Source organism: Falco cherrug, chromosome 3, assembly GCF_023634085.1.
Source record: "Falco cherrug isolate bFalChe1 chromosome 3, bFalChe1.pri, whole genome shotgun sequence".
In the NCBI taxonomy this organism is placed as follows: Eukaryota; Metazoa; Chordata; class Aves; order Falconiformes; family Falconidae; genus Falco; species Falco cherrug.
In genome coordinates, this window is record NC_073699.1 from 31,013,273 (window position 1) to 31,156,131 (window position 142,859).

Genomic DNA, 142,859 nt, shown 5'->3' on the forward strand with positions numbered 1-142,859 from the left:
ATGGAATAATTTCTCCCAGGAGCAGCCAGTTGGCCTGGAAGTTGGGCTATGGATCTAAACCTAAGCTTCATTTGGTGCGGAAGTCAAACCAAAAGGAAAGTGGCTAGAAGAAACTTGTCCTGATGCTATCATTACTGTCTTCTTTTCCTCCCAGGCTAAGGATGTGTATTTAAGTTAACTATATTTCTAACAGGCTTTTTGATTTAACAGGGTTGGCAGGGGAGGGAAAAGCTGTCATCCTTGTTTTTTTTTAAAAAAAATCAAACAAACTCAGGAGGAAACTTACAAACTAAAAATTATCTCCAGCGACACTTGGGAGACCCATATAGTCCCAGCCTCACACTGATTTCTGGGACAGTTACACACACATGAAAACAGGGTGTAAAATGCTGTAGATAATCTGATTCTAGAAAACTACATCTAATGTATGACATGAAAAGTATGTTTGTATTAGGAATGTTACATATATGTGTGTGTGTGTGTATTTAGATATACATATAAGATTTTCAGGCTAGTACTAACAACAAGAACTTTAAAAGGTGGTTCACTGTGTCCATTTTATGCAACAGAAAAACTGACCAGTGATTGCTACCAGCTTCTTCACGCTTAGGTCTGAAATCACCTCCTCTCTGTTTGCAAATGCCTTGGGAGGCATTACTTGAGAAGAGAAAGCATGAAGCAAAACCTGACGTGTAAGACGTTAGCACGTATTGGCTCCAGAAGAGAAACTACAATGACAATTAGATTTGGCCATTGACAACGGAGCAGCTAATCACCAAAGCTAAAATCAGATTACCCGAAATGAAAGTCTGTTGCTTGGCTGCAGCCGAGTTTCAGATATTCTTATTATAAGTGTACCGAGAGGAATTGCAATCCCATTATCCAAACAAGGACCAAAAGCCCAAATCAAATGCCAGACAGATTAAACAGTGGCTTCCCGCGTCCCCTCCGCCACGCGCACCCATCTCGCTGCTGAGCCCAGAGCCAAGCGCTGCCCCTCCTCGGACACCTCCTGCCACCAGCAGTGCCTGAGCCGATTCACAGCACCCGAACTCCGGCTGCAGCTAAAAAAGACGATGTAGATGCAAACTGAAAAGTCTGGGTGTTTTGTCTCATTGATCTCTCCAGCTTTTCCACTCTTTGCAGTCACACATTGGTCGTGGGATCGCACTTAAATTGAACAACAAATTTCATCCTCTGCTGGACACACAAACCATGGTCAGAGGCAGTGCAGTATCATGTTGGCAAACATTTGGGCTCCTTGGTATTTTTGTAAATTTACTAACATTCAGCCAAAGTTTGCAGAAGGGTTTAACTTAAAGGTCAGTGAAAGAATATCTGCATATTGTAAATCTAATAATCGGGGGAGATGCAATTTGTTTAAATTTAGGAAAAAGCCAAAGTAAACTCTTTAAAGAAATTGCTCATACATTTGAGGCTAGTAGTGGGGTAATAAAAATAGAAATTATGTACATAGGACCTATTGTGGTATAGAAAGTTAACCTCAGCGTATTGATTGAGGCAGTTCTTGTCCCTGAATTAATATACACCTACGAGTGAGTATTTGTTTTAGGAAAGTTAAATAGAAAGACCCTGAATAAATATAAAGGCTGAGATGAAATAGCCATCTGGACTACATTAGACCAAAATGCGTAATTGAAGCAAAGAGAGCAATACACCCTTTGATCCAGTCACGCACAACTGAAATGAAAGTAAATGGGCAATTCCTCTTATCTAATCATTAGAGAAGAGTTTGCAGCACATGTGAGCGAGAAGGAGCGCTGGAGGGCTGCAGCTGGGGCCACCTCTGCGGCAGGAGGACCCCAAGTGTGCCAGACACAGTTGTCCTTGTGTCAGGTGTTATGTCAGGGCCAGGACTCCAGCATAAGCCCTAGCTGGGCTTATCCTTAAACTGCTAAAACCATGCATCCAGCCTCAGCACCTCTGCCGTTCCCAAGGGATTAGCAGCAGAGCCATATGGCAGGGCAAGGTTGAGCTTGGCTCTTTGTGCAGCTGGAAGAGGTGGGGTGGCTTTGCGGCGCCCTGTTCTGCCGTGGTGGGGATGCCCACGCAGTGAGCCATGGCAGCAGCCAGCCAGGGAAACACCGGTCCCTTTTAATCCAGATCGGTCTTGAAAGCAACGGCACAGAGACACTTACTGTCATCCCGCTGCCTTGAAGTATCCTCCATTTGACCAAAGGTGAGGACATGGGGGTGGCATTTCCAGAAAACGCTAAGGGGAGTGAGGGCCCATACTTCGAGAGCCTGAAGTCTGCCTCAGCTTTTGAACCCAGGGCTGCCTTGGGGCTGGGGGGGGGGGGGTCTTTGGGGTGCACAGACATACTTCACGCTGAGGCAAAGGAGTGGGCAGAACTGAGGTCTTCTGAATAGGTTTTCTAACCTACTGTTGAAATCCCAGCCAGTCCCCTTAATGAAGTAAAAGCTGATCTGACACCGCCCGCAGTAAGCTGTGTTTTCCTGAGCACTGCCACCTCCTTGCCCAGGCAATGTGCTGCCCATCATCAAATCAAAGGCTGGAGCAGCTGGCCCTGCCTCCTGGCCCCTGGTTCTCTTGATCAGAGATGTACTGATGGTCAGGTCTGCAAAGAGCCCTGGTCCTACATCAATAGTGTTGTGCTGGCAGAAATCTAGTGGGTAAACAAAGGAACATCATAAACTTTCCACTGATGAGAATGACTTTGTTCACATGCATGTTACCAGCCTAGCAGACCATCAAGCTTTTCGAACAAAGCTGTACTAATATCAGCAGAGCTTCCCTGGCTGAATAAAGGTACTCCTGGAGAGGCACCTTCAAATTAGACTTCTCCTCCAGCTTTCCAGCTGACCCCCTCACATCTATGGGGCTTTTGAAAATGGTGCCCTAGCCATGACATGCATCCTAAAGATGCTCTGCTGCAACAGAACCTCAGGGGTTGACCTGTTGACATCTGATACAACGCTGGTACAAAACCCCCAACATCCCTTGATCGTCCCATCTCAAATAGAGTTCACCAAACTAGCGGGTATGACTCTAGGAGTGTGGTAACACCCCTGTGCTAAGGGACAACAACATTTGGAGGCACGGGTGCACTGCTGAATGAGTGCGGGGGGCCTTGCCATTAGGGCATAGCACGGGGCCAGGAGGCAGAGGCACCTGCCTGAGGCCCAAGCAAGAATAAACTGCCTGCGAGGAGATGGTGGTGCTCAGGAAAGCAGAGCTTGCTGAAGGCAGCTTCTGATTAGTTTTTCAATCCCTCAGGACCTGGCTGGGATTTCAACAGCTGGTTCAACCACAGTGGACCAAGCTGTCTCCTAGCAGAGTCTTGTCTGGAACAGTGAAAGAAGAAATTCTGTTGAATCCAAGGAAACAATTTTTCAAGATCCCGTTGTCAACTGCCAGCTTCTTGAATAGCTTTTCCATTTCTCTCATGCTTCTCCGTTCTGCGCCTGTGGTTTAGTGCTGTGTTTAATGTGACGGGTTTGGGAACAGGCAGAATGTAAAGTCAGCTCTTCTGTGCTGAGGGCAACAGGCTAGATAATAACCTCAAAACAGCTCTGTGGCCAATGGCATAATATTATCTAGTAATTTTTCTTCATTATTTTCCCAGCTCACAGAGCAAGGGAAATGATTTGCAAATGTTCATACACACACACACATTTTCTGACACTGCAACAGAAAATATTCATGTGGATAGTCTTTCCATTATCTCCAAGCTCACGCAGAAATTTCTTAGAAGAGTTTGTCTGACTGACATTATGTAGGTCATTTCATAGTTTTTACAGGATAGAGATAATAATTCCAGAAAAAGAGGGTGCCAGAGCCTACTGATTTTGAGAGAGCGGGAAGGTTTTAAAAATTAAATTTTCAAATCCTTGAAAAATTCTTCATTGGAGTGACTTCCAGACTGAGACAGACCCATTTCAACTAGCTCTGTCATGCAGTGGCAAAGCTGGCTGAGTAACTTAGAGATGTGCCCGATACGCCTCCCTTACTGCTACCAAAAATTATACAATGAGTCCTGTGACATGCTGGCCATGATGGATGCTCTTTGGCAACAACTATCAGTCAAGTGAAGGTGGGTGCTTCCTTCCAGTTAGTTAGGAAAGCCTATATGCCAGGCTGTTACATCAAGGGCAAAGATACGGTGATACAGGGAGGGCAGCTGCAGAAATACGCTGTGCCTTTGAATAACAGCTCCCTTGTTTAAATCCAGTCTCCAAGTTGGAAAACTACTTGAAACAAGTTTTCTGTCACAGGCTGTATCCACCACACTCCCGTCCATCCTCTCACTGGAGGATGTCTTCCTTTTGTGCCAACAGTTTGGAAGAACAACTTTTTTTTCCCATTTGTATTTCACCATATTAAATGAGTAAAACTTGCACAGGAGTTGAGAGAAAAAGAGGATACCCCATATCCCAGGCACCCACACAGCCTGGTCGCCCTCCTGCACTGTCCATCTGCCAAGCACAATTCAACATCTCAGAGACAAATGGCAAGGGGAAAGATTTTGCATGAGAAATGGTGAATTTTCTGAGCAAATACCATATTCATATTTGTCAGGAACAAAAAGTACAGTTACAGCCATGTGTGGCTGAATATAAAGTAGTTTGCACAGCTGAAGTAACTTTTATCTCTGCCGGGGAGGAAGATTCAGCTTAAATGGGAAACCCCAGATCAGATCTCTCCAGCCATAGCCCCCTGCGCTCCTGTACTGGCCTTTTTTGGGTCACACCACTGCGACCTGCCACCAGCCACCTCTGTAACGGAGAGGTTTGTAAAGAAAACACCATACTGCAGGATCAGGGGAAAGAAATACAGCTGAGGACTTTTTCGACCATGTTGTTCTCCAGACCTGAATCCAAGCCTGCCTGCATCTGCAAACCTACCAGGAAAGCCCCCTGTGCTCTTACTTATCCAGACTTCATTGTAGCTCTGTGAAATCGAAAAATATTGGCTGAAAATTAGGTCAGGGAGACCCATCTGAAACAGGATGGGTGAAGTCAGAGGGTGAGGCAGATCTTTACAATGATAAACAAACACAATTGCTACCTTTTGTCCCATTTCCATATCGGTCTCTCAAGGTCTGTAGTTTCTCATCTGGAGATGTGGCTTCAAGGTTCCTGCTCTGCCCTGGCTGTTCACGTAGGCGTTTCTAACAGAGCCCGTGTCCTCCTTGGCTGCTCTTAGCTGTATTCACCCAGCACTCACAGCACCACTGCCCACCCCTGGGGGTAGCTGGCTCTGCGCTTGGCAGACACGAGACCCCATTTCTTCCCTGCAGCCTCTGGCAGGCTTGGAGAATAACTCAAGCCTGGTTTGGGGCTCCCCGGTAGGACTTCCCATCGCTGATGTGGTGCTGCATGCCCCCAGCTGGGGAGAGCCCGTCTACCGTGACAGCAGCCGAGCGTCCCCCTCACTGCCTCCGTCCCCTCGTGGGGAAGCCCAGGGATCTCCCTGATGAGGTCCGAGCTCTGCAACGTCCCTTGCCTTTTGGCGAGGACCAGCTGGAGATACTCAGAGCACACTGTGAGAGCTGATTAGCTGCTGATGTGGACTCACTAGCGCTCAAATGCAGGCTGCCAGAGAAAAGATTAGGGGATAGAAAAGAGGGGGAATGCCATATGTCTAGGATTTGTCCTCTTTCCACCCCTGTGCGTGTTGCCCGAGTTGAGTTTCAAGGCTCAATATGTGTGCCTGGCTGCCAGCTGAGAGCAGGAGCGGCAGCTGGGCTGTGACATCCCACAGTGCCGGTGGCGTGCAAGCCTCACAGCGGTGCGGGAAGAGCCGGTCCCGTGCCTTCCCGGCACGCCTGGCTCCTGCACTCCAGCCGGGCCAGCTCAGGAAGGCAGCAGCTTCTCTGTGAGGAAAGGGCGTTTATGTGGCTGTAGGCTGGGGGAACTGATGCAGTCAGCCCTGTTGAGCCGGTAGGCTTGACGTTGCTGGAGATCCTGAGCTGTAGTATCAGTCAAGTGTCACAGGGGCCAGGTGCCACCTAGCATTAAGCAACTCCCCCCCACTGAGAAATTGGGGTTTAAAAGAGTTGGGTACCCAGATCATCTCCAGGACAGTCAATTTTTTAGTTCATTGTTTGAATCAGACCTAGTAAATCATGGGTTTAAATAGGCAACTTGAGTAACTTGGACTTAGATTCACTTAAATGGATGGATGGATCCACCTTTGGTAAAGCTCCCCCAGCTTTGGTGGCCTTACCCTAGATCAGCAGTTGCCGGCATCTCGTTCCAGCTTGCTGACAGCTGGAAAGGCTGAAGGAAGCCATGACGGAGGAGCTTCTCCGGATCTTTACTCTGTACAAGGCCACTTGAATATCAGCTGGTCACATGCAGTTCCTGGAGGGAATGTGGAGCCCTAGGTTCGGCAGGGGAGCTGGCAGGTGGGTGTTTGGTGCTCGATCCCTAAGCAAGACAGTAAATATGGGAAGGCAATGAAAAGTTTTCTGCAGGAAAAAAAAAAGGGGGAAAAAATGTCAGCTTGCACACGTGATTATTACATTGAGATGCACTTGTCAGGAGACATGAAACCAAGTACTTCACTAAGAAAGCAGAACCCATGAAGGGCTCATTTGCTGACAGGCTCAGCCTCCTGTGGCTGTTGAACTCCAGACCTACAGGGAAGAACAATCATTTATACTGTGCAAAAAACCACCGGGCTTTATCATAGCCTGCCACGGGAATAGATGCCTACAGATCTGGGGGTGTAGCTCTGATCAGCAGGCAAGACTAGAAAGGCAGGAAAACTTCCCCAGGAGAACTGAAAGCAAAACAACCCCCCAACCTTCAAAAGGCAGCTTAGCTAGAGGAACAGATCCCACAAGCTGATTTCTGTAGGCACTGCTTATCATTTCAAGTGCTGGAGGTTTCACACTTTAAAGGCTCATTTCCTCTACAGTGCTCACACAACATCAGTATAATAATATTTCCCCCTCCTCCCCAGTGTCAATCATTATCTTCTAACCTTCCATATGCCTTATCCAGATCGCAAATGCTAACCATTTGTGGGCTTTTCTGCAGAGTCACCCATTCACACGTACATTCAAACAATAAATAACTGCAAATCGTTCCCAAAGTTTGTTTTTCCAGTGCTTTTTTTTTTTGTAAGACACTTTATAAAACCCAAGTGAAATGAATGGTCCTGACAGCAGCAATGCCTGTAGCTCATAGCAAGGGAGATGTTAAATGCAGCCTGTATCTGCCATTCTCTTCTCTCCCCTTCTTGAGTCCGCTCAGGTCTCTGTCTGTCTGTCCTGTCACCGTTTGTCAACCAGCATCCTCTGGCTTTCAGCAGCCAGGGGGCTAGCGGAGGTGGCATGTGACACCAGGCAAAAATCCCGCCCTTCACCCCTTCACATGCATCCCCTTTGCATGCATACAAACAAAATAACAAAAAACAGTAAGTGAATCCTTACGATTTAAGACTAGTTTTTATCTGGTCGTGCAGGTAATAGCCATGATATGTTCCCTCTTTTCAAAACACTCATCTGGTCTGGGCATGCACAGCTCTGCATTTTTCTAAGTCATCCTTCCATTAAAGAAAGTTGAAAACCCACTGTTTTGTATGTTACGTGCAGAGACAGGCAGAGCAGACTTAGTCCTCTGCAGAAGAAAAACAACACAAGAAAAATAGTAATGTTTGGGGTGATTTTACCCAACCTATTAACAACCATAGTTCTGACAAAAGATAAATTACCAGCATCTCCAGTTGGCGTAACAAAGAGGACCTGCAGTGCCCTGTATTAGCATGTATGTTGGCTCAGTAAATTATCTCTTTTCTATTTTTCTATCTTTGGTCCCTGCCTATCCACTGCATTACCTTACGCAACAACAAAATGTTTTCTAACTAAAGCTCCAAGCCCGAAGACCCTACACTGGGTAAATTAACGGAAGTAAACAAGTAAGCAGCTAACTGGGGCTAATTATGTATCTGCCAGAAGCCTTGCTTTTAAGCACCTTACAGGTGAACATTTTAATTACTTAATGTGCTCTATTGTTCTTGAATTAGATATAAGAAAAAGAACATCGATCCAATCCTTTTTTATTTTTACGCACTGGAGTTGGAAGGGAAGTGGCTTTGTAAGGGGATTACGTGTGTGTTAATCCTCCTTAGCTATGATAAAGTTCTCTGCTTCCTAGTGCAATTGTTTAACCCTCTTCTAACAGCAGCAGCTAGCTCCTCAAGAAAGAAGCTGGGGAAGATGAATTACAGCTTGGAAGACTTGAGAGAAGACAGACAGACAGAAAGGTTTGTCTCTTATCTTTTCCCATGCTGAATATTGCTTATCAAACTAGTAGGAAAACAGCCTCAAATTTAGCAGGTCCTGTAAGAAAGCAAGTGAACATGTTCATTCCAGCATGGATCCCTTTGTTTCCTTTTGGATGCTGTAACAGGCTCAGCGTATCAGCAGCATCCTAAAAGCACCCCATCGGGAAGAGAGGCAATGAGTAATTCCGATCCCATCAGATGGGAATTATCCATCGCTGGAGTACAGTATTTCTGCATTTAGAAAACAGCGTCACACTGTGGGGGCCAACAGGGATGGCTCAAATCAGTGGAGCAACACGGGGCAAGGGCCTGGACTCATCCACTGTAATTTAGGCATTTCCGGGACGTGCTGCAATGAGAAGGCTGGTACAGCTACATGCCTGCTGCAAGCAGGACACCTGCAGCTCCAGAGGGTTATTAAACCATCTACAACGTCCCTTGCTCTTTGAAGGTGCCTACTGAATCTTACTGACTGGCAAGGAAGCCTACGAGGACTCTGCACCTGACTTAGGCTCTTCCATCAATTGGCCCAAGTGGAGGCAAATCCAGGCATCCTGTCCTGCTGCTGGAAGGGGAGAGGCTGGCTGCTGCATGAGGGAAAGCGATAAGGCTGCTGAGGCAGAGGAGTAAGAAGTAATTGTGAGTGGAACAGAACAGAGGCTGAACCAGACTGTCACCGGGACACCTCTGGCACCTGCTGAAAGCTGAAGCCTTGTGGGGTCCCATTAGATGGAAGGATAGAGATGAGCCAGGAACCCAGCTCAGAAACAAAAGCTGTATTTTGGTTCCTTTTTCTTTTCACTTTAATATGGTTGGCAGCCTTCTATCAAGTTTAAAAAGTAATTAGTCTTTGATGAAAGATCTCTGGCATGTTAAGGCAGAAGAGCATGGCTGATGGAAGCAAACACCAGGGCCTGGGCAGGTTCAAGAGCAGTATTTAAATAGCAGAAATTGAAACTTTCTAGCCTGGTACAAAGTCAGGTGGGCCATCTGCTTTACTCTTACTATAGCAACACAGGGAAAACAGCACGAAGCAAAGGAGATCAGCTCACCCAGCAATTCTGACAGATGCAAACCCAAAACCATGAGGGTCTTAAGGTCCTGTTATCAGCGGTAGGGCCGTGCCAGATCACCCACTTCGACTCAGTTTCCTCAGGAGTGTCCAAGGCGGCAATGCATGCCTGGGCACACAAACCCACAGCCAACAGGTTTCTCTGCAACAACATGGAGTTGTTCATCAAAACCAAAGAAAATTTAAATTTATGTGGTGGCCAGACTCCTGCCTTACCCCAGCATTGGGCTCTACAGACATCAAGGGCTTCAGAGAGGTGGCTCAAGTTCACTGCTTGGTGCTCCAAGTGATTTACATAGCAGTGCATTTCTGAGTCAGCAGTTGCTTGGAAATACCATGGTTATTTGGCATGGAGTCATGGCCCACGCCACTTTTAACAGGCAGTGGTGCATGAGGAGTATTCATAGCCATAACCAAGCTAATGAGAGCAAAATTTGACAGAGACACAGGAGGACTGTGCTACAGCTAATCACTCACGGCAGCTTTAGTCTGAAAAGTCCTCTGGTAACTTACTAGGGGTTGGATGGTCAGATAAGCAAGAAGCAAGTGATGGTCACTGTGGAGGCTCGCAATAAGAACAACCCTGCAGTAAGCTGTGAGACAAAACTGATTCAGGCTCACGAGAAATGGACACGCGCGAGAGAAGTAAAAGGTCCGAAATAATCTCAACCCCCCAAGACAGGAGTGGAACACCTCAATAGCGAGCATGGCTCTGAAGGGAGAGCAGGCACAGCACCTGCACGAGCCCCAAAATTCAGGAAGGAGCCAGTGAGATCAAAACACTCTTTGCCATGTTATATATTTTAGAGCAGCTCCAGCTGCTATTTTTTCATGCACATGGGGGAACAGTCTTCCAAAGGACTCAGTTCCGATTCAAACGCTGGATGAGACCCACGCTCCCAGCCTCTGGCTGCTGTCCCTCCTGCAGCCCTGGTTCAACCAGGATCTGCCGCCTTCACAGGTCACCAGCTCCGGCGAAGAGCCTGCCTGTTGCAACCCCTGGGAAGTCAATCGTAATGGACTACAAGTGCTAACAAGAATAGCAGAACACTGCTAGGTTGGTTCAGAACGCAGTGCCCCAGCATGCCCTGGAGATCCAAAAATCTTCTATTTTGCCCTACACACGCTGACCCACTTTTAGCAAACCTTAATTTCAAATCAACAGCTGAGGAGTTGGTCATGAAAGCTCATTGGGAAAGGTAGGTAGGCTGAAGTAAGCCAGTAAAATAACATGAAGATCAGACTATATGAACGGATGGGTGATATCACCTCACTCCTGTTCCCTTTGTGTAACATAGTAAGTTTTCATTTTTAGGGATTAAGAGATGCAGATAACATTCTTGGATTTACTACAGAAAACCTTTTTTAGCAAGTCCCATGATAATTTTCTGGTAACAGCACGGGATCCAAAGGTCTGGGATCTTACTCTTCTCTTTGTCTTCAGCTTCCTGAGGAAACATAGAGAAGTCACTTAGCCTTTGTCCCCATTTCTAATCTTTAACATGAACTTACTGGCCACCCCCCATCAAGTTTGCAAAGCCTCACGCATTGTTTCAAAAAGAAAATAATCCTTCAACGTGAAAGCCGTGCGAGAAGAAAACTCTATAGCATGAAATGTCATTACCGGCAATCATGTTACCATCCCCACGAGAAGCACAGGGAACGAATGAACGGCGGCAGGCTACTGAAACCTGAAGTCAACAAGTAGAACACCTCGCCCTGAGAGATATTTTGGGATGTTTAGAGAACATGTCACCAGGAAATCGCAGTTCAGTTCTATCAGATTTCTCCACCCCAATCTCCATCCTGCTATTCCAAATGCATTTTAAATGTGGGCAAACGGAATGCACAGATCCAGATTTGGGATCCAGATATGGCAAAGTCAGCAAATGGGCAGAAATAAGACTATTTTAAAAGTTGTAAGCAACATTGTGTCACCTACAGCTCTTACAGCACATGCATCAGGGGAAAAAAACCCACCTAAATGTCTCAGTTAATTTAATAAAACGTCTTAGTTTCCTTCCAGATTACTTACTTGATTAATGGAAACACATGTCCTTTAATGGTATTTTTTACTCTATTCTTCTTCCCCTCCATTAAGTAGTGAAGCCAGGCTACAACAAAGCCAATACAGGTTTTTCTACTAACGGCCAGAACCAAACTGAGAAGAGCAAGGACACTGTGTTCCCTCCCGCAAGGAATGAGCACTGTGTTTTCTTCTTTCAGCTGACCACAGAAAAGTTAAACAAAGGTTTTTTCCCCAAGCCAATGTCTTAGCATTAACAGGTAGAAGTCATAGCAATTGTGGGTGCCCTGTCGAGGTTTGTGACTAACAGGATTTACCAAATCTTTAGAAAAAATGCTCAGTGGCTCTTAATGGAAAAATAGGAATTCTTTGCAGATCATATGAAGCTCTGATTTCTTGCTGAAATATACTAAGCCATCCCAAACTCTGAGCAACGTAAAGACATCAATAATAATGCGCACACAGTGGCTTCCCTTCCCTTTCCTTTCCCAAACGGGACAGCAGGGATGAGGGACAGGCTCATGTAAGCAAGCAGATAAACTCACAGCTTCGTTGCTACAGCCAGAAACTCAGGTGAGCAGGCAGCACTGGGGACCGCAGCCAGGTCCGGCTGAGTTCCTAGGAGCAAAACCCAAACCACCTTTTCAAACAGCGGTCACGCCGTCCCACCCCAACGCCCTACACAAAGGGCAGTGGGAACAGAAGGAAAGCCAAAAGAACCCTGCCCAGAGCTTCATCCCAAAGATCTCTGGGGAGAGTAGTGCTCCCTTCAAATGGGGAAGGTACTTGGACAACAAACCGGTAGTCTGTGTGTTTTGTAAAAGCTAAAATAGAAGTCTCTCGCTCTTGCTCGCCAAAGACTAGAGCTATCATTTAAAATTTTAATTAAAAGCCTCCTCAAAACTAGTCATTTGATTTTATTTTGCTTTGATTGTTCTGTAGCAAGTTTGACAACATGGGCACTTTGCAGCCCTGTGTGTACAGCACATGTAATTACCAGTCACAAAGTCTTTAAAACCAAGCCAGGGTGGCTGAAGCCAGTAGCCCAAAATTAGAAGCAACATGTGAAAATCCAGGTCACATTGTGCGTGTGTTTGTGTCACAGCATCACCTAGGGGCTGCCAGTGGAGTAATGCCCAATTGTTCTGCACATTATAGAGGTACATATAGACTTGGAGGCTTCTAAATGTCCAGGCACACAGCAGTCACTATCACAAAGACTACACTCAACCAGGCCCTGAGCATTTTGGTGAGAAATTTCTTCTGGTAGATGTATACATATATATATATACATACATACACACAAGTATTTCGTGCATTTTTTTAAGCAAGAACCACCAATAACACTGAACTGGAAGGCACAGCAGTTGTAGAACATACTTTGGATCACTGCCATAGGAATGCTACTGCTGTAAATTTCCCTACTCTAAAAAACATTAAATAAGCCATCCAGTCATTTCATGATCATTTGCAAACTGAGATCCATGAAAACTATGAAAATTAAACCCATGTGTATGCTTAGTACAGTCTGGCACTTACATTGTTGCTGATTATAGGAATTCAATGTTTACAATTTACATTCTTTCCCAGACTTCCTTTTTTTCTGAATTGAAGTAAAAACTCACTTGGTCGTACCGTAACGTAATTCAGACTGTTGAGGACAGAACTGCTCCTTTGTGAGAGGAGCAAAGTCCAAGCATGAGAGACCAATTCTGGTCTTTTACTGAGAGATGATGGAAACACAAAAAGATACGGACCAAATTAAAGACACAGGAAGGAGCTGGAAATAAAAATTAATTCCAAAATTTCCAAAGTCTTTTGAGAAAAACCATGACTTGGACTCATCTCTAGAGTACGAGGAAACTTGATACATTTTGCTAACAGCTGTCCAGAGTGAACAGCAAGTTGAAAAACACACTAAAGAAGACTTGTGCAGGATCTGTTCTTCACGATGTTCTGCAGATGTATAGCAAACTGGACACTGCCAAATGCAACAGCAGGCCTGGAATCCTCCAGAAAACAGAAAACACATGTAGCAGTACTTCTTCCAGACCCAAACTGGGTTTCTAGAGCCAACCTGGTGGTTTATGCACAAACTCTCACATACAGGCAGCTTATTGGCTTGATTGGTACCATATAAAATGTGAGAAAGCTCACTATCTATCATCACACTTTCAATGGTCAAGCCCTCCCGGACCCAGATGTGCCAAGAAGTGTGAAGAGTTATCCCTGACTCCAGAAAGAGCTGGGAGCAGGCAGGGCTTAAACATCAGCTGGCTTCAGAGGGGGCTGGTGTACACAAAACCAGCACAGGAGGCAGCACCCGAGGCACACCTGCACCACAGGCACAGCGCTGACGGGCGACTGAGCAGGCACACAGGTGAGAGACCACGCACCTTGGTGGGCCCAGGCTAGCAGTCGGGTTGCCCTTGTGCTTTCAGCCCCGCCGTATGAAGGGTTTGGGGCTTTCTAGTCCCGCTTTCTTTGAGTAACAATGTATGCTTTCGATTCCTGACCGGCCTTCTAAAAAAGCAAAAGCGAAGTAATGCAGGGTGTGTGTTTGTCCAAATTACATTTCCACCCAATTGTACAACTCCTCCTTTAGCGAACTACCTTCATTTGCTGAAGTAAGACCAGGCCCTGCCAGGGGTCCAGAAAAAGTTATGCCGTAGCAATGGGTAGATAAGAAGGCAGGACAGACCTGGAGGAAGAGGGAGACAAGAGTACTGCCTAGGAGGCTTAAAATCAGCTCAGAAACACCTGGTTAAACCCCAGCCCCTGAGCACATAGTCCTTACAATGCTCCAGCACGGTCAGATGGAGAAATACCAGTGGGAAAACAGGAGGGCAGTGCTTAGGCCTACAGGCACGTTAGCAGGGTATAGCTGAACGTGAACACTGAGACATAAGAGCAGGCATGGCCACCAATACCTTTATCAATCAGTACCATGCCAGCTTTTGGCTCCAGCTCCCAGTCTGTGCCAAATCATGTTATCAAAACAGCCTGCAAGTTGTGCCACAGGACAACTGAGCGGAAATAAAGCCATCTGGCTCATCTAACCCTACCCTGACCCCGATGATTACAGCTCTACCTGCAACGGCAACGACCAAGGCACCAAGTAGAGAGTGATCCTCCAAAAGCAGTGGAGCCCCATGCTTACAAAGGAGCACATTTTTCAAGTGTTGCTTCTTAAAGGAAGTTTCTTCCAATATTTCAGGGTTTTTTCCCAGTATTTTTAATGCTTTAATTGATCAGAATGAAGACATTAAAAAGCCTTCTCCAATGTAGTAAGCAGCGTCCTGTGAGAGAGGTGGCTCTTATAAATTAGGTATTTTCCCAGCCTTCAGAAAAGATTTACCAACTCACCACGTTCCTCTTAGCTGTTCTTCCCAGGAGACGAACAAGCTGAAGTCCCGGCTATTCCAAATTTTACTACAATTTCAGAATTTATGGGTTCTCTATAAATCAGAATTCAAAGAGGTAAATCATGCTGAAGAAGAGCCCTTCCCAGCAAGGCAGAAAGTCCCAGTATTCAATGCCTGTAGAGAGAAGGAACTGAGGAAGAAAGGAAAAGCCAGGCTTCTTTACACGCTAGGCATCAGGCTACTGCCAGCAGCAGAGAAGCAATAAACAGCTCACAACAGGTTTTAGGTGTAAAAACAACTGGAAACTGCTGTTGTGGAGACTATGGTAGCAGTAGAAGCCAAAGCAAAGTGTTTCTGGTACTCAATGACATCTTTATACTGGCAGAAGTTTATTTGCTGGTAGCCTGTCCCACAGCTCTTCTGTAGAAGCCTCATTTCTCCTTTGAAGGTCTGTCATGAGACCATCCTGCAATTCAGTTCTCCCATCCAATAGTAAAACAATTCCAACAAGAATAATTAAAGTAACTTACCCTGTGTACTAGGGAAACTTCAGAAGGCATAACAACTGTTCATATTATCAGATCTGCTGCTCTGAATAATAAATTACAGCAAAACCTTAGCGTGCACTGTAGGCTGCTCGGGAACCACTGCATTTGTCAGCATGCAATTACATAGAATAAAATGTAATAGCTTCTAAAGGCAGTATGTAATCATTTCCTATGCCTTGCATGGACAGACAAACACACATACTGGTGACATGGGTTGATTTACTGAGTTATTGCAAAATACAATACTTTGCAATCAATACAATAGAGCAACTCTATTCAAAAACTATTAAATACAAGGTAACATCTGCATCCTTTGTGAAAAGAAAGTAAAAAATATTAAAGTTTTAACTGCTGGAACACCAAACGATGATCTTCACAGAAGAGTAACAAAAGCACTGGTTGAAATCACACTCCAAATATATAGCCAGATGCTGTGTATGATCTATGCAGCAACTTTAATACTGGAATCTAGTACTCAAGGCTAGTTCTGGTTCGCTGTATACCTGCATTTTTAAACTTTGTTTTTATTTAATCCACTATTTAAAGTTCTTGCCACTACCCTCCGCTTACACCATGCTGCCCTGAATTAGCCTCCCTTCAATGACTGACATCACTGATGGACAGCCTCTGGAAGGCCAATTCAGATCTCTCCGTAACAGCAGGGGAGAGGACTAGAGCACAGAGAAAGGCAAGAACATCAGAAGCGGGAAAGCAGGAATGAGAGGCTGTGACGGAACAAGTAGTTAAAAACAGGACAGTGCATCCGTGACTCTTACAAAATACTGTTCAAGCAGCAAAACTCATACATAGATGCTTGTTGCTAAACAGCTCAGTGATTTGTCATTGTAGGTGTTACACACATATAGAAATCAGCAATAACACAGTAAATAACAGTATTGAGATCACTAATTTTACAGCAGTGATCAAAAGCACCTTCCAATGCCTGCCAGCGCAAAGCTTTACGTCCAAAACAATGGGGCTGAAAATACACTTGTCAGTCAGTGGAGGACTTGAGAGAACACACATGAATTCCAGCCAGAACTGTTGACAGAGGACACAAAGTGCCATTTTCCAAGCAGCATTTGAATAGTTTACTTAAGTTTCCCCTCTCCCTAGCCATGCCTCTTTTAAAGTAGTAAAAACCAAACCAAACAAACAAAAATGCCCAACAAAACCAAACAAAAACACCCCAACCAAATACACACACAAAAAAAATCAAAGTAGTAAAAAGACTTTATGGGAAGTATTTTTAAAGGTGTTGTCAAACAACATTTCTTCAAGGCCAAACTGTTGTAACAGTATACAGAAGTCGGCTTCTAACAAGATGACACTTCTTATTTACCTTTCCAATATTTTTAGGGTGCAGTTCAGCAGTGTGAGCACCAAGTCTGCATTTACAAAATGTGTCCTTGTCCCCGTCCCCACAGGCAAGTAGATATTGGACTTCAGCATCTGCTTACACATGTAAGCTTTGTATATATAGTTGGTGTGCATATACCTTGCAAGTACAAAACAGACTCCTCTTTGAAAACCACAGTACTTAAAATATCTAAGCAATTAGACTTCCAATCTCTTGCTTTGGTATTGAATCAATAGAAAATTTACAATGCCATTCTTTAGTCTTACACAGACTGAGTTATTAACCAATAAAATAAAAAAGTAACAAGTCTCAGTATCCAAAGAAATCTACAAATACATTCATCAAAATGTGGTACATTACGAATAAAGAGGCGATACATGGAATTGTTCTAGAATGAATGAAAACTAAATAGTTGTAAGAAAGCCTTTCTAACACTTTTTCTCATGTAACATTTAATGTCACTGTAGCAATGATGACGTAAAAGCTTCTACTATGTTACTTCCCATGTTCTACACTTCAGGTTTGATTGAAAAGATGGGAAATGAAGGGCCTCTGAGGAGTTCAGCAGCAGCACTTCAGTGCATTGAAAAAATTGATAATCTGTGGCACACAGGAATTAATGGAGTACACAGGATACTTTTTTCTATTTACAGTATCATACACTCTATCAAGTCTCTGCTGCATTATTTTTTTTTAGTACTTAGCCTGTAGCAAATCACAGTAACATTATTCAAAGGAAATCCCATTTTCTTGTGAAGACTAAGAAACTAAAGGGTATTACTTATCCTTGCTTAAGCTATCTACCCCTCTGAACCCCATGAATTCCAAAATCTAATTGGCACAAAAACATTTTGATAACTTAATACAGGAACTGATTGCTCTTGATTGTTTACCTCTTGACTTAATCATTACATTCACTGCTGGAGAATTATCCACTTTGCTAGATGCCAGAATTAATACATTTAATAAAAAATAAATACACACACACCAAAAAACAAAACAAAAAAAACCCACAAAAAAACCTACCACAAAACCTGCAAGAATGACTTTGATGTTGGGTATCTGACTGCATGATAAGAATTACCAGAACAATGGGGTGTATCACAGTAATATCATGCTTCCCCTTGAACACCAAAGACTACAGCAAGCCTTCACAGATAATTATGTTTATGGAAGTGGTACACAACTCAGCTTCAGCAAAAAAACTGCCTTATCACCAGGCTTAGTAGGACATCAGAGCCTTCAAAGCAGTTTCTGACATCAGTCTGAAGACACTGGAATTTCTGGTTCCAGCTGAGGCTGAAGCAAATTAGAAGGGATGTGACAAGTGAAAAAAAATGACATGAAGATGCAAACACACTGCAGTAAAGGAAGAAAAAACCCTGAATGACATATCTGTCTGAGGGCAAGAAGCATGGCCCACCACTTTGCAACACGTTTTCATTTAAGTATTTTAAAAACTTAAAGAAATCAAATGTGTAACAATCAAGCAGAAGGACAACAGCAGAACAGAAAAACCATGTTTGAAGATCAGTTTCACATCCTTTACAGGAAACCTGGACCCGTTTCTTCACTGGTAAAACCCTGTCACCAGGTAAAGTCTAAAAAGACTTTACATAAAAGCAAGCAGATGGATACAACTATGGACATGTTAAATATTTACTAACTGTTGCATGGAAAAGTTTAGTTGTGAGACTGATAAAGAAGGGCAGAGTTGCTTTTAGTCAAAGGATTGTATACTTTTCTAGAAAACAACAAAGACACAGCAAAACAAAACAAAACCAAAGAATCCAACCAACTATGCCAACTGATTATCAGTTTACTAGCCTTTGTGTTTATGTCCTCAACTAAGATACTAAAAATGCACTTGCAACACCTGAACACAAAACAGGGTGTACCTGCTATGACAAAATTACTTTTCTTTCCAGCATACTCTTCATTAGCTTTTGGTGCCACATGCTGAAGAAACTATATTTAAATCAGTGAATGGCAAGTGTCAGCAGGCAATGATTTGCACTACACTGTCTGTTCCACCTTTGTCATCCTTATCTTCAACCTCCTTTTTTTACCTTTTAAATTTAAAAAAATCAATCTTCCATTTGGAAATTCAGAGCCGGGTCTGATTTTCTTTGTCACCTCTGATCACACCGTAGATACCTTCAGAGACCATTCATTTCTTGCCGATTCCATTTGTTACTTTTGATTTGGAGTGCCGATTCCTCCTTCTAGATGAATGGCTTTCACTATTGACTGAATGTTTTGGTGGACTATTGTCAGCACCTGCTGAGAAATAAATATTTTTTTACTACATATATATATATTTGACATTATCAAACTCTTGTCTAAAAGACAGTAAGGCTTTCTAGAGCTACAGCATTTACAGTATGAATTATTTCAGGCTAATACGAACTGGTTGATACTTGTACTCCATCTAGTGGCCTATTTTTTTAAAAAAAATGCAATTCTTAAACTTCTGCAAAATTCTCCCTCCTCCAAAAAATTCAGAAGTTTGCTATAAAAGGATATACTAATGAAACATCTCCCATTTAAAATGACATCAATAATTAAACATTTTTATGTTTATTTTTATGACTGGCAGGTACTACTATCAGCAATTAAGAACTATGGAAGTGAGGTCACAGATCCTTGTAAGAATACATTTCTTGCTTTCAGTCTTTCAGATGACAGACCATGTTTGACTGAGAAAGCAAAGGATGATAATGGGGACTGAAACAAGAACTCAAGAGCAAAACATGAAAGAGGCTGAAGTTTGCAATTACTTAAGTATCAGAAAGTCAAGAGAAAGATTTGCTTAGCCAAATTTCTCCAGTAGCTATAAATAGGAAAAACATTTTGAATGCAAGCAAATTTTCTCCAGAATATAACCACCCTCCAAAATCTACTAAACGGAGAATAAATTAATATCAGCATCCAGAAAAATCATGAATATAAAGCAGTTCTGCTGTAGGTACTTTTCAAGTATATGAAAAAACCCAAGTATCTTTAATGATACAAACACCTGGAGCAAGTCTGACAGAGATAACTTCCAGGTGTGAATCTTGATATTTGTTCAATAAGCAAGACCACATTAAAGAGTTAATGGAGGAGGCAGGTAGCTTAACTGACCTCTAGTGTAAGGAGAAATGGAGTCAGAGAAGGAGGCTGCTGTTGCTTAGGTCTGAGAAAGCTGTTTATCAGCACTACATTGACTAGGGAAGCATCAGTAAGAATACAAGGTCCAGGCACATTCCTGATTGTTTCTTAATAAGCAGGAATAAAAGCACAATTCACATTCATACGTTTCACATAAAACATGCAATGTTCAGGGAGAAAATCTGTCCACTAGAGTTATGAAATGCATAATGCCCTAAGTGTACAAGAATGGCCTGGAATAATGGCAGAAAAATTCAGCTGCTTAATTAAATAAATTTCCGAGAGGTAGAAGAAAAAAAAAAAAAAGGTGGTAAAGCAAAATAGCTTTGCAGTTGATTTATCTGTATAGCTCCCGAAGAGATGTTTAAATAAGATCAGCTGTCTGCAAGGTAAGTTTCTCAAGCCTCATTTCCTCGTGTTGAGCCTTAATGCTACCACTTCAAGAATATAGGAGCAAAAGTGCCAATACCTCTGCTGAATTTAGAATGAAGCCAGGAAGCATCTGGACTGTATGGGCTGTCTTCACTTTCTGATAAAGTCTGCAAAACCAAAAAGGACACGTCATTGGGATGCTGGTGGTTCTTGTGACCAGTGCTTCTCCTGTTCACAAGTATACTTAAAAATTTAAACTGTGGCAGAAGTCCTCATAAAACTTTCAGCTAGTACTTAGGACTTTTCCCTTCCTTGTTAGAAAGGTACAACATAGATGACACAATAAGAACTCACCACTTGCCACGTGATCTGTTGTGTAACCAAGTATTCTTAATATTCCCCTAGCATTCCACCTGTACAATGGGAACATTAGCTAACCATTCATCCCTGAATGCTTTGCTGAAATTACAGCCTCATTTTGAGTAACTAAGAAGACAGCATTCTTTAGAAACCACAGCGTAATTTGGGATCTGTCCAAGGCCTGCTGAATTCAGAGTTCTTTCTATTGACTTCAGTTAGACCCTGGACCATCCCCCCCTTCACCCCCATTTATATTAGCTCTGGTAAAGAATTCTAATATTTAGGAGCTTTGCAGTTTTAATTCTTGTATAAAACAAAAACAGGCTTCTTAATAAAGTACCTTTTCCCGGTGGCCATAGTATTCTGCATACCAAACCATACCATATAAACACAGGAAAGTTGTAAAGGCCTAAATAAGGAAGAAGAAAAAGAAAAAATGTGTAAAACTTTCCCAAATTCCTTGCTTGTTCAAGGTCCAAGAATGAGATTCCACATTCGGAGACTTTCACACTCTTGTTTCTCTCTGCATCTTTTGTCAGGATGAGCAAGACTCATGCTTCAAGGTACACATACATTCTGCCACCATGGGGTATGCAGACCAGTTCTCAATGGGAGCATGACAACACACACAGATCATTCTTGTACATGCAGGATACACTGTCAATATGATTTTTGTCCTCATCCTGTACAGTCGTCATACAAAGGCAGTTGGTAAGCCCTTGTAGGTACATTATCAGGAACACCCACTCTGGCAGAAAAACAAATTCCCCTTCTCCCTGTCCCATGCTTCAGGCTAGGTTACATGTTCGGTTTTGTGGTGCTCTGATCTGGGAAGCAAGTCAATACTTTTCTCCTCTGAAGCTTCAGGAATAAAATCATCATGCTAAATAGAAGAACAATAAATGCTGTCTTCCTATCACCTGCTCAAACTGTGTTCCCAACTAGAAGGAAGAAGTATTTATCTGTCAGCCCATTATAAATGCCTTATTTTTCACTGACCATTAAAAATGTGTTCGGCATCAGAGTTACAAGCCTGGCAAGACAAATATCCATTTACTGTTACAAAATGGGCATTTCATGCTGCACTTGCAATAATCACACTGAAGTACAAAGTTGCGGGCTGAGTGAGAATGATTTGCCTGACAAAGCAGGCTTGTTTATGTACTTGTAAGACTTTAGTGTGAATCAACATGCATTACTTATTAATGCTATTCATTAACTCCTGTTCCTTTCCAGTGGGCACTATAGCAAGCACTGCCAAAGTTAGCCTTGAGCTGACATTTTTTCTCTCATAAAGTGCCCTATAACTTGTGTTTGTTTCATGTTAAGTACTGGTACTGTGGCTATACTCTGCGATGTCAAGAAAAAAAGTTATCCTAGTCCCTTCAAAGTGTGTTCTAAATGGTCTAGCATTTGCTTTTCCTAGGACATGCACAACGCTCTTCACCAGCACTCCCCAACAATGATCCCCTGCTGCCAATGTTCCAGAGAGGAAGCTATTTAGATGTTTTCAATGCTTTTGCCATGCTTTATGTTTCACATGAGAAATCTCACTTACCACACAGAGAAGCCAAAACACAACATACAGTATTTGTGTTTTGGAAAAAAGATCCTGTCCAAACTTTATGCACACAATAGCTTCAAGGAAAGCAATAACCCTGTGGGTAAATGAAAGGGGTGGGGGGGAAGCAGTTACAAACACTAAGGATTTAACTCACATGTTCACAACCCAGACCCCAGACTGCCTGCTCTAAACAAGCACTACTGAGCACACACCTCCCCCCAACACCACCATTAACTGAAATTAATTTTTCTTGCTATACTTTTCTTCAGCATAAACAGCATACAAATAGAGATGGACTGGCAGTTCACGATTCTGTGAGCCTTTGCTTGTCCAGGGAACAAGGAAGGGTGTGTGCCAATAGCAGAGAATTTCTGTTTATACTTACCGCTGTGCTTCAGCCTTCACCAGATATAAATTTCTTTTCTGAACAACCAACTGACTCCCTGTTGGGTGAACTAGAACTGTGTTTTGGGGATTTCTCTACTGGATGTGAGTTTACTACAATTCTAAACAGGCTACTTTGCTTGCTTCAGATGGATTTTAATGAGAATATTAACATGAAACAGCATTTCCAATTCTCTAAGAATCCATGCCTTTGCCCTGGTTGGTGTGCAAACTCTGATCCACACTACAGTATCTGAGGATTTCTGAAGAAACTGAGAGGAAAAACTGCAGTATTCGCTTTCCTCTCTGGCATTACAGGAATCAAAACAAGTATCTTCAGCTCTCTCCCTATTACCACATGTCTACATCTTTTCAGGCTCAAAGCTATGGAGGCTTGTCCACCACTTGGTGTGGAACAAGGGGTTATGAATCCAAAGTTTCCATCACTTGCCATGAAAACATAGTTTGTATAGGTCCTGGACACAAAATTACATATTTTTAGCAAATACAAGTGTAGAAATGTGACTGGTGCGGCAAAAGTGTAGACAATTGACTCTTCTCAAGCTGAAGCAAATCATGACGAAAACTATTAAATTTATAAAAGTTTAGTACTTAACTTGTTCAACGGTGACTTTGAGGTTGTACATATGAGCACACGCATGAAAATTCTCCCTCAAATGTGCGCAAGGCACACTTAACATCAGGTCAAGTGGTTTGGTCTCCCAAGCTCGACCCTGCAGGACACGTTCCCTACCCACACTCTCCACAACCAGGAAGCTGCCAAACATGGCTCTACTGCCTGACAGACAGGATCCAGCTCCCTCCGTGAAAGACTGAGGAAAGATGTATGCACAACTTAACAACTGGTATTGTGGAGATGGTCCTGGTGCAAATAACAAATTACAGCTTTCTCTGTACCATGTGACTTGCAACATGGTGAGTGGGGCCAAAACTTAAGAACTGTGGAATTAACGCCTAACTGACCAATACTGCAAATGAATGAGGTGCATATTAATAAAAATTTCAGAGCAGTGTTACTCTGTTGGGTGACCAACTATTTTTCTTTCTTCATTTTATATTATTCTTACTGATCCAGCTTCAGATTTAAAAAAACCCAAATAGTTAAACTGAGCTACAGCAGTGGGAACAGAAAGACCACCATCAGGAAACAAACATAAGAGGGTGTGATATACTCAAAGGTATAAACAAAACAACAGGCTATTTTCAACAAGGACTCAGAAAAATTATACAGCTGTTTGTGCTGCATTTATACATTCTTTCCATTATTCTTGTCAAGAATACTTGGGTTAAGTGTGTTGTACAATAGGACAGCTATTACAGTTAAAGTTGTAAATCAAAAAATAGAAGAATACCAACAGTGAAAGGTGTTAGTGTCCTACTGAAGGGTGATGAGAACACTCCATAGAACTAAAGACACTACAAGTTTTTATTCAATCAAAATAGTCTTGTAACATCCTACGATATTCCTCTTTGAAAGGCTTCATCTTAATGAAAATGGTGCAATTTCCAGCAGAGCTGTTGCACTGGCCTTCTTCATGCCTTATCTCACTTACTGTCCATCTACTAAGAGTGATGGTACAGTATATTTCAAGTTAGAGAACACAATTCCATACTAATGCAAGGCACTAATTTTAACTATTCCCATGGTTAGACCATTACAAATTAAATTTGTGCCTTTAGAAGTAGGTCTTGATCACCACAGATATGAGTATTCTATATACTTGCTTTTAATTGCTTCAGAAATTATATTCTGGATTGTTAAATTACCTGAAGAGTCCTGTTTTTCCAACAAATAAAAGGAAATCCTAGCGTTGCTCTGTTTTTTCTAGCAATTACAGAAGTAAGCAGCATCAAGAAGAACTTGCTCCATGCACATTTCCCATTATTAGATTGGACTGTTGAATATTCTATTGCAGTTCTTGTTATGCAGTTGTAAAGAGATCTTTAAGCATACATATATTGACATATATGACATCAATGTGTTCAGTGAGAACTTTGAACCCAAGATGATGGTTTCTACAACCCTCAACAATTTTTCAGAGCCAGAAGGCAAACATTCAGCATCATATTTCTCTTCAGTTTGCAAAAGAATATGTTTAATATGGATGAAACAAGGTCATCTTTCTTTCTTCGTAATGCAGAACTTGAAAATTCTTCCCCCAAAATTACAGAACTCTTTAAAATGTGTCTTCTATAACTCTAAAATTACCATCTATAGTTGAGCAAATATCCTTTTTCATATAAGCATCTCAATTCCCCATTAATTTAAATACAGGTTTCAGTAACATGTCTGTATTCAAATGCCTGTCTCAAATACTAACAGAGTTTATTTTTAACTATTAAAATGTTTATGCACAAACAGAGAAAGGTTCTTTGATTCTAACTGTAAATTAAGTAGTTATATTAACTGTGTGATAAATTAGTTACCTTCGGTACTAAAGCACCTTCCATACCAAACCCAGAAAGACAGGTTACTCTGCCACGATCATTAAAATAATCCTTTTTAAGGACCTGTGTATGTTACAGACACCTTCCAAGAATCATAATGCATGTTTCGAGGAGGGGGTCCTCCCTCAGTAAGGAGGTTTAGGCTTACAGAAAATGTTACCTACTCCTACTCAGCACCAGTAAAACTAAACAAGAACAGAGTTACTACCTTTTGTGTGTCCATTGGATGTTACAGTCCTGAGTTGAAGACAGTAACAGACCCATCCAGGAAGGTGGTAAGTCAGTGAAAGAGGTGAATACTTAAGCCCAGCAACACCCAAGGAGACTTGTATCTTGTTCTCCAGGGTACATTTAAAACAACAGTAGAAATCTCTTCAATTATACTGCAGCATGCTCTGCTCTTATCTCAATAAAATGCTGAGAAAGGGGCATTCTTTACAGTGCTGTAGAGCACCTGGAAACATGCTTTCCAGCCCAGCACTGTTCCTAAAAGTCTGTAACATCCTTAAGACTAACAGTAAAGGCGAGATAAGTTTGCCAGAGCACACTCTCCAAATTAGATCTCAGTATTTTACAGCTCATTGAAATGCTATTCCAATTTAAAACAGTAAAAGATTCTTCTATTAAACATGAGAATGGTTCAGACAATTTGAAAATAAGATATACCTTAATCTTGACAAAGAGAATGAAGCAGCTGTTTTAATTTAAAATCATTGCCACCAGAAATTAGCTTCTTGAATAGTTTCTTAAAATACATATTTTTTTCTTTAAGATGGGATTTAGGATCGTCTATCGTTTTCCATTTGTAAGCTTCCAAGTCATAAATCAAAAGAGACACTACTACGCTGCTTATTTACAAGCAGCTTTTACAACACTACAATAGCAAATGCTTAAGGTTTCCAGAACAGTACGTTTCAGTCAAGCCACCTAGAGAAGGAAGTTCTCACCAGAAGCAATCATGCAAACTCTTAATTTAAAGGTCTCCTCCAAGAGATATGTTGAAAGAGATCATAGACAAGGTAATCATTGTTCACAGTGATATTCCTTTCCCTCTTTGAGGGCAGCATAGAAATATTTGATAACCATGGCTTGTTTCACTGTCTTCTGCTGTGATTCCACTAACAGCAGTAATGCCCACCTTGATGGCCAGGCAAACATTGCTCCGATGACAGGCAAGCAGCAGAGGCAAAAGCTTTGGCCTTCTCACCTGACTGAGACAATGGGCAGCAAGGTCAATACTACCTTGAAGGAGCCTAGCTTTACCCAGCAGTTTCTAGTTCTTCCTTCTGTTCTTCTCCCTACTCATTCCATCACTTCCTATGTTCTACCTCCAAATCCAGAATTTTCCTTTCCTCTAAACTTGGGCGGGGGGCAGGGGAAAGAAAGAAAATCTCTCCATACTGTTCTTTACACCTAAAACAATACGTAACAAGGACTGGCTTCATGCAAAGCTGTTCCTGTGCTGGACTCATACTTAACACTTGTCCAAGTGCTTCACGAATGCAGCAAGAACACTTACCCAAACACCCAGCACTGGGTTCCCACCCTTTTGCACTGTGTATCTGTGAGGTATGCATAGTATTGCCTGAGAAGGGAAACAAGAAAATTCATCAGTGAAGTTGAAAGTCCCCAGAACATTTACATTTAGAAAACAAGTTTATGTTACAAATGTATCTATACTGAAAATGAAGTGCTGATGCTCAAAGCCACATGCAATCGTGCTGGATGTCTAACAGATGGCTTCAATTCTAGTAGGACAGATTATCACATAGATCAAATAGCTTGAAACAACACAGAAAATCCTGAGAGCAAGGACTGGGAAAGTACTCAAACTAGTAGGCTAACAAAGCTATGTTTTGTCTCCTGCCTCTCCACTGAATCTCCAATTCTTTTAGGCAAAGTGCAACAGCTTTGAAAGAATTTGAAAAACTCCACTTTTTCCACAGTTTGTATTTAATTCTTTGACATTTGCATTTTCTTGAGAGATATGGGTTTGAATCTTGAAGAAAGCTGAATATGGCTATTCCATGTCCTGGGTGAGTGCTCTAACCACTGGCATGTTTTCCCTTTAAGAACAGAGTAGAAATTCTCACTATTTTTAAAACAGCCTGGAGACCATTCTGCTGTGTTCTTCATGCTCCTAAACATTAAGTTTACAGAGGGGAATTCCAAAGTGGAACTGAAGTTCTTTTTCTGTCTTTGTCTCAGATCTCCACCAACAGATGGGGAAGTGTTATTAATCCAACTATACACGGATTGTTTAAGAATAAAGACATCTACAAGTTGGCAAGTGCCATAAAAATACTTAAAACCTCACTGATACAGGAGCTAATAGAATGTTTAAGGTGATTTAATCAACAGTGTGAAATCACTGCACTTAACCTGAGACACTAACAGCTGTATTTTAGGAATAAACCTATGCATGGCTGCCATTTAACTGTCCCAGGTAACATCACTTCACTCATGAATGGGAAATTCCCTGCCTCTTAACTTCAGAACTGCATGCATTCTGTCTATCTCCAGCTGTCACATGAAAAAAAAAAAAAAAAGTAAGAGAACTCTGCTAACAATGTGAAATGTGAAATACTGTGCAAGGCTAGAAGCAGGTTAATGTATCTGTACAACTATTAACACTGCATATATACTGTTTTGTTACTCAGAATATGACAATGCTCTATCTTTTCTTATAACATACTAATATTTCCTGTAGACAAACAAAATAAGCAGCTCAGAAAAACCAGCAGCTCTGGTTTTCCTCATTATGCCTTTTTGAGCACCTGACTCATCAACTTGGACACTTTCAGATACAATCCTTCAGAACAACATATGCAGCTAACTCACAGAACAGGGAGATGCTATACCAATAGAAGATGGAACACACTGGTTCTGCATCCCTATGGACATGCAGGTGTTTAAACACATTTTACCTTATTAGTTTATTTGTCAGAAAATATACTTTATTGAAGTGGTGATTGTTTTGCTTGTCATGGTGGCAAAAGCATAGATTTCTTGAAATTCACTGTACTTACTCACAAACTGTAGGCAGTCCTTGGGTGCCTAGAAGTCAAGTTACTTTAAATTGAAGAAAAAAAAACATGGCAACAGAATTACCTTACGGTGGGTGCTGTAATGATTCCTATGAAAAGGATTCTCCCCCAGCTTAAAGGGTGGCTTGCTTGGAACACAAAGATATGTTTCAAAAAGAATGTATTCAACTCAGTCAGCTAAGAAAAAAAAAAAAGTTAGTTAATAGCATTCAATTTGCATAACTTAATGAGTTATGACACTTGAAAATGTGCAAAGATTAATATGGAAACTAAAACACCGAAGGAAAACTATTTATGCTCTACTATAGCTCTGCTGGTTAGATTGAAGATTAAAAGAGTCTAAGATTCCTGCTCTAGGACAAGTAAAACAAACAATACCCTCCAGACATCTCTATGAAAGTATTTGCTCTCTTTCCAGAAACCCATTAAGCAATCAGACACTAATAACACACTGCAGAGGTCTTCTGATAACTTGCATAACCTAAACATGGTATGAATGACTGGGGCAAATTTAATAGAAGATATCATACGTTTCAAAGGAAAAAAAAAAAAGCATATCAAACAGTTCTGGTTCTCTTTTTACAAACTAAATTCGGCAAATTAAAAAAAAAAAAAGGTTTTTAGTTAATCATGCAAACACTGGCAGACTTAAGTACCTAAGTGGTTGGGACATATTATGGAGTCTTGCTGGATCGAGGTCAAAATTCTGAGTATCAGTGATCCATCCAGTCAATAGAAAGAGAGGAAGAAAAAAAAAAAAAAAAACCAACCAAAACGGCAAACACCCCCACCCCACCCAAAACCTCACTGTCTACCAGTTTTTAAAACTATATCCATTGCAAAGAGCAATCTGATGTCCAGTACAGCAATCTGTAACATTTGGGTTTTTCTACAGATTCTGTAATTACACTCCTGAACTATCATGTAACTCCCACCAACAATGCCCTGACCAATTCCGTACTATCAATGCATTTAACTGTGTATTTCAATGACGGACATACATCACATTAGAATATCTCCTAGCCAAACAGCCATTAAGTAACTGAGCTGATGGCAGCTTTGATTTCACAGAATTTATTTCTTACCTGCCAAATGATCATGAAAAGGTAGATTCCAGCCACTCTTTGAAATGAAGACTTAGGGTCAAACCAGCGGACATAGGTCCAGCTGGCAGGGGTGAACTGTAATACAGCTCTTTTGATTTTTCCTGTAGTTGTGTGAATGTCCCTAGAAAAAGAGAATCGCTGAAGTAAATACAAGGAATATGCAAGGAAAACAAAAAAGCAATAGCCATGTTACTGATGTTGCAGAACAATCACTCTTTTTCGCTGGACAGCAGAGATCTTCACAGGCACAACTGTGCACCACACACAGGTGAATTTAGCAGTATAATCTACTAAGCATTTCAGTCAGGGCACGTTCTGCTATCAAGTCCACCCTCCTCTATCCTCAGTCAGTAATTAACTACAAAATAGATCTATAACTCTGCCTGAAGGAAGAAAAAAGGACTACGATTCTGCAGCCCCCTTGGAAAACCTAGATGGTATTTCTTCCTAGTCAATGCTGCCACTGCTCTTGTCCCAAAGACTCATTCTAGAGCTCTCTGACATCAATAATTCAAGAATCTATCAGGTTCATTATTCATTAATTGTATAAGGGCTGGCTCCACAGGTTTGAAAATACTGCACTTCCAAGTTCACACAACCCTTGCTGTTCTGATATTAGATACACATGAATCTTCTGGAGAGATGGGATAGCACTGTTAAAAGCTAGAAGACTTTTAAATTCCCTTTTGAAATGGGATGTGAGTAGAGGTTCATCTGACAAGAACATTACTGGTTCTTGCTTTTGATAACATTAGTTCAGATGAGCAACAGCATCCAAAGGAGAAAAATGCAAGAGTTTCCTTTTCTGAAGGAAGACTAGCAGGGCTAGAAGTCTGGTTTCATCCTGTTATTTCCCCAGCCCTTCTGGACAAAGGAGATTCAGATTTAATATTTCTGATAGTTGTGTTTATTTAGGTTTATGGGATCTTAGGTTAGGGGGAATCTTCTAATCTTTAAGCTCTGTGTTTATTCAATTAAAAAAAGAAAAAGGAAACAAAAGGGCACAAGCAAAAGCTTCTCATTTTGTGCAGCTCCTCTTCATAGTAGAGGTCCAGAAAAATCTACTTATGCATTTAAAAACATGAGGAAAAATCACTTCACAATGATAGTAAAGACTAGTCTTGCCATAAATACCCTGCTGTTTTAGCTTTCAGTCAGCTCTCTAAAAACAGAAGGGCCATCAACTCTACAATGCTTATTATTCCTCATGAACTGAAATGCAGAGCAATTGAATTGAGACTAAAGGCTGGATGGTCCTCAGAGCAATTAATAAATTTGTGAGTAAGAAATGAAAGTAGTACAGAAGTTCACGCAAGGTACAAATTTGCAGTCAAGATTTGAGCTCCTTTTCCATCTCTCAAGGCAATATTCTTTGCCAATTCATTGTACTTAATCCTGTTTCGTCTATACCACCGGTAATGTGCAGATAACCATGGCTTGCCACCAACCGGCAGGGAAGAAGGCTGGAGAGGGGCAAAAAACTACGGAAGAAACCATACCTGGATAGTTAGGAACTGACATGTGCTATGCCACAAGCTGTTGCCCTTTTACACAACAAACATTACTTTATTCTGCAATGGGTCAGCAATGGGGTAAGGCAATTCACAGTACAGGTACAATCAGCCTGACTCCTCTGCAATTACAACTAGTGCTGACAGATTGCTACACTAATGCCTCACCAAGGACAGCCCAAATCTAGTTTAAAAACATTATATAATGAGAAAACAATTACAATTTTCTTTACTGCCTTCTTCAAAGTTTTACTTGTACAAAATACACCAAAAATGCAAATAGCTTTACTACTGTATATTTTCATTTGGCATCAATGCTTGTAACTTAAGATTGCAAAGGAAAATTATATATACACCTAATCATATTTACAAATATATGCTGTACAGTAGCATTACTATAAGATGGATTTTTAACATTTAAAATAAATTTACAGCATTGTTAGCAGGTGCAGATTGCATGCTAATTCTATACTATATGCACTTTACATACGCAAAAATGCGGTTTATTTCCCAAGGAAATTAATTCAATATTACAACAAACAATGTTTATCAAGGTTTAATTTAGACCTACTTGAAGCTTGCCCAGTGATAGGTCCTCATCTCCAAGAAACGACAAACTACCATGCCCAACCAGATGCCACCCCCGTTACAAAGCAGGATGTCCAAAATGACTTGATCCCACCAGCATTCAGCAAAATTAGGCAGAAGGTGCATGAAGAAGAGCTACAGAATACAGCAAAAAGATTCTGGATGAGGAACAGCACAGAATTCATAAATTCACTTTTTAAGTACACATTCAAAAATCAGCTTTTCAGTACATGTCACACTTGAAGGACATGAGCTACAACCACTGAAATTTGATGGGCATCCTTCCATTAACTCAGGAGGCCTTGGACAGAGCCACACATTAGAGGTTTCCTTCTCACCATTCCCCGTTGGGGCTATGCTGTGTATAAGGATATCATGCAGGATTATCTTGGCCTCTTAAAAGACGATACACAGAACATTCATAGAAATGCATGAAACAAGCAGAACCGCTGCATTTCTTGGAGGAAAGGTGTTTTGCGCTTACAAAAAAAAAAGCAAAAGAAATTTACTTTTGCTAAACAGTTTTTTAACAGAAGTAAGTTTTCTAAACCAGCAACAAGGTGAAGTACCACAGATGCACTTGTAACAACTGTCAGTACTAATGAATTCTGGAGCTCAGGACTTAAGACTTGTTCTATTTCAAAACTCTTTCATTTATGACTTTTAGGAAATTTAGTGACCGTAAAGAGATTAATTAAGAGTTCACCAATATTTCAGACACTGCAAGCTTTGCTGCTGTACTTGATCCAGAATGGCTCAGGAAGTTAAGACAATATTCCACTCTCTCTTCCTGCTTGGTCTCTGCTAAGCACTAATGTTGAAGGTACTTTTATGATGAAGATAGTGGAAAATAGACCAGAAACAAACCAACATCAGACTGAAAAGCTGACACCATCTTGATATATATCAAAACATACTCAGTCCCTTCAAGATTTCCCTTGGAAAAGCGCATAAATCATTTACCTCTGAAGCAATCTGTTCCTTTCTGAATACTCAGCTGAACCGAAGACCACTATGAGGCAATTAAATGTATTTACATATACATTTGGTGACTTTACGCTTTCGATAGAGTGAAGAATAACTGGCCAGCGTTAAGGCAAGACATAAACATAATTTACAGAGAGATAAGATTCAGCACCTCTCATCCACCTATAAGAGAAAATAATTGTATCTCTGTTCTACAAGAAAAATCACAGCAAACCAAAAAATAGATTGAAAAAGTTAGCTGTGGACTGGAACAGCTATGTGTTAAGCAGTCCCTTTGGAATACTCAAGGAGATGCTTAAGAAAACACACAGCAAACAGGAATATTCTTACCTCTACAAAAACAGTACAATTTTTGTCAGTGGAACTGTGTCTGTGGAAGATTATTGGTATGATTTTGTAATAAAGTGTCCTTTGTTTACAGATGTATAAATAAAGTATTGAAAAAAAATAAGATAGGGGAAAAGGAACAAGAAGAATGTTTTCTGTATACAGCAAGAATGAATAATGGTCCATTTATAATAAATTACAGTGACCGATAATGATGACGACAGTTCCTTTGAAAACTCTTGCAAAAGTATATCAAGACAATTTGTTTTTCTTTGACAAGGCTATGGGAATTTCAACCTGTAGAAAAGAAAATCTGTTCCTCTTCAGGACCCAAGCTACACAATGTTGCTCGTTATCCTGCTAGTTTCTCTTTCATGTTTTAAATTATTTAACCTGAAAGGGGCACTAAACTACGAATCTCAATCTGCAATAATCCAGCAAAAGACACCAGAACTTGCAGATAATAAGGCAAAAAAAACAGAGCATAGGTGTTAGCCAGACCATCTCTAAGGTTCTCAGAATGAGACACCAAGGTCTGCCTGCATCTCAACTTTAATCCAATAGTATGGAGCATGAGCCAAGTGTCCCATTTCAGAACGGGGAGCCAGCTGAAATCCATTAATGCTAATAGGAGATGCACAGCTAAATCCCTGTGTAACTGCCCTGATAACTTCTGTAGGTTTCTAATGACTCTCCTGAATTAACTAGTTCATTAAAAATCCATTTGAGTGGTGATAACCTCTCTATATGTTGAACTTTACCCAACACACTGTCTGTTGCAATAACCTGCCTTTCAGCAATAGGGAATACTAGACACCCCATGTGGTGTCAAATTGAAGATGATGGTTGTGTGATGATCAACTGAACGATAAGAGGCTGTGTGAAACAAATTCAAATTTATTCTTTTCCAGCCAGAAAAAATGAGTACAATAACTAGCAAAGTTGTTTTTTGTGGATGGATACTTGCAGAATCCCAATCTTAAGCAGTTTCAAAATAGCTTAGAAAACCACATATCCTTCAATGACACAGAATAAAAAACATGTTTTAAAAAGGAACCCATGGCACTAGTATTTTCAAACCCAGAAGTTTAATTTCAGACAACTAAATCCTTATCTATGTTTTTGAATTATACATGCCTTGTCCTGAGAATGCTTGGCTCATCTGACAGCAAGTTCTACAGAAAAACATAATTTTAAAGACTAAATTCAGGTGTTTATAAATACACTTAGTATGTTAAGTGTGACAGGTTAGACTATGCTGTCCCAAAGCTGATAAAAATTGGATATTTTTTTGTCTGAATTGTCCAATCAAAGAATACAATGAAATTGAACTCATTTTTATAGAAACACATCCTTGGATTTTAGGTGACACACATTCTACTAATCAAGCTCTAGGTTACATGCAAATGAAAGCATTTACAGAGACAATTAATCAGCCTGAATCCTTAAAACAGATCTAACAATAAAGACCAGCAGCCCAAGCAACAGTCAGTTGACTGAATCAAGTCAAGCACCTGTATTTTTTTTAATCCAAAACAGGATTTGAAAGTGCCAGCAGTCAAATGACTTATGCATGTGCTTAGGAGAACTGTGGTAAAGCTAGATAGTAAGTCAGTGGTCCTTCAAACCATGGTGCAGGGGACTACACTGCATGTGAACTAGCTTAGATCTAGGTCTAGTTAAAAAAAAAAAATATCATTTTTTTTGTCAGTGAATATGAATAAACTAGGTTTGTGGGGTACAATTTAACAAAAGAACGGCTCACAACAGAAAACACCACACTGAATGGTGTCTTGCCATTCCATATAGACTTCTCCTCATGTGTCCTCACACCTTCCTCAGGGATCCCTCAATTCCTAGTTGCTGTACAGTATGCACAACTATACATAACATGTAATAATGTTGCATTTGGGGTAAGGGGATCATGACAGTAGATCACAGATGTTCCAAGGTGAAAAACAAGAACAATTGCCCTGAACCAGGGAATATTGGTCAACATCTGAAGTAGCATGAGTACTGACTCCCATAACAGCCAAAAAACTAACTATGGATGGCACCAATAGGCTGGCCTAGATCTCACTCCTATTCAAGTAGTAGTAAGTCATTTACCTAAACCCCAGCTTGCTGCTGTCCACTAACAGCATCAATTGCTCAGCATCCGGTTTATAAGGCTTCAAATGTAAATCTATACTGAGAACTAGTGAGTCAGCCTTCTAGTAATGTTCACACCTCTCCCTAAGAACAATTCCAGTCTCACACACTTAGATGGATGGCTTACCTCAGTGAGCTCCCAGGTGATGCTAATAGTCCAGCACAGCCCATAGCTACGGATCAGCAAAGCCTTCATAGCCCAGCCCCAGAAATGCCCAAAAGCAAATATATCAAAGTGGCTGAGGATTCTCTCCCAGGTGATCACATGGCAGTTCACAGCATACTCCTGTTAACGAAAATTAATAAATAAAACCAACAAAAAACTTCAATCAACAGACAACTTCAGAAACACTAGTGTGAAGAAACTTCTTTCTATCTAGTACAACAAGCCTGAAATTACAAGGATATTAAAATAAGCATTATTCCACTTTCTTGTCCTTCTAAAGTCTGCAGGAAAACTTTCAGGATTAAGACTCAGTGTCATCACAGTACAGCTCTAATTTAACAGAAGATAGGATAGACCTTGGTGCCTGAAGTAGCACGTATTTCTTATGTGACAGAGGAACAGTAGAAGCAATAAAATCAGTAATAATGAAACCAGCAAACACTTCAGAAAATAGTTATTTGCTTTTCCTTGGGGTCTTGATCTAAAATAACCAGCTTTCCCCATTTTCACGCTGTGGCTCACCATGGCTAATCCTCACCAGTCTGTGACATCATCCTAATGTTCATTTGATTATCTTTTGTGCCTTGTTTTCCCCACAAAAGCAATTTCCCAGAACACAACCCTATTGAGAAAGTTCGATCACAGGGCTGGATTAAAAATAATAATAATTTTTAAAAAGGAAAAAAATCAAAGGGAACTCGTAACTGTTTTGTCACAGATGAGTAGCAGATTCCTTAAGAACATGAATTAATATTCTAGTCATCAATAACAAAAGAAATGTGTTCTCTCATCAATTTGCATAGCAAAGTTATTTGCTAGACATCACTGCCCAATAACAACAAAAAAAAAATCTGTATGCTAACAGAAGGCTGCATCTGTGGGGCTCTGCCTTGTCACTGAGCACAAACAACTATTCCCCACTGGAAACACATTTTAAAAAATGTCTGCTGTCCATCCCTCCTAAAACATACATTGCCACCTGCAGGTGACCACACAGCACTGCTCGGTGCTGTTGAATTAAGAAAGGATTCTCTTTCAGGCCAGAACTATTGCTTTGCTAATCCCACACAAATGAACTGTGATCAAGCTGAAAAGGGGATGGCAGAGAAAGATTTAAATCCCAGTCTCCATAAAAAGAAGAATGCACAATTTCATACAAATACTTCTATCAGCAGGCAGTTAAGTCCCACTATGAAACTGCAAGTAACCCTTACTGCTGGTGCTCCCTGAAGTACTGCTTCTCACACATGCCATTGCTGCTTGTTATTCAGGGAAAGGTGCACCGCCTCTGTGAATGAGAAGCACAGAATGGAAGGTGCAGGCTGCTAGCCACACCGTGATATCTGAAACTTTATGATGAGTGAACACAATGAGGTTACTCCAAAACTAAGCTTTTTTTCCCCAGGGCTCTTGGTTTTTTCATTTTTTTCTGGGGGTTTTGACCCTCTATCTCACCTTTCCAGCTGCAACTCTGCCAGTCATACACTGAAATGTGTTGAACTTTCTCTTATACTCAAGCAACTTTGCCAGCCCTGCACAAAAGGCCAAGCTGCAGACTTCATTATAGTTACACTTTAAAAATTTACTCCAAGTGACAGTATCAGGATTACAAACTAGTACAAAGTATTCACTGACTGCTACAGTCAGGGAATCTGCGGCACTGTGGTTCTGTGCCAGTAGTAATACTAGTCCTCCCCTGACTTGAATCTACTTATTTCTAACTTAAATGACAGGAGAGCCAGGTGAATCTGACTTGCCAACAGACAACTCAGCTCAGCTCCCCTTTGTTGCTCGGCAACATCACTAACCCCCATGCTCATGCTCCATTTAGCAATGTGTCCTCCCACCACCCTAACAGCAGGCTGCCCACGCCTCACCACCACCGCACCATCTCCTGCAAAACAGAAAGTCACAGCCCTACTCTAGATGCTGCAGTTGCACAACAGATACTGCTGATCACCAGAAGCATCCAGAGTTTTCCTGGTAAGGAGCCTATATGTAGCCCTCACTAGCAATCAGCTAAGGTAAGCTTACTGTACTGTAAAGATTTCCATTCCTTCTTACGTGCTACAGGGCAGGACCTTGCAGCCACTGCTGATTAGGTGCTGTGCAGTAGTTTGCATACACAGTAAATTGCTATTTGCCAAAGACAATCTCCATATTTCCTCACTCTTGAGGCACAAGTGCAATAACAGCACCTACTATATACAACAGGTGACCATGGTGCACAGATGCACAAAACCAAGGGCAAGGAAGCATGCTGGTCTGGTGGCAGGCAGGAATTTGATACGGTAAGTGAAGAGGACAAGACCTGCAATTCTTGCCTCTCCACCCAGTACCCCTCTTCTGCTTGGTGCTCAACTGCTCACACCCTCTTCTGCCTGCCTCCCAACATAGCTCACATACTTCTCCCAGGCTTCCTTTTACTACTTCAAGTACCTATGCTAGTGTCCCCTCCTGAAGGGGAACATTTTCTGTATTCAAAACTCTGCAAGCTGCTCAAAAGGCAGAAGAACAAGCCTGGCTTTCCACGCCACTCCAGATCATGGTCTATGGAAGTAATTTCCCAATGGTAATAACACTAGTGCTTAGCTGGGTGACTGAAAAGCAGCAGAACCCTGCAGCTGTTGTATCCAGATTTCCACATATTCAGAAGCATGTGTTGTGGTTTAACCCTAGCTGGTAATTAAGTATCACACAGCCGCTTGCTCACTCCCCCCCTCACCCAGAGGGATGGGGAGGAAAGTTGGAAAGGGATGTAAAAAAGGGTTGAGATAAGAAAAATTTAATAATTGAAACAGAATAATAATAACAATGATGACAATAACAGTTATAATGAAAACAATAAAATCCAGAGGGAAAGGAAGAAAGGAACACGTGATGTACAATGCCACTGCTCACTACCTGCTGACCAATGCCTTGCCAGTCCCCAAGCAACCACCTGCTGGCCAACTCCCCAGGTATATATACCAAGCATGATATCCCATGGTATGGAATTCCTCTTCGGCTAGTTTGGGTCAGCTGACCTGGCTGTGTCCTCTCCCAGTTCCTTGTGCCCCTCCAGCCTTTTTGCTGGCGAGGCCTGAGGAACTGAAAAGTCTCACATCAAAGCCAAACCACAACACCGCACTAGCTCCTAAGAAGATAATTAGGTCCATTCCAGCTGAAACCAGGACACAAGCCAGTCATGTACTAAGCTCAGAGCAATAAGGCACGACCAAAGTTCTCCGAGTGCAGCACTGTGGCATCAAAAATACTGATCTGGGTCACACCATCAAGGCCTCATTTAGATACCACCTTGCTAAGTCTATTTTCAGTATCCAGGCTCATATCTATTATTTAAAGGAATCCAAAGACACCCCAGTGCAAACGTATCTCACACTGCCAACTGCATGCTCATCTGAATATCTGCTTTAGAAAAAAAAATACAGAGAAGACTGTTTTTCACACCAACTGATTTCAATGTAAGTAAATAGAGTTGATACAAAAGGCTCGTTGACTCTGTCAAGCATAGGCACAAACTTGCACTGCTCATGCCAGCAAATGCAGATTTATCTCTTCCTGCTCACATAAAACATGCCTAAAGTAGCCAAAATGTCCAATAAAGTGCCATGGATACATACCATAATATCTGCTTCCCTTGTGGCATATCGAAGATTAGGATCCAGCCAGTACATCACGGCTTTTACCTGCTCAAAGTTAAGGAAGAGCACGAACACCAGGAACAGAAAATAGAGCACACTGAGACCTGCAAAAAGACTCAGCTTTAAGATCACGTTCGCTCACAAAACTTGGGGCAGAGAGAGTCCAAAAAGCTGCTTTCATACTATTGGTCTACACATGCCCAGTCTGCACAAAAAGAGTTTTCTACATATAGTGGCTACATGCAAAAAAGCTTAAGAGACACAAGTCAGACAGTGATCTCTGAGCACTCAGCACTTCATATCCCCTCCTGTTTCAACTGATAGAATATATGCTCAACTGCATGAACCCAAGCGAAACAAGATCAGTTTAATCAGTTTAGACACGAGTAGTACACGGCTGTGAACAGGAAGCTCTTTAGTAAGAGATGCACTAGGATCCCAGGATTGGATTAGCTCTGTTCCTTTGCTTTAAGTATTCTTGGTCTCACTAATGCAGCTCCCTAAGCCTATATAACAGATTCCAAGACAAAAATCAATTTAATAATCCTACCTGGCAATTTTGAGCTATGCTGGCCATAAAGAACAGTTATAAACAAACTAATGCATGTCCGAGTTACTTTTGTGAGTTGGAAATTCTGCTCCTTAAAGCTTTTAAAGATAATGATAATAATTATTTCACATTGTTGTAAGTTATGAAACACTTGAATTTGGGACTACTGCCTCTTGCTTCCCAATGCCTGAATATGCATTTTTTTCAAAAAAAGGAAAAACTTGTAAGAAGTTAAGAGTCCTCGGTGTAGATTTGCGGGTAGTTGAAATTACTGTTGGGAGCATATCTTTACATTATTCATGAGTTCGCAGATAGCTAAGACTGCATTTGAAGAGGCGTATAAACACCAACACCTTTTCCATAGTCTAGCACTCAAACTTATTTGTATCCTGAAGCAATGTCTTGGAAGGCAGAAAGATTTATGACTTAGTATGTGCCATCCAAAATAAACTACCGCAATTCTAAAAAGATATTTTAAGCTATAACCAGAACTCACATGGTATTAATCCCCAGTATATGCTAGAGAACAACTTCCATTCAAGTACACACACATGATCAGAAAGCATATATATATATTGTCCTCTGCAGTACATATAAAAACATACCAGGTAAACAGATGCCACACTACTACAAGTAGTGCAGCCTGCAGGCAAGGGTGCATACTGAAATGTTGAGGACACACTGCTACTGCCTTTCATCTACTGAACAGGTCTGAGACCTCAAGTGCAGCTAAATGAGCCATGCCAGAAGCAGCAGAATTACATGGGGGAAAATGTTGCTCTTGATTGTGTGTGCAGCCTTTTCCCGCAAGTACAGGGGATCAAGTTCTGGCAGTGTCAATATCGAGACTGACTTTTTACTTTACATTTGCTGAAACCTGAAATAAGCAGTAGCACCATGCTTCCCAAACTTCATAAGGAGCAGGATTGTTTAATGAGTACTACCTAATCAGCAGTATCCTTTCAATGTCAACAGATGAGTAATCGTCTACTTTGGGAGGCTACTTATTTTTAGCTACATAAGGTGGCAGGAGAGAGAAACATTCAGTCCCCTTAAAAAGAAACTGATCAGCTTTTAAATCAAATGTACCTGATAGATTTTAAGCACATTTACAGACAAAGATATGCTCTGTGAACTCTGAATTACTTCCAAATAAAATTCCTCATGTTTTTGTCACGTAATTTAGATGTTTAAGGAGCAGAATTTCATTCAGTTAGTTCTGTAGTTAATAGTTGAATTTATAGTTTGGAAAACAATTCTAACATTGACAGGTATTTTTGCTGGAATTGTAAGTTAAGAATATGAGTATATGTCAAGAATATCAATAAACATATGTTAAGCTATACAATGATACAATTTAATAAACATTTAAAGTAATAGCATATTTTGCCAATAGTGAAAAGAAGCACCCTACTAGATTGGATTTAGTTAGAAGTCAGATAGTATATGCAGTAGCTGTAAAAACGCCAAACCTTTTTGGGGTGAGAAGAGATAGCACTAGGAAGAGGTGGGAGGGATGAGATCAGGAAGCACAAACACAAAATGGGACTAAAACAGAGTATCAAAACAAATGATTCCGGTTCTGGTAATCTAATTTACACCATCCTGATACAGAGTAACTACAATGACATCCCCAAACTTAACTAAGAACAGATTATAACTCACTGCTCAGAAGTGGGAGGGAAGCAGCATTCACGGAAGTTTGATGCACAATTGTGTTTCATGACAATTCCAACCATCTGAAAGTTAAAACTGTTGTCCTGCAGAAGCTCTAAAAAAGTCAGAGATACAACTTAAACTTACCAAAAACCATTCTCCACAGCGCAGGGTGGGGACGTGTAAAGGGTCCTGTGGACAGTAAACAAAAAGCTTATTAGAACAGAGTCAAGAAAAACCACATAATCTATTTTTCAGTATATCTCATATGAGGAATTGGCATGATCATGGATCAGTTCTCCATCAAACTATGTAATATACCCAAAAGTTGGGGCTATGTTAAAAAAAAAAAGTATCAGCAGATTTCAGAGAGGAAAAGGAGACTACCAGTTAGTAGGGTGTAGACAAAATTTTCCTTTATTAATACAGAGCTGTTTCTGGAAGACTAGTGTGCATTTTGCTCAGCAGACACCATAACTCTCAGGTGTCACCTGAGGATCTCTTGATCTGCTTTCTAGACCACAGCTCACACATGGCTTGCTCCCAATGAAGTAATTAAATACAAATTTCTCTGTGTTACCAAAGAACCATGGTGCTTAGCCATCAGATGGCCATGAAATGTTAGCAAGCAGGCCTCCTAAAACTGAGTATCATATATCTGACAAAAACTAAGATAACTATGCTTTTTACCGGTGTCAGCATTACTTACTTTAGAGCCAGTGAATAAACTGACTTTATTAGATTAAAACCCTCTCAGTTAACATAAGGACCAAAGGAGGCAAGCGTGATGAAACTGGAAAGCCTCTAAACATGAATCATACATGGAGGTAGCAAGAAGTGGCTGAACAAATATTTTCAGCACACACTGCAGACTGCTCTTTCACCATGGTATGCATAAAGGTCATTTTTCTCTGGCATTCAGTTTTTCAGGGAACACTTTGTGAACGGTATGGATTAATGACTTTTAAAATATAAGAAAAACACATCCCAACTCTGAAGTACAAAGCTATCCTGAGCACAATCCCTCTTTTTTCCTGAACACTGCCAATCCTCACACACTTTAGACTTGACCCAACAATTATGCTCTTGCTGACAGCAATAAGCAAAAATTTAAAATAATAAAAAATTAAAAAACCAACCAAACAAAACAGGAAGACAGGATTTCCTCCACAGAATTGTCACACAAACGTTTCTACCTTGATGCACCTTCTGCTCCTCACACAATTACCAGAATTTTTGTCCAACTTAACCTTCTACTGAGCAACTGTGGGTTTACATCATAATGGTATTTAGAACATTTCTAATCGTCGCTAGCTTCTGCTAAGGCGATTTATGTAGGGTCTTATTTCTCTGAGAATTTGTAGAGTGACACTTCTGTTAAAACACACTGAGGCAGACCCCTTTTAAACATTGTTTAAGGATCTGGCAGCATCATTATTTACCAATCTGAGCTGCAACTGTGCACCTGCAAATAGACACTGATTTTGAGAATCTGACTTCCTTGTTAGATACAGACAAGCTATAAATAACTTGCATTTTACAGCTATCTCCGCTCAGTATGACTGCTTTTTGTCATGAATGAAATATGCAGACAAAATGAAACCCATTTTCAGACTGTCCCTTAACATAAAGGAGCTCAAAAGAGTAAAGACAAATACATTAAAAAATGTGGTACTTTAATAAAAATCAAAATAAATATAGTGGCAATAAAAAGAAATTCATGTTACAAAAAGTGAAGTATAAACAGTATAAATCTCACTCACCATTAGGAAATGCTAGAACACTGATGATTAGAAAGAAGAAAATCACAGAGAGGATACCCCTCCAAATGTTATCCTCTGGGACAGAATCATCCCTGAAGAGACAGACATCAAAGTGTTAAAGAACATTATAGGGATAAAGTTGAAAGGCTCTGAAGATATATTATTATTATTTAAATAAAGACCACATGGAAATTAAGTATAGGAAACAAGCATGCTGGTTATATAACAAGTCAAGATAGTAACTGCACTGAATGATTTTCACTGCACTTCTGGGTATCCCTTCCTCACAAGAGAGTCAAACATACAATCAATAAATATGAGCCATAAGCATTGTTAGAAGTCAATGCAGAAGCAATGACTAAGTTTAACACAAGGCGAAAAAAAATCTTCCTGATTTAATGTTCACAGAAACATCATCAAAAGTACTTCTACACAGCAGAGACCTAGACCAAAGACTCTGGAAGCCTGGATGAAATTCCTAGGTTTCCCACTGCTGTTTTGGTGCTGTTTGTAATCCCCTTCACTCCCCTCAGCCTGTTCCCAATGCCAAATGCCTGAGGAGAGCACAGAGGGTGGAAATAATGATTACAATCAGTCTTTGGAAATAATGATTACACAGCTTAGAATCTGTGTATATGAGAGACAGAACAACTGAAGAACGAAGGAAAAATATAAACTCTCTTTTAGAACCATTAAGCCAAAGCTCTGAATAAAATACCAGGTATTATTTGTGCTACTGTCATATTAAGGCCAGAAGAGACTTTAGAATTCAGTTTGGAATGCTAAGGCAAGCACTTGACCGAGCATTTGTTTCTTTTCAGACAAATAGAATATAGTGTTCAACAGCAAGATTAACGAAAAAAAGCCCACTCAAATCTTTTAACCAGCAGCCAGCTTCTAGAAGACTTCACTGACACAAACAGAAACAAACCTCAGACTATCATAATATGCACAGCTAATATTTCGTAACGTATCACCCGCTACAACTGAAATTCAAGTTTTATTATCTGGGTAATTTTTATGTACTTCAGATCAGTTTATCTATTTAAACATATTCTTTCATTCCCAACCCATGATACCAAAAAATTCCCAGGAAACTTTAGAGAGATAAAGCTCTTCCTGGCAAAATATCTGTCACATTTCTGGATGGTTCAGCAAAGAATCTGTGACAGCATAAATGCACTCCACGCTAGATATTTGCTGCAGTTACAAAAATATTTCTCACTTTGCCAAATGATTTCCCTTTCCCTCAAAATTGAGCCTTAACAGCTCCACAGCACTTTCATCATTGTGAGGCATTTAAGCACTGTGTTAATTCAACCGTATGGCAGGAAAAAGTACATTAAACATTAATGGTTTCTCCCCAGGCCTTAGGGACTCCCCACAGCATTTTTTTTAAACCAGCGCAGTCCAGATTTACCAGTCATTTTCCAGCATCCATGCTGCACAGGCTAACACTTTATACCAGCTACAAATGCCAGATTCCAGAGCTTAACTCTGGCTCCCTTGGCAATCTCAAGAGCCTCTTGCCATCCTAGCCAGTCTCAGGCTCCAATGGCTCAGACAGCAAATCCATATTCCTGGTTTAACATATGCAAATAACACACACACATGCTGTCATGGGTGCCACCAAGTGGAGGAATTTATTTTTATTTTTGAAAAGAGAACAGATTACTAGAGTCACATCACTGCACAATTCAGCACGACCAAGAAAGTGAAAGACACTGTGATCACATCACTTTATTGTTGTAACAACTGGGCTGAAGGGTCCTCACCTTTGCATATCAGGATTCTGAGTACTACTCACCTGCAAGAAATCTATCCTAGTCATGTTGGCACCACTTCCCCCCCCAAATCAACAAAGATGTACACACTGCTAAACCACACTTCCTTCCAAATGACTGGTAGAGGCATTTCAGTTTTACTTGCCGGTACCCTTCAAAAGGAATAGACAGCCAATCTTCTTGCCAGAAGCAGGTAAAAACAGGTGGGAGCAAGAGACTTGCTACTGTGCACTAGTTAGGATAAAAATTACAGCGTTTGCCTGGAAGAACTATTTTGGGGAATGCCAAGAGAAACAGGGAAGCAAAATAACTGGAAGGAAAGACACAATCACAACAAGCTGCAATCAGGAAAATGTGCTAAATCATCTCCTCACTCAGCCCTAGGAACTTTGATGCTGATTTTGAAATATGAGCATTCATGCAGCAAAACCAAGGTTTCTAACACTTGTGTGGGAGGACAGATGAAAATTCTGTCAATTTTAACCTACTTTACCAGTGCATTTTTCAATTCTGTGGCTTTTTGGAGAAGAAATAATAAAAAGCAGAGCGCATAACTGTGTAACATTTTTCTCTCTCCTGCTCTTCTCCAGAGCACTACATTACACTGGCACATTACAAAAACGTAAACTAGTAAGTTATTACATCATGAAGGAAAAAAATGAGGCTATTCAACTGAGGAAAAAACAGCTAGGACAATAAATTCAGAGCATGTGTAGGGGAAAAAAAAAAATCTTCTGTGAACTCCCCAAACCAAACCTAAATGCACAATAACCTAGTTTAATCAACTACATTAATCAAGAGATGTGAAAGACAACAGCCTACATCCTCACAGGTCTTCTGCTTCCATAAACCCCTGCAACTTCACACCAAAAGATACCAATCTGTCACCTTCCTCAGCCATGCTGCCGTGCTCCACAAAATAATCCCTCCAGCCCCTGCCTGCCCTCCTGCTGGTTGCCTCTGGTCTCAGAGAAGGCCACATCCCTCTCTCTAGGGAAGAAGAGGTCAGGCAAAACTAGAGCCGCTCTGCACCTGCACTCTTAAGATGCAGCCTGGAAGCAGAGGAGCCTGTATCTGGCTCATTCAGCAGGAAATCACCAAGGCAGCTGCAGCCATTGTCAGAAGCACTAGAAGGATGTGCTTTAAAAAACAGAATACCCTCTACTCCCCACTTTAAAACTGAAAAAGATAAACACACTCACCTTTCTTTTTCTGGATTATTATTATTATTGCTGCCTGAAGATTATCGCTATCTGAAGTTCAGCTTCACCCTTATCTGTCAGCTCAATGACAGTATCAGCTGCTCTCAGTTATCCTAAGGGAGAGCCCCGTTACGGCTTAGTATAGTCAAGGGAAAAGCATTTTCTAAGTTTGTCTGAACCTCCACATACTTCTGACATAAACCAGTTCAGAAGAGACAAGAAAGACTTTAAGGGAAGCAGAATTTCCTCTGCCTATGCTGAAGTTCCTGAACGTATAAATTCGACTTAACAACACCAGTATGAAAGTATCACAGAAAATCCCTTGCTTAAATAAATTGACCAGGAGAGCTACAGAACAATTTGACAGCACAGGGGAAGCAAAGAATCACTTGTCACAGCTTACTGGGAAGTCTAAAGCACCTTGTGCCCAGGAGGTGGAAATATGAACACAGTTACTGGAGGCTCAAGGTGATAAACTGATGGGAATAAGACGACCACACCTGAGAGCACATACTGTAAGCATGTGGGGAACTATCTCCTCCCACCAGTTTCTCAAAGAGTACATATGGCTTCGGTAGTGTCCCAAAGGAGGCAACGGAGGCAGGACTCTGGTATCATCCAGGAGATTTAAGAAACTCCTGTAATAGCTGGAAATTGCAGAAGGATGGGGGGGGGGGGGGGGGGGGTGCAGAGGGGAGGGAAGAGAAAACAAAATCAGAATAGTTTCCACAACCTGAGAAGAAGAGAAATAAGAGTTAAAGAGAAGTCAATGGATATTTAACTTCACAACACAGGAAGTGAGGCAGAACAGAGACAGAAGGAGAAGAAAACAAAGAAGCTGAAGTTAGAAAGCTAGCAAGTCACATGGAAAGGAAAGTTTGTGGTCCTCTTGGAAAAACGCAAACATCCTGGAAGCGAAGCAGTATTCTTGGGGCCTAGAAGACTCCATAGTTCTGAAATTGCTGCTTGGCTTATCCTCTGCTTGAATGGAATGACAGCAAAATTTCCTTCCTTCCCCAAAGGCAAGTGACCAGTTCCAAGAATCCTCCAGAATGATGTCTGGATGAGAATCCCTTAGTAACTCACAAGTTTGACCTAAATTAACCCTGTAGTGAGAAAAATGATCGGGCAAGGGGAGACAAGACAAGAGGAGCACTTGCAGCAAAGGTCTCTAATTAAACACCATACCAAAGCACAGGAGCATGTCTCCGATTTAAGAATTAAGAAGGGACCCCTGGGACATTCTACCTTAGCTTAGGTAACAAGTTCTAAGTAGAACAACGGATGTGTTCACCAAAAATATATTCCTTGGGGCTGTACACAAGTTGCAACAGGAAAAGGCACACCTCAGACCATTTGCAGCTACACTATTTTGTTTTCTTATGCTCCTCTTTCAGCTCAACCCAGGCTTGACCATTATTTTTGTATCTGATAAAAACTATACATCTGGATTCTTAGAACAAGACAGATTACACACTGAACTATATAGCAGGCCTAGGGACAAATTATGTTCTTCTGTCAAATACAGTGTTTAATCAACAAGGCTACTGAAACCTGTGACTGCATACATACAGTGCCACAAAATTGCACATGAGCCCAAAATAAGAGGCACAGCTCAGCCAAAACCTCTCAAGAATCACTGTTTGCCCAGAGACTGCAAGGTCTAGCCTAAAGGAGGATTACATTAACATTTTTGCAGCCCCATTCAGTAGGAGGCAAGAAAAAGTACGTGCAACTTCAAAATATACTGCCAGGCACCCTTCAGAGTGCACCCCTATACCCTTTGTTTCCAAATAAGGCTCCTGAAAATAACCGTGTCCGTTCTTAGCTTTATTTCCATGAATGACTGCAGTGACGAAGTCAACAGCGCCGTGCCTGCGGTGGGGAAGGGACGTGGCGTGGCACACCGGCACCGGGGCCCGAGCCTGCCCGTGACCGGCCACCTAAGGACGGTGACACAGAGCAGTCACCGCCGTCCGCTGAACGCCTGGTAAATCATCTCCTTGAGTGATGTCATTGCTCGATAGCTTAACAAATGCCATTTTTGGCAGCTGCCTGGAACGCACGTTTTGGTAAAGACTTTTAACGGAGAGCCTCAAAACGATCAACAAGTTCCCGGGAAACGCCGCAGGGGCGGACAGCCGCTCTCCGAGCGCAGGCCCCCCGGCGGGGCGCCCCCCAGCCCCCGCGCCGTGCACCGCCCCCGCCGGCCCAGCCTGCGGCGAGCCACGGCCCGACACCGGGTCCCCCGCCCCCGGGTCCCCCGCCCCCGACTGGAACCCCCCCGCCGGGGCCGCGCCGCCCGCCCTCGGCCCCGGGACCGGCCCCAGCCCCGGCCCCCTCCCCAGGACCCCCCTTCGTCCCGGGGCCGGGTACGCGCGGCCGCGGCGCCACCAGCACCCAGGGGCGGGGCGGGGGATCCCCGCGGCGGCGCCGGGGGCCGCGCACCTGGTGAAGGCGAAGGCCATGAGGCTGAGGATGGTGAAGCTGAGAAGGGTGATGGTGTGCGGCCGGTAGAAAAACTCCAGCGTGATGTCCTCCACCTGCTGCTCGTTGATCATACGGAAGTGCAGGCGGTAGTTCACGTCGTCCTTACTCAGGGTCCGGCTCCCCACGCACGACGCCATCTCGCCCCCTTCCCCTTGCCTCACCGCAGCTCTGGTGCTCCCGGGGCGGCCCGGCCCGGCCCGAACCCACCCGGCCGCCCGCGCCGCCTCCCGCTGAGGAGGCGCCGCCGCTGAGAGGCGAGGAAAGGAGAGGAGCGGCGCCGCGCCCGCCTCGCCGAGGGGCGGAGCTCGCCCTGCCGCTCCCGCGGCGCCCCGCGCCCACGCGGTGAGGGAGGGAGGAAGGAACGGAGCAGGGAGAGGGGGGGGGAAGGAAGCGGAGCCACACCGCCCCCTTCGAGCAAGCGGTGGAAAGGTCCCTTTTCTGCCTGTCTCCTCCCCCTCCCTTCTCGCGAATGGTCTCGCCCGAGTTGGGGCAGGGGTAACGCGAGGCAGGTGAGGCGTTAGCAGGCCCTGCTGCCGGCGCTGCTTTGGGGGGGGGGGGGGCCGGGGCCAGGGTTGCCTGGTGGGGCGGCCGCGCTCGCCCTCCCGGGGGCCGGGCTTCCGCGTGTGGAGCGGGACACGCTCAGGCACGCAGCGTGGGGGCTGCCGGTCCGAGGCGGCCTGCGAGGGGCGGCGGGCGCGGCGCGGCCCGGTCCCCCGCCCGCCCGGTGGCGGGGTGTGAGGTGACCGCTGTGCGCGGAGCGCCCCGTCCTTCTGAGTGGGTTTAGACCCCAACTGGGCTTCCCTTGTGCGCCAGAGGGAGCGGCAGGCGTACAAGGCAGCGGGCAGTGGCGTTCAGAGCCGGCTCCTCTCCTCAGTTAGGCCTCCTCCGTTTACCTCGTATTTAAAGCCCCAGAGCAGGTACTTGGCGCTTTGTAGCGCGTAATGCCAGCTGGAATTAACGCTCCTGCTCCCAGCCCTGCGGGCGAGGTGAGGCTGCGCCTGGGTGACTCCTCAGCCTTTTTGTTTCCCAGCAGGGTGCTGTGCTGAGGTGGAAGATGGCTTTGCGGCAGGTCTCCCGTTGGTGTTGCCTGCTGAAAACGGCCCGTGCAGCTGACTTTCCTCGGAGGCTGAGGAGCTGCAGCAGCACCACACAACCGGGTCGTGAGTGTGCCCCTCAGGCTCTGCTGCCCTCTAGAAATGACGTTCTGTGGAGATTGCAGGCGTACAGGCATGTATCTGTAGGAAGCTGTTCTCCGCCAGACAGTGCCAAGGATGGATGCTTTCCTTCTGAAAGTAACTTGCCTTCACCGGCAAAACAGGAACAAGCAAAAGTAGAAACATTACCTGATCTAAATGCAAAAGCACTTTATGAAGGTAAGAGGCCTTAAGGGTACCATTTCTCCGAAATCTCCAAATCATGCCTTCGGTATCACTCTTGGGTCTCCCATTTTGACCTGCTTATCTAAAATATTTAGCTGAAGTTCTTGAGTTTCACTTGGGTTTAGCCTCATAGTTAATGCAGAATTCCTGCAGTCACTCTAGCGTATAAAGAATACTTTTAAGTCAAGATAAAGATAAAACATTTTCGGTAGAAAATGTCAGTCTGGAGCTGCTGTTTGAAAGGCTTTTCTTTCCCTAACTCTACCAGCAGCAGCTGAGCATTTGCCTTTCTCTCATAGATGTGCCAGTACAAAATAAAGGGTTTTATTTGTCGGTTTTGGTTGCATTTGGGTTTGGGTTTTTTTTGAGTAAGGGTGGGGAGGCCGCCCCTGAAGCAGCTCCCACAACACAGCCGTTTGAATGATCAGGGATGAACAACAGGAGGCAGCAGTGTGAAGCCTGCTCATCCAACTATCTCCTGAGGAAAGGAGATGGATACAAGGTTGCTTTGGTGGTGTTGTCCTAAGGAGATTGCCTCACTTTACTTTTATATCTAAGTGACGATTAAAAAAAAATACCACCCTCTGAAAATAATTCTGGTATGCTGAGGAAACTTGCTCTGGATTACTAAGCAGTCTTGTATGTTCAGATTCTACTTTGAACCCAGCCAACTTGGATCCTACAGAGCTGATTTTTGGGGTGGCTCAGAGCTGCAACTGAGATCTGTATGTTTGTGCAGCTGGTTCTGGAAACAGTGCTGCACCAGAACTGACAGGTCAGCCAGCTCGTATGTGTCTGCACCTGCGGTGCAGTTTATCTATGTGCCTGATTTTTATCTGCCAGCAGACTTACTGTTGTATATATGTGCGTGTGTAGCATTTTTCCTGGTTGGCAGTGTCTACAATGGAATAAACATAATTGCTAACTTTTTTTTGTTGTTGTTCCTGATGGGAGGTCTAAAGAACTTAGAAGTGGCAAAAAAAGGGCATCTATGCTTCCAGAATGGACCTTGGTGTATATTGGTTCAGTCCAAAACAAGTTGAAAGAACAGATTCCTAGAGAGTTATTACTGTTTAAGGTGTGAGTGTTGCTAAGAATGTTTTACTGTGCTTTTGTTTCTGAGGCTTTGAGAAAAAGAAACAAGACCTTCAACAGCTATTGTGTTAGTTGATGGAACTCTTCCTAGAACATTAGGATCATCATACTTACTTTGGAATCAGTCTTGGTAGTTCTGGTGTGGCTTTATTTTCTTGACATGGAAGAGTGTTACCCTAGTCTCTAGGGAGCCGCTGTGAGAAGGTGCAGGGCACAGAAAATCCCCATCGCGAAGAGTTTATAATTAGGGCTCTTGATCAGTAATCAGTTTGATAATTGAGGTGGATGCTAGCTGCCAGCCTGCAAACAGTAATCTTGATCTAGCTGCTGTGAGCTCCTGTCAATGGAAAAATAATCAGTTTAGAGCTGGGGTCCTCAAACCTTTTAAACAGGGGGCCAATGCGCGGATGAAGTGGCAGGCAGTCATCTGCAGCTGCTTGGTTTCCCCCCCCCAACCCCTGGTGGGGCAGGGGCGGGGGGGGGCTGTAAATACTGGGGGCCAGATTGAGGACCCTGGGGGGCTGTATCCGGCCCATGGGCTGTAGTTTGAGGACCCCTGGTTTAGAGAAATACTTTTTAAAGATGCTGAGCTTAGTGACTTGGAACACTTAAGGGAAAACAAGTATAATGATGTTCACTTGGAAGCCTTAATGAGCAGGAAATGGAGCTTGATTTCTTTAGCTGTTAGAGGTGGTGGCAGTCAGCAGCCATTCTGTAATGGATAAGACATGATAGCTTGTTTAGAGTTGGCTGTGAAATACCTTGAAAGCTAAAAACAGTTGCAGTTTAGGATGAGGTTCAGAAGAGGCACAAAGTAGTGGGCTTGTTAGGTTATGAAAAATAATGTCTGCAGTAGCCTTTGATCTGGATATGATCAGGCAAGAATGCATTGGTGAAGATATGAAAGACAATTCTTTTTCAAGATGGTGATGTGATCTGTTGTCAGCAGTGATCAAGGCAGTAGGCCGAGGGCAGGCTTGCTGGGTACTATGCTCAGATTTGGCCACATGAGCAAGAGTTGATGGGCAGTGATGAGGAAATGGAATAAAGACAAAAACTGGGAGTAGAATCTATGTTTTCAAATAATAATAGATTGACTGTTCATCTCATGCACAATGTTCTTGCATTTTGAAATGGATTTTAAGAGATCTGTATCGCATTTGGTGGGAGCAGGTTTGTCTTTCATAAAATGTGTTTGGGTCTTCTATGTTTGTTTCTTAGATTGGGATGACATCCCACCTTCATCTGCTTTGGAAGAGATTTCTGAGGAAGAAGCTGTACAGATCATTGCAGAACCACTTCTTCCCCTTCAGTCTTCCACACTCCAAGATTATGTTGATCACTCAGAAACCCTAGCGAAACTTGTCCACCTAGGTATGTGTGATTTTATGTGGTTTGCCTATGTCTGGAGCTTTGGAGAGTCTATAATTTGTGTTTCGATCTTACTGGTTGCCTTGTAAACTTGAAAATGGGAACATTGACCAATGACTAAAAGCAGCAGAATGTTATCCAGGGTAAATGGAAAAAGAGAGGGGACTGTATGACTCACTAGTAATGCCATACTGAAGACAAAGCTGGCTACCTTTAGTCCTGTAGTGCTGTGGATGTTAGAAAGAGGCATCTCCCAAGCTTCTGGAGGTGTGGAGCACTTTGTGTAACTTGATTGGTCTTTCTTCTTTTGGGCTGGTTAAGGGTCCGTTAATTTGGTGCAGAAGAGATTGCAGCTCTCCATCCTTGAAAGGAAGGAAGGAGAGTGGTTGCTGTGCAGAAACTTAGAAGTTGCACACATTAAACTGGAGAGGTAAGAAGGAAAGGATAGAATGCACCTTACTTCATATCAAAAAGCACTTGAACTGTGCAGGGATAGCAGAGTTCAAGGTTGCTGGCCACCTCCTTGTTTCCCAAAAGTGCAAGGAACACTAGAAGGAGGTTGGAGAAATAAACATTTGAGAGGGGGAGATCTGACCCCATGTAGTAACCAGTTGCTACGTGTGAGCCAGTATCCAAAGGCACTTCACTGTGGAATTGTCCTGTTCCCTTGTATAATGGAGTTGGGAATTCCTCGCACACTTCTGTGTACCAAGAGTACATCTCTACATGTGGCACATGCTAATGTTCTTGATTCCTCACATGCAAGATTCACTGCAAAAGTCTTCCTTCAAAAAATAAACTCTGCAAAAGTGTCTATAATAACTGCTTGTTTTATCTGGAATCTTTCCACAATATACAAGGTGTTGTGACCTTGCTGTGTTGAGCAATTAAAGTATGCTAAATCAGTGCAAAAAGGAGTAGTCCTATAAATTTCAACATGCCTTTGTGAAACATTTATAGGAAGTAGGATCTGTGTTTAATTAAAACAATTTCTAATTCTATTTGTTGTAGGAGTTAACCTATTCCAAGTGGAGAAACGTCAAAAGGCAGGTCAACTCCTACTGACCTTGGACTTTGAAAAAGATGTAAGAAAAATACTTCTGTTTCTTAAGGATGTGGGTGTAGAAGACAATCAGCTGGGACCATTCCTGACCAAAAATCCATACATCCTTGCTGAAGATCTGGAAGCTTTAGAAACCAGGCAAGCCTTTCAAATTGCAGCAGGGTGTAATTCTCTTGGCTTGAAGATCTAATTTCCCAGTTGGCCTAACCTTGTGTCAGCCTGTGTCGCTGTTGTGTCCTTTCTCAGTTCCTGGCTCCATGTTCCTGTGCCTTCCCTTCAGTCAGGATTAACATGTGGTGGTATCGCAAGTCAAGTCAACACCCTGAAAACTGACCATTAACAAATTTTACTGCTCATCCCTGTCTGTCTGCCGCAGAGGAATCGGCTTGCCATCCTGGGCCACTTGCTTTATGTGTGTCAGCTTAGATTCAAAATGTTAGTCCCTGAGGCTTCACCTGAATTTGTAGAACAATATTAACCTTTTCAGTCGTGCTTTGGAACTGCTGTCCTAGATGATATGTCTACTCATACATTGTGAATTCTGCAATAAAAGAAGCAGATCAGATCTCTTCTGTGTTTACATCTAACAGCAGCAGAAGGTGACATTTTTTTCCCCATTGTCCAGCTCAGACTGAGCACAAGACTACAATGAGTTAATTTCTGTGTGCGTTCACACTTGTATGGCCTTACAGTGTTCCTCAGTCCATAAAATGGACTTCTATTCTTAAAATTACTCCAGACAGGCTTGCATTAATTCTACAGAACAACTTGTGTCTGTGTGTACATACTTCGCAATGAACTCAGAACATCTTGGTATTTAAAAATTCCAGAAAAAAAAGTCTATTGTCTTGGGTTTTGCACATAGTAGCTGTCCAAGACAGAAATCTGAAAATAAAGCTTTTTGGAAACAGACACGTTAGTAGACTTATGTCTAACGTAGACCTGACATTTCTTCTTTCTCCTTTGCTTATCCATCCTTCAGCTCAGTAAGTGGCCTTTCAGAAACAATAACCAAAAAGAACCTGTGTCATTTTTCAGCAGTCACTTTGAATCTAGATGTCAGAGTTCCTTATACGCTTCTAAAGACAGTGGGTATTGCTATGGTAAACATTCAAACTCTCTGTGAAGTCCGAACAGCTTTTCAGTGATTGTCCTTTAGCACTGCCTGGTTAGTGAAGTAAGGGCTGAACAGGACAATCAAATTTCTTAATTTTCTGCAGCTTGATTTTTCAGTAAGTTTATCGCTGGCACCAGTGAATGCTTTCCTGCAAGCTTTAAAGTAAGTGTACTGCAGAGGGTTTATGGCAGGCTGTGAAGTGAATGTGTCTCGGATAGCTGTCTTTTGAAAGCGGAGTATCACCTTCGCATAAACACTTCAGTGCAGATGGACATGGTATTGGTTACATCACTCTGGAATGTTTTATTGCTGTGGATTCCATGTTGCCAGGAAACAAAACACAAATTTCAATAGATTTGGCATTTGACTTCAGATAAACACTGTAAAAGTCAAAACATTCCATAATTCATAACAATTCTGACAGTTGCAAATCAGTGTCTGTACTGCAGCTGCACCAGATGCTTTGTTTTATGGTATTGTTAATGATGACTTAAAACTGTTAACATGCTACATAGAATTGTTGACCCCTGTAGTAGGGTGAGGGCTAACCTTGGTGCCAACGCTCACAAATTTATCTCAAACTTTGGTCAGGTTGGATGATTGTGTTTCTTCACTATACCAGTTTCTAGAGCCAGGTTGTTACAATCTTGCCGTCTGTCTTTTAAGCTTCTTGCCTTTCCAGGATGTGAAGAAATGCTTTGGGTGTGTATCTTAATGACTTGTCCTGACACCCCTCCACTTGTTTTCTGTTAACAACCAAAAGGTTTTATTTTTAATCTGTTCATTTAGCTATGTTTCTGGGATGCTTGGCAGTTGTGCCCTTGAAAAAATGAATGGAAGAGGTATAGCATAGCCAAGCTGCAGCATCCAAAACACAATGGGATAATTTTTAAAGGGCCAGTTGTTTATAGTAGTGTTCTGCATTTCTCCCCCTCCTAACCTCTCCTTGTTGCTGAGGCTCCTGCAGCCACTTCCCATCAGCATTGTCTGGAGCCTGGGCTCCTACCTTCTGTGTTGGGGTGCCTGCTCAGCTAGCAATTGGTCCTTTAGAGCTTGTTCTTAGATCTTCCGTGTGGAGGTTTTTGGCTTGTGGTGACTTAATTTTTAACGGTTTGTGGAAAGGGAGGGAGGTTGTAGTGACTGGAAGGTATTTTTATTTTTGTTTCCACAAGACATGATTTAACACACAGCCTGTCTTTTGCTGAGTATCTGCTTCTGCAGAATATTCTGCATTCTATTTATATCTTAATTACTGCCAGATAAAAACAGTTCTTGTATGCTGTAAGTTCATTTGACAGCAAATACTTTTGTATATGCTCATTTATAACACAAGGAAATCTCTTCAAATTGTACTTCAAGGTTTTTTGTAAATGGTGGCACAGGGGTTAATCATGTGTCTATTTCTTGTGCTGTATTTCCTCCCCATTCCTTTTTCTGGGAGCCATGGTAATAATCTACTGCAAGTAGTACTTGAAATAGGATTTCACTTTCACTGAATTCAACATTTGGGAAAAGAAAGTAAGCTCTGTTAAACATAAAAACTTTATTCAGCTCCTTCTCCTTTCTGACAACCAGATGTTTTGTAACTAAATCCATGGACCAGTGACTAAAAGTAGGGACCTATTGTAACAAAAGTAACTTCAGTTGATTTAGAAATGTCTTTTTGGACAATGTCTCTACAGATAGCATTGTTGTATGATACTTCTACTCCAGTGCTATTGGCAAAACAGGGATGTATGAGGTATGGTACTCCGTTCTTTCAGCAGTAGAAATGGAATTCATTAAAATAGCAAAAGGCTGTATATATATTCTTGTCTATACCCTATGATGATCTATTAATGTGTTTGCAATCTAGGAGACAGGCTGGTAGTTAAACGTAGGTTAACATAGTTATCTGCTTAAGTACAGCTGGAAGGAATTAAAATCTGTCTTCAGTATTGACATTCTGCTCTGAGGTTTATTTTACTTCTAATTAATTGGAAGGGATGGTATTTTGCTTTTACGATAACTGCAGATTCCCCCTAATTATTTTTGGCAGGGCTGCATGTTAATGCTAGAACATCTGTCCATTTATAAGATATCACTGAGGAATTTAAGCAAGTACTGAATAAATGGAGGCAATAAAATTTTCATCACTGGATTTTATTTTGTTTTTGTTCTTTTTCTAGAGTGGCTTACCTAAAATCAAAAAAATTTGGTAAGGCAGAAATTGCTCAGATGGTCTCAAGAGCTCCATATTTGCTGTTGTTTTCTGTGGAAAGACTGGATAACAGACTGGGTTTCTTCAAAAATGAACTTGGTCTCAGTGTAAAAAAGGTAAAGACTATATACACTGAAGTCTTTAGGTATTTTGTTAGTGGCAACTGTAAGGCCTTGGAACATGAATACTTGAAGTGTTTAGAGGTTATCCACAAACATTAGTGACATTATTGATGGAATCACAGAGGGTTACAGGAGGATAACGTGATTTTTAACTCTCTGTAGAAGTAATATGGACATCTAACATTCAGAGTCCTGAAGTACAGATCTTGAAGATGATCTGCTACAGGTTATTGTCAAACAAGCATGTGTGTGTCCAGTTTTATTATCTCAGGTGGATCAGAGGACTGAATCCATTCCTGAAACAGCAAGCAGCTTTTCTAAATTATAGAAAATAAATTGGCTCTCTTCATCTTTTCAAGATACTGTAACATACTTAACTCATCAGTGAAAAATGGTCTAATCTGCGAATACCATATCACGCTAAATGCCAAATCATGCTCAGCTCACCAAGAGTAACCCCTGGGTTTGCTCATGGGTGCTTACCACTTTACATGCTTAGCAGATATTTAGCACCACATTTCAGGATCTTCAGAGGAGACAGTAGCTGGACTTCCTTGGATTAAGTGGGCAGCGTAAATTGTTTCCTGCAGTAGTTGGGGACTGCAATAAATGCCAAGTTCCAAGTGGAATCTGGTGTGCTTCTATTGGCTTCTATTAGCTGAACAGTTGTAGCTGTCACAGTGCCTGTTGCTGGCCTTTCCGTGCTTGAGGCAAGAAATCTCACTGGAAAAGGATTCAGTTACTGCCTTATACTCTGGGTGGATTACAAGTAATCACATGGCTTAGGGAATGTGGAGTAATTTCTTGTATTGCCATAATACTGTGGTCTAATCAGATCCTGAGGTAGACAAATTCCACTGCAGCTAAAAAAATCTTTTCATAGCCTTTTATCAGGTAGTGTTTTGTTTACTTTTTTTTTAAAGGTGGGAAGAAATAACTTGAGCACTGAGGGGGACTGGGCACTTGAGCATGCGTACGCTTTCACTCCCTTTTTCTGTCTGTTGTACAATAGCTATGTTATTTTTTATTTTCCAAACATATTTGAGTAACTTTTTGCATCTTAATATACTGCTGCTTCATGCAAACTCACTTTTGGGGTAGAGATAAAATGAAAGTGCATCCCTCTTCCAACTAGGGGAAAAAAGTTTGAGATCTCTATCTTTCTTTCACAAATGGATTTACAAACAAGCTCTCGGTAATCTTTTTTGGTTTGTGTTTTCCTTAATTGTAGACAAAGGATCTGGTAATTCGTCTTCCAAGGCTACTGACTGGCAAATTAGAGCCCGTAAAAGAAAATCTTCAGGTGAGCTTATTAATAGATATTAAAAGTGCATTGTGTATCCACGTAGTTTAAGAGTTGTCAGAAGATAAAATTCCTGGAGGAGAGTCCTGCACAGAGAGAATTTAATGCAGTAATATTAGTGGAGATATAAAATAACTGAGGATTTTGTTCATTTCTTTTCCTCTATAGCTTGCAAGCTTACAGCATACGTGGAGCAGTATCTTACACTCCTTGCTACCCTGATGGAGGTTAGAAACTTCATCTGGGTCCCTTCCTGCTACCTGATGACACAAATTGTTACCCATTTCTTTATGACGAGTGAAAAATAGGGCCTGCTCCTGCTTTCCCCCCAGCCCCGCCCCCCCTTAATTATTACTTTTTTTTGCTAACTTGGATTGTCCATGAGGATTTAGGAGCAAGAAATGTGCAGTTGATTATTTTCCTCTTGGCAGGTAGCTGGTCTGCCAAAATGTGCATTTGACACCTATTGTCTGATAGCAGATGGTCGTTATTAACAACTGTTGGGTAAATAACTTCAAAACCACAGGGACTCCTTTCCCTTTTGAAAATGTAACTGTGTATTGGTTTAATTATTGTGCTGTAAAGCCATCTAAGCCAAACAGCATGATGTAGTGTAACAATTTCAGAAATCCCATTATCCTATAACACATAACTATGAATTAAAGTATGTAATTTTCAGAAAGACTTACTGCTCTGAAACTATTAAACACTGGGAATCTTGCAATCTGAAATGTGTGTGGTAAGGGAGGAGACTGGAAAGTAGCAGACCGTTCCAATTAATAGTGCTTTCTTTTTAATGAACATTGTTTCCACGGGCTAGGGAGATTCAGTATACTGTAATGAATGTGTTTTTAAGATCCTCAGTTCTATGTGAATATCTTGTCTATCTACCAAAAACTTTGTAGTGTAGCATCCTTATTTTTAGTGTTCTAGAGAGAGAGGAAGAATTTTTTGATCCTCACTATTAGAATCTACTGATAAGTAGAAGCTGCAGCCTTTCAGGAGGTTGGGTGTCTCAGATTCAGAATCTGGGTTCAGACCTGTGTGTCCTAAGCTGGTGGTGAAACCCCTGGAAAATGAAACCATATACCAGCAGCCCAGAACTGATGTGGTGCTATCCCTCATTCTGAGTGGGCTGTTATTTAGAAACAAGTTCTGCTGTTGATACTGGTTGTCAAAAGATAACAATTATGGACTGAGTGAGCAGAAGGATGGCTTATTCCATCCTCTGAAGGTTTCATCAAACAGTTAGAGATTAGCTGATGTGGTAAAACTGGAAAGCTTGCATTGTCACTGCCTGTTGTGGGAATCATGCAGAGTATGTTGAATATTGCTGGGGCTTACATGGTAAGGATATTAGCATACGTGGTCTACAGCGTTACTGAATGTTTGCTGTCATACCGAGTGCAGTCAAAGCAACTTAAACTTGAACTCACTGTTCATGTCCAGAGGGCTGATCCATTTCACAAACTAGAAAAGAAAAGTTCAAGATTATTGCCATAATTACCTCTACAGTGGGGCCAGCTATACGAGTCCACTGATTTAACATCAGGTCTTACTCACGTTGAGTATATTAATGCAGTAACTTACCTCGACCAAGTCAAATCCATGGATGATACCACTAAATAGCAAACACATTTCTTCATACTTGAATGCTGTCTTAGTTGATTAGTATGTCCTGTGATATGTACATTATTTATAAAGCAGATAAGGAAGAACCAGGAGTCAAAAGACCTGATTATAGTCACCTCTGGAAAGAATTCCTTGCAAGGATTTGAAAGCCCTAATGTAGCTTCAACGCTTAGATTCTAAGCCTTTCCCATTGTATTTGCCAGGCAGCTTTGGAAAAGAGCTGCAGTCTTGGCATATCAAACTGGGGAAAAAAAAAAAGCACCACCTTTTTGCCAACTGAAGAAGTACCCGAGTTAGATTTGAAAGTCTGGTTATGCTGACTGGCAAGCACACCTGCTTTGTGACTGAAAACAAGCTGCTTGTAAATGTCACTGGAGGACAGAAGAAATGGCTGAGTTACCAGACACTCTTGTATGCTGAATTCCTTTCTCAAGAACTCAGTGAACTGCTTGCCATTCTGCACTTTGGGAGGAGTGCTCATGATTTTGTTGAAAAAATGTGTTTTGTTTTCCTTTGGGGAAACCTTAACTGAAGTCAAGGCAGTCTCTGGAAAAAGACATCTTATTTTAGATATTAACCAATGGTAAAAGAAATTGAATACACAGCATATTCTACACATCTCTTTCAGGTTCAACAGACTTAATTTGAAGACTACAGTACTGAAATTATACTCCCTAATATAAAAATATAACTTGGAAACATTAGCAAAAGAAATAACCTGTTAACAAAAGTAGTCAGTAGCTGTTTGATTGTCGTGTTTTAGAGAGCTCAACAGCTCAGCTCCACAGCTAGAAAGTCAGTCCCTTTTGACAGCTCGGTATTGAAACTGATAAAAAACTCTTTAGAAGAGAATTTTTATGCTTGTAACTGCCATGCATACTGAGACACAGCATTTTTGTTCATATCTCAGACAAGCTGAAAAATACATAGTAATCATGGAATTCATCTTTACTTCAGGGATACTCTAGAAACAAATTATACTTTAATCCAGAATGATAAATAAGTGGCAGATATTACTGTGGATTGTATTGTTGTTGCTGTGTCACAAAGGGGAGAATAATTTTGCATTAGTTTATTTCAGTGGCAGGTTAAAATAAGCTGATTTTGCTGTAGCTAACTTTTGAAGATAAAATTGTGCTCTTTTTCAGGTTTGTCAGATTGAACTTGGTTTTCAACGTAATGAAATTCAACAGATTGTGTTTAAAACCCCCAAGATTTTAACTGCAAGTAAAAAGAGACTCAAACAGACATTTGACTACTTACACAACATAATGGGCATTCCCCACCACATGCTTACTCGTTTTCCTCAGGTGAGCTATTAATCTGGGAATAAATAGTAGGTGCTCTTTGCACAGCTGTGTCACTAGTTTGGTGCTGAAGATGGAGCCTTGCTGTATGCAGGACATTTGAATTCTTCAACTTGTCTGTGGCTTTCACTCTACTTGGCATAACTTTTATTAGCAGTTCAGCAATCATTGAGGATTCCAGTGTGGAAATGCCCTTTTCTCCTGGCACATGTGACACCACCACTCCCAGTCTTGTGAATTTTTAAGTCTTCAACAGAAGTAGTCATGGCTTATCTCTTCTGGATTCATGCAAGAGAGATTACTGCCTGCTTAGGGATTCCTTGTCCTGAAATCTTACCTAAAGCTAAGACACACAAGGGAAGACAGATCATGCAGGACATCTGTTCATTAGACAATAGATATATATATAAACATTTCTTTCAGATTTTTCTAGTTAAAAAAACCAATTTTTGTAGATTCTAGGACCTGAAAATACTGTTTAAAGGTAAAAGAAGTTCTGCCCATTAGGCAATCAGATTCTCATCAGTCTTCCTATTGCTATGGCAATAGCTAAAAAATCAAAGGAGTGAAAATAGATGTTTCTTGATGACTATTTTGTTCTTGTCTGTCTCCTCATTGTGGTTATTTCCTTACTAATTAAAATTTGAAAGCACTAGTCACTTCATCCAATGCTGACATGCAATCACACTAGCTTCTTACAAGGAGAAAAAGAAAACACAACTTCTGAACTGCAGTAATTTTCTTCCTAAAGCAAGTCTAGTAGGGAATCTCCAATCTACCTGGCTAAAAAGTCAAAATTATATGGGGAAATAAAAATACTCTTTGGGATTTTGATTACTTATCTTGCTATTTAATATATCTTAAGGATACTTGCTATAACTCCAATCCATGTGTCACTTTTGCCCTCCCTGACCTGCAAGTGACCAGAAGTCTGGCTCACTTCCTTCTCAATTGTCTTATTGTTGGCTTTGTGGTGGTTCACCTCGTTATTTCCCTTCTCTTTGTTTGGAAGGGTAAGTGGAGAGTTTCCTCTATTCCTTGTTCTTGGTGCAGTCATCCTCTCTCTTCTCTGTTTTTCCATTCCATCCTCAAAAACTATGAGTTCCAGCATATGGCTAGTGCAATTTATATGTATTAACTTGTGCATTCACAAATGCATGCTTGTCTCCTCCTGGTTTTGCTTCTGTCTTGAATGACAGCAGTGCTGAAAATGAGGCATACAGGACTTTTGTGTCAAATTCTTTCTGACGTTACAGCTGCTGCTGTAACCATCCTTCCTGTTGGCTAGCTCCCTCTTAAAATTCAAGGAAGGCAGAGGAGGAATAGTAGTTTTGCTTTCTGTCCTAGTTCAAATTAGTTTACATCCTCATGAAATCCTTTCAGTAGTGTAGTCTCTTCTTTTTAGTAAATCTGCTCGCTTTCATTGCGCTAGCATTCATGTTTTCACCATTGTCTTCTCTAAGGCGGTGTCTCTTTCTTCCATTATACTGCTCAGAAATGCAGAGTGAGATCTCTGCTTTTGAGACTTAACTGTGCATCTCGTCTTCCCTACTTATCTCTCTTTGTAGATGTTCCACTGATTTCTTTCATGTTTCTCCTACCATTGTTTTCGCCTTTGACTGTCTAGAACTTACTGTGACAAGCATCTTCAAAGATAGGCATTGCTGTGCAGCAGAAGATAAGTGGTTGTTTTGAACCACTGCGCTGTGCCTTTTGGCTTTTGTGTTACGACAGGAGCCACAGCCACTGTGCAGTTCACTTATTTGTATTATGCCATGTGTTCACCTGTTCATTTCTTCTTTATAACAGTGCACATCTGAATCTGGCTATATAAATAAAGGCTTCTGATAGCATAGGGGAAAATGCTTATTCTTGCTCCCTGTTTCTGAATGTCTCCCCTCTACTTGGCTGTGATTACAGAGAAGTAGTGTAATTATATATAAACAAAAAAAAAAAAAGAACATGCTTGAGAGTTGTATCACTCCCTGATTTTCCCTTGGGTACGTATGTCAGCATATTGTATTAAAGCATTTATTTAGAATTTAGGTAATTTATATGTAAATGTAACCTACCTAGTGTTTAACATAAATAAGAAGAAAAGATGCAGACTATTTTCTTTCTAGATCTTCACTTTGTCTAAAAAATAGCTCTTATTTTAGGTTTATCAGTGTCTGAAATTAAGACAACCTAAAAGTTTCTTCTCTTTCTTTCTCAGGTTTTCAACTCAAAGCTATTACGAATCAAAGAGAGACATATGTTTCTTACATTCTTGGGAAGAGCCCAGTATGACCCAGCACAACCCAGCTACATCTCTTTGGACAAGCTAGTATCCTTGCCCGATGAGGTGTTCTGCACAGAGATTGCCAAAGCTTCTATACGGGACTTTGAAAAATTCTTAAAAACACTTTAATTAGTAACACATGTAAAAAGGAATAAAGTTATTAAAAAAACATATTTTATGAAACTGCTCCCCTTTATGGTCTCCTAACTTCTTAATTACTGGTTTAAGAAGTCGTTGCTTATGAAACATTTGTAGGATTTAAAGGCTCACAGTAATATTCTTTATGGTGACTTAAAAATATTCACTCAGTCCTCCTGAAATATGTATGTTGATTTGCTACTGATGCAGTCCTTGTAATTTATTGCTAACTTAATTTGGAGTGAATGATGCAGCACACTAAAGTGGATTATTTTTTTTTCTTTCAATATTTTCAGAGGTTTGGGAGATGGCAAAACAGGCTAGTGACTTATTCCCTATCTTGCCCTCTGTCTTCTCCCCTCTCCCTCCCTCCCTGGCTCCCACCCAAAAGTTAGAATAACAAGGTAATGTGGTAGCGAAGAAGTGATGCGTTTACCTGCTTTTATCTGAAGAGCTAATAATGTTACTCTTTTCCTTGTGCAGTGGAAAGCACACCATTACATATGTGAAGCCCCTCATATATAAAGGCATTTTCCAGCAAGTTACAAAGTCTGAAGTTGGCTGCTGAAGTTAATATTCTAAAAGCTGTGGAGTGAAACTTGGTTTGAAATAGCAAAGAAAATCAGCAAACTGAATCTAAGCAAATTACAGAAATAAAATAAAATTATACATGCCTCTGAAATCTAGGAGGAGCTTATTTTAAGTCACTTTTCTTTTCCCCTGGTTGAGAGTCAGGAAGCAATTTTTCCCCAGCCCAATGAGATTTGTATAGCTTCAGTAGACAAGTAAGCAATGAAAAGAGGCTGTAATATATACTTGACAGAGTTACCTTGCTCAGTTATAACAACTGATGTTAATGCTAACATTAGGAATCGTGGGAGTATTAAAAGTACCGAATTCTATGAATAAACAAATCGTGTTAATACAGAATTACCAAATGCTTCACAGCGTATTTGGGCAAAGTGAAGAAACTGACTAAATGCAAATACAAACTGTCTGATAGTTCATTGTTCAGAAGTTTCCATTCTTTCAGTTAAAACGGTTCTGGAAACTGAAATCCAGATGTTTTCATTTGGATTTAAGCTTATTTAATGAAAAAGCCTCAATGTTTTCAAAGCTCAGAGTTGGAGCATAAAATACCAATTTGTATGTAGATAGAATAAAATTCAAAAGGTTAAATTCCCCTAATAGGTGGGAAGTAAAGTAAGGTTAAAGAGGCATTTAAAGAATGAGAATACTAGTGATCTCTGGATTATGACTTGGGTCTTTTATCCAAAGTAAAAATTTGGAATTTGAATTACAACACCCATGAAAAGGAGTGTTGTCAGAACAAGCAGGGTGCAAAATAATATACTGGGGCATCTTCACCTGAAACACAGTAAAAAGCCACATTCATTGCCTGAAATATATATCTGAGATGCTCTCTTTTATCTATTGTTCTCGTGTTTCCCACTCTGTTGGCCTGGGAAGATGACTTGAAATCCTCTATTAAGGAGGCTGTTCTTGGTGGAGAAGCATAACAAATTTCATCTAAAGTGGTGGCTGGAATGTGATAAACACTTTCCCCCATTCCCTCCTTTTAAATAAAAATTATCTAAGTCTAATTCAATATGCTTATTTAGATTTTGACTGTATTAAATGCTAATAACAAACTATGATCTTCAATCTATAAAAATACTTAAAGTAAAAATTAACGTTAATAGAAAGTATGTGAGTTCATAATGCCAAAGTAAAGAGTTTGGTTTTGCAGGTTTACTCCGCTGTCCTTATCACAATCTATATTATCATGTGAAAAACCATTATAATATAAATTTTATTATAGAATGGATGTATTTTGAATGTCTCAAACTTTGAGCTTTTAATTCCTTTAGTATTTTTAAGTGTAAAAATGATCATTGCCAGAGCTGAACCAGTTTCTTTGAAATGTTAAATCTGTGATCTTATGCCAAAATAGCTTCCCAGAAATACCATGAAGAAAGGAAGCAAAAGACTTTATGGAGAGTGCTAAAAGGAAAGGGGAGAGAGGATAGAACTTTCTGAGGATCATGCCAAATACTTTTTGGCTTTAGGATGGAAAAAAAAATCTTTAATAGAAATGTTTAGCCTAGAATTAACAAACTCATTGTAGCCTTTGTTCTTGATCAGGGCTAGCAGCCTTCGATTGATAGTGTTGATTAATTGAGGCTTCCTGTGTACAATACAGCACAGACTCTTTGCAGTCTGCTGACTTGCAGTTTGAGCTGTGCTGTTTGCTTGCATATCGCATCCAGCCACATACATGCTTTTCTGACTGAAATTGCTTACTGTAGCAGGATTTCTAGAATAATTCCACATATTTATTTCATTTCTTTGAAAACGCAGTGGTTCATTTCTGAAGGAATTGCTGGGGAGGGGCAGTGAGCTGTGCATTAGAAGACAGAGGTGCTCACCCGGCAGCTGCAGATACCAGGGCAGAGAGGTTTCTGCTTCATTCTGCGATTGATGACTTGGTGTTTTGTTTACTGTGATTTACAACACATTTTTAGCTGGCATTCACCTTTACCCCTCTGTTTGCAGGTTTGGGGTCTGAAGGTTCTTCACAACACCCAGTTACACCAGTCCAGCTGCCCTGACTGACAGCTGGATTACCTTACACCGGAACCAGTGCTTGTTCACTCCAGCCGCAGCCGTGCAGCTGAGACCGGGCACCGCTACCGGTGGCCGCAGCTCGGGCTAACAGCGGCCCAGGGAGTCGCAGCCAGTTTGCGGAGCAGCTGCGGCGCACGCACACTGTGAGGAAGCCTCCTTGTGCTCCTCGTTCTGAGTAAGCGATGATTAATTTTGGCTTAATTACCGGTCCTCCAGCACCGTAAGCATTATTTCAAACCATCGTAAGTCACAGGCCTCACCGCGCCCGCCGTGGCCTCTCCGTCCTCTTCCCGCCCGCGGGCAGGTGCCTCAGCGCAGCCCGGTGGTCACGACGGCTGCCGCGCCAGAAGGCGGCCTAGCGGGGGGTCGAAGCAGGGGCAGGCTGCCGCGGCGGAGACCGGTGAGGCCGTCCCCGTCCTCAGGGACGTTCGCCACCCGCCTGGAGAAGGCACCGGGCGAGCGGAGGCGGAGAGCACGGTGGGCACCTCCCTGGGCCGCCGTTCGGTTTCGCCCCTTGCCCCCGCCCGGCGGGGCGCATGCGCCAGCGCTGAGGCGGCATTGGCGGGCCTGCCCCGCCCCGGGGAGCGGCGGGTTACCCGGAAGGCAGCGCGCCGCGCCGAGGTCGACATGGCGGCGAGGGCGTCCGGTGAGGCGGCGGTGCGCGGTCGGGGGCGGCCGTGCGGGGCCGTGCCTGGCGCGCTTGCGGCGCTGGGCTCGCCCGCTCCCGCGCCGGGAGACGAGGCGGGCCGTGACGGGGGGCGGGGGAGCCGCAGGACGGTGCGCGCCGTGTGCCCTTGACAGGGACAGCTAGTCTGCTGCCGGTATGGCCCTGGCGGCGGGCTCCCGCGGCACGGGCCTCAGCGCAGGGAGCCCAGCTCCCATACGGAGGTGTTCTGGGAGCAGCGGGGCAGGGGGTGCTGCGGCGCACGGGAGGAGCCCCTGGGCTGCTCCGGAGGGGCTCGGGGATCGCTGCCCTGCCCGGGTACAGACTCCAGGCTTAGCTGGTCTGTGGCTCCTTCTCAAGCTTTAAAGCACGAAGGAATAAGGCCTGGTGAGGTACTGGGCTAATGGCATACTGGCGTCACGTGTAACACTGGCTTTATGGGGTGACTTAGTAAGGCAACTGACTTAAAGCCATGAAAGATAGCTTGCCCTGGCTGCATTGCCCGTACCGTGCTGTTTCTGGATTTCTAGACCCCTTGTTGAGTTACTTCAGTGGTGTTTGGTACTGCGTTGTACTTGATTACATGTCAAAACACCTTTGCTATCCAAAATCACAATTAAGGAAAGATGAACCTTCTACTCGTGGTATGTTGTTGGGGTTTTTTTGAAGTCTGAATTACCTTTTTTTTTTTTTTTTTTGAGGTTTCAGTGTTGACTTTCCAATTGACTTTGGGAGCTCTTTTGAAAAGGAAGCTCTGGAATAGTATTTAAGTAACTGGAGAGGAGAGCAGAAGGTTAACAGCATAATAATATGCTGGCCTTGAAATTGCATGAACCCATAGTGAGAGCTGGAACTCAAATAAATTATTTGAAAAGCATGATGGTTTTGCTTTACTTAGAACATGTTTTTAGATCAAGTAAGGGTTGTGGAGCCTAAGTGTTGGTCCTGTCTTTAGCAATGAACTGTTAACATTGCTCAAAGTTGTAAGTTGTAAAAGTAAGTTGTAAAGCAGTCTAATATCCAAATTTAGCGAAACAGAGATCTCATTGTACATAGCAAGCACATGGTCTACCTTTTCAGTGTCTGTAAGGGATATTAAAAAGCAGAGAGGCCAAGTCACATGTACTCAGATTCAGACTTAATGTAGTGTTGCATTACTGCATGTGAAGGAGGTCAGCAAATATTTGTGTGCTGTCATAGTAGTGTGTAAATGTTGAATTTTATACTGCTTTGCAACTGATGATGGCCACCTTCAGTTGCAGGAGGTGGTCGGTTGTTAGACAGAATTCGCAAGTGGTATTATAATGCAGCTGGATTCAACAAACTTGGTAAGTATTTCATTGAGTTTTTAAAAGCCCTGCAAATGTAATAATCATCAAACTAGTTTGTAACTGGTCTACGTATGTGCAGATTAGCATAAGTCTTTTTGATCAAAATTATCTGCTACTTTTGTGGGGGAAAAGTTAACGATAGCTTCAGTCAGTAGGCTTGCTACCTAGTAGTGAATGAGTGACTTTTCTGTTACTACAGTGTTTGCTCTTGTTTTCAATGAAATAACTTAAAACAGCTAAGGTTAAGCTGGAGCAGTTGAAAAATCTTTCAGAAAGCAGTCCTGAAAGCTTGATGGTTTATCCTTTCCCACCATGTCACTTTCACTGGCCAGTATCTTCTAACCCAAAGGTTGCCCTTGAAGCTGGAGAGGTTCCCACTGATAGCAGTCAATCTGTCTGCAATACTTAAGCAAAGTATACAAAGTGCAGAAAGGGATTTAGTTAGTTTTGCCCTTGTAACTTCACTTGGTGTCTCTCTGACCTGCGCAATGGTGAAGTAGGTGTAAAAATAGCATTTCCTTAAGTAGAGGCGATGGCCTTGATGGTATTGTGTTCAATTTGTTCGGAGTTGCTACCAAGTTTGTTTCAACTATGTAGATGTTCTTGAATGACAAGAGAAACTGAATATTCAGAGGCTGTAATTTGCTGCTGACCACAATGAGAGCAAATCATTTAAAGGAAGTTAACATACGTGCCCTGGGGAAGTTAGAAAAAAATTTGCAAGACAGCTGTAAAGGAATAAGCTTAGGTCTTTTCTCCAGAGATGCAGTGCTTGCTTAGCTCTTCTTATGTGTGCTGAAATTCTTAAAGACATTAATGCTTTTTGATGCTTTTCTGAGAATGCAACTAAAAACTGAGGAGAAACACTGAATTTAATCTAGTGGTTAAACCAGCAGCTATGCTCCCTGTGCCTTTGAAATAAATTACAAAACTGAATTCAAGAATGTGTGGCTCTAAATTTCTTTTCTATTGGAAGGCTCCTGCCAACTCGGTCACATGAGATAAAAACCTTCAACCATAAGTCAGTAGGCATACTCTGGTAATCTGTATCGATCTTGGAATGCTACAAAACTAACATTTTGTCCCGTGTTGTTAATACTGAAACTTAAAGCAGTGTTGGTTGAACTTCAGGAATCCTTTGTTCCACAGACAGTGTGAGGGTGTTCTTGGCTTGGAGAAGACCAGGTACTTCTCCTGGATTTAGCTTCTGATTTGGGGAGGCATGGGAGGGAACCAGCTTGTGCACAAACACCTAGCTTCACGTTTCTGTAGCTGAATATAGTCAGTGCAGATCTAGTCATTATGCACAGTGAAGTTTAGAGATAAGTTCTTCAGTACTGAAGTAATTATATGTGTGGTTGACTGATGGATTCAGAGCTCTTAAAGCTTTTACCTAGATAGTCACCTTAAATACAGATACAAAATTAGGTGAGCTTAAGTTCACCTCTCAAATCCAGAATAGTTACTGTTTTGTATATCTATACTCTTATGAAACGCATTGAGTTAAATGCCCATTTCCCTATTCCTCCTTAAGAAAAGGAGTAAACCCAAATAAACAGAGTATGTGAAAGCTAGAGTTTAGTTTGTTCTTTGTGAGCAGTTAGTGGTTCTCTGTTTCTGGATTGGTTTGAGTTTTCTTGGTAATTTACCATTGGAATTGTTTTGCCCATGTTACATATAAAAAAACTATGTCAATCTTAAATCTTACTTAAGAACATTTATTCAGTGATATGGTAAAATCTTCTTGGCATAGGATTAATGCGAGATGATACACTGTATGAAGATGATGATGTAAAAGAAGCACTGAAGAGACTTCCAGAACATCTTTACAATGAAAGAATGTTTCGCATAAAGCGAGCACTTGACTTAAGCCTGAAACATCAGATCCTTCCAAAAGACCAGTGGGTGAAGTATGAAGAGGTATGTGTACAGAGTGTTTCCAAGGTGGAGGTCTTAAATGGTACTGCTATGACTGGTCTTTGGGACTTTCAGTCTCTGAAGACATGTTACATGCTTACGTTTCTTTGTAATGAGTAAATGAGCGTGTATCTTGTAGGCTGCCTGTGGAAAATACAGCTGTTGATCACTGTTTAAAAATACCTGTTTTTCAGTGGAAACTACAAAATTTTTCTCAAGATAACAGAAGCTTTAAACTACAGCTTAGAGCCATAGCATGTTGTTCGTATTTGGACAAAATACTTCTAAGCTGTCAGCTAAAGAATACACTGTAACTAGTAACTATCTTAGAACTTCTTGTAAAAGGTCTCTTGCTGCTCTGATGAATTTCTGAATTGTATAGAAAATCTCAAGCTACAGCTTTTGTTAATGAAGATGCCAAGGAAGAATAATTTAAAGCGAAATCTTGCATTAAAGCAAGTGTCGTCTTGTAATTTGAAAAATAAACTACACTTTCCTTTTCAGATGTAACTGGGGTTTTTTTGTAGTGGATTCATTCACAGACTTTGCATTATTATCCATCTTAGCTTTCTCCAAACTACCAGGCAGAGAGGAATCTTATCGCTAAACTTCTGATTGTAGGATAGTGTAAGGTTATTGTGTTTCTGTGTATAAGCAGAGGCTGTTTCTCATAGCCTTATTAGTTATATTTAAGTAACTGCTGCATTAAATAACTGGTTGCATAGCTCCTTAAGCAGCAGTTTGGTTTGTAACTGTTAAACATGGTCAAGGTGTTCCATCAAATCCAAGTTTACGGTGTTGTTTAGAAGTTAAGTTCAAAATTAATTTTTCCAGGGTATTTTAGTTGGACTTTGAACTAATTAAGTGGATCTTGTATGTTTGGGTATCTGCCAAAATAACATAGTTTCTAAAGGTATAGCTGGAAGCATCACTTTGCTTGTGAATGTTGGCGAGGCGTTAAGAATTAGTGGCTGCTGCAATAAAGAACTTGTCATTGCAGACTTGGCAGATACAAAATTGACATTTTTAGAGTAAGTAATGTTTGATTTTTTTAATTTTTCTTTTCTTGTTAGGTTGGGATTTAGTCAAATCTGAAGAGGAATGAGAGACAAGTAGTCTGTAGGAATGGCTTGAGGTGTTTCTGGACCTCCCTGTAAGTTTAAATATATTCTTTTCTTTTTCAGGATCAGCATTATCTTGAACCATACCTAAAAGAAGTAATCCGTGAAAGACTTGAAAGAGAAGCATGGAACAAGAAATAACTATTCAACTACTTCATGCAAATATCCACATATTTCTGATGTTTTTCAACATTTGGTTATAGAAGTCTACAGGGAGGCAAATGTGAGGCTGAGGAATACAGTTTCAGCTTGTTCACTGAATCTGTTCATCCAACTAAAATAAACATGTCAAAGTATAAAATCTACTTGGAAGAGTTCTTTGTAAATGTTAACAAGCTAATGTTCAGATCTTTCCTATGAGCATATACATTACATGTTACTTTAGTGGTATGCAGTCTTCGTTCCAGCTTTTTGATTCTTACACTTTTCATAGTACAGCTGTTCTCTGCGGTTGTAGGGTTAGGTAAGAAACATGCAAGGCTGTTGGTGCTAGTTGCTCTGTTAAATTAAAAGGGGTTGCTTATTTCCTTTATCGCTTCTCCCTGGAGACAACAATACTGGGTCAGTGCTTGATGTTACCATGGTATCATGAGACAGCAGAATGTAATATCCTGTGCATCTAAGCACATACGTATTACAACAATGGAAAATATGGATGATTCCTTAATCACAAAATCGGGGAGTGTTTCACTAGCTTTTTATACCATGTACATTGTTAATCCTTAAAAGACTATTTTCATATAAACCATAATGACTGTCCCATGTGAGCATCTTGAGACTTTTGATCCTTTTAAAAGGTAAAGTGGTATGCTGATGTGCTTCCAACAAAATAATTCCCATATATTTTTTTCATTGCCTAAGCATGCTGTTGTTTACAGTGATTGGTATAAAGTATTTTAATCTACCAGCCTTCCTGATATTAGAGATACACATGGAATTAAGGCTCTGCTTAAAAACAACGAATTTAGTTGTATCCAGAAAACACCAGCCCTTGCTGGCTGAAGAACTTCAGTTTAGTCTTCCGTAACTTAATGGTAGTGTTAATTTGAGACAGATTTTGGTATTACATGTGAAATTTGAAGCCTATCATATAGCCGTCTGTGTGAAGTACACAATCTGGTGCAATAGCCCCAAGGTTTGTTTTTTAGTTTTTGATATGCATACTTGTCTGCCAAATGCAAGAATACACTGACCAAAAGCTAGAGCAGTGTAGAAAAAAAAGTTGCATGAATATGGAGCAAACATCTGCAGTTTTGAATTGGTATGACCAGGTAAGTACAGTACTGGATCAGAAGTCAGAATGGAAGGTCTTTTAGCATTGCTCATCACCTGCTTGCTTCAGTTGCTTACAGCTATAGGATAGACACAGTGATCCCTGGGTAAGATACATATTTCAAAACTTCACAGCCTGATGCAGTAAAACAAAATGCTGCAAAAATATCTGCAACACCGATACTCCTTAGAAGTCTCTGTGGGGAGATTATGTTAAGAATGTGAGGTTTGTTTCGTCTCTGATAGTAAAACCTGATTGAAGCATATATAATATGAAGTATTCTTGAGAACTTTCTGATTTTCTTCCAAGAGACAAATAGGACCTGAATTTTTTGCACTCGAATTTGTGGAATTATTAGAATACTGAATTTTTCTAATGGAATTAGAACTATTTTGCTATCTGTTATAATAATAATATTAGAAGATTTAATTATTTAACGGAAGTAGCATTTGAAAAGCATAGCTGGTCAAACTCCTACAAAAGCTAGGATTTTGTAGAAGGACAGCATCTGCTTATTTGACCATAGGTTTGGATTAAGATTAATGTGGCTCAAAAGTGTCTCAAAAAATACTTGACTTAGAGAAAAGGTTTTGTTGGCATCAGGCACTTAAAAATAGGCTGGCCTTTTGAGTAGAGTGCAAAGCAGCCATGTTCCAATTGGCCTAACACACCTGAAATCACTGACCTCTTTACACTCAAATTTAACATTTTAAGAGTCGGAGGACAGTAGTACAAGTTAATGAGTGTTTCCAAGTGATCTTGATAGGAGTTAAAGTTGAGAAGAGGAAGCCATGTTAAGAGCTTGCCTGTTCATTGAGGCTGAGGTGGTTTGACAGCTTTTGTTTAGGTGTGTTTTCAGATGCTTCTGGTTTGGATCGATCTTTTTTAACTTTTAAGTTCCCATGATGTGCAGTAGTCTCCTGTTGAAGTATTTTGAAAAAGTTCACTGAATGCTTTTTAATTGTATCTTAGAATGATATTAGTAAGGAAAATGTATTTGTTGTTTTTTGGCAGAGATGGGTGTGTATACTTTAAGACATTTAGGAGAATCTAAAAACAGTGAGAAACGGAGGAAGGTGGCGAGTCTAAGAGGGTTATCTGTTGCCTGGGAACCAGGATCTGTAGCAGCTTTGTGTTAAAGAATGTAAACTCTTTCTAGAATATGTGATGTGAGGTTTGGGTGCTTGTGCTACTGGCTAATGGATGAGTAATTTGGAAGACATTTCACGTTTCAACCTCTAATGTTCCACTCTGTGTACGGTGAACTGTCATTAATCTGTAGCTAGAAGAAACAGGAGTTTTCTTGTATGAAAGATCTGAATCCTGCTGGTGGCAAGCTGGAGGGTCAGTGTGATTCCCATTTTTGAATTCTTGCGTTTATCCTTTAAAATATCTGGGAAGGGAAGGAATGGACTTGCAAAATTAGGGATTTTCAGATCTGCAATTTCCTTGTAATGCTTCCATGCCACCTGTGCAGCTGTCTGTGCGATCCTGCACTTGTGCAGGCTCGGTGCTGCTCTGTGAACGATCCAGGACCATGCAGCCGTGAGCTTGCTATGTGCAAAACCGCCTCATTTTAAGGAGAAGCTTGATAACAGTAAAGGGGGTCAAATTGCCACAGGTGAAAAGTTGGTCTGATGACGAAAGAAGGAACATTGTGGTTTGGAGAACTGTTTTCTTTTGGCTGCTGTCGTAAGGTGGTTCTTTAACAGTGAACAAGACACTTGGTTTGCACAAACTATTTTGCTAAATACTTAATACGTGGTGTTTGGGGCTACATCTGCAGAAGTGCAGAGCAATCACATCTCTAGGTTCAGTAGATCTTTTCAGAAAATCCTGCGTGAAAGTGTCAGTATTCATCCATACACACAATGGATGCTACAGGACCACGGTGCAGTGCCAGGACCAAATCTCACGGGGATTCTCCTAGATGTGAAAAAGACCTCACAGTCCTTATTTCTCTGATGGTAAGTGCAGAAATCCTTATAAAGAAGCTGGTAACATTTGTGGCCTGTACAGACTTGCAAGAAAGCCAGGCTGAGCAATGCACTGAGAAGGATTGAAAATAATCCTGAATAAGAGAAGGGGTGCTACTGTGAAGAATGCAAAACTGCAATTTAAGGTCATAGCACCATGTGGAAGGCAATGGTGCCTCTGGCACTTCCTAGCTTGACTTTGAAACCTTCATCTTCATTAATGTAGTTTTTTGGATGTAAATTCTATACAGATTCCATACATTACTGAGGTCATCTTGTGGTTTGTTCACAACATCTTCGGCACATCTAAATCACGTGTGTCAGGTTAAGAGGGTCTGAGCTGGTATTGCTAATCCTGCAGTTTGATGACAGTTTTAGGTTGAATTAATTTTCATTGCTTTTAAGCAAATCTGCGCTTCACTTGGAAGTTCTTTTATTAAATAGTGAAATATAAGAATACATTTTGATTGCTGAAGATCATGTTTGTTAATGGCAGACATTATTTTAAATTTTGAATGGGTCAACCCAGAAACAATGGATTTTTTTCAGCACCGTAACAAGAAACATATGCTTGTTTTACATCCAACTTCCATGTGAAGGAGAACTACAGCAGATATAAATTTCATAAGAATTTTGATGAAACATCATGCTTTTGATTATAATGGAACTGTTTTAGCATTAATATGGTAAACACGTTCCTACTTGAAGCATTTTCTCTCTAGATAGCAAAGGTCAGAGATTATCTTCAGGATTTCCCCACACCACTGCTGCGCCCTTGCGGTCAGTTTTCGTGGACTGAAATTTTGGCCCGGGTGAGAGCTGCCCTTGCAGCACAGAAGAGGCAGAGGCAACCCCAGCCACCGCTGCTCCAGGGTGAGACCAGGGCTGGAGCTCCGTGTCCCACCTGCTGTGCGGCTTGCCTGAATATGCCTTGAGTGACTGCACTTCTCTTCACCTCTTTTAGCTGGTCTAAGGCCCAAAGGGCTAAGACTTTGAAAAGTCTGTAGGCAACTATCTCCATTGTAAACAATTTGGCTTAGCATGTAAGTACCCTTGAAAAACTGGGCCTGATCCCAGAACTCTGTTTCCTCAAACTCCTTTGCAGGCCACGTGGAGCTCCAAGCTTCCTTCAGTGCAGTTTTATAAATCCTTCGGTGTCAAATAGTTCCTGGTTTGCCCAGGGACCTCAGTGCTGGTGGTGCTGAGACTAGATGCCAGGTTGGTCTGATGCCCCAGGGTGCCAGAAATCATGTGCGTTGCTGCTTCCCCTGGCCAGTGGGTGTTCTCAGGCATGCCTGGAGAAGGAGCCCTCAGCACCTTCAGCTTGCTGGTGATTTGATGCTAGCTTACGCCAGCAGGTTGTGGGCTCAATTCCTTTTTCTTCACAAAAATGTGTGGATTCACCGTTCCCTTCTCCGCAAATGTTTTATTTCTCTAATTAACATCTTTTCTGGAGTGCACATGGAGCTGTTAGTCCCTTTGGCTGACTCTGTTCTGCTTTGAAAGGTGTAATTAACTCCACCAAGAAAGAGTGTGACTTGAGTAGGTTGGTTAGAACTGCTTTCTAGGCTGCTTTACAAGCTGCTTCAAAAGAAAGGCAATGGCTGACTACTTGCCTAGAGGCACTTGCCTGCTCAGGCAATTACCGTCCACCAGCTGATTGTCTTTACTCACAGCTTCTGCTCTGCTCAGCGCTCTCCTGCAGTACCCAAGCCAGCCCTGGCAAGTGGACCAAGGAGATAAGCCAAGGGCTCAAGCAAGGAACACAGGGCGGGTGAGGAATTGGGGTAGACCCAAGGTTAGGAAACCACGTGCAAGGATTTGGAAGAAATGTAAGGAAAATAAATTGACCTCAGTCCCCTTTGCCTGCTTGGGTGAGTACGTGGTGAGGAGGATGAGGTGAGGTTGGGGAGTTTATGTGCAGACCAAAGATGGCCACTGGGAAGGGGGAGAAAGAAAAACTTCTGCTTGAACCCATTTTGGGAAATGGGACTGCTGAGTAGGATGTTGAGGAAAGAGAGGTATATGGTGGTTTGGCAAAGGCCAGGGTGCTTTGCAGGCCACTGCAGAGGGTGACACCGGTGCATCCTAAGGTGTCCAAACTTTGGGAACCCCAAGTTCATGGCACCCACTGAGTTTTAATTTTTCCTTAAAGAATATTTAAGTACTTTCCATTGAACCAGATCGTGAGTGGAGCCCAAGCTGTCCTTGTCCTGCTTCCAGAGTGCCTGGATGCGACCTAAGTACCCATCTCCTCTGGCCCAACCTCATCTGTTTCTTTCCATGAAAGCCAAAACAGCTTCAAGAGGATGCCCCAACAGCTGCAGGGCAGGTCTGGGTTTGGGGTGCTCACATCTTTGTGGCAGAAGGGGAACACTGGATCTTTTTCTTGCAAACCCTAAGCAAGTGCTGGAATTGTTGTTGCTGTTTTATGAGAGTGTGCTGCTTCAGTTCCTGCACTGGGAAGGGATCTGGGGCTTGAAACCTGATCAGAAAGAGGTACCTCAGCACAGCTGGGCTGTGCTCTCCTCAGTGGTTCCTAAAGCGGTTCCCCACTGGCCTGTGTGGATCTGGTTCTTTGTGTCTAAATCTTCTGGATTGCATGGGGAGTCTGGATAGCAAGATGTGGAGTTAAACACTGCTGCGCTCAGTATTACAACACCTAAGCCCTTTTATGAAGCCTCATACTCCCGCTGCGGCCCAGCAGATTGAAATGATTGTTTATAAGCAGGAAAGTTCAGAGTCCAAAGCTCAGTTCTCTTCAAGGCACTTCAGAGGGGTTTTTTTTGTCTGCAAGTTGTGTTCCCTGGTGGAGTATTAGCTTAAAAAGATACTATTATGAAATAGTCGTAAAAGCAGCTAGATATGTTTGGTTTACTTCAATTAACTAAAAATTCTCCCTGTCCTAAATGTTTCTCAGCTGTAGTCTCTCACTCTGAAGAAGATGGAAGAAAACTCCTTTAATTTTCCATCAGTGTATAAGCAGGCCTCCAGCGACGCTCGGCACCCAGCCTGCCTGCTGGAACTCACGAGACTGTCACAGCAGTGTGGAGGTGGCTCTGATAAAAAGCAAAATGTATTCTGCTGCCAGGTGAGGTTTGGCTCAGCTCTATTCTGCGTGTTGCAAAAGCCGAGGTACCAGAGAAGGGGTGAGATCAGCATTTTGGAGCTTTATGGAGGCAGTCATCCCTGCCTAGGAGCATTTGCATTGTAGCAGGGCAAAGTCAGGACGTGGGTCTGCACTGGTAGCAGCCAGAGATCCTTTATTTTTCTTTTAAAAAATCTCAAACAAATAAAAAAAAACCTAACACACACACACCCCCCCCCCCCCAAAAAAAAAGAAAGAAATTCCAGGGAAAAAGTAACAAAGAGTATTTCCTTTCAGAAGTACAGCTGTCTTACAGAGGCTGCTATTCCCATTATAAGACCGGTGATGTAATTATGACAGATTAGATGTTCAGATCTGTAGTTTAATGTTTGCACATGGTAGCCCAGGTTCACCTGGCTTACTCCAAAGAGCATCATTATCCACCCCATCTGTTGTCCAGGTCTTGAGGACAGCTCCTGCTGGGAGCAACATCTTCTGCAGGACAACTTGTAGGTTTGCAGCTATTTCCCAGAGCTGGTTCTTGGTGCAGAGCTTGGGGTACAGAGTGCCGGGCTGTGCACAGCCTTGTTCTTTGATCGTGGGCTCTTGCTGTTTCTCGTGGAAAGGAGGAATGCAGCCACCTCCACACCTGGAGCTTTGGGAGATGTCTTTCATGAATTTTTATACTTACCTTTTCATACGTATATCAAACACAGGGGTGTGGCTGGACACCTCCAAAACAGCTATTAAAGCCATGATACTTTATAGTGACTGAACAGGCTACTTCAAAAAGAACATGAGGAGGTATGCTTCGAAAGGGGACTTCTCCAGCTGCTTCCACCCAGCTCTTTAAAAACACATAAGACACAATAAAGCACGTGTTGACATAAGTGAGCTTCAAAAAAACCATTGGATTATTTTGAAGGAGTATAAACACACGTGGAGAGAGTTATCATCCTTCACCCAGCAAAACAATTACATCAGTGCAGCTTGGACTGGGATCTGCCTTAAGATCTCCCAGATGTTGCAAATGGCACAGTTGTTGATCAGTTGCTCTGGGTAATTATAAACTGTCAAATGGAGGAGGGGAGGTTGGTTCTCAAAATAAAAAAATGCAAAAACCTTTTTGGGGAATTGAAGAGAAGATACGCTGCTCATAGCTGCCACTCAGAGCCACAGCAGCCTCTGCTTATGCCTGGCTTTGCCAGGCCAGTGTCGTGAACAAGTCCCAGAGCCTACCTTGTGCCTGAGCTGTGGTGTCCTGCGTGGTGGGGAGGAAGACCTCGGCAAGAAGCTTGCTGTGGGGTGATGTAGGGCTGCTCAGAAATCATGTCAGCAGCATCTCCCAGCCCACAGTGAGGGACCCACCACCCACCTCACTAGCAGAAGCCCATCTGGTCCTGAGGCAGGAGATGCCAACCCTAACACTCAAACAAGAAAGGGGACCTGGGGCAAAGCTGCAGCTTTGCCAGCCCTGGGGGGAAGCAACTTACCCAGCCCCTGGGCTGGTCCCCTGCCCAGACTTGGGCTGTGCTGCTGGAGGAGGGAGCTCCAAGTGAGGTGTCACAGAACCACAGGGTTGGAAGAGGCCTCTGGAGATCATCTAGTCCAAGCCCCTGCTCAAGCAGGTTCACCTACAGCAGGTTGCACAGAGTCACGTCCGGACGGGTTTTGAGATCCCAAGGAGGCAGGGGAGAGGTTTTTTCTTCTCCAGAGAAGAGGGCTCCACACCCTCTCTGGGAAGCCTGTTCCAATGCTCTGCCACCCTCAAAGGAAAGAATTTTTTCCTCCTGTTCAGGTGGAACCTCCTGAGTTGCAGTTTGTGCCTGTGTCCCGTCGCTGGGCACCACTGAAAAGAGCCTGCCCCGTCCTCCTGACACTCGCCCTTCAGGTATTTGTACGCATTGACAAGATCCCTCTCAGCCTCCCCTTCCCCAGGCTGAACAGGCCCAGCTCCCTCAGCCTTTCCTCATCAGGGAGATACATTGGTGCTGTGCCACAGCGCTACAAAAGTTCAAGATTCTGGGGGCTGCAAGGAGATGTGGAGCAAGCCCCTGGCTCTGCGGCTGCATGGCTCAAACACAGAGTCTGTCCCTGCTCAAAGGTCCGTATTTGTGCAGTTTCCCTGAAGCATTTGCTGCTCATAGCACAGAGGAGCTGCGGGCACGGGGAGCAAGACGCCTGGTGAGCTTGTGTCGGGAATGAGCCCCAGCTCCTCGCCTCCCCAAGGGTGGGTGCTACCTCCTCGTACCCCTGAGCTGGGCATGCTCAGGCCACAAGTGACCCTCTGCTCAGCCCGTTGAAGGACACTGGAAGGCACCAGCACCCTGAAGAGCCTTTGGGACTCAGCAGCCCAAGTGTTGGGAGATGTTTCACCCTCAGAAAGAGCAGGGATTTTGCAAAACCCCTATGCTGGGGTAACATGGGTTGGTGAGCTGCTTCTCCAACGTCCCTTCTGACAGCCCCAGCTCACAGTCCCACTGGGCTCCAGCCATGCCATCTATCTGGGCCATTTGCCCTCTCTCCAAGTGGCGAGTAGCTGGGGTGGGTGTCCATCCAGCTCTCCACGGCCCAGGGCATGTGGCAGAGCGACCAGCTTGTGTTTGCTAGCTCGCAGCAGTCAGGCTGTGAGTGGCGACTGGTGAATACTGGAAATGATGCCATGCCACCGTGGTGACATGGCCTCTGGCAGAGGGCGAGGAGGACGGGTGGGCAGCGAGCCCTCCATGTGCCCTGCCGAGGCAGTGGGTGACAGCCCCAGCAGCTAACGCTCCCGGGTGCCGCAGCAGAGGGAACACAGGCACCCAGCCCATGGCTCTGTCTTCTATAACCCTGCACCAGGAGAGTGCACTCACCCATCACCCTTGCAGGAGCTGCCCAGTGCCAGGCAGACATGGCTTCATCAGCACACAAGGGTGACGAGCTCAGCAGCAGGTCAGCTACACAAAAATGAACCCCTGGCAACACCAGTCCCCCAAGCTGAGGGGCAGTTTTGTCCTGGACACGATGGCAGCGGTGGGGAGAAACATGTCACCCACCCCCAGCATCGCCCATCAAGGCCAGCTCACCCTGACGCAAGGTGGGGCTGTGCTGTAACAGTACGAGCACCGCCAGAGCGTCCTGGCATTGTCTTTTTCTCTTTTTTAATTTCATTTTTCAGGATGACAACACTTTAGAGGTTTATGACCAACAGGAGAATTTACTACTAAGTCATATACTGATGTAATGAAATCTAATATATGCTGTGTAATGAGTTATGAGATGTTATTTAGTTTCAGGGTTTTATTACTTCAATCAGTTATGACCATATTTCCTTTTATATGATTGCTCACTCTTTAAACATACCAGATGACTGTATAAAGAACACCTAATAAAGTCTGGAGATGTTAAAATATAAATGTTTTAATTTTTGCCATAAATTTGTTTTAATTCTACCAAAGGCGGCTTTTGCGCTGGAAGTGGTGCAGTCCTTGTTAGCAGTGCAGACCTTGGTAGTGTTGTCTCGGATCCTTTCTGGGAAGGAGCTGAGCGACCCTGCTTCATTATAAAGCATAGTCACCAGTGCTCACCCTTTGTGATTATACACAGAAATTGAAAGATTTTTAGAGTAAAATGAAAGACAGAAAACATTGACCTGTGATGTAAGTCATTGTCTTAATCATCCTCTCATACTTACCAGCATAACTGCAATATACTCTTCCTGATTTCTACCAGTCTTCAAGAAGGGAGAATCAGGCTTGTGGTCTTCAGCATCAAAATAAAAAATATATGAATGTTCTCCCCATGCACCTTTTGGCAATACTCCTAATTTTTCCACATTTATGCATTGTATTTTATAGTCATTTGGAATAACGTCATAGCAGCGGAATTACATAGCTGTGAAATAAGATCAGAATCAAGTCTTCAATAAATCAATGTTTAAGCAGGTGAAGGTCTTCAACTGCTAAACAATTGCAGGGACCAAGCGGTGCAGAGTCCCGGCCGTGATATGTTTGTAGTAAGTGTTGAGTTCTCAAAAGTTATTGTAGAACACATTTTATGATGATTAACAACTCTGCAGTAAGAGTTTGTGTCTGTGTTAATACAGAGTCCATCTATTTTAGGCTTTATCACGCTGCTGCTATGTAGCAACTCACCTGCTGTGGTCACGCAGAGGTCTCCAGTGCTGCTGTCTGGGGTCCCGCATGGGTGTCACCTGCCTGGAGATGACATCTACATATAATAAGTATAATGTCTACCAATATCCTAAGGGTGAGTGTCAAGAGGACAGGGCTGGGCTCTGCTCAGTGGTGCCCAGCGACAGGACAAAGGGCAACAGGCACAAACAGCAACACGGGAGGTACCACCTGTATATGAGGAAGGACTTATTTACTTTGAGGGTGACAGAGCCTTGGAACAGGCTGCCCAGAGAGGGTGTGGAGTCTCCTTCTCCAGAGACATTCAAAACTCGCCTGGATGCAATTCTGTGCAACCTGCTGTAGGTGAGCCTGCTTTAGCAGGGGGCTGGGCTAGACAAACTCCAGAGGCCTCTTCCAACCCTGACCATTCTGTGATTCTGTGTGACTCTAATTAAAACCTTCTGTTTTCCTCCCCACCTCTGCAACAGGAAGCGCTGGCGTGATTTGCTCAGCCTGATCAAAGTTCCCACTGTCCCCGTCACAAGGACTCGCTGGCTCCTGCATCAGGCTGGGTATTTCTGCCCAGGCCAGGTGCTGGTCCTGACTTGAGGATGAGATGCCAGCTACCGCAGTGGAGTGGTGGAGCCCGGAATGGTCCCCTCTGTCTGCAAACTGTTGTTACAGGGGCTCAAAAGCAGCCATCAACAAACTGTTTCATCTGAGACCTTGAAAACAGTCTTTGCAGCAGTGTGTGTTTCTGCTCCGCTTGTACAAGGCACAGGGTCCGGGTGCCAGGACTGGTGTCGGCTGCTCAGCAGAGCAAGGGAAACCTGCCAGTGCTGTGCTGGGCTGGGAGGCTGAGCTGCTGCTTCCATGAGAGAGAGGTGAGCTGCAGGGAAAGGAGCCTGGTCAGCCTGCATGTGCTGTAGGCATTTGTCTGGCCAGCTTCAAGGGAGGGAAAACTACCTTTTAGTTGAAGCTTAATTTAGAATTTGCAGCCACCAGAAATATTTTCAGTGTATTCAACCTGCTGTGACTGTGGCTGCCACCTGTATGCCGGCCCAAGGATGACTTGGAGCGATGGTCCCTGCCACTGCGTTGCCTGTGGCAGAAAGATACCAGAGGCCCAGCTTGGCAGAAGTCCCCTCCTTATCCCCATCCCAGCCTCCAAGCCCTGTCCCTGGCCAGCCCGTGCCTTGTTTTAGCTGTGCTTAGTATTGCTGCTCTTTTTTCTCTGAAGCCCTCCTTCAGGTTCTTCAAGGCAAGGTGTCATCTCAGGATAGTCCCTCCAGACAGTTGTTCATCAATTCAATTTCTTCTTTACTTGTACGTACATCAAGATGCTGTACTTCTCATATTTATTCAATTATGTATAGAGATACACACAGAAGGGAAAAACTTCTAAATGTCCCATCTTGCTTCTCCATTCTTTTAATAGCTCTATCACTAATTAGAGAAATTTTAGGAGAAGAATTACAGCAAGTAATGGAATAAAGACTTTACTATTCATAACCACAGAATAATAATTCAGCCAAAGAGAATCATACATCAAATAAATGGCCAAGTGTACTTAAAATATGTCTTTGTACAGTAACAAGGCACAGTTTAATCCCATTAAGAAAATGTTGGCAATGGTTCAGTGTTTGGGAACATGCCACTGAACTGTCCTGCTGTAACCTTGGATGTAGGAAAAGTTGAGACAAAACAGCGTACTCAGTTTGACACATTTGTGCCCTTTATGTCCTTAATGATGCAATGAATTACTGAAACATTTCATATCGTTTAGCCACAGAAACTGTCTTATATGCAGAAGCTAAGCGATAACATGCTTGCTGAATGTGCCCTATCTACTGCTTCATATGCAAAGTTTATTTCCATCTCCATAAAACACAGATTTCTGAGCTTTCTCAAAAAAACAACTCCACATATTATTTTAATTTGCAAGAAAGAAAATCTTTGTTCCATATATCTTACTTAAAGCATAAAATGACAGGTAGGTCAGTTTCTCACTAACGAAAAACTTAAGAAAAACACTGAAGTTTTTTCACCTCAGATTTTATTTTTCACCTGAATTACTCTGCTTTTACTTTGTCCCCAGTATTTTCAATAGGATCTGTAGTACTTTTCTTGTCTCTAGGTACTTTGTATGTGGCACTCAGCTTCCAAACAATTGACTTCTTTTATTTCCAATTAAGAAGGATTTAATATGTACTGTAGAAAAGATAGTATGGCTAGGTGCATTTCTCATGGCCACATATTATATCCTTGGAGTTTTAGCTATAGATCTTAGAAAAAATACCTTGTGGATAGTTTAAAGCATTAGATTTTCAAGACAAAATTACAGCTCATTTGGTATAACTTAAGACTGGCAATGTGCTGGGGGGCCAGCATGATGCGGGGTCCGCTGACATGGAGCACTCCCCGCTTCTCTGCAGCTCCACAGGGCGTTGGTGCTGCTCCTCCCCACACACACAGATCTCTTCCCATCAGCTGACGTGGCACTTCCCTGATTTCTGTAAGCATGGAAGGAGAATGAGTGCTCTGAGTTTTATTAAAATATGCAAACATTACCAGTCAGAGGTATCAGTACTCAGTGCTGTCCACTGATTTTCTGTCAAGGTCTTGCCCTTAAAGTATCAACTGTGTGGTTTTCCTCTGCTGTTACTTGCAATATCATGTTGTTGTGCAGAACGAGTTACTTGACAGAGCTTTGTGTCTCTTTGTACTGTAACAGCTTCTAGAAGAATTAAAACTGACAGCTCCTAGAGTAAGACATGAGGAAATATATTTGAGTAGTGCATGTGTTTTATAGTGTGAGGTCAGAGAGTATGCATATATCACAGGTTACAATGGGGAATAAGAGGGTAACTATAGATATACACACAACACACAAACACGAGTGATTATTTTTTAGCTCTTGATCCATCCTCTGTCATTCGCTGCCAAACCAAAGGGGAAAAAAAATGCTGTCCCTTTTCTGTGTGATTGCAGAAGGAGCTTTCACTCCACAAAACGGGGCTTAGAAACCACAGAAAGCAAACAGCGTGGCCCATAGCAGTGGGATGGCTACACTTTTCCTACATGAGCCACACTGCTAAGGAGATGGCATGGACGCTCGAAGGAGCTGTGCTCCTGTGCCAGCGGCCCCACCATCACAGCCGGGATGGGGTGACCATACTGCTTCCAGCAGGTTTCCTTCAAGGAGCAGAGGAGCAGGATGGCTCAGGGGCTTGATGTACCCTGGGTGGGCTCAGCACCAGCTCTGGCTCCTAAGAGACCCTCTGCCACCGACAGCCTTGTGTCGATGTTTTAAGGGCAGCTTGCTGACAGCGGAAGCAATATGACAAAAATTAGGTAGGCAAGAGGGATTAAAACATGTACAGTTGTGCAGAATTTGTTAGGCTCAATTACATGAGTCAGGAACTAGTGAAGTGTTTGAAGACCTGGAAATAATTCCAATTTGTCATATCAGGAGTCTCCTTCCCAGAAACAGGCTGTAGAAGCAGAGGCAAGTCTGCCATATGGAGAGCAGATGCCTCAAGGGAGCTGAAAAGAAGATACTTTGCTAGTACTAAAAATATTCGGTATGAGGAGGTGATAACAAGTGCTTCTAAAGAAGAAGCAACTATTTATCACTGAGTAGACATTTTTTACTGTTTCCTAGAACACAAACCTATATGCTCCAATAATCCTGGGCTGTTGCAGTGAAGAGGCACTGATTCACAGCTTGGGGCAGAAGCTATAATAGTAAGCAGATGGAACATCTTGTTTAACCATCTGCTTTTTAAAGCACATTTTATCACAGGCTCTATCACACTGAAAAAAGGTAGAGAAAGAGGAAGACAATGAATTACCAGTGTACAACCGGTTTGATGTACAATGCAGTATGGTTGCCTTCGCCATTTGCAACTTTGATGTTTTACTTTTTAGCATGTTAATTAGGAACTATGCTGTGGAGACTGAATTTATAACCTCAGTACTATGGTGTTAGATGGTTCCTGTGAGAGCCTCCTCTGGGTACCAAACCTACTTAAACATCAGGAATAAGGCTTGAGAGAAGAACTTCATCACTGCCCTCAGGTGCCTTAGGAGATGTGTTAAGGAAGGATCCAAGTGAGTGAGGAAGCTCAGGGATAGCTTGAATTTAAGTGGAGTTCTGCAATGTTTTGCTCTATAAGCAAAGACATGCAGCTGTGGCTAATGCCTGTGTAAGTACCAGCCACAACGTGCTCGTGTTACTTATGTCCCAGGTAGATGTTTGTGTTTTCCTTCTGCCAGAGCTGTTCAGCTTCCTGAGCAGTAGACCAAGAGATATTGACACAGCTCCCTAAGCTCCTGCAAAACTCCAGGAAATCACTGCAGGGAAAGATAAAGCAATCTTAGCAAGGTAGGGCCAAGTGGCTTATTCCCTGGCACTGAGGTGAGACAAGATGTAACAGATTGTCTCTGACAGATGTTCATCTAATTTGTTCTTAAAAACCTCTAATGACTGTGCTTCCCCAGCCCACAAAATAGCCTGCTCCTGAGCTTATCTTTGATTATAGTTGAGAAGTTTGTCCTAATATCTAATCTAAATCTCCCTTCCAGTTAAACCTATTACTCCTTGTCCCACTCTCAGTGGATGTCAAGGCAACATATTTTCATCCTCTTTACAGCAATCTTTGAAGGCTGTTATCTGCTCCCTGCAGACCCATCCGTCTTCTCTTCACTAGACTAAACAGCCCCAAAATCCCTCAACCTCTCTGCACAGGTCAGGTTTTATAAACCTCCTAACACCCTTGTTGGTCTCTCAGGGCTTTCTTTTTCATCTATATCTTTCTTAAAAGGTGATGCACAGTGCTGGACGCAGCACTTGAGCTGAGAATTTCCCAGTGCCGTGAATTTACCACCCAGCCCTTGGCTTTCCCATCCCCATGGGTACAGTCGTGGATGTTGCTGTGATCACCCGGTCTGTGCTTACTGCCAGGTCTCTTCTGCCATCTGGTCAGCTACCCCCCTGTTTCAATACAAGTTCTTTTGACCTCCTTGCATGTTGCACGTGTCTCTCTTTGGTTCCATTTGTTGATTCTGGAAAACCTCTCTGATTTTTCATAGCTATTTTGACTTTTAATCCTGGGCCCCAATATGCTCGCAATCCTCCTGGCTTAGCGTGATGGGCCGATTTTATAAGCATACTTTATTCCATTATCCAAGTTACTAATGAAAATATCAAACAGAAACAGGCCCTGGACAGACCCTGGGTGACCCCATTAAAAATGAATTTTCAGTTTGATGGCAAACTGTGCTAAGTTCAGCGTGTTTTTCAACCACTTGTGCACCCACTGATTAATGATTTCATCTGGCCTGTATTTCCTTAGCTGGCCTTCTAAGAAGTCATGGGGGAGGCATCCAAATAAATGCCCCACTCTAGTCAAGGTGTCTATTGCTGCTCCCTGCCTGTCGCCAAGAGAAAGGAAACACCCTTGTTCCTTCAAACCAGTTTTACCTTGGCCATCCCGTGCCAGGCTGTGAGGAGGACTCCTGCCCAACCAGTTGCAAAGCATCAGTTGGAGTCAGGGAAATTTTTGGCAATTGCTATTTTAAACCTGTAAAAAAACACATTATAACCATCATTAAGTACAATGTTTCTTACTGCTGAGAAATGCCGGGGTCTGCAATGATTGTGAGTCTGTAATGCTACAACCAAGCACCCAAGGAAACAGCTAAGAAGGGAAGGGAGGAGAGCAAGGCAGCATCCCACACAGGCAGCAGCCTATCCTAAGGCTGCTTCCCTCATCCTGCATTCACACCTAGGTTCATCTATAGCCCCCTCTAAACCAAAACCCAAATCTCCAGCAGCCCGCAGTGAGAGCAGCAGCACCTGCAGCCCCAGAAAGGTCGAGGGATGTCATACTGATGCCATTTCAAAGTAAAAAGAATTCTCCTTGATTCAAGACAGGATTAACATTTACATGTAGCCCTCACAGGGAGTTAAGAAAATGAAGAGACATTGTTTCATCCAGACCAAAAAAGATGACCACGGCTTAGGGAAACCTCCTTCAGTGGAGGATCCCCCAGAGGGAGGAGAAACGTCCTCCTGGGAGAGCACAGAAGGCTGGCAGTGCTCCTAAGGCACGAGCTTGAAGAAGATCCTCCAGGAGTGACAGGACGTTGCTGTTCATCATAAGGGAAGAGATAAATAATTTTTAATATACATTTTGGTTGCCCAGGGCCGGGTGTGCGTTGGGTGCTATGGAGGCCTCTGCAGCTACAGGATCCAGGGCAGACCCTTTTGTGCTGGTAGCTCTGGGCTATGTATATTGCACCTTTACATTCAATTTGATACTGCCTTTAGCCTGCTGGACGCCTGCCAATGCAGCTGCAGAAAGGTTGGGGAAATTTGCCATAATATGCTTGGGAATTCTTGTGGAAAGCAAGTTTCACCTACTGCAGTGGAGGTGGATAGGTTTAAGGGGCTTGAGTTTCTTCTTGTCCTGAAATGCTCATCCTCACTTAAAATCCGAAGTAAGGTGGAGTTTAATGTTGAAATATTCCAGCCCGAACATACATGACCGCTGGAAATCAGTGTTTCAGACTGTTTAGAAAATGCACTGAACTCATGCCCCAGATCAAAACCTGTGGAAGCAAAACATTAACCAAGATCCAGCCAATGATGCTAACACCAGTGAAGACGATGCGGTCAACCCAGATTTTGGTGACCACAATTTTTCAAAAAGCACGGAGAGGGGTGTCCTAGCCACTGCTCAGGCAGCCACACAACCCCAGCCCGTGGCAGGGCTTCGAGCAGCTTTGCCCACACGCTGCCTGGCCAGCAGCCAGCCTTCCCCTGCCTTCAAGGGATGAAATCCCAGCCCAAAAAACTGCACCGGCACCAAGTGTCCCAACTGCTACACCCTTCAACTGCAAGAGGATTTTATCAAGCCTAGAGGAAGATGACTGCAGGGGCACGAATGATTCAAGACAGAGTCACTATGGACTTTTATCTGTTTCCTATCAGGAAAAGCATAAGTGATGTTTTAGGTTTTCAAGAATACCCTAATTCAGCATTTTGCTGCAGCAGGGTGGTCACTGGGCTTTGGACTGCATCCCAGCCAAACAGAATGGAGCTTTTAATCAGTTAAAATCCAAGAAGGGAATAATGATCTCAGAGTTTTGTATTTATCATTGGAATTGGCCTGCTGACCCGCCTAAGGAAGGGCTTGAAACAGTTTCCACAAAGCCAAGACCTAAATGGCTGCAGTAAAAAATAATTTTATCCTGATCTCTTCTTTTTTTTTTTTCCCAGATACACATATTTCTGTCGTGCTTGGCTAAATCCTGCCCCCCCAGCTCCCTCAGAATGGTCAGTGCAGCTCTCCACACTCTGAAAGCCCGAAGATGTCACTGTCTTGGCAACGACTCTCACAGCCCCAAATGGGGCGATGTGGAGTTATGTGCAGTTATGTATGATTCAGCAGCAACGAGTGTGAAAGGCTGGGACTGCTGGCGCTCACCCTTCATCAGCCTTTTCATACTCCTGGCATTCACCGTGAGCATTGCTGGCTTCATATGTTTAAAGAGCAAAACGAGCGAGTATTGCAGTTAGGTTTGGGGTTTTTCCATTTAGCATTTTTCCTTCCTCTTTGTTCATTTGCGCAGCTATATATGCTTTTATGGACATGAAGAGCTTCCCCCAGCCTCTTAGCACCAGCATGGGCCATCTTGTTCTCCTAGCAAGTGCCACAGAGTGATAAGCAGTACGCCTTGTCCCAGCAGCCTTTCTCCTCAGGGTAGGCACTTGTCCCCCTTACCCAACAAAACATGTGGGGTTTGGGTGCTGAAAGCACAGGGGTTGTCCATCATGTGATGAAAGCATGTTCCACGTGGTGGGGCACAAGCACCGGCTGAAGTGGTGGGGCGCCTTACATGTTCTGCCTTGCAAGCTGCCTATGCCAAGAGATCTCTTCACTTTTTGCAAAAAGACTGGACATTACTGCTCTGTGAAAAATCTAAAGATCTTCACATAAAAAGAAAAAAAAAAAAAGCTTCACATAAAAAAACCTCTGAGAAAAGACTACGGGACTTCCATGCTTCCCAATACACCTATAGAAAATGAAGACAAAATGCCTTGCATGCTACACCTACAAAAGCATGCTACAAAATCCCTTTATGCCTGCTACGCCTCAAAGCTCCTTGTTTCTTCCTTCTAATATAATTCTTCTGGGGTAAGACCGAGGCCACCTAAAAATCAACTAAATTGTGACTTCAGACTTGAAAATCCACCTATATCCTAGGCTGTGATTTAGTGTCCAGGGTTGTCTTCTCCCAGGAGGTATCTACATTCACTGAGCACTTCCCAGGTCCCTGGTACCTAACTTCTGCCATCCTGAGGGATGCCTCAGGCATGATGGTAATCGTTAATTGGTGTTAAATTAATTTGGTGGTGGGTGGGAGGTTTGGGGGGGGGGGGGAGTGTCAGAGAGCTGAGACCACCACAACAGGCAGCATTACTTTACACCTCCCTTGGCTGCCTGGGCGGTGCTGCCGATGATTAAGCGAACGGAACCTGATTTACCAGCCGAAGACAGTCTCTCCAGGTTCACTGCAAGCAGCACTGCTTGCTGCTGAATCCACTTTCAGAAGAAAGCAAATTCACCTATGGTTCAGACAGCAAAAGAAATCACGTGCTTAAAGGCAAACGAGACGTATATTTGATTTTAGTCTTCTTTCCCACAGCATATATGATTGCTGGAAATTCTTCCTTTCCTGTGCACAACCTTTTTCTTTTTTTTTTCCTTCTGTTTATTTGTCCTGATTCAGAGCTAACAGCTGTTTTTACCTATGAGAACCAGCTCACAGACGCACTTCAGGATATAAAGCACATTTATGATAAGACACCTGATAAATCCCTTTATGTTCCATATCTTTTCCTGTAAAGCTGGGCAGGGGGGAGCGGAGAAGGAGAAAAGACCTGCTTTAGGATGATGTCATAGCTGTTGGGCACATCTGCCCCAAATTAAATTACCATCTACAGGGCTTATTTCCCAAACATATTTCTTTTCGGCTTGGAAGGAGACATAAAGCAGTGTATCCCTTCAGCTTGCATTTGGGGAGTCTTCAAAAATTTGGGATCACCCTTCACAGTATGCCAACAAGATTTACTAGCGCCGAGTCTCTCAGGTGATGATGCTGTACAAGTTGCATGAAAAATGAATCTTTCTTAGTTCCTTGATTAAGTTGTGACTCATAATAAATCTTCCAGAGACATCAAGCCTGTCTTGCTAAAAGCATGAGGGACCTTTGCAAAGCCCTCTAAGAAGGTGTGAGAAAGGAATCTCACCTGTAAGAAGAAAGCTTGCAAAAGTGAACCTGTTTGAATTTTAAAATATCCATTCTCCATCTTTCACAGCAAGCTCTATGTGCATGCCAGAATTTGAAGACAAAAATGCAAAAGGCATAGAAATAAACAACATTGAAATGCACCAAGGATAAAATACTTGCAAACAGGCTGCTACGTCTACTGCAATACAAAAGAAAAAAAAAAAAAAGTAACAGGAAAAAGAAGGAAGAGGAGAAAATGCAGGAAAACTTCTTTTTTTAATACTTTCTATGTGATCTTGCCCTGTGAAGGTGCTCAGACTGTGTGGCTTCCAGGTGATAAAGAAGAGGGAAATGCTGCACTGTCCTCTTGCTGCCTACTAGTGCACGTCCCCAGTGTGGTCATCATGGCAAAGCCCGGAGTGACAAGGGAGCCATCTCCTTTGGCATTGGCATCTGTTCCCGAGCAGACCCCATGAGCCCAGTGGTTGTGAGAAAGCTGCACAAGCGTGTGGTGTGTGCTGCATCAGAGGGAAAGACACCGGTACCACCCGGGCAGCCTGGACAGCTTGGGCGACTTGGGTGCTGAACACAATCACACTGGCATCATTTTACAGGAGCTCCACTAAAATTTGTGGACAAAAAAAATGGCAACCTGTCATTTGTCCATGGTAGTTACTTAGAAATGGAGCAAAAATGCCCAAAAATGCCTCTTTCAAAGCACCTGACAAATAGCACCCAAATGCAGCAAAGCTTTTCAGCCCATCTAGAAACCACAGCCCTGGTTTTGTGCTGATGTAAACCAGCACAGTTGGTGGAGATATGCTGATTTACACCAGCTGAGTAACTGTTCCTGTATTTTCACCTGGTTCACGAAGATTTATATACTAACTCCCTGCAAAGTATTATAATGAAAAAAAAAAAAAAAAAAAAAAGAATCGCCTAGCTGGGTCCACAAGTCCTATTTCATAAGTAAGTTATCTCAGCCTTGCGAGGTCAGATCTTACTGAGAGGACGATACATCCAGGGCTGTCATGTAAATCATTTCCTTTTGAATTCTTATGTCTAATCAACTTCAGACCTTGTTTTGGACACATTGTACGTTTCATAAGCTGAAGAACTCTCTCTGATGAAATCCTTGCCTCCTGACCCCGAAATACATCTGAACAAAATTGTCCCATCAGGAGTTCAGATAATTGCTTGGCCTTTCCTGTCAGTCATAAACCAGACCAATCCAACTTTTTTGGACACTTCTCCACACTTTAATGTGCTTTTCAAACATATTCTGAACAGCATAACAGAATAGGAATGGTTGCTTTTATAAATGTGTGGTACTTCATATGATTAAGCAAAGAAATCAGAGACTCTCTTTGCTGTTACCATATGTATTACTGTGTGATAAAAATTCACCAGCATGTAGTTCTGCAATTATTGTTCTTACAGCTCCATTAGTCTTAAATCTTATTTATGTACCGTGAGGTTTTTTTCTTTCACTGGAACTCACAAGCTCTCCCTTTTCTTGCTCCAAAGCTTAGGGAGCACTGAGTAGTCCAGGCACAATTTGAAGACTTAATCTTTCTCATGCCCAGAGCAAGTATGCTTGAAAGCGATGCCTTTCTGTTCTCATCTACAGTCTCCTTCAGGGTCCACAGCCTTGCAGCTGTTTGGATCTAAAAGAGGTGGCCAGTGGCTGACACAGCAGGACACCAGCACCAAGCGAGCCCTGTGCTCTCCACCTGGCCACGGCAGCATCCACCACACATAGATGCAGCTTACAACAAGGAGAAGCCAAAGTCCTCATCCGGGCCAAGCTGGGATGCTGCCCAAGCACTGTGGGGGGCGAGATGTCCACATGAAAGGCATGGCATGGATTCAGCAAAAGCCACTGGAAAGTTTTCTATTGACTGCTGAGGGGGCCGTGATTTTCTGCCCCCCAGCTCTCCTTGACAGCCTGCCAGCATGTGCAGGAGAGCTTGGGAAGGTGAGGAAGATTTGCTGGAGGAAGCCTGGCACATATCTGCTGGTGAATGGCAAGCCACCCCATGCACTTGGACGGTGCTAGATCCTGAACAATGAGAAGTATTACAAACATTCAGATATCACAGACAAGAGTTTACAGAGATCACAGACTCAAGTTGAAAGCCTGGGAATTCCTCAAGGAGAAGGTGTGGTCTGGGGCAGCGCATGTATGCTGAGAGCTTTCCAAGTGCCTCTGCAACTCTTGACATCTGATGTCATGGGCAAAACACATTGTGAAAATGGAAAGCAGGCTGCTGCATTTATCAGTAAGTTGAAAGGACAAAATGTACATGAATGTTAGAAAAGGAAAATCATTAAAAGACCATTCTACACCAGGAAGAAATCTTTCCGAAGTCTGGGATACAGAGACCTGCAGGGCTCAGGTGCCACAGAGGAACCTCACCTCTGCACCCGAGACCTGGCCGTGTGAGTGGAGGTGCAGAGCCATACATGTCACCTCACAGACTGTTGGGATGCTAAGCCTGTATATCTCATGGTTCCTGCAGACAGACAGGCTCCATTGGACCTCGCCGTACTTGTCCGAGGTGTCAGCCTCTTGGCGGTTTGCTGGAAGTCATTGCTACCTAGCAGGGGTGACAAAAACAAGTGTAAATGTGATACCATTAATGAAGAGTACTTTGGGAACACGAGTAGTGTTGCTAACACTGGTAAGTGACACATGGGGCAGGGTTTTGGCTCCAGGAGAGCCTCATGAGAATATGTGCTCATGGGTTTCAGGTCTGCACGCATTGCAGAATCGCTCCTGAAGCTCAAGCATTGGCTTTAGCATTTTGCAGCGTACCTTTGTGTGCCTGTAATCTCAGGTAGAGCTCTCGCAGAGTTTATAAGCTGTCCTTTGAGGACATGCAACAAAACACGAATCCTCAGAAAGTTTGGGTTTTCCTTGCAAATGCACCTGCAGCAAAGGCCACAGGAATTCGCTGGACAGTGGTTGCACCCATCAGGTTGACAACGCCCACGAACCAGCACATGCCGAGCTGCTTTTCCTCAGCCTTTTCACTACTTCAGAACTTATGCTAGGTGTAGAACAATAACTTTCAATTAATCTCATCATTCCCCTGCGCCACAAACAGCTTGTGTGATTTCCAGGCTGGATGCCCACAGTTTCAACCTTTACCTCCTGGTTTCCTCCCCTCGGATGCTCTGCTGTCATCCCTGCTGAATGCTTGCAGCGCGCGAGGCAAGCATCGGATGGAAAATCGGCCTGCGGGCCGCAGCTTCGAGCACAGAAAGGAGCGCAGGAACAAGGGGACACAGCGAGGAGCGCGCGGAACAAGGGGACACAGACACGAGGTCGGAGCTTGTCGTGAAGTCGGGGCGCTGCAGCGGTGCAGCCGCACCCCAGGACACCGGAACAAAATTAAGCGAACCGTCCTCGGGAAGACCGGGGGGGCTGCCCCCCTCCGGACGATGTCCCCGTCTGTCCCTCTGCCAGACGCGGACTCACACGAGGGAAAACTCACCGCTGGGGGGGCCGGACGCTCCGCGGGGTTCCCCCGCCGCCCCGGGACCGGACGCGGCGGCGCGGGTCGCTGTGGCCGCCAGGTGGCGCCGTCGCCCCGGGCACGGCACGGCCGCCCCCGCGCCAGCCGCGGGCGGCGGGAACGGGAGGAAAGCGGCGGCGCCGGCAGCGGCCGGCGGCGGGGAAGGGGCCGGCCCTGCCCTCCGGGGGCCGGTCTCCCGGCGGGGCAGGGGCACACCGGGCCGTCTGTAAGCGGGACGGCGACGAGGAGGTCGGGGAGTGCCGCCACGCCGTGTGTCCCGTCCCGCCCCCCCGAGCCTGCACACCCCTCGGTGCGGGGGAGGCCGCGGCCCTGAGGGCGAAGGGCCGGCTCGGCGCTGCGGGGCAGTTCCCGGTCAGTGCCACCCCGCCGGCGGCAGCGGCACTCCGGCGGTTTAGTCAGGTGCGGGTATGTCCCCTGTTTTCAGTCGAACACACCCCCAGGGGGGTTTCTTCACGGGCTGCCCGGGTTCCTCGCCCGGGTTCTGTTGGTTCGCGGGAGGCCTGGAAAGGCCCCGTGGTTTGTTTTCCCGAGGAGCTCTGAGGCAGCGAGTTCTCTCGGAACAGAAGAACAACGCCTCTCACTGCCCGGTGCCTCGCACTCGCCTCTAAAGCACATCAGCTAGTTCAGCTGCTGTGGTTTGGTCCTGCTATGAGCTCGTCGTCTATAGGCGAGTGTGTTTCATCGCCCTTCCCGCTGATCGCTGTATGCTGTGCCGCTGGCTCTGAGCCCCCGCCTGCCCACGGCTCACTTCAGCTCAGAGGCATTCGGTACTGAACCAAGCACACGATTCAGCAGTCCATCACTGCCCAGACATGTTCCCCCACATCTGCGGACCAGATTCCTGCCCCAGCTCTCAGCAGTCACCGAGTCCAGCCAGCATTTCATTGCCACCAGTGATTTTTCTCCACAGCTCACTGCTACGGGTACTGCCAGGTCTCCCTGTGATGTGCTCTGCTCGCTCCCTGGGCACCTGGGCAAAGGGCAGCCTATGACATTTTCCAGTCACCATCTGATGATGTTTATTTTGGCCCTCCTACAGGTGTTTCGGAATGACTTTTGTGGGAGAAACATTGAAAACTAGATTTAGGGCAACCCATTGAAGGAATTGGGAGACTGAAGGTGAAAACTCCCTAGGCTGACATCTGCTCTTTTTGCAGCTTCAGTGCTCCGTCCTGCCTTGCTTTGAGCCCTGTATGAGTGTGCAGGGCTGAGTCCCTCAGAATAGGCAAGGCCCATCCACAGTTCTCAAAACTGGAGCTTAGGAGTTCATCCAGAGCCCAGCCTCTGCTCTGGAAAACCTGTGACTTCACAGACAAGTGGGGTTTGGATGGGCTGAAAATGCAGTGAGAGCAGCAGATTTTCTTCAGATGTGTGGATGCTGTTGTAGGCATCATGAGGCACCGGTAAATGAAAAATGAAGTTATTTTAATAAACAGACATTCACATGTAACCACTGGAAGGTGAAGTCAGAAGTTTGGAGTTGGTTTGCAGTTTAACAGGCATGGAAATAACAACAAACTGAGGAAACATGCTTGTTTGTAAAGCTGCCTGAGCAAAGACATACAAGTCAGACTGAGAACTATCAAACTTACTTATGGTGAATAATATCCCATTACACTCTGAATGAATAAGGCAGTCCTCAATGGACCTATCAAGGAATATGATTCCAGTAACTTATATACAATTCTGGATTTGTTTTCTAAACATATGCATTTATTTTTTTGGTGAGAAGCCCATTACATTATTTTTGTAATGCTCTCTTTTGCTCTCCAACGCTTTTCCTTTCTATAGTTCTGATAAAGCTCAACCTGTGAAATATTTCTTCAGCTACCTCAAAGCAAGTGTTGACATTACCAAGAAGGAAGCAGTGCTAGAGCAAAAGAATGTATAAAAGGGAAAGCCTAGGCTGTGATTACGTATGATGAAAAGGAAGATGCTCAGCAGAACAGTAAAGTGTTTCTATTCTACTCACCTTGGAATGTAGTCTTTTCACTGAAGAACTACAGTGGGATTTCAGGCACAAATGAGTCTTGATGAATTTTGAGGCAAAATTTTATGTCGATTAATTATTTGGCAAGTTCTGAAAATTGTATACACGCTGGGGAAGTCTCCCTATAGTATTTCTCTGATTTCTCTGATTTCCATTCCTTGTCATGCTGCTGTTGGGCATATTGAAGACCTCCTGCTGTGGAATCCCTGCTCTGGAAAAGGGACAGCATCAGCCGAGCACAGGCAGTGCTGAGATTTATAGAGAAGTAAAGGCAACTTCTGATATTAAGCAAAGAAAGCTGAGCTGGATAAAGAGCTTGCTCGAGTAAAATGAAGCTTTTCTTTTTCTTTTTTTGTCCCTTCTCTCTTTCTTAAGCTTAACAAAAAAGAAAAATGGAAAATCCCCATTGATTGCATCCAGCTGTTAAAATTTTATGATACTGAGATCCCCAGTTGTCATGACCACTTCATGTAGTTTAATATGCAGTCGTATTCTTTTCAGTTTCATTTTCTTCCCCAACTCTAGTTAATAAAACACCTTTCAGACCGCCTGTTCTCAGCAGTTACAGAGTGCCTGGTCTTCTTTTATAAAAAGGAGAAATGCATGCAGGTTTAAGAACTAATTCTTGTACACACACCCGGGCCATTACCTGTGGGATACCTTGGCACGAAAGGAAGTTAAATTGCAACCATAATTCCCATTAACGTCAGTGAGAGCAACATTTGCGCATTTCCCCGAGTGAAGGAGATGCAGGCTGAATGGGAGCCGCTCTTTTCTGATCACCATAGACCAGCCCTGCCATAAAAAGGTCAACCCTTTGCCCCAGCCAAGACTCCCCTTGCCTGCAAATGGCTTTGGGCTCAGGCCCAAAATGAATAAATCTCTCTGGACTTTGGAAATTCAGAGGCAAACCAGCACCTCCCAAAGTATTGCACATTCATTCTCTGTTTCATCCGGAGTGAGCGTGGGGGCTGTTATCTACACTGTTTGCTCAGTTTCAGTGTGGCTTTCCTAAAGGATTTTTTTGCTACTCAGTTGGCATAGATAAAATACCCATGATAAAAGTAATGCCCACGATTTATGCTTTTAAATTTTTTAATGCATTTATATTTTCAGTCTGCTGTTGCTTCCTTTTCCCTTCTGCCTTTCTGGCATTTGCCCACACCAGCAGCCATGTACGTGTAGTGGTAGGAGGGCAGGAGTGTGATTCCCTGTGCCAGGGCAGCATTGGCATCAGCAGGGAGGAGCAATGCCCACTTCTGCTTTAGAGTTCTTTATTCGCTATGGCATGCTGGTGTCGCTCTGGCTTGTTACCATTGCTCCTGTATATAGAACCGTGCCCCCCCCCCCCAGCTTTACATTAAGGAAGAGTAAGTGTACACATTAATAGCTCAAGGACTGGACCAGCTGATTTAATTAATTCCAGAACAAGCATTTCAAATAAAGGAATCCAGAATTATGATGAAGCTGCAAAGGAATCAAAATATGCTATAGGTGAAAGGATTTTGCTGTGCTCTGGGTGGTGAATGCTTCTTTTTCAGCCTCAGCATTCTTTTGTATTAGTCTTTTGCCTTTGTGGTTTTGAAAATCATTTGGGGAATCTATTTAATGATGCAGTTTTATGTAAAAGGTGGCCACATTACTGCACTAAATATAAAGCAGTCAGAGGAACTGAAGTTAATCCCGTTCAGTTTCCTAAGAGGTAGCACTGATAAACATTCTGGTCAGCCAATGCATTTTGTGGACAATGTTTAAAGAAACATTAGCTGCTAACATGCTTAGCTTGAGGAAGCCTTATCCTCCCTTTACCAGTATTTATAGTCATAATTTAATAGGAAGCCTCTAATGATAACATCTTACTACTTGTTTAATCATCTTTTACTCAGCAAAACAACGGAGTTAATTTGGGATCGAGAAAGGATGTGGATACCATGGCTGACTCAGGTCAGGGCATCGCTGGTCTTTGTGCCAGAGAAGCTCAACCTGGCAGCCAGCTCGGAGTGGGGCTGAGTGCTGTGGCACGGGGCTGTGTGCTGCAGCACTGCCCCTTGGAGAAATATTTTAACCGTTTCCCCGGGGAAAGTCAGCAGCTTCCCTTTGCTGTGCCTGTATCTCACACTGTACCAGGAATAGGAAAAGCAGCTTTTTAAAATTACAGACATTTTAAACAGCAAAAATGGAAATACAGAGGAAAAAGAACACTTGCAGCACTTGGGGATGTTTTCTGAGACGGAGTTGAATTCGCACTGAGGGTGCCCCTCTGTTTAGTAGGGAAGATCCAGCTGACAGCTAACCTTTTGATATAAAACCACTGCCAGCCTGTCTTTTCCTCTTGTTACTTGATCCTTTTCCCTTTTATGCATTTCACTCCCTCCTCAGTAAACCCAGGAAAAAACAGAAGAGGGGGGGAAAGGTAGAATTAACATGACAGCTGTCACCATCACACAATTCGATCTGTGCCTACCCTTCCCCTGCCACCATCTTCAGGCATGATCTCTGCAGATCAGGGAATGTCCCCAGCCTGGAGACTGTTGCAGCACGGCTCCTTCCAACACCAAAGCATTGACAAAGGTCAAAATGAATTTTGTACTTCCCAGGAGTTGGTTTCCTTTGCCAGAGGCTGCTCAGTTGGCAGCCCCTGGTTTGTGTCTATATGCAGCAAGACTCCTGTGCTGCTCCTAAAGGGTTTCTTTAGGGGAAACAGCTGCAGGTCCTTACCCAGGAAGGCAGTAAACAACACCCAGTGGGCTCATCAGAGCTGGCACTGGCAGACTGCTTTGAACTGAATAAAGAAAAATTAAATTTTCCCTACCAAGAAAAGAATTAAATAGCAGTAGCATGGTGGGAAGTAGCCCCTGTCCTGAAGAGTTCACAGATGAAACAAGGAATGAGGCAGAAACAGCAGCAAGGAAAGACAGAGTGAAACTCCTGAGGTAGTGTGAGTATGGATAAGATTGGTACTCACATCTTCCGTGTCTCAGGTAAACTGTTTGCCTGCATCCCAACACTCGTAACAGGACAGCAACTGAGACACCTAAAATCATCTCAGGGCCTGCAAGAAAACCCAGATGCCATGCTCAAAGTGCCCATGCAGTGCTGAATTAATGAGAGGGAAGCAAGGGAAGTGAGAGGAGCAAGAAAAGAATTGTAAAATAAAAAGATATAAATAAATTCTTTCATGCATATAGGGCAAACTGTGATGAAGCAGCACTTTGTAAGGACTCCTTCATCCTTTTTAAAAAGGAGTCCACCGTATGTCCCTGTCCCTCTCCAGGCAGAACGTGTGGTCGTGATCATTCGTGACAATGAGCATCGTTTCACAGCACCAGCCTGAGTGCAGCCGAAGCTGGAAGCCTGCACTGAGGTACTCACACTCCAGAAAAAACAAAACCAACAGTTAAATCTAGCTTATTGAAACTGTAAGTATCCATATGTAGAATGTAAAAGTGCAATAAATGTCTGCAAATCGGTCCACGTTTTTTCTAAGATCAGAAGTTACTATGCATGTATGAGCTCCTGCACTCACTACACTGAAGCAGAGAGCAGTCCTAAACATATGGCCACTAAGTATTAAAGACAACAAACAGTACAATTCAGCCCACAAATGGAGGGCTGGATCCTGCTGGGGCTGAGGTCCTTTTGTGTCCTACAAAATTAGGATCTGTGGATACTCTGCACCAAAGAAAAAATGCCGAGTATCCTCCGGGGCTGGGTTTGCAGCCTAGCGGAAAGTCAGACTAAAAAGAAAACAATAAATTAAAGTGCCACCAAACTCCTCAGAAAAGAGAAAACTGCATCAAAGCAACAGCCTTTCACTTTTAGCCCCCCAAGAGCTGAAATGAGCAGGCGCCGAGGCAGTAGGCAGTTCCCATCCTGCCACCGGCAGCAGGATATACATTATTTAGAAACGACAGAAACTGTCTGAGTTAGCAGTGTAGCTGAACAAATTAGAAATGATAGCGTAACTGGCAGTTCGGTTTATATAGCTGGAGCTCCGAGACAGAAATACAGATTATGACAGGTTAACGGGGACTGTGACGTTCCCTGTACATGTAAATAAACACTGAATTCGAGAACCTCTGTTTTCCCCAAGCACTAGTAAATAAAAGTATAACAGAGACCTCATGTAAAGTAACCATATGCTTATAATTATACAAACATTGTAGATCCCCTGTGTGAAATTTCACATCTTTATTGCTTCTATTTTAATGTTTACAAAGTTAGCAGTAATTTTTCAAAACCAAATCTATCCTAAACAGGAAAGACAATTTCCTACATCATTTTAATTTTCTACGCCAGAGCAAATGAAAGCAGAACCGCTCTTGCAGACCTCTTCCCCTTCTCCTGCTCTATATGCCGCAGTTTGTTTCCCCAGTGTCAGGATGTGTTTTGACGCACCAAGAATGCAGGAGTGGCTTTACTCTTCGTGCCTATATATTAAGTTTTTAACTGTGAGTGAGAGACAATATGGTTCTAATCTAAGACAGTGACAAAAATGCAGAGAGCTTGCAGAGAAGCAACATTGCCACTGGTTCGTGGCAAAATAAAAAGCTGTAAAAAGCAACAGTGGCGCATAGGGTTAGCCCCACTACTTCTCCCGACTTTTCTTCTGAAAAGACTGACTGCAGAAAGCAAGAGAAAAAGGAAGAGAAATGGGAAAGCCTGTCCCCACGCTGTGGGGCTGCACAAACCTCCACTGAGCCGTAGTGTGGGACACTCGCCTGGAAGAGCCCTGCGGGCTGTGGGGTGCTGGGACAGGCACAGATCCCTTGTGGGATGCTTGGAAAGTGAAACAGAGCCTTCCTTGGAGGACCACAATGCGACAGCTGGTTCGGACTCTCCTAAAGCAGCCCTCTTTATTTCAGTATGCTCCCTCACCTCCTATTAGCTCGCGTGGCATAGTTTTGACAATCAAGTTTCTCGGTCCACTCAGACTTTTGAGGTTTATGTTAACAGTTTGGAGAGCAGGCAGGCTGAAACGAATATGCTGAGGAAAAAAAACCAAAAAAACCCCCATAGTTTGCTGTATTAATCGAAAAAGGGAAAAAAAAGTATTTGGTTAATGCAACAAGCCAGGATGCAGGCAGCAGAGAAGGGAGCTTGGTGCTCTCTACCTGAAGACGCTCTCAGCCAAGAGCAGGACAGCCCAGACAGGAGGGAGGCAGGGGGAGAAGCTGGCGTGTTACCTATGAGGGAGGGCCCATCTGGGGAAGGGGAAGAAACTGCTGGGTCAGAATCTACCTTCTGAAAACAAATATTGCTGCTCATACAGAGCACTGCAGCAAGGAAGCAGAGGTGCTAAAAATGTTGAAGCTAAAAGCTATGGGAGTTTAATGCCTCAGATCTCGGATCTTTGAAAGACAAGTCCTATTATCAAAGCCTGGACTTGTGGAGGTTGGTGTTTTGCTGAAAACCAGCACATATGGATACACGGGCATTTCAGAAAACATTGTGCTAACTGCTCTGCCAGTACAAATCCCTACCCCCTGATTTTGTGGTGTGACCACAGCCTTTTCAAACCTCTTTGTGGCAAAGGGTGAAGAAGACCACACTTTGAGTGGGTACCTTTTCTAGTTATCATAATAGAGCATGATTTTGGTTTGCAGAAATAAAAACCCTACAATGGATCATTCATGTTATAATAACCCAAAACTTAGCTTTAAAAAAAATAAAAGGTACTAAGAGGAACTGTCTACAAACTGATCAGCTCTGTACTAATGCCACTTATGCACCACAGGAAGTCTTCTGAAAGACCACAAACCAGAGGTGAGATGAGTGATGCTTAGGCCTTGGCTTGACCACTTGTGCAGGGATGAATTTTAACCTCTGGTACCAGTCCTCAACATTGGTGCTCATTTTATTGTTATAACAAGATAAATTTCCATTAAACTTCCAGGGGAAAAAAAAATTTACATTTGATTTTGTCTGTCTCCTGGCTTTCAAATTTGCCTCTGATGTTTTTCCTTTTCCCAGAATAGCAAGTTCACAGAAAGGAAAAAATTTGAAAGATGTGGAAACTATCTGTGCTAGTGCAAGGAAATTAATTAAACTGGTTTTTAAATTGTAGTTTTGCAGTCTCAAAATGGCTTTAGTTTGGAGAAATGCATTTGAAATTAAAAAATTGTCACAAAATATTTATAATGCAATTATAAACTGAAATCTGGCCAGCTTTTATTGTTGGGAAAACCGGAAAGGAAATAATTTTAAAAAATGCTATTCTTCTTTTCTGGTGGCTGTTATTATTTTATTCTTCTTATTGTTGCTGCTGTTATTACATCCTTTGCCGAGCTCCGAAGCTGGGATCCCAATTGTTTCACAGGCGCTGATTCATTCTCATGCTGCCCCACAAGGTGCCTGCTCCTGCCTGCAGCTCCTGAGTCTGGTCTCACGTGGTTTTCTCAATGCCAATCAAACCCAAAACTTCTTAAGATGGTTTGATATGTTCGAGTCCCTCACAGTGATCTGACTGAGTAGCTGCATAAGGCGCCAAGATTGCTACATCTTCTTAGTTCCTTACGCTCTGTCTTCTCTGTTCCTTTGAGTGACTGTACTGGCAATTATCTGTTTTGAACAATGGCATTGTCTTCCAAAATGGCAAAGGGACACCTCGAGCAACAGAGCCTAATGCTGCAAGAAAGACAGGAGAGCACCACTGCCTACTCTATGGCTGTTATGACCTGTGTATGCTATCATCTGATGAGCGTTACTGTCTTGGGGTAATAACAACAGGGCACGTGCCTCTCCCAGCCTCTGCACTGCCTGAAAGGTCACTGGAGCTAGGGGAAGGACCCCCGTTGGCTGCAGAGGGCTTCCAGACAGGCCCCTCGCAATAAAGAAGTGAGGGTGGAAGGCAGCCGTCCGAGTCCATTTTAGAGAATGCATTAAAACGTGCAAAAGCAGCAGGTAGAAATGAAATCGGGCTGATGGAAGTTGCTCTCAAGACCACTCGACCCTTGCAGCTTTGCATTAGTATGAAACCACCTTCCCTTGGGAGAGGAGGAGGCCAAGGGAGGAAAAAGCCGAGAACAAAGAGGGAAGAGGAGAGACAGACCGAGAGACAAAGGCAGGAAGGGAACAGACACTCCAGGAGCAGCGAGGGGACCCTGGAAACCAGCGGGGTGGGAGTGGGAAAGGGCAGCCGTGCAGCAGCAGCACTGGGGACTGCAAGGAGGGGATGTGGGAAATGGAAACAATATCAGAAAAGAAAAATAGGACAATGAAATGCAGCAGGAGAGAAAAGAAAGAGCCTGGGGGACTAGGGTTGGGCAGAAGTTGGCGGAGAAGAAACTGGAGCTGGGCAGCTGATTGGAGATAGCAGGCAGGAGCGTGGAATAAGTGAAGAGGGCACAAAAGGGGCAGAAGGAAACAAAAAAAAGTGATGATAAGGCTCCGGAAGGAACTGGGTCATGGCAAGAAAAAATAGTCAAAATGCTAAGTACAGAGCAGAAAGGATGGGAGTGGCAAAGGGGAGTAGAAGTAACAGAAGTAAGGGATCAGAAAAGTGAAGCTGAAGGGGCAGGAGGAGGGGGCGAAGGTCCCAGAGCAGAAAGCAGCTGATGAAAAGGGAGAGAAACGGTCAGCAGGGCAGCTGTAAAGCCAGGAGATAGGCAGGAGGAGTGAAAGCACAATAAAGAAAAAGGGGTAAAAAAACGGGATGGAACAAAGTGGACACTGGTTTTGCAGGACACTTGCCTCACTTCTGCACTGCCACTGATACTCTTTTGTAGCTCTGTTTCTTCACAGTTCATCTGCCAGGACCTCACAGTACATCTGTCCTACTAAAAAGAAGTGAAGACAACGATGGGCCCTGTTCGTTAATCCAAGCGATGTGTCCCCCCATCGACATGGTCACATTCAAATGGCTGCCTAGGGACAAGAGCTGGGGAGCACCGTGGCACTGAGCTCCCTGCAGACAAACTGGGACTGGCCAGGCTAGATGCCTGTTCCATGTTGCCTGGCTGGGTCTGCCTCATCCCGCAGAGTGTGTTGCACTGATGCCAAAAGCCCAGGCATGAGTTGCCCTCTCTAGGTGGAAAATGAGAAGGGGAAAGAAAAAGACAAGAAAGTCCAATGTATGATTGCATGGATCATGAAGAACAGCTGCTGATGGAGGAGTGTATCAGAGATGTCAGATTCAGCGTGGAGTGAAAGCCGGATTTCCTTTATTTGCTATAGACTGAGCTTTCACTGCCAAACACAACCCTCAGGCTGCAGCATTTCTTGCTAGAGGAAAATCCATCAGTGGCAGAGCTGAGGCAGATAGGAGAGAGAGGAAGAAGAGGAGAATGGGAGATTGGGAGAGGAAAGGAGAGGAGAGAACAGGACAGGACGGGACAGGAGCTCAGCACTGTCACAAACACAGGGCAAAGGAAAGCAATGTGGGGAAAAGGAGGGTGGCTTGTGGCTGTCAACGGCAGCACTGCCATGGTTCAGGAAGGAGGATGAGAAGGAGGTCAGGAAGAAGCAGGGAGGAAACTGGACAGGTAGGGTAACACAAGCTTGTTACCATGCTTTTTCCATGGCTGTGAACCCTAGATAGATGGCTGGATGAAAACATTTGGAGAGCTGACACCAGTCTTCTACTAGAGGATGCACGTCTAAAAATCCAAAAGAAAAGGCAGGGGTGAATCCTCCTGCTTATGCTCCACTGTTGTCTCCTACATGACCTGTGCTTTGAGGAGGCTTTCCTGCCTGCCCCAGGCTGCCCTGCTTAATTTGCCAGTGCTGCCTGCCCAGCGCTGCATTGTCCCAGGCCCCAGCCTGGCACCGTGCTCTTCTCAGGCTGGTCCCCTCTTGATGGCTGTGCAGATTTTGAGAGAAGAACTGTCTCTGACTCTGCACCCCTGTGCTTGCCCTTCCCTCTCTGGCAGCTGGCAGGGCCTGCCTCGCGGCTGCCCGCTAGGTGGGCCCTGGCACATCCCAAGATGACAAGTCCCCCACTTTCCACCAAATTCTCGTTCTTGAGAGACTCCTGCTTCACGCCAAGCTCTCGGGCACACAGCCATGGGAATACAGAGAGCCTCGAGGAAGATCATTAGCATCGCAGCGGTCTGCCCGCATCCGAAACGGCAGCACCCAAGAGGCACCTGGGCACACCAAAGCATTGGCGGGTCGATGAGAAGCGGTACCCGAAGGGTGGCAGCAAGACGCGCAGCATCCCTCCCCTGCCGTCAGCTTCCCGCGTGGAGTCCCCGGCGAGCAGGGAGCCAGGGGACCCCCAAGCGCCCGGCCGCGGGGTGTCCCGCCCCGCCGCGGACCGCCCTGCGGGGGCGGGCTGGGTGCCCCCACGGGGCGGTCCGCGTCGGGGCGGTACCCACGGGGCGGGGCGGGCTGCTCCGGGCCGAGCCCGCCCGGGTGCAGTCCCCGCTCCGCGCCACGCCGCCGCGCAGTCCCCGCGCCGCTCCGTGGGCCGCCGGAGCCGCACGTCGGGCCGCCCTCCTCTTCCTCCCCACCGCCGCCGCCTCTCGCTATGAATGCACGCCGGGCCCTGCTCTCCGCCGCCTTGCTCGCCAGCCTCCTCTGGGATTTACCTTGCTGCCTCCCGGCTTCCCTCCCCGCCGCCTCGGAGCTCGCCGCCTCCTCCAAGGGCGGACGGGGCCGCAGGGTGCCGCGGTCCCCACGGGAGACCCGCCCGCGGCAAGGGGGACACGCCGCGGGCCGGGCGCTCCCACGGGCGGAACCCCACGAGTACATGCTGTCTCTGTTCAGGACTTACTCCATCGCGGAGAAACTGGGCATCAACGCCAGCTTTTTCCAGTCGTCCAAGTCCGCCAACACCATCACTAGTTTTGTAGACAGGGGACGAGGTAAGTTCTGACGCTCCCCGCTCCCCCTCGCCCCTCACCGTCCCCCGGGGCTGCGGGCGCCCCTTCCCGCGGCGCTGCGCGGTGCGAGGCTGCCGTGCCGCGGAGCCTGGCGCTGGGCGGGGATCGGTCACTGGTGCTTCCGCGCTCCCCCCACCCCCCCCACCCCGCCCCGGTATTGCAGAAAAGTGGATCTTTCGGTAAATTGAGGATCGCGTTGTTTTCTTTTCAAGCCAGCTGCGAAACCCGGACCGCGGCAGCCGTAAATGCTGTGTGCGGGAAACACGCGTGTTCCTCCCCGAATCGTCACGGGGTGGTGGGCAACACGCCCCAGCTTTGCAGGCGCGTTTCGGGTGTCAATGCAACCTTGGGGGGGGGAACACAAAAAAGGAAAAAAAACCCAACCAAAAACACACCCACAACCCGCCCTTTGGTTTCTTTCCGCCTGCCGGCGAAAAGCTCGCTCTTACCGCCGCGGCTGTAAGGCCAATAGAAAGTTCAAACTGACCGAGGGCAAACCTCTGCTGCTTGGGGCTGCTCTCGCCTAGGGTCGCTTTATCGGGGTTACCTGGAGGAGCACCGACCCCGTTTGAAAGCGCCGGGGCGCCGCCGGCTCCGCTTGCGGTAGGCAGCCCCAAGCCCAGGTAACTCCCGGCGCCGGGGCTCGGCGCGGGGCGGCCCGGGCTCGCCGTCCGCTGCGGGGCCGGTCCTCACCCACCCCGGGCCGGGCCCCGGGGCTGCCCGGCGGCGGGGAGCGCGGCGGACGGGCCGGGCGGCAGCGCCCGGGGCCAGCCGGGGCCCAGCCCTTGCCCCCGCTCTCCCGGGGCGGCACCGGCGCCGCGGGGCTCCTGGGACAGACCCGGCCGGGGCCCTGATTTGCTTCTCGCTCGTTGTTTTACCCCTCGTACCCGAGGCAGTGGGATGGAGGTTTCTGGGCGATTTCCCTTCCCTCAAAACGCCCCGTTATTTAAAATTATTTTTATTTGTCGTTACCCTGGTTTCTGAGCCGTTAAGGACAGAGCAGTTAACAGGTTCTTAATGAAGGTTGTGCATTCTTTCCTTCTCCCCTCCCAGATCTGAAGATCCTCCCCTCCGCCCGCACCCACCCACCCCCCCCCCCCCGCCCCCCGCCGCCGCGCGGGACCCTGCCCGTGTACCTGCCGGCGGCTGGCAGCGGCCCCCCGCTGCCGGGAGCGGGGCGAGCACGCCGACCTCCCCGCTTCCCACCCGTTTTAGGGCAAAATGCCGCGCCGGGAAAACCCCACGGCTTCCTCCTGGAGCTACGGGAGCCGCTCGGTCCCCAACCCGCACCCCAGCCGCAACCCCAACCAGCCCCCCGCCGCGCCGAGCCGGCAGCCGCTCCTCCCCCGCGGCACCCACGGCGCAGCCCCTTGCCCCATCGCCGCCCCCGGCTCGGGGGTCCTCCCCCGCGGGGGGGGGTTGGCGGAGGCTCTTCCCCTCCCTCCCCGGTGCCCGTCGCGCCCCTCGGGGCTCGGGAGGGTTCGTGGAAGCGCCCAGGCGTTTCCGAGGGGAGAGGGGACGCGGGGTTTTGCTTTCCACCTTCGCCTTACGGGGGTTGTTTTCTTCGTCGCCGTTCGAAGAGGGTGGGGGGAAGAGGACCCGCTTTATATGAAATACGGGTTCGAAAAGTTCAGCCGTTCAGCAAGGAGCCGGCCCGCTTTCCCGCCGGAGAGGGAACGGGGTGCTAATTCTGCGAGCCGCGGGGAAACAGAGCTGCGCTCAAGATCATCTTATTCTTGGTAACCAGAAGAAAGACAGTTAATTTAACAAATTTAGCTCATCTCGCTGCATGGGAGATTCTACTCCGGGGGAAGTGATTTGCTAACAGGAGTCCTGGTTTGATTAAGGAAAAGCTCACTTTTCCCCATTGATTTTGATTTGATGTGTCACAGGCTGTGACCTTCTGCTGGACCTTCTGAGGGTTGCTTAGCATCAAGCCACTGATTGGAGTATTTCAACTCAGTGATCTAATTGAGTGTTCATGTCATAACATATCAAATATTGTCTAGTCTCCCATAATGAAGCGGACCAGCCAATGGCACATCACCAAAAAACTTCAAGAGAGCTTCCGTTCCTCTGAAGTGGTAGCTATTTTACTGCCCACCTCCCCCGTGGGCTCCTAGCCCAGTTAATTGGCGAGCTGGAGTTGTGCTGATGATGAACAGTCTTTGCTCGGTGAAAGCGGGGGGGGGGGGGGGGGAGGTTCTGTCAATTCATTTGCGGACAATATAGCCGCCCAAATTGACCCAATTAGACGGGCCGCTCTTCACCTAAGCGGCAGGTCTGGGGGAGACGGCGGTGGCCGTCCCTCCTGTCCGCAACGACATCCTTCATCGCAAGATTTTGAGGGGGCAGCAGCCCAGAGAGGAGCTCGAAGCAGCTTTTAGTCCTGCCGAGAAATGCCCTCCCCGCACGGCGTGGTCTGCGGTGCTGCGTGCCCGTGAGAGCCCCCCGCCAGCAGGGCAGCTCGGCTTGGCTCCTGCCCGCAGCAGCCCCGAAGCCAGCCCGCCCCCCGCCCTGCGCAGCTGAGCGGGGCACAGCGCTGCGGTGCGGACACCCGGCCACCGCTCCTCTTCGCCTCGATTCCTACCTTCCCGCTTGAAGCTAATAAGATCGCTTTCGGGGTAGCTCGGGAGGGAGGAAAGCCACACTACTGCCTTATATATATACATACATACATAAACACACACACAGCCGGTAGAAAAAGAGCACAGAAAGGGGGGAAAGGGTTTGCTATTCCCTTCTCCACCCCCTCCCGCCCCCCACTCGCTCCCCCTTGTTACGGTCGCAAGATCAGACAGGACCTAGCTGAATGCAGGAAAATTACTGTTGGCACATGAAGTAACTCATTAAAACGCAGATGGTGCTCTCGCTGGCCTCGGGACCCCCAGCATTGGAGCTCCACAGTAAGGCAGGACAATTAGGAGCTGCAAGGAGTCCACCAGGCAGGGGGAAGAGAGAGAGAGAGAGAGAGAGCGGGAGGGAGCTTGAGAAGGGAGCTATAAACAAGCAAATCCACAGCCAGCGATAAAGGCGGCACGGCTCGGAACAAACCGAAAACAAAAAAGAAATAGCCGGGGTGCGAGGGAGCGCGATTTTCAAAGAGATCTCCCGTGGGAAGGGAATGCCACAAGGGCCGGCTGCCGCCGGTTCACCTCGCCTTTCCCTTCTGCGGCTGCAGCGCTGCCCGCAGCCGCGGCACCGCGGCCGGGCTCGGGCGTGCGAACTGCTGAGCTCCGCGCCTAAGGGACGGGGAAATCGGAATGGATCGAGACCGTCTCCTGTTTCTCTCCCCGTTTTCTTTGTGCAGTTTTGTGTCCCAGTTGAGAGGCAGCCGCTTCAGATGGGCAGGGGTCCGACCGTCGTTGTTTTGCTCTTGCCATTAGGGTCGGGAGGGGGGTGAAAGAGAGGGAGCAGGACGAAAGGGGGATCCCGTGTGCAGAAACTGGAAATGGCCCGGCTGTGCATGTGGCAGAAGAAAAAGCGTAAATCCCACTTGAGGTTCATCTAGTGCAACATGTTTATGCAAAACAGCGGGTTTCTGGGTGGACCGAAAGCTGCAATATAGCGTAATCTGCGCAGCGCCTTTGCCCAGGCAGTGTTATCGTTGGCAGAAGGAAAATGAAATATAAGCAGGGAAGTATTTTAATGGGGAAGGAGGGAATTCACAACTGTTAATTATTTGGTGACCTTGTATTCGATTTGTTTGAGCCCCCTATAAAAACACTAATGCAGACCAGACGGCCGCAGCGCGGCAGCGAGCAGCCGCTTCTCATCGCCGCCGTGCGCCCGGGGAAGGAGCGGGCGGCCCGGCCCGGCCCGGCCCGGCCTGCGCGCCCGCGGAGCCGGAGTGCGGGGGCAGGCGGTGCGGAGCGGGCTGCGGTGCGGAGCGGGCTGCGGCACCGCGCTGCCTGCGCCTGGGGGTGCTTGCGGGCTTGGTTTGTTGCCCCCCGCGCTGCGGGAGGGAGCGGAGCGGGGCCGGGGCGCGGGCGGAGCAGGCAGCGGCCGTCCCCTCGGAAGCCGCGGCCGCGCCGCTCCGCTCTCCCCGTTGAAAATCATTTGGGTTTTTTTTATTTGCATTTTTTTGGTTTGTTTCTTTTTGCGAAGGCGCGGGGGTTTGCGCGCAGCAGCGCGAGGGGATGGGGAGGGCGGTCTGGGGCAAGCAGAGCCCGCAAGCGCTGGGACACGCAGCTCCCGTGGCCGCTCCGCAGCACAGGTAGCTTGGCGGGGCGCTGCGCGGTCGCGGAGCCGCCCTGCTAACGGGCAGGCGTAATTAAAGCCTTTCAAGCCATTACGGTGGCTCATTTCGGACCCGAACCTGATTTTTTAATTTGTAATTTTAAAATCCAGGAGCCCTCCCCCCCCTCCTCCCGCGGGGTTTACTAAGAGGCCGCGTTTCATTTTATTTTTTTTAATATTTATTTATTTTTATTTGAGGACGGTAGGACCGAGCTCTCCGCTTCGGAGCTGTTTATTTCCCATCGCCCTCGGGGCGATGCTGTGCAGCAGACTGGGCTGGCCCCAACCGGGAACCGAGCGGTCCCCGGGGAGAAAAACCGGGGCAGTCCGGGGCCAGCTCGGCGCTTGGGCACGACAGGGGGACGCCTCGTTCTCCTCATTTTGCTCCCCGGTTCGTAGTCCTATAGCAAAAAAGCCGCCGATCGTAGAAATGCTGCTTTCCTTGCGATTTCAGGGCAGGCTAGAGCCGAGACTGGGCGTCCTTCCGTGCCTGAAGTCTGGTTTATGAGCGAAACGGGACGTTTCAGTCCTTGCTGGCTGTGGCCAGGTCTGTATGTTGTGCTGCTGTACCCCGGCGCTTCAACATATGTCGCCCAGAAATACCCTCCGAACCGTCCCATCGCTCCTTTTCTTAGCTCCGAACCCTGGGAATAATTCAGTCCGATTTTCTCAACACGAATGATTTCGAAGGAATCATTTCTCCTCGATCGAAGTAGTTCGGGTGGCGAAAGCGCCGCAAACGGGGAGAGGGAAGGGGGCTCGGTGAATGCCTGTTACAGCAGGTAGAAGGCCCCCCAGGAAGCCCCCCTCCTCCTTGGAGCATCTCCCGGGGCGATACCGACAGACCAGGGTCCCGGAGCCCCGCGGGATGCCCCGCGGCCGTCGGGTGGTCCCCCTGCGCCCAAGGGCCGAGCGTCGCCCGTGGGAACCGGGGAGGCGGCGGGCATCGGGCCGGGGGCGGGCAGCCCTCCCGGCGCAGGTACGGTACAACCCTGATCAAAGGTTTATCGCAGCCAGGTGCCTCCCCGCTCCGGGGGGGTGGGGGGTGGGTGGGTAGGGGGAGAAGGGAAATAGAAACAGCCCTCCATCGGCTTCGCTGGGGTTTTGGCAGGATTGGGATCTCGTCCGAGGAAGGTGTGGTCTCTCCCGGTTACTCGATAGCGAAGCGAACGAAACATTTAAATCTAATCACCCGGTGTAATAAAAAACCACGGCGAGGCAGGCGCTGGGATATGCGGAATTGAAACCCGGAGAAATACCACACATGGAGAGCCGGCCCCTTGCTTCCACAGCTCGGGTAATGCTCCGAAAGAAATACCTGTCAGCCTTGCGACTCTGCAGACAACGTGTGGGCAGCCCCGCGCAATTAGGGGGGATATATGTTTTAATTTCCAGATTATTGTTGAGCGAGCGCCTGCAAAGGGTCTTTAAACTGCAAATGTGCTTTTGGTTTGCGAATTTAAATACGGCTTGAAAGAGAATTTGGGAATGGGAAAATACTTCTTGAATGTGGTTTGGGTATAATTTGCAGTGATGTAAAGTTAAGATCTGAGCCCTGATGAGTTGGCTGGGAGCCCGGTACCTGATCTGCCATGAAAAGGGAAACTTTGTGTAGCCTGCGTTAACCCCCGGCTCGCCTCAAAGCCCAGGCTGCCGGCGAGAAAGTGAAGCCGGGCAGCGGGAGAGGCAACACAGGGAGTTAAAGCAAGAGTCCCAACCCCAGCATTCATTTAACCTTGGAGATGATAAAACCTCCGCCACAGCATAGCGGAGAAAGGCGGCGGGGGGGAGGCGGCAGGGCCCCGGCGCAGCCGTCCCGTCCCGTCCCTTCCCGTCCCGCCCCGGCTGCTCCGCCGGAACGCGGGGCACGCCGGCTGCCCGGCCGCTTTGGGAAGGGCAGAGCGGAGCGGGGCTGCTCTCGTTCCCCACCGCTGGCACAGCTGAATCTCCTCCCTTCTTCTCCCCCTCCTCCCCGCTCCCGATATACTATCTTCGCCCGAAAAAAAACAAACAACGGAGAGTCGAAATAAAACTAATACTTACCGCGTAACTAACAGTCATCTAAATTAACGTTACAAATACAAACACACTTCCGCGCTGCGTTTTCTGCACTGTAGCTTTGCCCAGCCCGGATGGATGCGAGATGACTTTGCTGCTGTCTCCAAGTATTTCGGTAACGGGAATAACGGTAACGTCAGCCTGGACCGGACCAGGGAAGAGGCAGATGTGGGGCTGGCTGTTAGAAACCCCGGCTTTCCCCCCCAGCCGCAACCTGGGCTTAAAGGAAAAGCCCCGATTCGTGTGTGCTCCTCATACGGAGGGACAGGGACAGCCAGGGTGTCCCCACGCCGTCGCTACTGCCGCTCTTTGTGTGCTGGGAAGGCGGTAGCTTGTCTCGAACAAAGGGTCCCCAAACCAGACCCGTCTCCCCCCGGTTTGTGGAGGCTCCGGCGGTACCGCTTCCCCTCCCCGCCCTCCGCCGCTTTTCCCACCCTTTCGACTGCGCTGGGAGCGAGCCAGTCCTGGTTTAGGATTATGTATTCATCTGGAATTATTAGGTTACAAGAGTGAATAAATAGCGTTTATCTGATCGGATTCAAAGCTGCTTATTTGAAACAACCGGCAGCTCTGCCCCTTTCGGGGAGAGGAGCGGCAGCCGGCAGCTGCATCAGCCACGGGGAGTTTTCCAGTGCAGAGTCGGTGCTGCCTAAGCCCGGCTCGGAGACCCGCTTGCCCGGGGGGCACATTTCTCTGCCACTCGGCCGTGTCCCCCAGCCTGCCATGCCCGCCAGCCAGCCAGAGCGGCCGTGCAACGCGTTCGACCTCCGCCAAGCAGGAGCTTCAAAGGATGCTGCTGGGGAGCGCGTTTTAGGCGCCCCCCCCCGAGCAAGCCACTCACACCCGCAGGAACGGAGCTGGCTTCCCTCCCGCCCCCGCCGCATGGCAGGGTCTGCGGAGCCTTTATAAACCGCTTTCAGCAGCGGGGATCCGTGGGGAATTCCGCCTCTCCCCTCTTCCCTCCCGTTCAACACGCACGCCTGGACGTCACCCCCGAAGGGGCCGATTGCCCGCGCCGCGACCGCCCGCCTGCGGGGGTGGGCGGGGGGGCGGCTCCCGGGGGCGGGGGGGAGCAGCGCCCTGTCACCTCTGTGTCCCCCCACCTCCCGGGAAAAGGCTGCCCCCTCTTCCTCCGAAAGCCCGGGCGGCATGGCAGCGCTACCTGCTCCTGCACCACGGCAGGGACGCGGGGGCCCCCAAGGCCAGGGCACCGGCCAGGAATCGGACGGGGAGGAGGTGGGAGTCTCTGCTGCGGAGGGACAGCGGGCTGGAAGCAGCGCTACCCCTCCACTCCATCGCGACAGGGACTACCAAACAGGGACGATCATTTTCCTTTGAAACCAAGCCTGACACCCCCAACAACAACGCCCCAAGCAGAGAGATGGCTTCAAAGTGGAGCTGTGCCCAGGCCCGGCCCTGCGCACACCCTAAAGCCGGGGGGGGATAGGGGCAGGGGAAGGCGCTGAGCTGGTTTTCTCGATCGTAGCTGGAGCCGGTGGAAGGCGGGAGGCAGCTCGGCAGGGCCAGGAGACCCCTCTGCGCCGTGTCGGAGGATGCCAGGGCATCTGGCAGATGCTGGGCCCAGGGAAAGCCAAAGGAGAGGAAGAGAAGGCGAAGGCGGAAGGGGATTCTCCCGTTCTTTGCCCAAGGGATGCATGTCCCCTCCTGTCTGAAGCCCCCAGTTCTGCCCGAGACCCCCTTGAATAGCCCCAGAGCTCTCCTGAGTTGCTGGACCTTCCTTCTCCCGCAACCCAGGTGCACCTCAGCCCCCGGCCCCGCCCGCCCAAACCCGTGAAAGGGAGAAAAACCACCCCCAAATCCACAAGTGATCCATGGGCCACATCCTGCCCCGTCCTTGAAGTGCTGCCGACACCGTCCAGCGCCTCTGTAGGCAGCTCCCGCTGGATTTAATTTTTTGTTTCAGCACCTCGATAGAGCAGCTGTTGTCGTCACCTGGGGCTGTGACGGCATTTGTCGGGCTGTGTGTGTGTTTTTTGCAGACCTTCCTCTCTCCCCCCTCCCCGCCCCGAGAAGGATGCGCGGCCGGGCGGGCTGCCCCTCGCTCCCGGCTGCGAGCTCCTCGCTGCGGGAAGGAGCAGCCTCCCCGCGGGGAAACCGCCGAGCCTGAAGCGGGAGGCGGGGTCCGGGATGCGGCAGCCCGAGGTCCAAATTCCCCGGGATGCCTGAAGGGTCTGACCATTTTCGCACCGCGCCCCCCCAGCGCGCAGCGCGGCCAGGGCGGGGGCGGCCCCGGCCCGTGAGCTCCCCCTGCCCGGCCGACCTGCCGTGCCACGCCGCGGCCAGGCGGGGGCCCAGGGCCGTGCCCCGGCCCCCCCGCCCCGGGGGCAGGGCAGGAGCGCAGTGCCCGGCGGGCACTCAGCTCCGCAGCCGCGGGTGGGCGGCGGGGCCTCCCACGGCGGCTCCCGGCGGGGCAGGAGGGATGCGCTGGCCGTCCACAGGCGCCGCCGTGGGCTCCTATGCCTGGCTGCGGGGCAGGTCTTTTTCCCAGCATTTCCCTCGGTCCCTGCTGCACTCCACGCTCCACCTCCATGTCGGCGTCTGGAGGAACGCGCGGCGACGCGGGGCGACCTTCGAGTACACTAATCCGCGCCGATTAACGGCACGTTAATCCGCATTGATTTTTACATTGCCGTGGCGCGTCTGAGGGTCTCGGTTTGCATAAATCATCCCCTGCCCCTCTTGCCCCCCAGGAGGTTCCCCCAGACCTGTCAGGTAGAGCCAAGGTTGTGAAATACACTGATTAGGAATCGCAATGACCTTTGATATCAATAAATAACGGAGCTGTGTATTTCTTTAGTCTCTCTTTCTACCCCTGGAGCAGGCTGAGCTTGGAAAAGCGACGAGGGGCTGCTGAACAGAGGCTCCAGTGACACTTTTACTATTGAAATCTACACAAGCTTTACTAGCTTCTGGGGAAACCCAGGGGCTTTGGGAATTTTTGTATTTGCTGGGTTGTAAACATTTTATTGGAAAGCAGCTCAGGGGAATCTGGTTTGCTTTCTGCGCTGCACTTCGTACATCAATGTGTCAAAAAAGAAGTCCAGGTTTTTCTCTTGGAGGAGAATATAGACGTGTAGATGTATGCGTAATGTACACGAGCACACAAGCACTGCCAGTCCCGCGCTGCCGGCAGGGCCTGTAGGGCAGGGGATGTGCTGGAGCAGGGGCTGTCTGGTGCGAGAGAACAGAGTCCTGCCTGGTGCGGGTCCTCCCATAGTTCCTCTCTTTCCTCTCCCTCTTCTTCCTCTTCTTCTTCTTCTATTCTCCCTTTCCCTTTCCCTTTCCCTTCCCTCCCCTCCCCTCTCCTCCCCTTCTCCCCGCCCTGCCCCGGGCCCAGCCCGGTCCCGGTCCCGGTCCCGGTGCGGGGGCGGCCCGGAGGGCCCTGCCCGGGCAGCCGGCGGCCCTGGCTGCCCTTCCCCGCCTCGGAACCCTCTCGGCAGATCCCCCTGAGCGCAACTGACTGTAATTATTTTTTATCTCGCAGACGATCTCTCGCCCGCTCCCTTGAGGCGGCAGCAGTACGTGTTTGATGTGTCGACCCTCTCGGAGACGGAGGAGCTGGTGGGGGCCGAGCTGCGGCTGTTCCGCCGGGCCCCCCGCGGCCGCCCGCCGCCCGCCGCCCCGCTGCACATGCAGCTCTTCCCCTGCCTCTCGCCGCGGCCGCTGGACTCCCGCGCCCTGGACCCGCGGGCGGCCCCGGCCGCCGGCTGGGAGGTCTTCGACGTGCGGCAGGGCCTGCGGGAGCGGCGGCCCTGGAGGCGGCTGTGCCTGGAGCTGCGCGCCTCGGCGGGCCGCGGGCCGCCGCGCTGGCAGGACCTGCGGGGCCTGGGCTTCGGGCGCCGGACGCGGCCGCCGCAGGAGCGGGCGCTGCTGGTGGTCTTCACCCGCGCCCGGCGGCGGAGCCTCCTCGGGGAGCTGCGCGCCGAGCTGGGCGCCCCGCCGCCGCCCGCCGCCCGCCGCCCGCCGCCCCGGCGCCAGCGGCGCACCGCCTTCGCCAGCCGGCACGGCAAGCGGCACGGCAAGAAGTCCCGCCTGCGCTGCAGCAAGAAGCCGCTGCACGTCAACTTCAAGGAGCTGGGCTGGGACGACTGGATTATCGCCCCGCTGGAGTACGAGGCCCACCACTGCGAGGGGGTCTGCGACTTCCCGCTGCGCTCCCACCTGGAGCCCACGAACCACGCCATCATCCAGACCCTCATGAACTCCATGGACCCCGGCTCCACGCCGCCCAGCTGCTGCGTCCCCACCAAATTGACTCCCATCAGCATCCTCTACATCGACGCGGGCAACAACGTGGTGTACAAGCAGTACGAGGACATGGTGGTGGAATCCTGCGGCTGCAGGTAGCGGGCGCGACGCCCCTCGGCGGCAGCCGGAGCTGCGTCAGGCGGAGGATGCGCCGGCGGCGGCGGGGCCCGCCCGGAGCGCGGCTGGGGCGGAGGGGCCCGGCGGGGCCCGGCGGGGCGGCGGGGGCCCGGGGACGGGCGAGCGGGCGGGGCGGGCGGCGAGGGCCCGCCGGGTCCCGACCCCGCTCCCCTTCCCTGCCCCGCGGTTGATCTGGCGGTCGGTGCCCCCGCCCCCCGCCAAAGGTGACGGCAATTCACCGGGTGCAAACGGAGCCGGGGCAGGGAGGGAGCAGGCTCGGCCCCGGCTCGGAGGTCGCTCTCAAGGGGGCCGCTGCGTTCCTGCCCTCTCTCTTCCACATTCCTGCAAGCTTACCGGCCAGAAATAGCCTGCGGCCCCCCATCCCTAAAGGAAAAAAAAAAAAAAGAGAGCGAGGAAAAAAAAAAAAGATAATTGCTCAAAATTGTAATTACCGGTTAGGTTTCATTTTAAGACAGCAGCGAAAAACTGTGAAGAGCGAAGTGTTACGGCAAAGCGCAACCTGGGGGGTTGGGGAAGGAAACTCCTTGGGATGGCACGGACGGTGCGAGGATGCTGTGGCCAGACCTTTAGATAGCTCGAGCTCGGCGGCCCCCGCGACCTGCTGCAGTATTATACGCAAATGTGCTGGAAAAAGGCGTTTTGTGTAAGATTCCTGTTTCTTTCCCACCTTTGGTCTCAGCTGTGGCTTCACCTGAGGGAAGTGCACTTCGAAGCACGCCTAGCCCTTTCTTAATGTAACTATGATGCTCATAGTTTCAGGCTTTTCCCCGCTGATTTCTAGAATTGTTGGCTTATCTGGTTTCACAGAGCTACAAACTGGCGGAAAAAAAAATTTAAAAAAGAGAAGAGAATAATAATATAAAATGCTAATAAAAAGACTCGACCAGGAGCAATAATTTAAAATGCACATTTTGCTTTGGATGCACTGTTGTTCATATAAAAGTTGTAAATATTTGTTTATTTAAACAGACTGAAAAGTGCAAAATGGAGATGAACAACATGCATTTCTTTTTTTTAATGTACAAAACATTATATGCACTCGAAATGTTATAATTTCTAATATTTTTAAAAGTTTATATTTGAGTTGTACAGAATTAAGCATTAATTAGATATTTCATCCTTACTTATCATTTCCTTAAGATATTATTACAAGATTTAAATTCTGTGCTAATAATGGAGAAAAGAACCTTTTTTTTTATTGTCTACCTCACTATAATGCAAGTATTTACAACTCTAAAGTTATCTGAGGTAAATTAATATTCAGAGCATTTTTACAATACACCTTTACTGGACGATACTACAACTATTACTGTATTATTAAACGTTTTTTTTTCCCAAAAAGCCAGCTTGCTTTTTATATGTTCTATTATTTAGTTAAGTAATTCTGAGTTCTCAAGTAAACATTGGCTCCAGTTCTAAAATGCTGCAGAGCTGAGTTGGAGCCAGTGCCACTTTAAGGTGTACCTAAAGCCATTCCTCCTAGCTGAAGACTTTTTGTACCCTTACGAGATCTTTAGTTTCATCTGTGGTGTATGCCGGTGGCATAAAGCTGCGTTATGTTTTCATGCGTTTTATGCAATGATTACTGTAAGTGGGAGAATGCGTTAAGGGGAAAAATTCAGGCAAACCTTTGTAAATCTCATCTGTACTGGGCACATTTATATACACTGTATGATGGTGATGAGCTAAAGGCAATGAATGTTTTATAAATGATATTTATTTTGATACAATGGGTAATATATTTATTAAATATTTCCTGGCTGTCTCTTAGATAATGAAGACCTATTCAATGAGTAGCTCTTTCAGTAAGAGAAGGATCCCCCTCCTCTCCCGCAGCGAGGCGTGCAGACAAGGTGGTGGCAGGCAGCGTGGGGGCTGTGAGCTCCTCTCTTGGAAAAAAAGAAGCAAGGCTCATCTTATATGCAGAAGGGCTGAAAGAGCTGCTCACCTGGTGGAATGTGTTTGAAAACAAGGTTCTTTTGATGGGAAGTGGAATTTTTTCACCATATCACAAGATCTGATCACACATGTTTTTCTCTGGCCAACTTTCACCCCCTCGGACTGGTGCTTGAACAAAGGAGTGCAGAATCGGGCCCAAGTGTTTGAATAGCAACAGCTGAGAGACCTGTCGAGGAGTCAAGCCTTAGAGTTGGTACAGCTGCCAGAGGAATATTTCTTTTTAGTACTTAATAGTGTTTCAAGTTAATGACTAATAGTAGATTCGGAAATCGCAGCTTTAAAAAGAGCTTTAGTTTTAAAGCCAGGTTCACTGTTTGCAGCTCTGAACGGTGTGAACTTCCATTGCTGCTCCCACCACACCGGTTCAGTCTTCTGCTGTGTATCGAGCTCTCGCTGTCTTTGGGAAGGGAAGCACTGGCAAATGATGCCCAACAGGCTGCAGTAGGCTCTCTGAGGAAAGGTAATCGAGGTAGCGCAAGATGCCGTCAACTGGAAATGAACACGTACAAATCTGAAATGTCACAAAATTCACAGACAGCGAAGGCTGAATGAATCATCTCTTTATTCTGCTGTCTAGGGAGCGAATGAATTATCATGTGTACACACAATGCCTTGGCTAAAACCGTACACTGAGATTTTCAATGCAATTTCCTTTCTGTGTAAAAACCAGTATGGCTTCTGTTGCAAGCCCGTGCATCGCACGTGTGGTAGCAAGCTGTACTGCCCTGAGCTGTCCTTTCTGCTCCGCCTCGGGCTTGGCTTTGGGGAGCTTCACCAGACAAAGTTCAACTGTGAGAGGCCTAAGAAATCTGTTCTCAAAGAGGAAACAGTGAAGATTTTTCTGTCTCGGATGTACAGTGTAGAACAGTGGGTACCTCATCCTACATTAGCTGGATTTTTGGTGACATCTTTGATGGCCAAAAAAGGTTTGAAAGCCCTTTGTCCCAAGTGTCTGGTCTCTGCTTGTTAACCTCCAAGGGAAGTGAGAGGACCCAAATGAAGGCAAAATAGTCAGAATTTGCAGTATTTGCTTTGGAGGCAAACCTTTTGGATTTTACTTAGTAAAAGAGAGGAAACACTGGCCTTTCTGAGCATGTACTCTGGATGCTATAGCTAATATAACATTATCTGAGCCCATTTTGGCAAGTCTGCTATTCGTAAAGATGGAATCTCTGCTCATTTCCTTTTTTAGGTCTGCAATATTATTTTGCACAAAATGGAGAAGGAGCAGTGTGGTGCCAAGAAGAAGTGAAAAGATACATCAAAGCTGAGCGATGGTCTTTCCTTCCTTGGACCTCCCTTTCTCTCTCCCACCCCCCTCCCAAGAGCTAACCTGAACAAAACCCAGTAGTAATTATTTTCTCAGCTTTTACCACAAATACTGCAAGCCTTTGTTACAGAGAAATCCAAATATGGAAATTCAGTGGATGCACAGCTTGGATCTCTTTGTCCTGCCAAAGTAATACAAATTTTCTTTTCCATTTCTCAACTCCCCATGCTCAAAATCATATTTAAAAAGGGGAGATGATTTCTTTTATTATGTTGCTGGCCAGAAGAGGGAGCAGAATCTATGAATTAGTGGGAATAGACACCAGCAGACAGAAGACAGCTGGAGTAGCTCTGGCTGATGGTGTGATATGTATCAGCAGATGTTACACGATTCATCCATCGCACTGGCTGTGTTGCTCAAACACAAGAACACCACTGGCTCATCTTTGGAGCATAGATATGTATCAGAACAATTAAGTTCTGAGAATGCAAATGAAAAAATTAGCACGGGGCTTAACCCCTTGCTTTGTCAGTACTGCTTCTTTTTGGACCACAGACTCCCTCTTACGTTGATTTATGGGACGGGTGTATTTTTGAAAATGGTGTTCAGGGGAAAATGCTGGAAATCCCCCATGAAGAGTAGATCCAGTCTTCCTCTTCATTATCTCCATGTAGATGAGAGTTTGGTCTGTTTACAGAAATGTATAAAATAAGCATGTTTATTTTTAACACCTCAGTGTTTAACCTCAAATGTTAGCTGAGGGACAGAGTTGATCACATTATATGAAACCTCTTTCTTCATAACCTCTTAATCTTTGCTTCAGAAGCACATCTGAAGCTTCGAGGAAGTTGAGTGGCTGAACTTCACCCTTGTCAATCATTCAGAGGTTGGGCAGCAGGACACCAGGTTTCAATAGCATGTAATTTGTTCTCTCACATAGCAGCCATGGGCTATAAAGGACTATACTCCCTTAGAGCAGCGTCCTCTTGTCAGCGTTCAGCTATATTATATGATTAGATTTCCAAATATTTGTTCTTGTTTCTTTGCAGTGTCAGACCCGTTGTAAACTGAGGATGTTCCAGCTGTTCATAATTGTGAGGGAGGAGAATCCACATATTATCTGTGCTTTGCTCGTCATCTTCCTATTCCTCGATGACTGCAGCCTTGAAAAGTACCACTGTCTTGGTTAATATATGTTAAAATTTAGTGTATGGTACTGCTGGGAATTAGAAAGGGTTCTCCCAAGGTTTTAACCAGAGATAATTTTGTATGTCAGTCTGATGCAGAGTATGGGACCTTGTATTTCCCCATGCGCTAGCATTTTGACAAAACTGGCATTTGTTTATAAACTGTGAGGGCTGTCAACCCTCTCTCTGGAACCGAGAAGTCTGAAATCACACTGGGGACTCTTATCCCATAAGACCACTTTTCTACTAACAACTTTCTGCGCTATATTTTAGGAAGACCCTTAGGAGAATCTCCATCCTATAGAGCATTGTTTAATCAGTGAAAAAATGTTGGTTTTCAGAACGTGAGAATTTTATTACTGGAGAAGAATGAGTGAGAAGACTCCTAGGACACCAGTTTCCAACTGGGTGGGCAGGAAGGACCTCAGGTGAATAAGAAAACTGGAGGTCTGGTTGACAACTCATTTCTGCAGTGGAAGTGGGAAATTGCAGAAGGGCCATAGAAGAACAAAAGGGATAACGTAAGGGCAAACTGCCAAACATCTGAGATGTCTTTACACTAATGCTAAGAGTATGGAGAATAAACAGGAAGAACTAGAAGTCTTGGGACACAACAAAGGCTACAGTTTAATCAGCATCACATAGGCTCAGTGGAATAAATTGCAGCACTTCAATATTAGCAGAGAGAGTATTATTTGTGTAGGAAGGACAGGCAGGAAAAAAGGGAAGAGTATTATCTGGTATATTAGGAATGTGTAGAAGGCCAGAAAGAGGGGAGAGACAGAGCTGTTGGAGATAAAATAGAGACGAACTGTAAAGCTCTACTAAAGATTACTTAAAGAGGAGGAGGTCGATGTCACCTTTTTTTAAGCAACTACTGGGAGTGTTCTGAGGATATGAGGTAGTAATAATTAAGGATTTTTTATTTAACCACTTATCTGCTGTAAGGACCAAAAAAAACCCCAACAAACAACCCACAACCCAAAACCCAACAGCACAGCACCGACCTCCTCAAGTTTTTGGAATGTGTTGGGACAACTTTTTCTTTCAAAGAGTGGAGGCAGTTACAGGAGATGTGGCCAGATAAGCTATGATAGATACGACTAATGAAGAGAAACTTGCTAGAAGGCAATTGGAGCTCATGTGTCTGTGGAAAAGAAGGCTTGAGTGGAGGAGAGCAAGACAAAATGACTCCTGTAAGGCAGATTTCCTCAGGTTGGGGAATTGATAGGGAAGGTTCTGCAGGGAGGAGCCAAAAGGAGAAAGGAGCTTAAGGAAACAGGCAGTTTGGAGGAACTCCTTATTTAAAGGTCTGGTAGGAAGCTATACCACTGGCAAGGAGGACAGCATTGGAAGAAATCAAGGAGTCTGAATCGTGAGCTTCTTGATTATCTGACAGCAAAAACCCATCATACAAAAGGTGATCTAAGACACTGTGCTAGGAGAAGTAAAAGAGAAGGGCTGGAGTATAAAGAACACAAAAGGGACCAGAAGAAGAAACAAGAAGAAAAGAAGGAAAAGGTTTATCACTCCATGGGGATGGTGACCAAAGGCCAAACAACAGAGCAGGCTGAAGTGTGAAACACCTTCTATGCGAGTAGGGGACACCTGATACAAGAGGCCGAACACACTCAGAGCTAGCAAAGGAATCGAAATCCAGGCCACAGAAAAGAAGTGAAGGAACATTTGAATAAAGTACATGTACTCAGAGTGGGAAGTCCTGGGGATGTTTGCTTTGATATAATTAAAGAACTAACCACAGTGGTTTCTGAAATAATAACAAATGTATTGACGAACACACAGAACTAAGGCACCAAGAATTACACATCAGCCAACCTGTCTCAGATATCTCAAGTACTCTGAGAAATACTGCAGAAAATCCAAGCTCTTCATATACTAGCAACTGCAGAATGATAATATGATTAAAACATCCAATGTGAATTTATCCAGAACAAATCATATCCAACTAGTCTAATGTTCTTCTTTGATAAGAGTGAAATGTAACTCAAGCACTTAAGAAAATGGGTTTCCAAATAGTCTTGCTACATAAAAGAGGCAGTCTGACATTAGTGCACTGAACTGTAATAGCAATAAGCGCAAAACATTACACTTAAGGATAGATAGCCTCAAGCATAATATACAAATCTGACTAGATAATGATTCTGCAAGAAAGAATCTGGGCTTTATAGTGGAATGAATTCTGAATATGGAGTAATAAACGATGCTGTTGCCCAGGATATTCCAGAATATAATAACTGGGATATTAGATGTCAGAAATACTGCATAGTGCTTTGGACCGATGAGGGCTCACGTAAAATTCTGTTTCCAGTGTTAGGGATCATGCTCTTGCACATCATTTTCTGATGTCTTCTGGACCATTGGTGGTCTGCTGACTACAGACTGACTGACGGGGCCTGGGACCTAAATATACCTGGACATGACTGGGCAGCTCATGGTCCACAGACCAGCAGTCCTTTGCCTTTTTCCTCTCTATGCTCCAAGAAATATTTTCAGAGATGCCTAGCAGGATGGACCTTGCTCGGTCCCTTGCCATCAGGAGAGGAAGGAGTGGAGCTCGCAGGGGCTCAGTGCATGACCACTCTCTGCAGTCCCACAGTGCCTGAGGTCTTTTCGTCATAAACGGCCTGAGACCGAGGAGAATTGGATGCCATGGTACTCCTAAAAACTGTTACGCATTCATTTGCAATTAACTCCCTTGAGAAATACAGCCTGAATTTTGCTCTTAAAATGGGAAAAGGGGGATTTATTGCGATGCCTATTGTGGCACCCAAACTGAACAGTGCTCCTGCTGGGATGTCATTAGTACTGAGCAGAGTGGAATAAATGTCTCCCATAACTTTATATAAGGCATTCTGTTTAATACAGCCAGCTGAATGCTGCCGTATGAGAGAGACCCTTTGTTTGCTCCCACTCCGGTGGAGTCCTGCACTGGATGAGAGTCTCTTGTTGCCATCATAAACCAGACAATGGCTCATGGCATGACAACAATGTGCTGTTTTGAAGGGCTTCTGCGAATTCACCAGGCACGATCTGCTGTTGATGCCGATACTGGCTAAAAAAGCCCCAGACCTCAATCTGCCTAAACCCAGCTATCTCTACTTCCCAGCAGATATTCTTCAGCCAGTGCTGCTGTGTCCTGCAGCTGGCTCTCAAATACTTTTCAGAGACTGGGGTTTGTGTCCTCAAAAGTTTTAATCTGGCATTTCTGTTTTGTTTGTCATTTACCATTCATACTGGTTCGGACGAGCATCTCTGGAGAGGAGTTTTGGACCTTCCTGTGACCAGCCAGATAAAAGCAATGGAAAGCTCAGGTCCATCTTGAACCAGAAACCCTGCAGACCCAAGGAGAAGTGGTTCTTAGATGTTTCTGCAGACCCTCGGCACAGCTGTGAACTGAATGCAGTGTACTTGCTAACCAACCCCTTCACATATGTCTTTGACTAGCGAAGATCAGTATCCAGTATGCCACAGGCTCCCAAATGTTAGTTACTTTGTTCTGTTATTTTAGAGTGAAATAAATTACTACAGTCATCCAGAACTGGAATTCTGTAAAACATACTCCTGTCCCTTTTTGTCAATACCCTACAATCAAACTCTTTTCATTAACAGTGCTGAAGTTGTACTGACCCTTCTCTATCATGCAGCTGCTCTTACTTTTTGTTCTTTTAGACTAGAGTCTAAAAACCTATTTAACCTGGGATGTACCTCTGCCAAAGGCTGGACTACTGGGAGGCAATGCAAACAAATTAATCACTGACAAAACAGGCAGCAGAGCTATCAAACGTAAAACAGCTACAGCAAGTCTGGCTGAAAGGCTTTGAGAGAGGAAGAGGAAATGAAGAAGTGTTCATCATTTAATGACTTCTCGAGTATTTCTGACTTCACAGTTCTTTCTAAAGAGGAATGGGCCCCCTTAGGAGAGGATGAATGCCTGAGCAGGTGAGGCACATGGGATCACCCTGGGGCCATTAGAAGTGTGGCAAACAATTTGAAAGCATTCACATTTTCTTGAAAAACAACAAAAAACCACTCTGTGTTGCCCAATTGACTTGTTATTGTGGTTAGCCTGTGTGAGGAGAAGCTGTCTTCTCATTCATGAAAACTTTCTGAATTTTTCTGTACATCTGAGTGCCACCATACTATTAGAAATTGCTAAGCTGCCTTTTAAGTATTTCAGTGTTACAGTTGTGGAAGGGCTAGAGCAGCTTAGAGAAAGCCCAAACGATGTACTCATACATATCATGCTTTGTACAGCTTGGTAGTCCTAGTGCTTCATATACTAGCAACTGCAGAATGATAATGTGATAAAAACATTCTCTGGGTTCTGCTCTGTCCACTCTCAGCACCCACCAGAACAAGCTGCTCAGTGCAAAGGTGGAATTTGTTTCAGATGGCACAGCCCAGCGCTAATGCCTCCTCCCTGCAGCTTTGTCTCTGGTCTTTACTGCTTGTGGCGCATGCTTCACGAGAAACTCCAGGGTATTTAGACTCTTAGCCTAGGGAGAGGGTTTTGTTTTGTGCGAGGAAGTATATGTATTCAAATTCAAAGCAGATTGTTTTATGCACTGTCAAATTCTGTGCAGATGGAACATGATATGATATGTTGAAGTGGGTTATATGGCATATGGCCATAATTCAGGGAAACACATTTCTCCAGCTGGATACATGCTATTGAGTTGGAAAACATGTGTCCTGCATTCTGGTAGGCTTCTACCAGAACAGTGAGAAGACAAAAAAGACAGGTAATTCCTGGTGTCGAGTATCAGCTGATACTTAGATCTATCTCACTGGTTTCATAGTGCTGTTCAAAATTAATCCTCCTGTTGTCACAACAGGCAAAGTACAACTGAAAAAAAAGCTATCACTGAGCTCTGCACCCCCAAGCACATGTTGATAAGCCAACACATGCTGACAGGCTGGACCACTTTGCACTTCTGTGACTATGGGCTGACACGACTATGCCTTCTGCTTTCCCACCCTCAGTGGAAACGAAGCCCAAGCTGTCTCAGGGCACAGCACTTTTTCCAGGCACCAGCCCCTGACTCGTGGGCTCTGGGGATCCCTCAGGGTGCAGCTCCCACCCTCAGCCCACATCTTGCTCAGCCTCACTGGGACACCGCAGTGAGCAGCTGGATGGGAGCGATGGGTGTCTTAGGGCGGAGGGGCTGCAGTTCTGCCTGGTGCCTGTATGGCCTCACAAGGTGGGGGCATCATTTCACAGCATCCCTAAGCTGGTGGGAGCCAAGCTGTATGCAGCAGACCTATTCCTCAAGGAAAACAGGCCCATGGACAGGTGAGGTGTAAGTGACTTAAGCTGTATTTATCATCAACTTATGCCTCCTGCCAGGCAGAGGTGGGCTGTGCGTGCAGTTTCTTCTGTGGTTCAACTGCTAAATACCTCGTGGTCAGACTCATGAATAATTACCTGCCTCAGCCTACTTTTAAATAATGAAGCAAGTATAAACCATTGCTCTGGAGTGATCCATCCTTTTCAACACTGCCGTTCCCTGCCTGCTGATCACCCGCTCTGCTCCCTTGCACCCGTCCGGGCTCTGACGCTGCTCTGCTCTGTCCCAGCCAAGCACAGCTAGTAAATAACCATCCCTCTCCTTTCTTCAGGCTAACAACGCTCCCCTCTCACACCCTTCCCTCTGCTTTTTCTTTTGCAGACTCTGTTCCTTTTGTGTTTCACTTTCAAGACCTTGTACAGCCACTTACTGGTCTGGATGTTGTGGTTTCTCAGGGCACAGTCCCTCAGCTCCCTCAGAGATGATGGCATCTACTCGTTCCTCCTGCCTCTCCTTTTCCCAGTTGTGGCTTTTTCCATGTTAGTCACCCCTTCCTACTCCCAGATCCCAAGTCTCTCAGCACTCTCATAGCTACAAAAATTGCATTTTCTTCAGGAGCACTGCGCCCTTGAAATCCTGCTAGTTCAATTCACCCCACCACCCAAAACTAGCCTGGCAAAATGCTGATAGTGAAGGTGGAGGCTGTCACTGCTGTGCAAAACATGTGTTTTCCCAAATGCCTTTTTTGCTTTCTCATTTTTACGTAAAAATGGCTAAAATTTTTATGATGCAAAGCTCTTCCCTTGCACTGGAAAAGACAGCTTGCTAAGAAGAATAAAAGGGATTTTTATGTGGGAAAAACATAACTGAAAAAATTTCACTGTCGATATTAAAGAAGCTTTTGTGAGGATGGAGGTAAAATACCACTTTCTGTGACTTTTTGTGTCTGCCTTCTCTGTTTTTTCAATATTGAACGCCAAGCAAAATAAGAAAAGACAAAGCCCTAAAGACTTGAAGTTATTTTTCATAAACAAAGTGAGCATTTTCATTTCATTAAAAACTCAGCCACTTAGTAACCCTCCTCATCCCAGCGTGGTTTTGTTTTTTATTTTTTCCTGCAAAATCAGCGACTGTTCCCCTCTGCATCAGGAGCTGCTGGGGCAGCTGGGATGCTCTGAGACCCAGCAGTCTCAGCACTGCAGGAACTGGGTGCAGGTGCATGTGCTGGTCCCTGGTGCACCGTGGAGCTCCCCAGGAATCGGCGGTGGCCCTGGGAGCAGGGACTGTCTTCCTGCACCGAGCACACCTTCCTGGCGTGCCTGAACAGCAAACCCAGGCACCACGCTCAGCCACACTGGCTTTTCCTGAGCACGCTGATGGCTCCTGCTTGACCCAACCTGACGCAACTTGCACGGTGCAACCCATCCCTTGTTTTCACAGATTCAAAGAGATTCCTTCTAGAAGGCTGTGGGAAACAGAGAAATATGTACGTGACCTGAGGGAAGGCATAGGTGACTCCAGTGGCAGAAACCTCTGGAGCAGCTTGGTATTTCCCTCTTGCAGATAGCCTGTGATGTATCTTCATGTGGCAAATGCTATAATTATACTGAATATTTCTAAAAGGTTTTTCACGCTGCAAAAAGGACTGAAAACAGCAAAACAAAGACAGGCTTTGTCCTGCATGGAGAGTGTGGAAATTGCAACATGTTTTCTGTCATTACAGGTTGCAATTTGCAACAGATTAAATGTGGTTACATTCCTGTCCCCTTTGTGCACAACTATGAAAAAGCTTGGGTTCCACAGGCAGCAAACCCAGTAGATTTTAAAATGTTAATTTTATTAATGTAAATTAATTTAATTAATAGATTAAATTTTTAAATTAAATTAATATTCAAAGAAAACGTAAAAGAGAACAGGTAGAAAGGAAATTGCAGAGTTCTCATGCTTTGGATTTGCTGTTATTTGTGCTGGGAGGAGAGAGGTTATCATGTCACTTAAATGAGCAGCAGTGGCTCAGCAGCGTAGCCCCAGTTCTGGATATTTGTGATCAAATCAGAACACAAAAGCGGTGATGGTGCTCAGTGGTGTGTGAGGGATGGTGCTGGTCAGAAACACCGAGTGAGTAGAAAAGGCACAGCTTTTGTCATTAAGTGTAATGAACACTCTGCTTTGGGTTTGGTTCAGGTGTGCCCCTGGGCAGTGCCTATGGGCTCTCCATGGGGGCCCTGGGGTAGCTGGTGGAGGCAGTGATGGTTCTCCAGTATGTCTAGTCACTGCAAGAAGCTCTTGCTCCGGCAGCAGGAGTTCAGAGAGCTCATTGCTGTGTCCGTTTCCCAGCCCTTCCCAGTCCCCTGACCCTACAGAGATCTCTGCTGCCCATTTGGGGTGAGAAGAAGCTGGAAGGAGGCAAGTGCATCACTCTTTTGAGGCGGCACGTGCTCCGTGTGAAGATGATGGCTCATGTGCCAGAAGAACAAAGCAGGTCTGAGCTCTGCAAACAGCATCTGCTTGGAAGTGAGGAAAGCAACTGATGAGGAAGAGCAGTCTTGGTTGGAAAGTGTGGTGTAAGCATCTGTCCTCACCTGGCAGTGAAGTAACCCTGGGAATAAAATGGCTGCTGGAAGCTGTCCAAAGGCTACTACACAACTAAGGGTTAACTCTGAGTGCTTGCAGCTATGCACAACCCTGAGTAACTGAGGCCAGGCACAAAAGTGATTCTAGGGTCTTCTGCTTCTGTGTCCCCAGCTTGAAATACACTTTAAAAAATACTTGATTCTTAGCAGCTCTGATGCTCAGGGCACTTTGTGTGTCATGCTCCCTTAAAACTGGGCATCCACAAAATCAGCCAGCAACAACTGGTGTTGGAATTGTTCCTTGGAGTTAATGAAGTTAAGAGATCTTAAACAATTTTAACCTTTTAGCACCAAGCATGAAACCTTTCACCTGGAGAAGGGTTCCCAGGAGGTGAAACATGGGGCTGTGGTGAAGCCCAGAGGACAAGTCCTGTCTGAAGGTCTGTGTGAGGCTCAATCGGTGACAAGTCTTCCTATGGCCCACTGCAGGGGGGGGGGGGGCAGGTCACCTGCCCCAGGTGGGGAAGTAAGTGTGGTGCGTGGAGAAAATGTGCTGTTATTGACCCAATTAAGAAACACAAGCTTTGATTTCTGCAACCCATATTGTGGTGGAATAGTGCTCAGTGGTGTGGTGACAGGGAGAAGAGCTGCTTTTATAGGGAAAGGACTATCTGGAATTAGGGCAAGTAGATGCTATAGGAAAGCCTTGGTCAATAGCCTAGGATGATGGAGCTGGATATCTATTCCTACCAAAAATGGGCTCTGACTATGCTTTTGGAGGAAGGCAGTATTGCTCTTTAATGATGGACAAAGTACATTAACGTGAAGAGTTGACATGCAAGCCAGACTTGTGCTGTGTGTTTGTGAGAAGTAAATAATGGCCCACAGTAACTCTGAAGACCTAAATATTTGGCTGCCTGTGTATTTCACAGAAAGTTCCCCTGATTTTGAAAGGTCACACAAATGTAAGTTTGGCCCAGATGTGAAAACCAAAGAGCTTTCCCTGAGTGCTGCAGAGCAGCAAGCCGCTGGTTACCTTCGGATGCCACAGCCATTGCTCATCTGTTTATTAGATGGGCTGTACGCAGGAGTTATTTCCATGGAGTTAGGAAGTCCAGGCCAATACATGCTTCTGTACCATTTGTAAGCTGTTGGGGAAAAAAAAGCAGGATCTTTTTCATCTGCAACCTTTTCCTCACTGAAGGAGGGGTCCAGAAGGACTCCGAGCCAAGGGGTCTGATCCTGGCTGTGAGCCTCATATAGAGGTGGTGTTTTTCATGTAACACACCTGAGGAGCTCTCAAAAGAGCATAAAAGCCAGTTTAACCAGTCCCAGAGGAATGTGCTGGGGTGTGGGGTGCCCTCCTGGGCACAGCAGGTGGCAGGCTGCCCTCACGGGGTGGTTGTGTTCGTTCCCAGGTCGCGGTGTGCCGGAGCACTCACGGCTCCTCTCCAGTTCCCAGGTATGAGACCTCCAATGCTGCAAAGGCTACTCGACACCCGTGTGTACATATGCAAAGCACCTTGCTATTTGGTTTGCCTGACCAGGGGAGGGTGCCCCTGGTGCCAGGGGATCCTTCCGTGTTGCTGGAACAAGCTGTATAACAATCCCTTCCACGCCGGTGCGCTCATGGAAAGGGCAGCAGCAATGCACCTCCTCCCAACCTCACAGAGCCCACCGAGCCCTGCAAAAATTACCAAACAAGTGGCAGCAGCCTTCAGGTGGCTGGAAGTGACACAGGGAACAGTGGTGTCCTGCAGAAGCCCCAGAGAGAGGGGGACTGCTGGGTCTTGGCTTATCCATCCCAGCATCAGGTAGTCCCATGCGGGCAGCTGGGGTAGCACACCTCTTCACTGCTGAGCTTCAAGAGAGATGGTCCCTGGGCAGGGCTGCCCAAAGTCCCTTGTACCTGCAGGGCTGGCTCCTAGATCCCACATGCTGGGGCATAGAGTTATAAAGATCTTCCTCCAGGGATGATGTCTGTGCAAGACCACATGGATTATGCTTCTGCTTTCTTAAAACAGTGAGAGGTGAAAACTATCCCTGTATTTCCTTACAGAGGTAGTTGTCTGAGCGGGAGAGTCATTCACAATTTGGATGCGATTTCGGTGTGATCGTCTTTCTTGTATTTACCCTGGCATGCGAAGTCGGACAAAATGTCAGATGCAAAAACAAGGTAAAGATAGGGAGCTACTGAATCTTATGTTTAGTTTAGTGTAACAGTTTGAGAGGAGAAACTGGGAGATCTCATGCATGGTCTCTGTTGGCCTGAGTCCACAGCTGCTTGATTTACTGCAGCTGAGGACCTGGCTCTAAACTGTGCTCTTCCCTCATAGATGTAGCTGTAGTCAAGCCAACGGGTACATGTCTGTGCAGATGAGCATCCTGTGTAAAAGCCAGCAGATAGCAAATGGGGGAGCAAAATTTCAAGCACTGAATGTCAGCATTCAGCTAACCTCTGCCCCTAGCCTAAAGAGCACCAAAGTGATCTGCACCTTGTAGCGCTCTCTAGCTCTGGATGGTCCCATCTCAATAGCCACAGGACTTGATCTAGACTATGCGCTGCTCCCCCTCTGGGTCTTTTCCTCCCTGTCCCCTTGCAAATAGCCACCCAAGCCACTGCCTCTCAACCTGTGCTCAGCAGCAGCTCCTCCCCTTGCTCCTGGCAGCAGCAAGCTGCCTTTGGGGATGGCAGTCTGCATTCCCCCTTAGCAGAGTAGCTCCTTCTGCCTTCTTGTGTCTTGAGTACATTCCTCAGACAGGCTCTTGGGCTGGCTTTGGAGGCTGGGTGGAAGTGTGCTGCAGGTGGCTTTCATACACAGCCTGCTGGTGAGACCACATCCACCTGCTTCAACCTCAGATCATTTTCTATGCAGTCTCTAATTTCAGGTTTGCATGGGAAGACCAAGACACTATCACTTGGTGTAAAAAGATGATTTAGAGGACTTTGTCAAGGCTGCAGGAGTAGTTTCAGATCTCAACTGAGAATTTAAGAGTTTGGGGCTCTGAGCTTACCAAAGACGTCCTTTCTCTGCGGCAGACCTGGAAGAGGCTGCATACATCTGGGGCACCAGCTGTCAGACAGACAGCTTGTGTCCCAGGCTGCAGGGCAAGAGAAACTCTGCTCCGCAGGCTCTATGCAGACAGGGCTGCACAGGGTACGAAGCACTTGGTGGGACTCCTGAAGCTGGGTGTCCCCTGGCCAGCACTGAGACTACACCTGGTATTGCCACCACAGACTTCAACTGGTGTGGGAAATCCTACTCTTTTTCCAAGAAGGGTGCTATTAGCTTGCATGGGCCATCACAACACACTTGGAGCTCTCTTATCTCTACGCAGTGCTGTAGCTGACAACATATACATATTTTTTGACTTCCCTGCGATGACTTTGGCTCCGCGTGAGTTTAGAAGAGCCACAGGTTTTCTTGCAAGTGTGTTGCCACTGATAGTCTTTAAAATTTCTTGCTGTGTATTTTTCTCTTTAGCTGCCCACCGTTTAAGTCTCCTCTTGGCCCTATTAATATCTACCCTGCGTTCCACCTGCCATACACCATAATCCTTCCAATTGCATAACCTGTAGGAAGTAGCCATCTAACCATGCTTTCTCTTTTCCTTATGAATTCCAGGAGATGGATTCCTTTTGTGCTTCAGGTATGTGGCGGTAAGTTGCCTCCTTGTGAACTGTTGAAAACTCCATATTTCCAATTTCCAGTCTCTTTCACCGGAAAACTTCAAATAAGAGCACAGTGATGCCTTTGGCATGGACCTTCTTTGGGGTCCAGAGTGGACAGCTGGCTGAAAGAACAGTCATTTCTGTCCTCAAATGGAGATCTCGCACTCTAGCACTGGGAGGACCTTGATACAGGCCATCCGGTATTTGATTTCATGTGCTGAGGGAAGGGAATGTTAAGTTGTATATTTTTTTCATTCTGTTTCCCATGTGTAACATTACAAGCACATGTGATCCTCCAATGAAAAAAAAAAAAAAACCCCACACAAAAAAAAGAAAAAACAGCCTAATGGACTTTTAGCAAACTTTCTACTTTCATTCATGCTCAGTTCTGCTTGTATAGCCAGAAAAAGTTGCAAGATTTGGTGAGCTGATTTCTGGGCATCATCCTGGATGATGGAGCCTTCTGCCTGCACAGACTGCTGCCTGCCTTTCCCTTCTATATAATCAGCATGTTGATCCCATGAAAGCATCGAGCTTCATTCATCACACTTTGTAAGGCACTATAAAACACATCTCACCAGCTCCTCCTGGTACTAAGTAGTTTTTTTATCAGTGAAACAAAGTTTTCTTGCTCACCTCCTGGCTATTCCTCCCTGGGACAGAATCACAATGGAGTTTTACTTAGTGACAGAAGTTGAATGCTTCCTGCTTTTAATGTTTATTTAGTAAAACATTTTACATTCCTGGAGAGATACCAGTCTGTCATTAATGGATTCTTGGCTTGATGCCAGAAGCTAATAGTTTTATTGGTCGTCACAGCACAGTTATGTGATTTGGGTAACTGCGCTGAGCTGCGCCTTCCTCTTCTTTTAGTTCTGACACCCAAAAAAGTGCACTGAAGGAGGGCCAGCCAGCAGGGTCTGCAGAGGGGGCAGAGGTGAGGGACTGTGCCCTGCCAAGCTTTGTAAGGGCTGTAGCTTGGCTCCTGGCAGGCAGCTTGAGACCTCCACGGCCCCAGGGATGCTCTGACCACACATCCCCGGTGACACCCTACCCAACTCCTGCCCTCCCTGTCCCTGGTCACCAGCGGGCAGAGCCGAGTGCCAGCCGGGGGCTGCAGGCAGGGAGGGCTCTGTAGCTGCAGATGTGGGAGCGTATGCTTGGAATACCTGTCTCCTTCAACCTCATTTTCCATTTGTAATTAAGATCAAGCCACTTCTTTCTTAGAGCCCCTTCCTCCATTAGTCTCTGTGACAAGAGGGAAGGTGGGAACATCATTATTTGTAAATGGGGGCTTGCATTTGTCTTTCAGCTGGAGAAGTCAGGGTGTTATATACGTACATATGCATTTCAAGGGTATGACGTAGCTGGAGAAAAATGAGTACTTTGGTGCTACAGGTCAAGTTTATTTAACACTGCAATGTTTTAAAACAGGGTGATGCCATTTCAATTGAATGTCCCAGAATGTTTTGCAAGGTAATCGTTTTAAGAAACTTTTCAGAACTACTTTTGCAAGTCAGGCACATATTGCATAAAACACCCTGGCAATAAAACAGTATGTGCCAGAAAAATGAAGCTGGGGGCTTTACTAGAAATGAGGGAAGCAGTAATATTCTTTTCAGGACAGTCTGGTTTGTAACAACATGTTATTACATAAGCCAGCACTACAGCTTGTTCCATATTTCTTTTGCAACATTTGTGTTTTGATTCTCTCTCGCAGCAGCCTTGTGATACGATTGCAAGGGACAATGAGAAGAGGGCAAAAAGCAAAGGGGGCTCTTGAATTACAGTACACATTCAAACCTGCTTGCAACTCTTTCCCTTTCATCTGCAACATTTCCATTCCTGCTCTCTCTTTGTGTTTCCCACTCATCAAATCCAGCTCCACAGCTAGGGTGAACTGAGACCCGCAACTGGACTTTAAAGCAAATAGTTGTAGGGGCCAAAGAGGCAAAGAATATTTAAAAAATTAATTATGGCTAGTTCTCTTGGCATTGCAGCCTCTGGATTTGTAAAACTGTGAGATTTCTTTTGATTATTGAAAGTTTTGCAAGTTTGGTGTTTTTGTTGTTTTTTTTTTCCTCAGAACCGTTGGTTATTTGATCCTTTTCTGTAAAGAAATATTTGAAAAAGCTGTGGCACAATTCTGTCTCATTCTGTTTCTAGGAAGAATGGAAATTGGAGGAAAGAAGTTTCCAAGGCGAGTGTCAGATTCTGATCTCTTTTACAGAAGGGCAAATCCAGAATAATTCAGTGCAGTTACTTTAGATTTATGCTAGCATAAATAAGATAAGAATTTGGCTCTGGGAATCTCTGTAGCTCCCCATTTGCTCATCTAACAGCTGGCAGCTTGCTTCTTGCTATTCCTCTCGCTTTTTGTGCTGATTTGTCTTGCCTGGTGCTCGTCAGGGCCAAATGAGCTTGGGAGTTAGTTAAACGAGCAAATGTGTTTCGCACAACATACAACTATGAATGGCTCAAGATCCTTCACATGATCATACATATTTCAGATTTCCCAAAGGCCAGAAATTAATGGCTAGTAAATGGATAGAAATATTACTTCACACAGTATGTAGTCAACCTGTGGAATTTGGTGCTACAGGAGGTCACTGATTCAAATAATGTGTCAGGATTTGAAAAATGGCTGGATAATTTTGTGTCAATTAATTACACTTGGAGCTGGGCAAGCAAAGATTGAGGTAAGCAGACCTCTTGCACCAGCATACACATGAACTCCCCTGCAGAGACCAGGGAGGAATTTTCCCCTCGTGCATGGTTGTGCCCAGTTGGCAAAGTCAGCTTTGCCTGCTTTCCTCTGCCGCTCCATGGTGGGAGCGGCGGAGGGCAGCGGGTGAAGCAGAGGTTTGCAGGGCTCTGTCTGCTGCAAAAACTCAGATCCCAACACCTCCTGATTTTGAAGGAACTGGGATCTAGATCTAAAGCCAAGCCATCTGCAGTTTCTTCACCTGCTTTTGGTGCTCATTGAGTGTCCTCCGTGGGCTGGGACTGGTATGCACACACTCACTGACGGACACACAGACAGAGAACAAAATACACGTAAGCTGATGCACTGACTACTGTCTGTATTTACAAATTAAGTCAGACAACAAAATCTCTTCCAAACTATTTTAGAAAAGGAGTAGCCTAGCCTTAACCCATGGGTTGCTATTTAAGCATTTAGACGTGTGATCTACCCAACCCCTTGGGAGTTTCCTAGGGAAGGCACCAACCTGCTCAGTGCAGTTTCCCGGCCGTAGGTGTCTGGTGCCATTTGAGAGGTAAGGCATCTGCTGGTGGTTGATGGGGAGAGGCGTTATGGGAAGCTGTACTCTCCAGCTGCTTGGGGTCAGGTGGGACTGGCTGGAGCATCTCAAACAGCCCAGTAGCCCTAAACACCAGTGCTGAGGCAATTAAATCTTTCTTACTGTGAACATACATCCTACTCGGTGTATCTCCAAAAGGGAGCTAAGGTGGTTTTCCATGACTGCAGAGGGCTTCCTGGCACAGTGCTGGTCATTGCCCAGGGCATGGCCAAGGGGGCTAGTGACAGAGGTACTGTGGGGCCAGTCCCACAGTAGATCCGGTCTTGCAATATGGATAGTATTGTCTGCAGGCCTTAGGACTAGGTCTAGGTCTAACCAGGAGTGCAAGCATGCCCTCAGAAGTACAACTGTTTGCAAACCTGCCTTTCTAAAAAAGCTAGCTAAATCACACGGCAAAGAAGAAAGGTTGGGAGGGTTCCCACTAGCAGTGGTAGTAAAAGACAGGAGCTCTGAGAAGGTACTTCAGTGAAGGCAGCAGGTAGGTGTGATTTGGAGTCCCTGGAGGCAGCATAGTCCTGTACTCTTGTTTTGCAATGTTCCACTTTTTGTGGAGGTCCTTAGAGAGGTGAACCCCACGGTAAACAGAAGAAATCTTCCAGCCGTCTTCAGGAAAAGCTGCAGGCAGTTACATTTCATAGAAAAAAAGTTGTATTTTAGAATTGCACAGCAGAGGTGCATGACTGACAGCAGCGCATGGAGGGAGCCTGAGGACTGCACAGGATTGCATATCACTGGATTTTGGTCTGTGATACATACACAGAGTCATTATTTTTTATTACTGACTGCTCTGACTGCATTAAACACCTGAACAATAAAGACGTTGTGGTTTCCTGTCACAGCCAGAAAAGTGATGTCAATGAGAAATCTGTCCTAGCTCCTCTCAAACAAACAGCTTTGCCTTTGAGATGGCCAGAGGAATTTGAGTGAGTCTGTTCGGCAATTGCAATGCTCTTATTTGGTCAGATTCAGACCAGGAAAAAACCCTCTTCACACACAGAAGGACTTCCAAAGAGGTTTATGCAAATGGAAGCTCTCTCACTTGACTTAGGGGAGCTGTGACTTGGCTGGTATTTAGAGAAAATCCTCGCTTTTCTGTCTGGAAGCTTGTTAGGAGAGCAGATCACCACATGGTAGCTATCACTTCTGGACAAGCTCTGCCCTTACCGTCTTCTCTAGGTTCAGCTCAAAATGAGTCTGCAAGCAACCTCAGCATTTCGAGTAATCCTTTGAACTGTTGATCAAAGAAATCATGACATTTCTGCTTTGCTCAGTACAGCTAGGGACAGCTAAACACTCTGAGATGATCTTTTTGGCAAGTAGGAAAACTCTTTCTGCTGAAGTTGCCCATGATGAAGCCTGCAGCTGTGGTGAATAATCTCTGGATTCTCAATCCCTTGCAGATGCAGACACAGGCCTCCTCCCCTCTGTAAGCAACGACCTCTGTTTTCCTCTGCTCCTTTGTCAACTGTGAACAGAGACCTGCCAGCAGCTGCAATATACTCACAAAAAACGCCCCAAACAAAACCCAACAAACCCAAAGGTCTCCACACACCTCTGTCCCCCAAAGCAGCTGTTCATAAATGTCCTGCTTTTTACTATGTACAAAATATCGAAGTACCTGCAACTTAACATTTTGTCAGATGCTGAGCGCCTTCAGCTGGTGGGGCTTGGAGGTCCACGGTGGCAGTGCATGGCTAATGAACCATCTCCTTGGCCTTGCACAGGTTGGACCTGAGAGAGCTAGTTGCACCAGCAAGCAGATCCACTTGGAACCTAAGAGATTCCCACACACGTTCAATTGAATTCAGACATCCAGAAACTCCCATTGCGTCTCTCTTGTGTTTATGATCTTTCCTCCCAGAGATGTACTAAAGTAGATGTGGAGGTGGTACCCATGGACAGAAAAAGTGTGACTCCAATGAGTTCATCTAAAGAACTAACCAGAATGAAGCATTTGCAGTCCAGCTGAACAACGCTTAAAAGCCTTGTGAAATGCTTCACAAAATCACAGATTTGTCAAAAAATACCATTGTGGAACATTTTGCTAAAACACAGCAGTACCTAAATGAAGCTGCTGAGTAAGTTCGTCACATACAGAAGGAATTTCGCCTTCCTTGGAAAGAGCCTGGGATACCAGAGACTGAGATCCAAGTCCCTCAGCCAAGCTAGAGAGTCCAGGTCACCCTGTGGGGCCACCAGATGTCCTGTGAGTCTGTTTTTTCACGAAAACTTTCATGGACAAGGTAGTATTTTGATTTCATTCTACAGAGAACTGTAATACGATAACCTTCATGTTTTGCACGACATAGAGTTCTGGTTTTCTGAACAGGCCTAGCTAGTAGTGAGTAATAAGACTGAATTTTAGGGATACTATATTCCCCTGCATATTTTGGACATTTTGCAATTTTTTAATTAATATTTTACAGATCTAGAAATACCAGGGAGTTTCTTAACATTTTAATTTATAGTTTTTTGCTATCCAACCATAAAGAATACATTATTTGTATATGTATATATATGGGTGTGTGCATGTCTAAACATTTCAGTAAAAATTCATACATGTAAAAGTGGTCAGAAATGAATGGTATGTAAATGGCCACGTGTAACTTCAAGTTAGCCTTGAGATACAATTAGACATTATACCGTTGATCTTCTAGAGCAGGGATACAGCAACCTTTAACTTGATCAGTGCTAGATAACCTTTCAGAGATGTGTTCTTTATTAACAAAAACATGAAGATGTCATGAGCTTTTGTGGCTATATCTGGCCAAAGTCTTTGGTTTCCTTACCTCTTTTAAAGCTGCTAGGCCAAATCTTCTGGCTTTGCCAGGTGGACTTGCTACAAGATGCTGATAACCATTTAGATATGCACTGACTGCAGCATACAACCTCTAAAGTCTCATCTTTGCAGCATGATGGGCCCAGGCAAGGGATGGACCTCCATCATACCCTTGCTGGTGCAGAAGTACTGCTGAAGCAAGGCAAGCAAGGGAAGCCAGCTGCTGATGGAAAGCATGTCTAAAAGACCATGCTTTTGCCCAGCAGACCTGGATTCACAGGACTGGAAAGGCAGCATAGAGCATCATTGTGATACCAAGCTGTGCTCAGCTACATGAGAACACTTGGATCTTCAACTGATTTAACTGTCCTAATAATTTCTGACCAAGAATATTTACAGTAAGAGTCTCTTCTTGAGCTCTGTTAACACTTGGGATAACCAGGATGTGTGTGTGTATCAGTGTCCTCACAGAGCTACTGATAACCCCATGTTAACCAGCCATTACAGCATGCAAGGGCTAACCCTTTGAGGGGGCTACTTCATCATCAGAGTAGCAGTCCCTCTGGGATCTACTGTAAAGGGTTGTCATCCACATCATCTTCCTCCTCTGGGTTTGCCAGGAGCTGTGTCTGACCTCCAAGGACTTCAAAACGTGATTCATTGTGTGTTACAGAATGTCCATTCCTCTGGGCAGTGATTAAATTGCCTTTGATGTGGGTCACTGTGGAAGGATGAAGGCTGCATGATGTCACCAGTTTCCCTCTGAAGGACCCATGCAGCCCTGCCAATGTCAATATGGAGTTGTGGTGCTGGCTGGCTGCGAGAAGTGCTGTGCTGAGTCCTTCCAACCCTGCAGGAACGGACAGGGTTTTATCAGCCTGCTTGGCTGCTACAGGCAACGTTTCACAGGCCCCTGCAGAGAAGCAACACAGGCAACTGTCCCGTAAGTCAGCGCAGAGCTGAGCTATAGCTTAAATATTTCTACAGCGCTTTTTATTGTTCCTCCTGGTCTCTGCTCTGGGTGGATGGAAGAGGGGTGTTTAAGATCTGTATGCATCTGATACTGTTTCTCTGGTACTCTCGCAGCCATGCAAAACTCAATGCTTTGTTCCTGATGGCTCAGAAGAAAAGAAAAAACTGGCTTCTCACTGGTCTGCAGTCAGCTTCTGGTTTCACTGGACAGTAGCAGTCAACTTTTAATCTTTTGGGATTGTAGGAACGGGGTATAGGGTAAAGCAAAAATGCAGGTATTGTAAAAACTATGTACATCTGGCTATGGGAAGATCTTTGAAAGACTTGCAAATAGGTTGCTGGGAAGCAGGGTGTCCCAAACTGGTCCTTCATTGACCCCAAATCACTTCAAAGCAGCATATCTAGAGCCAGGGGCAACGGATGCTGCTAGCTCTGATACGGGCTTTTACAGATGCTGTGGGGCAGGTGTCTTTTATCTCCAGTGAAAGCTGGTGCCTTGACAGAGTCCAGAGCTGGTGCTGCTGCCTTGACCTTTGCAGGTATTTATATATTAGGCTGAGGAGAAGGACTGATTGAATTCAGAAGCTAAAGCACAGAGTACAGTCATCAGGAGGTGGGGGGTAAGGATGACATGAGGTGTGCTCCTACCTTCCAGGGACAGTGAGTGGGACAAGTGTAGGGCATGGATTTGGGGTCCCACCTTGGTGGAAGGCAGTAGGAGGATGGGGAGGACAGAGCCTGATTGGAGACTCCGGGATTGCATGTATATAGCCTGGGTGAAGAGCTGGGAGCTGGTGCTGCTGCCCAAGGTAGACCCAAGCAAGCCCAAACTCTGCTGCAGATCGTGAGAAGAAGCATCATTAGGTGACCCTCGAGGGTGGTGGGCACAGGGTGGCTCAGCTGAAGTGTTTTCTCATGGAAGGTGCCCTTGTTATCCCAGCGCCTGACAGTCTGCCCCTGAGAAGCAAGTGCCATCCCCATTGCACTCCCCCCAGCCATGCCATGCCCCAGGACTGGCTGGACCCAGACTGGCCAAACACAGCCCATGGCCACAAAAGCCGGGATAGAAGATTCCCTTGAAAGCGGGCATGGACATCATCAACAATGATTGGTGAATCCATCCTCGCACCTCCTCTCCTCTGTATCTCTATCCCTTGTCTCAGTTACTTCTGGCCACATATTAATTCCATTTCAGGGACCTGAGAACTTCAGAAAGGAAGTGGGGGTAGAAAAGGCTAAATGGCTGAGGAAAGGCAGTGACACCACTGCTACCTTTGAGTAGGAGTGTCCTTCAGTTCTCCCTTTTTGGCGTGGTAGGAAAGAAGTCATCTTGGGTACAGCTGTTTGATGGCAAAGGTACTGGTCGCCCAGGGACACTTCCTAGGCTTACTCATAACACAAAACCCATGAATCATCCTATACATTACTTCTAAGAAATGAAGTTCATTGTAAGTATGTAATAAGCAGAATAAAAAAAAATTAATTGATGGAACAATGGGCAGCAGGCAGGGCTTGTGGGAGGGAAGCTGTGTGGGTGGAGAGGTTTCACTGGGGGCAGGTAACCAGTGACTGGGTGTTACCTGTGGTAGAATGATGACATGAAAAATGAAGCCAGATCACCAGAAAAGTAGTCAGAAAGTGCAGCTAGACAGCCAGGGGGAAGTGTTTGTAATGTGATCCTGAGGGAGACGGGAGTAGCATACTGACTGGGAATGGGGCTAGTAATAACTAAGAAATTGTATCTTGCCACTTTGAATCCAAAGGTATTTGTAGAACATGTTTTCTCTTTTTATTTTTGTAACTGAGTGGAATTATATCCATGAAATCCCTGATTCCGCCATCTACTTTTCTTAACAGAAATGAGCAGGAGACCTCCCAGTGCTGCGTGGGTTGGGAAGCAAAACCATGGAGTCAGGCAGAAAAGCAATCCTGGCAAAGGGACTGTGAGCTGGTGGTCTTATTGAACTGAGAAGAACCAAATGATGGAGATATCTAAATGGTTTGGCTGGAGTTAGGAAAAGACCTGAAGAAATCATAGATGAGGTCTAAAACAAGACCCATGGACTTTGCAGTTGGGATTAGGACTTGGAGCAGCTGGGGAGACATGAGAAAAGGAACTAAAAGAGGGCATAAAATATGAGCTGGAGGCTTTGCAAAAAAAATGAGAGCAGTGTCTGGAAGTTCCCCAAAAAGGCAAAGGGACAAGCCTTAGATAGGAAATAGTTGAAGGCAGCATCTACAAAGCATTAGCCCGCTTTGGGAAGCTGCCCAGGTGCATAACTTTTAGTTTGCAAAGGCTTTGAAGAGGTTCTTGGTAATGTAATTGTTATATTCCATGTGGAGATTTTCTGCTAAAAGGAAGGACCTCAAGCAACTTGTAACTGAACGAACCTGAAGTGAGGACTCCGGAGGGTGCATTATGCCTCTGAGAAGGATGCTGGATGTCACAGTGGTCATATAGTACCTCAATTGTACTGTGATAAATAGGATGTTTTTTAGCACTTTAACTTACTCATAACCTAGAGCTCTGAGAAGTCAGCTTGCCTAGCTCCAATGACATAAAAAAGAATATCTGTAAGGAGGGAGAGTCCCCAATACTTGCTGAAGCAAAAATCATGCTTAGGTGATTTTGCAGATCAAGAAAAAATTCAAATCCCCAAATTCATGGCTGAGAGTATGAACAAAAAGGGCAGTTTGAAGTGCCTTTCAAGTGGCCAGGCAGAGTGATTCAGACCTACTGGTGTATAAAAGACTCAAGTAGGCTCTAAGAGCTGCTTTGCAATGGTTTGTCCCAGAAACCCATGATTTCCTAGTCACTACATTTCTCCTAGCAGGAAGCTTGTGGTTAGGACAGCACTTGCCATGATCTGTCTGCAACCATATGTGCCGCTCAGAGGCTGTGAGGGAAAACAGGAGTGCTGCAGAGCTGTAGCTGTGCACAGACCTGGGCACCAGGTCATGCTGGTGCCTGGACTCCAGGCTCTAGCTGTGGGCACCAGAGGTGAGCAAGGGGTTGGAGTATACACAAATGCATGAAAAGGGAAGGATAGTTCCTCTCTTCCCGTGACCTGCAGGACAGCAGGCACTCCTGCCTGGGGAAATGTGCTCTTAGGGATGTTGCCTCACAGTACAGTAGAGGACATTTTCTGGCCACAGCAGGATGGTTTGGACTAGAGGTGAAACGTTGCATTAGAGGTGGGAGCAACAGCAGTAAGACAGTGTCTGAGGGTAGCTGGGAGGCACAGTTACAGTGTGACAAAGTAACTGAGGCAGGCACCTCTGGAGATTGTCTGGTCCAACCCTGCTCAAGCAAGGTCAGCTGCAGCAGGTCGCCCAGGCCCGTGCCCAGTCAGGCTTTGAGTATCTCCAAGGATGGGACTTTACAACCCCTCTGGTCAGCCTGTGCT

At 45.2% G+C, this 142,859-nt stretch overlaps 4 protein-coding genes across 7 annotated transcripts; 3 read left to right on the plus strand and 1 right to left on the minus strand.

The window, feature by feature from the left end:
• Positions 1–15,488: 15,488 nt before the first annotated feature.
• On the minus strand, positions 15,489–48,203 carry PTDSS1 (phosphatidylserine synthase 1). Of its 2 annotated transcripts, none has more exons than XM_055703868.1 (13): positions 47,882–48,203; positions 42,448–42,539; positions 40,832–40,876; positions 38,458–38,582; positions 34,796–34,954; positions 31,187–31,338; positions 29,084–29,225; positions 28,063–28,175; positions 26,471–26,536; positions 22,093–22,192; positions 20,875–20,943; positions 20,272–20,341; positions 15,489–18,929 (listed from the first exon to the last, which is right to left on the minus strand). In XM_055703868.1, exons 1-13 carry the CDS (start codon positions 48,058–48,060, stop codon positions 18,820–18,822), a joined length of 1,422 nt encoding a protein of 473 aa, XP_055559843.1. In that variant the 5' UTR covers positions 48,061–48,203; the 3' UTR covers positions 15,489–18,819. The 2 variants fall into 2 exon arrangements, with proteins under 2 accessions (XP_055559843.1, XP_055559842.1); XM_055703867.1 differs by having other exon boundaries at positions 15,489–18,932.
• Positions 48,204–48,320: 117 nt separating this feature from the next.
• Positions 48,321–62,978, plus strand: MTERF3 (mitochondrial transcription termination factor 3). Of its 3 annotated transcripts, none has more exons than XM_055703869.1 (8): positions 48,321–48,432; positions 48,954–49,296; positions 51,619–51,771; positions 52,780–52,969; positions 56,117–56,264; positions 57,502–57,573; positions 60,354–60,515; positions 62,728–62,978. In XM_055703869.1, exons 2-8 carry the CDS (start codon positions 48,978–48,980, stop codon positions 62,920–62,922), a joined length of 1,239 nt encoding a protein of 412 aa, XP_055559844.1. In that variant the 5' UTR covers positions 48,321–48,432; positions 48,954–48,977; the 3' UTR covers positions 62,923–62,978. The 3 variants fall into 3 exon arrangements, with proteins under 3 accessions (XP_055559844.1, XP_055559845.1, XP_055559846.1); XM_055703870.1 differs by having other exon boundaries at positions 48,957–49,296; XM_055703871.1 differs by lacking the exon at positions 48,321–48,432 and adding an exon at positions 48,468–48,840.
• A 3,094-nt stretch (positions 62,979–66,072) lies between these two features.
• LOC102046682 (cytochrome b-c1 complex subunit 7) lies at positions 66,073–70,897 on the plus strand. The gene is made up of 4 exons (XM_055703872.1): positions 66,073–66,205; positions 67,480–67,551; positions 69,308–69,474; positions 70,656–70,897. Exons 1-4 carry the CDS (start codon positions 66,187–66,189, stop codon positions 70,731–70,733), a joined length of 336 nt encoding a protein of 111 aa, XP_055559847.1. The 5' UTR covers positions 66,073–66,186; the 3' UTR covers positions 70,734–70,897.
• Positions 70,898–105,273: 34,376 nt separating this feature from the next.
• On the plus strand, positions 105,274–118,156 carry GDF6 (growth differentiation factor 6). The gene is made up of 2 exons (XM_055706483.1): positions 105,274–105,685; positions 115,506–118,156. The coding sequence occupies exons 1-2, from the start codon at positions 105,349–105,351 to the stop codon at positions 116,366–116,368; spliced, it is 1,200 nt and encodes a 399-aa protein (XP_055562458.1). The 5' UTR covers positions 105,274–105,348; the 3' UTR covers positions 116,369–118,156.
• Positions 118,157–142,859: the final 24,703 nt, after the last annotated feature.

Excerpts from the sequence above, each read along its gene's own strand:
- PTDSS1 (XM_055703867.1), bottom strand. The coding sequence starts at position 48,060 with ATGGCGTCGTGCGTGGGGAGCCGGACCCTGAGTAAGGACGACGTGAAC. Across the intron at positions 26,537-28,062 it reads ATTACAGCACCCACCGTAAG|GCAATACTATGCATACCTCA; the intron begins GTAATTCTGTTG and ends TTCCCTTCTCAG. Across the intron at positions 22,193-26,470 it reads ACCCAGTGCTGGGTGTTTGG|GGTTATTGCTTTCCTTGAAG; the intron begins GTAAGTGTTCTT and ends ATTTACCCACAG.
- MTERF3 (XM_055703869.1), top strand. The coding sequence starts at position 48,978 with ATGGCTTTGCGGCAGGTCTCCCGTTGGTGTTGCCTGCTGAAAACGGCC. Across the intron at positions 56,265-57,501 it reads TTGGTCTCAGTGTAAAAAAG|ACAAAGGATCTGGTAATTCG; the intron begins GTAAAGACTATA and ends CCTTAATTGTAG. Across the intron at positions 60,516-62,727 it reads TGCTTACTCGTTTTCCTCAG|GTTTTCAACTCAAAGCTATT; the intron begins GTGAGCTATTAA and ends TTTCTTTCTCAG.
- LOC102046682 (XM_055703872.1), top strand. Across the intron at positions 67,552-69,307 it reads AGCTGGATTCAACAAACTTG|GATTAATGCGAGATGATACA; the intron begins GTAAGTATTTCA and ends TTCTTGGCATAG. Across the intron at positions 69,475-70,655 it reads AGTGGGTGAAGTATGAAGAG|GATCAGCATTATCTTGAACC; the intron begins GTATGTGTACAG and ends TTTCTTTTTCAG.
- GDF6 (XM_055706483.1), top strand. The coding sequence starts at position 105,349 with ATGAATGCACGCCGGGCCCTGCTCTCCGCCGCCTTGCTCGCCAGCCTC. Across the intron at positions 105,686-115,505 it reads TTTTGTAGACAGGGGACGAG|ACGATCTCTCGCCCGCTCCC; the intron begins GTAAGTTCTGAC and ends TTTATCTCGCAG.